Source organism: Oxyura jamaicensis, chromosome 13 (genome assembly GCF_011077185.1).
Source record: "Oxyura jamaicensis isolate SHBP4307 breed ruddy duck chromosome 13, BPBGC_Ojam_1.0, whole genome shotgun sequence".
NCBI lineage: Eukaryota > Metazoa > Chordata > Aves > Anseriformes > Anatidae > Oxyura > Oxyura jamaicensis.
Window position 1 is genome coordinate 13,592,192 of NC_048905.1, and position 132,282 is coordinate 13,724,473.

Below are 132,282 nucleotides of genomic sequence, written 5' to 3' on the forward strand. Positions count from 1 at the left end.
GGTCCTCAGCCCCCACCAGGGCAGCGAGGAGGAGGGGATGCTGCTTTACGCACGCCACGGATGTGTCAGGTCCCATGGGTGCCCTGCTGCTGGGCACCCGGTGCTCCCACATGTTCTGGGGGGTGGTGGCAGCACAGCAGGTGCCAGAAGCTCCCAGCACCTTTCTGGCCGGCCCCACGCTGGTTTTCCTTCTGGCGGGGTGACTCCAAAGGGCCTCGTGGCCATGCTGCCACAGAGCCCGGAGCCCAGGGCAGGGGATGCTCAGCAGCCCTCGGTCCCTTTGGGCAGGACCAGCACATCCCAGTGCGCCTGGGGCAGGTCCCAGCGGGGACAGCAGAGCTGTCCCCAGCACCGGAGCACAGCTCCTGTCCCCAGGGCTCAGGTGTTCCTGCTGAGCTGTCAGTGGGATCCTACAGCCCCGACAGCCAGGGAAATGGGGGCTTTTCCCCCTCGTGCTCGGTCAAATCTCCAGTGAGGAGGCAAGGAGCGGATCTGTGGCTCCTTCTCCCACTGCTACAGTGAGAAACGTCCCCAGAGGCTTTGCTCAGCTTTAAGGCTCAGCAGGTGGCTCTGGGGCTTGGGGGGGGGGGGGCGGTACAGGGCTGGAACTGAGGCCCTAGACCTCCCTAAAACCTCCTGGAGGTCCTGTTCCTACAGCCCTTCAAACGCTTTTGAATAATTTCCCCAAAAGGAAAGAGATCATGAGCATAAAGAGACATTTCTGCGGAGCTTTTCACCAGCATTTCAGCGCTGGTGAAGTGCCTCGGCGTTTGCACAGTGGGTCTTTGAGAGCTAACATTTACCTGGGTTTCCCGGGGGAAAGGAGGAAGGAGCAAACTGCATGATCCAACAAACATCTCTTTTTTTTTTCACAGTTTCCTCAAAAAAAATATCTTTTGGGAAGTCACCGAGCTGGGTTTTCCTTGTCTTGGCCTTATCCATCGCTTCTCCTCCTCCTGGGATGCGCGGGGAAAGCCGAGCCCAGCTGCCTGGGCTGGTGGCCCGGGGCCATATCGCTGTGCCCCAGCCTCGCCCTTCCTGCTCGGGGCAGCGGTGCTTTGTTTGCCTTTGGTGCCCGTGCCATCTGAATCATCCCTGCAGCCTTTTCACTCCGGATCCACCTAAGGAGAAGTGTCCCGCGGGGGCAGGCTGGTGCCAGCTTGTTACAGCTGCCCCAGCCCCGTGTCGCTGGCACGGACCGAGCCCTGCACAAACAGCCCACGGGCACCCTTCGAGCCTCTTCTCATCTCTAGGGCAGAGGCACCCAGGGCTGGTGTTACCCCAGAACTGCGCTGGTATTGCTGTCTGTGGGATGCTCTGTGCCTGGAGCTCGCTTCTGGGGCTCGGCCGGTGCTGCTGTGCTAGGGCCACCAGCTCTCCATCCCCTGCGACCCCGTTACGAGCATCCGGGGTGCTCCAGCTTCTCATTTCAGAGCTGGCTCGAGTCTGGCATCACCCCAGAGCCACCTGGAGACCCAAACCGGGCCACAGCACCTGTGAGAGGCAGCAGGAGCCGGGGGGGGAGCTCCCAGGAGGAGCAGCCTCCTCTGGGGACCCCAGCAACCCCGGGGGAGCTCAGGCAGAGGCAGCAGCACTGCGCTGCTGTGCCCAGTCCCCGGGACCTGGCACTGGGGAGCGCATGCGCCTCTCCAGCCCAGTGCCATGCCTGATGGGCACCAGTGGGAAAGGAAAAAGCAGCCTCCTGGCCAGGGGAAGCCCCCTGCCCACCCTGCAGCCCAGCAGCGCCTGGGGAGGTGCCTGGCAGCAGGACGGGGCCGTGCCCAGATCTGCTCCGTGGGGCACGGGGACGGCAGCAGTCACCACGGTGCTCCTGTTCGTCAGCGCCGGGAAGCGTGCCATGCCGGAGGCTGCTGCGCTGCCGGCCACCTGCTGTGCGTGGCCTTATTTTGAGGATTATTGCAAGATTTCTCTGAGGAGGGGGTGCGGCCAGGCAGCGTGAGCCAGTGGGAAGCGCAGCGGAAGGAACGGGAAGAAACCGCGGGGGCTTGCTGGGGACAGTCCCCAGGGTCCCTTGGCAGTGCCACCCACTGTCCCCACAAAGCTGTGGTGCTGTGTGGGGCTGTGCAACCCAAAAGGCAGCTGCCAGGGGTGCTAAAGATGTGTCTGTCACCTGCCAGGGGTCCGATCAACAGGGTGATGCACGGCCCGGAGCTTTGGGTATCAAAGCCGGTGGGGACACGGGGACCAGTGGGGACACACGGTGACCCCGCAGCCCTGATGCAATGGTGGCTGGAGGGAGAAAGGGGAGGATGGGGGAGCGGGGACACGGCAGATGCCTTCTGTCAGCAGCCGAGGGGTGTGTGTGTGTGTTGGGGGAAGGGGTGCTGGGCGTGTGGGCGCATTTATGGCCCCTTCCCGCCAGCGCCTGCTCCCTGAGCACACACAGGCAGCGGCAACCCAAGGGCACAGCCCCGCGGCTCGCTGGACTTTTACCCTGCTGTGCAAACAGGCAGGCACCTGATTAGGGTATCGGTTGGAATTTCATCCTGTCAACGGTACCGGGAGCTTCTCTGGGGCGGTGGCAGAGCATCTTCCCTCTGCCCTCACCCTCCCGCGGGCAGCCCGGCGCCCAGCAGGGTGCAGCCCTTTGGGCAGGTGGCCCGTCCACTCCCGTCCACTCCCTTCCACTCCCTTCCCTTCTCCCTTCTGGCACCAGCTCCGTTCCCGTTGCCTCCCCAGCCTTCTGGCTACCAAAGCCCCATGTCCCCTTGTAGCAGGGTGCACAGAGGGATGTGCCGGGCACCCAGACACCGTGCCGGTGAGCCCAGCTCGGCAGGGTGCAGCAGTAGGTGCCACAGCTCCTGCCAGGTCAAGAAAAAAACACCTTTATTCTGCAAAGCCACCTCATCCTGCCTCTGCTCCTCCATCTGCTCCACCCAGGAGGACTTTATCCCGCACCAGATGTCCCTCCACATCCACCTTCCCCGCCCGGGCACCTCTCTGTGCACATCCCTGCCTCCCCCAGCAGGTTTTGGGGCTGGAGGAGCCGTTTTGGGCAGGGATTTGAGGGCAGCCCCTGGCTCGGTGCCCTACAGGACGGCTGGGATGTGGCTGGGATGGAGAGGCGGTGAAGGCACGAGGAAGGGAGAGGACGGCAAAGCCAGCAGTGCCCGGGCCGGGCCCACCCATGCCCGCTCCGTCGCGGCCGGGCACCGATGCCAGCTGTCCCAGGCGCTATCTCACATCCTCGTTCTGTGTTTGCTCTTCTCGGACAAGGAGGATATTCAGCCCGTCAACAGCCATAAAACGAGATTAGAGGCCGGGAGGCGCCAATCGGTGGCGGCCACGTCCGTGGGCAGCCGGCCTTGTTCTTTGGCCTCCACCAGCGAGGCCCGGCCTCACCCTTTCCCCCGGACACCCCCGGCACGGCCACCCCCGCCGTGGCCGAGGGACGGGACGTGGCCACCCCACGCCACCCGTGCCTCCCTCCCGTTGGGCACACGGCGTGCTGTGACCAGCCCGCGGGGCCAGGCTGCTGCGTCCCTGTCCTCCCTGCCCGTTTGGCCCCGTCTGGGGACATTGGGGACATTGGTGCGGGTTTGTCCCCGCAGCAGCGGCCGGGCCGTGAGGAAGCAGCAACGCGTCTGCGGCACGCAGGATTCCTGCTCGTTTTTATTTTTACTGACGCCTAAAAAATAAAAAGGAAAAGCAGTTGTGTTTTATATACACGAGCCGTGAGCCGAAGTCCCCAGGCAGTGCCGGGGATCGTCCTCACCACCGGGCTGGCAGCGGTGGCCCCAGGGAGGGGTCCCCACAGAGGGGAGGTGTAAATCCTACGTGAGCTGCGGGCACAGCGGGACCCACGGGGTCCTGCAAGAGCCACAGCACCCCTGGACACTGATCTCTGGGCCAGAAGGGGCTGGGGGTGGGCAAGGGGCTCTGTGGGCAGCGGGGACATCTCTGCCTCTCATCCCTGCTTGGAGGAACAGCGCCGGGAAAGGGCAAGCAAGGCCCCTGCACCCTCGGCTTGGTCTTGGGAAGCTGCACACCTTGGGGAATCCAAAACTGGGCTGTACATCAGCTGGGCTGATATTATCCCAGGAGTCAGGGGGATGAAGGACGTTTTAGCTGCAGTTTTCCAGCAGGAAAAAAAAAAAAAAAAAAAAAAAAAAAGGGGGGCATTGGTTCATTGGTTACTGGTTTTGGACACATGGGGGACAAGAAGTCATACAGGGAGACTGGGAGAACAAAACCCCGAGTCCTGTGGGTTACAAGAAAACTGCCCCTCTGTCCCTGGAAGCTCTCCTTCACCTCGCACTGCCAGCCCGTCCTCTCCCCACGACAGCCCCAGCGGCGTCTCTGGTGGACGCAGCTGCTGCAGAGCCTTGGTGCAGCAGCACGGAGCTGTGCCAGGGTCTGAAGGCTCAGTCCCATCCACGTTTCTCCCCCCAGCCCCATCAGATGCCCCGCTGGTGGGAGATGAATGCCCGGTGGCTCTCAGGGCTCCCCCAGGGATGCTCTGCTCCTGTGCCGTGGGGCTGCAGGGAGCGCAGCTCGGTGCAAGGCTCTGCGATGCTGGGGGTCGGCGTGTGGCCCCTGGGGCTGGCTCCTCTGCCCTGTCCCGATGGCAAATCTTCTTCTTCTTGTCCTTCCCACCATGGAAGGTGGTCTCAGACCTCAGCGGGGCTGTCCAGTTACGGGATGGAGATCTGGCACGTCTCCTGGTGGTTCTTTGTGGCCGTGGGGATGGAGGTGGGGACACAGGCGTGGTGGCTGGGGGACATGGGGAACACCTGCCCAGGTCATGCTGCAGCTCGCTGCCATCACCCGGGTTTGGAGGAGCCCCTGCTCCTCCTCAGGCCCCACCACCGAGGGTCCTGCCCGGCTCACGCCGTCCATCTCATTCCACCGTGGGCATCCCCCTCCCTGGCGTGGCAGATCCCGCAGCTCAGCCAAGATTTGTTCTGCCTCGAGTCCAGCCAAACCTTTCCTCTAGCTCAGCCTCTCTCGAACCTCCCCCAAAGCATCAGGCAGCTGGATCACGGGTTGGGACCGGGAAGGAAGCATCCCACCAGCTCCACGTGATGTGCCCCAGGAAAGCCGTCCTCCACCACCACCTAACGCCCGTCCTGCTGGCTCTGTGATCGTCCTCGGGGCTACAGCTAGCAGAGAGCAGGGCAGCGCGTTTCCCCCGGGAGAGCAGTACCACCCGGCCCACGGTTTGTGTGTAGGACAGAGCCCACCGGCCCCTCGGGAAGGTGACGGTGCCACCTGGCCCAGCCTCGCTGGGGACAGGGGGTCTTTGGGCAGGGACCGTCACTCCTCGGAGCACGGCGACCCGTAGTGCTTATCTCTCGGTGTCCGGAGCTGGCGAAGGGGGCTAAGGCATGAATTCCTCCTTGATGGTCAGCGGCGACGAGGAGACGAGGCTCGGGGCGCTGCTGCCGCACAGGGCACCCATGGGCCCCGGCGTGCCCACGGCCGGGGGGGTCGGCGTGGTGGTGCTGGCGGGCTGGCTCTGCTGCTGCATCTTCTTCTTGTTCACCTTCCGCTCCTTCGCCCGCCGGTTCTGGAACCAGATTTTCACCTGCGGAAAGACACCGACAGCCGTGCAGAGAAGGGGACCCAGAAAAGGATGAGTACCCCAAGGTAAGGGGGGGGGGGGGGAGGATCCTGGGGGCTGGAAGCTGGGTGGGAGCAGCACTGCCCTCTCCCAGCCCCAATTCCACCAGGTTTTCCCCATTTCAGCACTGACCTGCCGCTCGGTGAGCCCCAGGGCAGCGGCCAGCTCGGCCTTGCGGCGGATGGTGATGTAGCGGCTGTAGTGGAACTCCTTCTCCAGCTCCAGGCGCTGGTGGTCCGTGTACACCACGCGGTACTTGTCCTTCGTCCGGGTCTTCCCTGCCAGAGGAAGCAGAGACGGGGTGAGCCGAGAGGGGCTGGGGGGGCAGAAGAATCCCTGAGGGCACGGGGGAGCTGCACAACCCCACGGGTGGCTCTGGAGATGCCCTGGAACCACAGGACAAGAGAGTCAGGGGCTCCTGTGAGATCTGACGCCCATCCTGTGTCACACCGGGGTGTTTCTCCTTGTTGGAAAGCACCTGGGGGCAGGGGAAGTGGCTCGGTGGGAAGGGCAGGAGGGGTTCAGCCGCATCCCCAGAAGATGGGCTGTAAACCCACGCGCTACCATGTGCCACCCCCGAGAGGAGCGGCGCTGCGGCCCCGGGCTGAGCACCCGGAGCACACGCAGCCTGCTCACGGCCAGCCTGGGAGGGCTGCGGGGAGCCCAGCTCTGTGCCACGGACCCCAAGCCCACGGTGCTTCAAGGCACACGGATCAGGACAGGGAGAAGAGGGAAAACCCAGGGCCGACAGCATTGCGCTGCCACCAAGGGCTTGTTCCTCCTCCCCACACCGAGCTCACAGGCGGGCAGCAGCTTATTCGTTTGGTGCCGTCTTTAAAGGCAGCACGGGGAGAGCCCCGAGCCTCATCCGTGCACGCAGGTATCCATCGCCTGGTGCCACAGAAGGTGCCTTTTAGAAGAAAATCACAGCGCAAAGCGGCACAGCCGCCTTCCCGTCAGCTCCTCCATCAGTCCGCACATGGACGCGTAAAATGGGGGTAAAAAATGAATTTGAGCAAGCTCTGCGTGGAGGTGTCACCAGACGTGCAGCCAGGGACCGCGGCCGCCCGTCGCCAGCACACACACGGGGCTCTTGCATCCCAGATTTGCCTGCGCTTCCCAAGGGGGGTTACAAAGTAAATTAAATTTGCACGGGGTGAGCGGCTCCCTGAGAAACCTCTCCGACTGCGCCAGCCTCAGGGAATCCTACCAGATACCTGCTTTCTCACGGGGTTTGTTTTCTTTTCTTTTTCTTTTGAAAGCAAAACCTTTCCTGAAGAGATAATAACTGAAAAGCGAGCATCTTATTTGCGATATTACCACCTGAATGCCACTGCTTGGTGAAAAATAACATAAATAAAACAGCTGAGAAGTGACGGAATTGACAGCTAAAATAAAGAATACAGAAATAAGGTGGTTTGTGGATAGCACACATGCCAGAAATTTTAGCAGGAATTATTATTTCCTGCCGCAGCTGTAAACAGATCCATCACAGACCGTTTTTTTTGTAATTTTCTCTTGGTTGCTCATCCCTGTCGGGTTCCCGGCTCTGCCCCTCTCCTGCCCTTGTGCCAAAACTCGGGGAGCAAGGAGCCGAGCAGGGCGCTCGTGGCCGAGCCTCAGATGGAGGTATTCACCTCGACTAACTGCCGGTTTCGGGGATGTCTGCAGAATTCAGGAATGTATCGTGGGTGATTCACGAGGAAAAGAAAGGGATCTGCAAGAAATACTGCTGGCAATGAATAATGCAGCCCCCTTGAATGTCAATGCGGAGTTACGCTGAGCTCTCCCTCGGCGGCCCTTTTATGGCCCTGTGAAAGGAAAGAGGAAATTTGGGCTGAGCCAGCCCACTCCGCACGGGGACCCCTCCTGTCCCACTGCCACCACGGGGAGCCCGGGGGCAGAGGGATGGGGCAGCCCCAGACTTTCCAGCGGACCCAGTGGAGGTGGACGGGGTTGTCCCGGGTCTGTGGCACTGCCCCTGGCTGCTGGAGGGGGCATGGATGGGGCGGGGGGGGCGAGGAGCCCGGATTGCCCCGTGAGGTCCCGCAAAGCGTTTTCCCCTCTCCTGCCACCAGCTCGGCCAGCCCCATCGTGCTTTCATCCTCCTCGTCCCCAAAAGACCAGCCCGAAGAGCAGCTGGAGCAGCCAAATCAAGACATCCACGGGACCGGCGGGAAGGGTTTCAGCACCGGGATCAAGGCAGGGCCCGTGGCTTCGAGGGGAGAGGGCATCGTTACTGCTGTTAATGTGTAACCCTAATAGCGCTCACCTGAGCCACGATTAGATAAGGGAATGGCTTTAACACGCTGCACAGGCCCCGGAGGACACACTCCTGAGTGTGCACGCACATGCACTCGCACACGCGCTGGGGGAGACCCCCGGCCCTCATCCTGCCCTCAGGGCAGCCCTGGGGAAGGGGATGGGGGCCCTGGAGAGCCCCGCAGTGTGCCACGGCGCTGGGGGCTCTCTGGGATGCACAGGTCGGGGTCACGCAGCCCTGGTGGCACGGGGTTGTTGCTTCCCTGCCTCCAGAGTAAGGGCAGAGGGAGGGAAAACCAAGCCCCAGCCCCACACTGTTCATCCCCAGCTCTGCACCCACTGGGCTATGGAAGGCGCCGCGGGGTGGTGGGGGCTGTCAGGGGGCTGGAATTCATTCTCCAGCCCCAGCCTGCCCAAGGGAAGATTTTCAGCAAGAAACTGCACCCAAACGGGTAGGCAGCAGGGCGATGGGGGTGTTCTAAGGCAGGCGTGGAGCAACTCTCGGAACAGCTGAGCTCAGGCTGGGGAGGAGCATAGTCCTGCACCGTTTCCCAAAGGTCTCCATTTCACAGGTCAAAGCAGCTCCAAATTGCGGTGGCTGCAAGCCCTGGCTCCGCGCTGAGCAGCGCCGCAGCCATCAGGGCTCCGATCAGGGCAGCACGCAGCAAGCAGGGGTACGGCAGCCCCTTGCTGGAGCTGAGGAGATGAGAGCTCCCCGCCGCATCAGCTGAGGTCCCCGAGGCCTGGGGACACGGGCACGTGCCGGTCCGGGTGCCAGGCGCCTTGCAGGGCTCTTTGCACGGGAGGTGCTGGGGGGGACGGAGCCGGCGCCGCGAGGCTTTGCACGCCCTGCTGCCCAGCATGAAACCGCACGGCTGGCACAGAAAGATTGGGCTGCCCTGAGCTGCCTTGGAGCAAGACATAGAAAACCTTTTGGGCGAGAGTCCTGTCACCAGGGCAGGAGCTTTCACTCCATGATCCAGCTGCTTTTTTTTACTGGAGCAGCGTCTATTTGCAAAGAGGATAAAATCCCCCCATCCTAGAAGAATGCCTGCTACATTTCTCCCCAGTGGAAGCCTTAATGAAAACTTTCCCTCTGCCCTGATGCAGCCAAGGCAGAGCTATGGATGGGGAAACCGAGGCAGGGAAGCCATGCCAAACCCGAGTGGAGCCCCAGGGTCAGAGCCGTGAGCCCCCTGGGGAGCCTAAACCCTCCCTCCATCCTCCTGCAGCTCCAGAGGGGAAAATGCAGAGAGGGGGCAGCCAGCGGAGCAATGCCCCGTGACAGAGACCCCACAACAGGGTCTGGGATCAGCTCCTAATGCTCAGGACTCCCAGCTGGAGCCACCCTCGCCCGGCAGCCAGCTGTGCTCCAGCTGTGCTGCACGGAGGGGCCGATGCTCCCTCTGCCGAGCAGAGGTGACCACAGCCCTGCTGTGCTGACGCTGGGGACGCACCCCCCAGCACATTTCACTGCCCCCAAAACTGCCGGAAACGGCAGCTCCAGAACCTGCACCACCTGCAGAAGGGGCTGAGCCCCCCCCATGCACGATCAGGAGCCCCCCAGAGCACGGTGCTGGGGGGTAAAATGCCAGCAGTGCCCGCGGTGCTGGGACCAGCAGGCAGGGGCTTCACGAGCTCTCCCCTTCCCTGCTGTATTCCCAGCCCTTTCCCACCCACCCCAGGAAGCGGGGTGTGGTGGGTGGCACAAGCAGTGTGAAGGACACAGCCACGTGGATCCCGATTTCCAAGCTGCTGGGCTGCAGGCAGGGCTCAGCCACAGCCACAGCCCCCCTGAGCCAACACCGAACCACGCCGGGGAGTTCTTCCTGGAGCCAAAGGCTTCAGAGGAAGCAGCAACGCTGCCATGGCCACCCCGCCGGCAATAAAATCTCATTTGACTCGGGAGGTCGAGCACTGGAAATGTTTCGGTTACAGAACCGCACGCACGGATCCCGATGGCTTTATGGTGCGCACGCAGAGGATCGAGCTCGGCGCTTCCAAAAAAGCCCCGTGGATTCGCTCTAAATATGAGTGGGGGCCACATGCAGGGGGATTTGGGGCTGGCAAAGCCAGGAGCAGGGCCCAGGGCACAGCCAGCTGGAGGTGGCTGCTGCTGGGAAGGAGCAGAAGCGGCTGGCGCAGAGCCGGGTGTGTGGAGCTCAGAGCAGAGCAGGGGAGCGCAGGCTGGCCCCGGCCGGGCAGGGTGCCGGCGGTGGCCACGCGTCCCCATCCCAGCCCTCGGCCACGGAGCAGCAGCCCAAGGCTGGGCGTCGGGGCCGGCGCTTCCCAGCACCGCCGTGATTCACGCCTTTATTTTGGCAACCGGCGAATTCCTGGGGCTGCTCCTCGGTTTTACAAGCACCTCGCCGAGTGCCGCCGGGCAGTCTCCTGCGCGGGGTCAAAGACCGCGCTGCGGGGACGTGCGGGGTGCCAGCACGGAGCATCCAGCCCCGTGGCACGGGTCCGCATCCAGCCCTGTGGCACAGAGCCCAGCACGGCTCCTCCGGAGCTTCAGGGGGCAGCTGACACAGCCTTGGACCCTCTCCCCTTTACGGCCTCAGTGCCGGGGAAGGATCCGTCCCCTTATCCGGGCAATCGCAAAGCTAACAGCGCCGAAGCGGGCGTCCTTGAAGGGTCCCCCGCAGGAAACATCTCCATTGGCCGGGGGGTTTAAGTGTCCCTCGGCTAATCCCGGGGAATTAGCCAGCCCAGCCCAGCACGTAGGGACCTCCAGTGCTCAAGGGAAGCCCTTTTTGTTCAAGGAAAGTCAATTCTAGGAAAGTTTGAGCTGCCTGTACCTTGGCCAGCTAAGCATTCAGCAAACCCCGGCGGAGGCCAGGAGCAGGTTGTGGGTTAATAATTCAAGGGGAGAAGACCGGTGGGGCCCCCGTTGGTATGCAGGCACACTGGGTGACACGGGGGAACAAAAGATTTCATGGGGAGCAGCCACATCCCAAAACTGGGGGACTATAGCAGAACCCATGCATGGACCTCCCTTGCCCAGCACACCCCGTGCCAACGCGAATCCTGCCTGCGCGGGGCTGGTGCACCTCGTTAATGGGGCTTTTAATGTTGTCTCCAGCTTTCAGAGAACTCCCTAGAGCTGAAGAAGGAAAACAGAGATGGAAACAGAAAACGGAGCTGGAATTGCGCTGAAAACTGCACGCCCAGAGGGTCGAACCCTGTTCGTGCTCAGAGCATCTGTGTCCGCTCTCTGCCACCCCGAGAGCTGCCTGGGCACCGCGGGCACCCACACCACGGGCACCCACACCACGGGCACCCACACCGCGGGCACCCACACCGCGCTGCCCCAGGCGCCTCCAGCTCCCCGGGGATGCCCTGGGCTCACTTTCACCTGCAATATTTGGCAGCAGCCGGCTCCATTAGTGACCTGAAGGCCGGCCCCGCGGTGGCACCCGGGCATTTACATAACTAACGAGCAGGGGGTGAACTTCAAAGTTCAGCACGCTGCCATTTCCAGCACCTTCCTGAGCTTTTTATAGTGCAGGGGTGCAATTCACAAGGAAGTTTGCAAATAATTGTGAATAAGGAGGAAGCGCGAGGCTTTGACACTCCGCTCGTGAAGATTTTATGAGCAGAAAAAGAGGTGATGCTCGGGAAAGAGAAGGAGGCCTGGGGAGGTCTTGTTCCCTCTAATTCCTGATTTTGAGAGCCCTGCATCACAGCCCCGGGCTGGGTTTTGCCTTCTGCTGTGGCTAGCTCAGGTATTTAGCAAGAGGTATGTCAGATCAGCACCCCGTAAGCCTGACTGCGGTGAGTCACGGGGAGATTTCTCTCCGATTTTTCTCTGCTTGGTGTGTGCAGGACCCCCAGCACACTCAGGCCGTGTGTAAGATCGCCTCTCAGCGAGGCACAGCTCCTTCCCCAGAGCCCTCAGGCTGCAGCTGATGGCTGTTTATACAAGGGAAGATGGAGAGGGAAGCTCAATTTACAGCCCCCTGAAGTATTTTGATTTACGGCGTTCGCAAAGAAACTCTTGATATTTATAGCAAGAAGGAACACGTATTCGTTTCCTATTCCCACAGCGGTGAGGGGGGGCCGTTAATCCATCCAGACTGATTAATGCCAAGTTTATTGATTTCAATAAAACAATTCATTCCAGACTCTCACCCTTAGCTCTGTCAAACCCGCCTCTGCTCTGCTCATTTTCAAGCTTTATGGAGAAAAGTGCCTGCAGCATCTGCAGCTCGCTTGTTCTAAAGGGAAGCCCAGGAGAGAAACCCCAGGGGAGGGCGTTTGCAGAAGGTGCCCATCCAGCCCAGGGGGATTTTGCTGCTGCCGCCCAGCTCACCGGGGACGACGGCTGGTTTATTTGCCCCTTTGTATGTGTTTAATCTCAGAGATACAAACTGAGCAGCTACTGATTTTTCCAGAATTCAATCACTCACTTGCCACGTAACTCAATCAAGGGGCACTTTCAAGCCCCCGGTCTATCTCAGCCGCTTGATCGAGGGAGAGGTGTGCTGATGCCTTTCTCCCCGCTTTCATTTTTTCACCTCCCCTCCCACCTCTCTCAAAAAAAACCCATGAATTCAGACCAACAGAACCTGCAGAAGCTGTGGGATCCCATTCGCTGCCTACAAGGAGGGGGACATTTTCCCTAAATAGGGATATTCAGAGCTTAAAACAGCCCAGGAAATACCAGCCTGCCTCTCCCCTCCTGCTTGCGGACCGGTGCTAGCTGTTTGCACCCCCCGGGATGCTCTGCCTGCCCACCGCAGCCCCTGCTCCCCCCGGGACGGCCCCGACCCCAGCCCCCCCAGGCACCCAGCACAGCCACGGAGCAGCTTTCCACGCTGGGAGACCCCAGCCACCCCTGGTCTGAGCCCCTTGGCACCACACAGCCTCTGAATGGCTCTTGGCCATCACGGCCCCAGCACCGTGCATGGGGCCAGCCCCCCATGGTGACCGTGGGGAACAAGAAGGAAGCCTAAAACGGAGACTTTTTGCACCTTGATGTGCATTTTTAAGCTGGGAGCTACGCACGGGCTGGAGAGGGAGAGGATGGTGGTTTGGCCAGGCTGGGCTGGGAACCCCAGAGGGGAACATGAAAGGGCATGGGCAGGGCAGGACAAAGGGCCCCCGCACCTCACCTCGCTGCCAAAGGAGCCGGCCAGCATCTCCATGACAAAGCGAAGCCTTGTCAATTTGGGCTGGCCCCGAGGGGTGACTGCCCACCGCCTTTGAAGTGGGCAGCGGGGCGGCCTGAGGGCAGGGGGCTGCCGCCCAGACACTTCCCCCCCCTGCCCCGGGTCAGGAGTTCAGCGGGGACAGGACCCCGCGGGGACAGGGGACAGGGACAGCAGGGCCACCCAGTGCCGGGCACTGGAGAGGGGGCACCCACACGCAGGGCACGCAGCCCCCTGCGCACCCACACGCACCTTGCACGCGCACAGAGCGTGCGGCATCGCCCGCGCACGCTCACTGAGCCCGTGCAGCAGGCGCCTTGCACACGGAGCCTCGCACATCCTGCGTTGAATGCGCCCTGCAGAGCTGTGCGCACACCCCGCAGGTGCCGGGCACACCGCGTAGGTCGCCGTGCACATGCACTCACGCGCCTGCACAGCGCATGCTGGTTCCCGCTCTCCTTGCCCGCGCCGTGCCCGCAGCTCTTGCACCGTAACTTGACCAGGCGCACGGCTGTGCTCACTGCTCGCACGCACAGCCGCAGCCTTGCACTCTCGTTCTTGCACGCACCAACAGCCTGGCCGTCACCAACGCAAGCACGGGTGAGTGCCCCAGCAGTGCAGGGTGGGGCAGGGCTCCTCCAAAAGGGGGGCTGCCTGCAGCTGGAGCACCCCACAACCCCGCAGGTCTCCAGCTCACCCCCTCCAGCAGCAGCAGGTGAGGGCAGGGATGCAGGGTCAGAGGCTGGCTGGGAATTTCCAGCCTTATGCAAGGCAGAAATCATCCACTAACCCCGGCTGCTGGCGGTAAGGAAGGACAGGGCAGCCCGCGTGCTGGTACCCTCCATGCCCATCCTCAGTCTGTGCCACCTCGGTGGCCACACAAGCTCTGTCCCTCCCTTGCAGCAGGACCCAACCCTGCAGGACTTCAAGCTGAGGGCTCCTCGCTGCAGAGGAAGGAGCCAGGGCGCGGGGCCGGGGGTTTCCTTACCGCTGTTGCTGGTGCTGGGAATGCTGCGCCTCATCCACTCGTACGGGGTGCGCCTCTGTGCGTTAGGGGAGAGCTGGGGGACCGAGCTGCTGATGGACGGAGGCAGGAGTCCAGAGCCCGGCGGCTGCATGGGGTTAAAATCCGGGGGGCTGAATCCGAACTGCCCCGGGTTGGCGGTGGACGAGGCGGCGGCGGTGCCGTACGAGTGCCAGTCCTCCTTGGCAGGGGTGTAGGGAGAGCCCCAGGCGGCCGCCGGCTGCCCGTGGTGCGGGTCGCTGTTAATCCCCGGCACATGGTGGTAGCTGGCGAAGTCCGAGTACTGGGGCGGCCCCGGCACGTAGTTCTGGGGGTTGAGGTTGAGGCTGGGGTGCCGGACGGGGCTGGGATACATGTTGGTGTCCTTATCCAGAAGATAGCCTACATACATCTTCCCCGGCTGGCTCCACGATCATGCTGTGCCGTGCCGTGCCGCGCCGCGCCGTGCCGGGCCGGGTGTCGCGGTGGCGGCCGCCCCTCCTTCGCCGCGCTCACCTGGGAGCCTTGGGGAGCTGTGTCCCGGGGCCAGGCACCTCCCTGCCCACAGGCTTTTATTGGGCCCAACCTCTCGCAGCATTTGCATTGAAAGGCAGGTTTGCATTTCAAAGTGCAGGAACCCCGGCGGCGGGGCGATTCAAACCTCCCGCCTGCACCCCGCCGGCCCTGTGTCCCCTCGGTGGTCACCAGCCTGGTGTCCCCACGGTCCCTTTGTAGCAGCTGGTGCTGGGGACACCACAGCACCTCTGGCACCGCACGTGAGGATGCCCCAAAGGAGCTCATCCTGTCCACAAAGCCACTCGTGACCCCAGGAGCGGGGTGGCGTGGGCTGAGCCCGCAAATTAAATCCTGGCTGCGGGCAGGGGACAGGTCGGGCTGCGCCTGGCATTCACCCATCACCCATGTTGGGGACACCAAACCCTGGCTGTGGGGTGGTGCTTTCCCCTTTCCCCTGCCCAGACCAGCATCTACCTGGCTTGGAAATGGGTTGGAGGGAAGGGTCGACTCTGGGTCCCCCTGCACTTACAGCATTCGGGGGCAAGCCCACCCCTCCTGCCCCATAGCCCAGCCCCAGAGAGCTGGACAGACGGGCAGCTGGGTGAATGCCGGGGGGCAGCAGACCCTGACAGCCCCCTGGGACAGGGGACATGGCCACTTCCACACCTCACCCAGCGCAGCCTCCCGGCCTGCCCGCTGCTCTGCACGGGGAAGTAAAAAGGGAACCCATAAAACTCAGACTCCTGGGGCTCGGGTACGGCCCCGGAGGGCTGGCAGCCCTGCAGCAAGAGGAGTTTCTCGTCTGTTTTTTGTCTTAAAGAAACAAAAAATCCCCATCCATTTTCTGATAGAGAAAGCTCCAGGCACAGCCCGTTTGCAGGCTCGGGCTTTCACTTTCAGCCCAAGCCCAGGCCCGCGGGGGCTGCCAGGAGGACGTCGGCACCTCCCCGCTCTGCCTCTCCGCACCAGCCCCATCCCTGCTGGGAACAGGAGTGGGGTAGGGCTGCTCCATCCTCCTGGACTTGGACAATTAGAAACTGAAAGGAATAAAAAAAAAATAGAAAAAAGGAAAAAGGATTTTGGCTGCGAGTGAGAAGCGGAGATAAAACAACGGACTCTGTGTTTTTCCCAGTTGTGGCTGTGAACCTGAGACGAGGTTTCAGGGTGGGATTGCCTCCCAGATTTGCGGGGTTAAAAGAAAAATGGCAACAAAATCACAAAGCCGCTGTGGTTTGAGGGGCTCGGTGCACGCGGTGCACAGCCACTTCTCGCCTTTCCCCCTGTGGCTGGCCGGGATGTCCCCAGCTGTAGCAGGGTCGGGGACAGCACCCAGCCGCTGGTGCCAGCTCGCTCCCCACCAGCCCCTTCTCCCCACGGCATCCTGGGCTCTCCCATGCTCACGGAGGGGTCAGAGCATCCCTGAGCCCCTGCAGCTCTGCCGTCACCTGTTTGCTCAGGGTGGATTTTGCAGGAGCTGGCTGTGCCCACCTGACAACCCCCGGTGGTTTTAGCCCCATGTGCCTCATCCCAAAACCCCAGCCTGGGGCGAGGTGAAAGCTCTGCAGGCTGGGGGGGGGGGTACCCCGGGGCCACATCCCCTCCCTGCAGGGAGATGGGAGCCGGGCTGAGACCTGAGGGAGAGGCGATAAGAGATAAGGGAGCAAAAAGGGAGCAGAGAACAACCCCAGCAGTGGGAAACCACCTCCTGAGCCGGCATCGCCCAGGCTCTGCCTCCTGAGACCTCGCCACCTCGGGGTGGAGGTGGCCCTGCAGAGCCCCCATGGCCGGTGTCCTCCCAGCCCCAGCACGGGGGCTCGGCTACGGCCGTCTCCATGCCACAGACCGAGGAGCGACGTTTCCCCCAAGGGCCAGCCCAGCCCTGGCATCTCCACGCCACCCGAATTAAAGGTTTTCCCCAGGCAGCCTCCAGGAGCATCCCAGCAGACCAGGGCCGAAGGATGCTGCAGGGACCCGTGGTGCTCAGCCCAGCACAGTTTGTCAGGATATCACCCACGCTGGGGTCCCGTGGGAGAGCAGGTCGGGAGCTGCCAGAGCTCCTGGGGGTCCCCATCTGGACAAGAGGAGGCGGCAGTGCCCTCTCCATCCTCCCCAGAGACCCCCGGCACCAACCCCAACCTGGGGAGCCCCTTCCAGCCCCGCAGCCCTGCAAGTCCTGCTGGAGGCCAAGAGGAGGCCGGGCAGAGCGGCCAGGATTTCCCCGGCTGTCCCTGGGGCTGGGTGCTGCTATCTGTGATCGAGTGATGCCATCTCCTGGAAGCCGCAGGGCCGGGGAACGGAGGCCTGGGAGGTCCCCAGGGCCAGGCTGCAGCCAGCTAGCAGGGATGGAGCAGCTCTGCAGGGCACGCCACGGCCTCACCGCCTCCTGTGCCCGCGGAGGAGGCACTCAGCACGGGGACCCAAGCCCTGCCTTGTCCCTGGATTGCTCTGAGCCCCCTGGTTCTTTCAGAGGGATGGGGAGATGCCCGCAGAGCTTCCCTTCCCCCTGGATCCCCAGCACCCCCGTGGGTATCTAACCTCCCCGCTGCTCCCCCCAGAGCAACCCCGTGGCCGCAGGCTGCCCCGTCCCAGCACCGTGGGGCCCCACGCACACCCCTGACAGCGTCCTGCAGGCAGGGGAGAGCAGGGAGCAGAGCAGGGGTCTGCTGTGCTTCAGTCCTGCCACCCACCTCCAGCACAGCATCCCGGAGAGCAGGGCGGCGTTGGAGAAAACACAGCCACCCTTGTCCCCACCGAAAGCCCCGAGAGCGTCCGTCGTCCCCTCTCTGGCCATGTGCAACCCCTTGCAGCGCCCTGCCCAGCTGCAGGGTCCTGCTCCAGACCCCTGCATCCCCCCTGGCCTCACCCAGACCCGATGGAGGCAGGGGAACCTCGCTCCCTCCCCTTGCGCGCAGGGGGTTAGCGATTCCCACGTTAAGTGCCTGCAGATGTGTGGGAAAGTCTGGGGCGAGCGGACGGCACCGTTATTTGTATTCACCCCCCGAGCCTGCCGCTGCCTCCCGGGGCCCCGCGCAGCACATTTCATACCAGGGCTGGTGAGGGGGTGAGCAGAGCGCGTGGGATGGGGGCGGAAAGGCCCCGGGGAGGGGGAGGCAGCAGGATTTCATCCTCTGCTGCTGCCTGCTGCCTCCTCCAAGCGCCCCCAACCCCAAGGAGGTGACAGGGCAGCGTCTGTAGGGACACTGCCCTCTCTCGTGGTCCGAGGCTCAGCTCCACATCACAGCGATGCCGAAACTCCCGGGCTGACTCGTGGCTGATACAGGCTCGGAACTGAGGCCATGGGCCCTTGTTAAACCTCCAGAGAAGTGGGGAAGGCTGAGAGCTGCTGCTCCTGCCCTACCTGCCTCCCCCCTGCTGGCACACGGGACCTGTTGCTGACTCCTGCACATCCTTTCCCACTGTCCTGCCGGCTCAGGTGGCTTAAAAAAGCTTAAAAAAGGTGGCTTTAAAAACATATATCTTTTTCCCAGGGTGCCCAGCTCATCCTGGGATGGGACAGGAGGTCACAGAGCTGCTGTGATGCCGGAGCAGAACACCCCAGAGCATCCCCATCCCGGGGGGCTGCTGTCCTCCCCCAGAAACCCAGCACCACGCTGCCCCGAGCCCATGTCAGCACCAAGGCCACTTATTTGGCCTTGCTGGAGGCCGGAGACCTCTGCAGAGAGCAGCTCTGGCAGCGTCCCCTGCAGCTGTCCCGGCCCCCGGGGGAATCGCTGCGTCCTGCAAGCCCCGCGGATGGAAGCGCAGGCGCCCAAAATAGAGGTGAGCAAAGCAGGGGGGAGAGGCAGGGGTCACCGAGCTGCTCCCCCCCGCCCACACACCCGCAGGCGCGAGTCCCTCCGGCGCTGGGGCTTCCTCCTCGCTGGCCTTTCCCAGGAGCTGCCGTGACCCCGAACCAGCGCCGGCCCCGGGTGCTGGCTGGGGACGTGCGGCGCCGCGTGCTCGCCGGGTGCCGCGGGCTCTGCAGACCCCCCCCCCCCCCCGGCATCCCAAAGCAGCCGTCCTCAACCCCATCACGCTCCTCCTGGGAATTTTGGGTGCCCCCATTGCCCCTTCTCCCAGTTGGGGCTGGGCGTTGGGGTCACCCCGTTATAGGGAGGAGGGGGAGCCACCCGCCCTCGGGATCAGGCTGCGTGCTGCACCGTGCCGGGAGCCTGTCCCCGGTGCAAGGGGCCCAGCAGGATTGCACCGACGGGTTTTTCCCCCTCCTGCTGTTTCGGGAACGGGGACGGTGCCGGGAAATGGCTCTGCCCAGCTATTCCCAGCAGGGACCCACCAGGCACCTCCTTACCCCTTGGGAAAAGCCTGGCAAAGAGCCCTGTGCCCTGCACATCCCCGCCACCACCTGCCCCCAGCTCTCGGACACTCATCGTCTCAGCCTGGGGGGGGGACAGCCTGTTCCCCATCGGGGGCTCTGAGCCAGGCCAGGGATCCCCACTGAGCACCCCTCAGCAGGGTGCCACCAGCCTGGACCTCTCCTTGTGCCCTCTGCCACCACCAGGTGAGCTCTCCAAACACAAGCTCTCCACTTTGGATTCCCATCACTGGCAGCACGTGCCGAGGTACCGGGGGGTAAGCGGCGATGTCCCTGGCTGGGGGGTCACCAGCTGTGTCCTTGGTGCGTGCCCTCGCCCAGCACGACGGAGGGGATGACACTGCCTTGCAAACCAGCCGGCCCCAGATCTCAGCTGCGTTGTCTTTATGGGAAGGGCTTTTTGATCTTGGAAGGAAAAGAAAAAAGGACATCTTTGCAGGGGAACGTTCTCTTTTGGGATGGATGATGCATTTTCTCTTATTTTTTGTACTTGGATCAGGCGAAAGCACATCCCCAAGGCAGACATGGGGACAAGAACTGATGGTTCAGAAGACAATTTCCATCCAAAGAATCTCTGCACTTTGTTATAAGGATGAAAAAAAAATGCAAAAAATCCCTGTGCAGACAGACTATAACGTTGTGCCTGTCAAGAGACCCCCAGAGAATTTATCTGAGCTCATAAAAGTGTGGGGGATTTCAAGCGGACCCATTAGCCTGCTCCCCGTGGGCACCCAGCCCTAGGGTGCAGCACGTCGGACACGATGGGATGGCCGAGGAGGAGATGGGAGCTTTTAGGCGAGACAGGTGCCAAGGGCTCACCCCTCTGCACGGCCACAGAGCAGCTCCATGCCCCTCAGCAGCCAAATGCCCCCATCCAGCCCCCACCAGCCCCACGTCCCCAATGCCCTGAGCCAGGACAGCCCCGTTGTAGGGCATTTTTATTCCCTTTTCCTAAAAAACCTCAAAACCCACTGTCCTGGGTTGCCCCCACCATAGGATGCTCTCACCCAGGACCATCGTGGGGAGGGGTAAAAGTGGCCAAGGGCACACGTTGGAGGTCTGAGTGCCTGGATGGGGGCTTTGGGGCCGGGGGGGTTTGGGGGGCAATCCCAGCACAGCCGGGGCAGGAGGTCCGGAGGGAATACGCGGAGTCAGTTCAGCACAGGCCTTCTTTAATAAAAACATGAGTCAGCTGCTGGCGTGGGCAGCGGATTTTCTAAACATCCCCTCATATCCTGAGAAAGGAAAAAAAAAGAAAAAAAAAATGGGAGGGGGGGGGGGGCTTGAGAAAAATAAATAAATAAATAAGAAGAAGAAGGAGAAGAAAAAGAAAACAGGGAAAAAGGCCAGAATTGAAAGCAGACACAGGGAGAAGGAGAGCAGCTCCCTTCCTTCTGGTTTAAGGAGGAGAGAGCCGGGCTGGTCCCGGCTCCTTTTGTTTCCGCTAGCTGGGCCCTGCTGCTCCCCTGCTCAGCTGCCTGCGGCCAGCCTCCCCTCTCTGCAGCCTCTTGGCCTTCTCCTCCTTTTATTTTATTTTATTTTATTTTATTTTTTGATTTTTTTCATCCCTCCCCATCCCGCCGCTCCGCTGGGCTTTAATCGAAAGTTTGGCTCGGCGAAGGGTCCCGCAGAGGGTGGAGGGAGGAAGTCGCAGGGACTCCGCTGGAGAGGGAGCCTCCCGCTCCTCCTCCTCCTCCTCCTCCTCCTCCTCCTCCTCCTCCTCCTCCTCCTCCTCGCCAGGGCTCGTTTATTTATACACGCACACACACACACGCGTGCACACCCCTCCGCTCTGGGCTTTTCTGCACACCGGGGGCCAAAGCGGCCGAGCCCCCCCCCCCGGCTGGGCTGGGGGCTGCGATGCGCTAAGGGAGCAGCCCGGGGGCTTGGCCGCAGCCCAGCCCTGGCACAGCTTTCCCTTCCCTTTCTATTTTCTTTCCTTTCCCTCCTCCCCCTACTTCGTTTCTTCCCTTCCCTCTCTTTCTCCTTTAAGTGGAAGAGCCTTGCCAGCTGGGGAAGGCTGGGAGGGCAGCGGGAGCCTCGGCAGGCAGCAGATAAAGGGCGAGGAGGAGGAGGGAAAGGAATCCGGGAACCAGCGCCCGCGGTCACGCAGCACCAGCACGTCCCCGGTGGGACCCCACGCAAGGTAAGCCCTGGCGCTGGAGGTGGTGTGGGGCACGGGCCCCAGGCAGCCCGAGGAGGGGCTTTGCTGCCCTGCTGTAATTTGGGGGCTGGCACCCCAAAACGTCCTGCCAGCCCTGGGGAGGTCGGGGTTCGGAGAGGGCGGCTGAGCGTGGTGGCATCCCATGGGTAAAGCCACCCTTGGTGAGCCCCTGGGGACCCTGCGGCTATGACAGGACCCAGGGGACCTCCGCTTCTCCCTGGGGAGCCCCCGGTCCCTCCCTGCACCGCGCTGGGCTGGGGGCTGCCCTAGTGTCCCCTCCCAGCCTGGTGGCTGTCACAGGCTGCCCTGGCGTCCCCAGCAAAGCGTCCCCCAGAGGCATCTGTCACGGGATGCCCGCAGCCTCCAGGCCGCAGGGCCTGACTCTGCCCCATCCAGGGCCCCGCTGGTGCCACGGGGAGGCTGGGACAGGGCAGTGCCGGGGCAGGAGGCTCCCCGCTGAGCTCCGCCTGGGTGCAGGGAGGGTTTGCAGCGGGGAGACGGGGGTCCCTGCTGCACGTGGTGGTGCCTGGGGCTCAGGCTTCACCCCGGGGCTTTCACCGACAGCTTCCAGGCAGAGCAGCGTCAGAGCATCCCAACACAGCCGGGGGCATCAACCCTTCAGTCCCTGCTCTGGGTGGCCCTCCTGTCCCCAGGGGCCTGGCACGGGGAGGGACATCTGCAAGCCCCGCTCAGCGCCCCAGCTGTCAGCTGGGTGCGAGCCCATGGGGCACGGATGTGGGCAACCACTCTGCTGGCCCACGGGCCTCTGCTGGGCTGCAGCTGGAACCGGAGCTGGGGACAGGGGTCTGCGTGTCCTGCGGGGAGGTGACAGTGACACCGGGACTTTCTGGGGGTGTTGTGGCACCCTGCTCCCGCGCTCGAGTGCCGTATTGAAACACCAAATGGCTGAACACGATCTCGGGAGCTAACAGCCCAGCAGCGGGTGCTGTGGGGGGGCACGAAGCAGATTGCAGAGGGGGAAACCCGCGGCGGTTCCCGTGGGACACGCCGGGAGGAGCGGGGCTGGCGGTGGAGCCAGCACGGAGCGGTGCCCAGGGATGCACAGGGGGAGGAAGGTTTGGGGAAGCACAGCGGGTGCTCGGCAACCCAGAAAAGGATGTGGAGGACTGAAAGAGGAGGTGGAAGAATAGGTGATGGGGTTGGCTGGTCGTTGGGTGGTGGGGTGGCAGCGTGAGGTCTTCGTGCACAGGGCTGGTGCTTAGAGGGGTGAGGGCACGCTGCCGGTGAGCGGGGTGCCTTCAGCCCTGCAGGGTTCAGGGTCGGGGTGAGGGGGACGTGGGCACTGCCGCATGGATGCTCTCCCTCAGAGTTGTGTGGGTCTGTGACGGGGCTCCCACGGTGCTTGGTACAACTCAGTAACCAGGAGAACAGCACCACGACGTTCTCCAGGGCTCGGGCGAGAAGGAAGTGTCTCAGTGAGCACGGAGGTCAGGAAAGGCTCTCCAGCAGCAGGCACCGTGCCGAAGCAGGGCGGTGTTTGGAGGGTCAGGCCCTGGCGCCCAGCATCTTCCCGGGATGCAGCAGCAAAGGGCAGGGAGCGGAGGGGCAGCGGTGGCCGAATCCCGTGGGACTGCAGCCACCGGCGCCTTTGGCCCAGAGCTGGAGGGCGCTGGGGACCGCGGGCTGGATGCGTCCTGCAGCTGCAAGGGAGGACGGGGCTAGGCACTTCTTGGAGTTTGTTTGTTTGCGCTTTAACCGGGGAGAAGAAATCCCCTGGAGGGGAGTGTATAGACCGGGTATTGTTCCCTGAGAGGCTGGAACGGCTCCAGGAGGCTCCTTCCGCTCTGCCAGGCAGATTGGACGTAACGAGACTTGTTTTAGGGGTTGCCTAATTAGCCCAGCGCACCTCTGCCCTGCTCTGCCCACCCCAGGGACGCCTCTTCCTGGAAGCTCTGCCCTTCCCCAGGCCAGACCCAGTGGGACAGGGACAGGGACACGTGCCAGGGATGTGCAGAGGGGCACTGGGATGGGACACGTGCAGAGCAAGGGGGTCCCACGGGTCTGTCCCCTTCCCTACCAGGACACAGAGGATGCTGCCTGTGGTGTCCTGGCCCTCAAACCCTGGTTTCTTGTCACCCTTGGGACAGAGGCTGTGGCACAACTTGCCCAAATGTCACCCTTCCTCCACGCTACCACCAACCTGCGGGGCCAGAGGACCGTGGCGTGGAGAGCCCACGTGGGCAGGAGCTCGTGAAAACTCCCACGGAAAGGCTGCTGCCAGCAAGCAGCAGTCGTGTGGCGCGGGTGGCGCACGTCCTCCTGCATCCTCGGTGGGACTTGTCCCCCCCGGGGCACACCTGCAGGCTGCAGGGACACGTCCTCATCCCTCCAGGTCTCCTCTGGCACCCACATGGGGCTTCGCGAAAGTGGGGTCCGTGAGAAGAGAAGGCTTGGAGAGGGCTGCTAACCAGAGGGAGCAGGAGGAGCCCTCTCCCACTAAGGACAGGGACTTCTCGGCTCATCCCCACGGCCCGTGCAGAGGACGAGGCTCCGGACGGAGCCAGGCGATGGGCGAGGCGCAGGGCCCCATCCTGCTCTGCCCTCCGCCTTCCCCCTCCTGGCCCAGCTGCCCTGCAAAAGAGGCTGTGACTGAAATCTTAATGCTACCGAGACACAGCAATTGGCACCAATTAAATTGCTACATTCATGTTTGAATTGCTTGAACTGGCGAGACACACTGTCTTATTTATACAAAAAAATATGTTTGCTTGTGGGTTTGTCTGAACTGGGGCCAGCAGAAAATCAACCATTGCAAGCTCCGCTCTCTGAAAGCGCATTCTCCACTCGCACGCTGGAAGTCACCTCGGTTTCGGTGTTTGCCGAGCAAAGGGCTGCAGAACAGAAACCCCGCTCTCCTCGGGGCCGGGCGCTCCTGGCACCTCGAGAGGGTCCCTCCGTGGCTGCCAAGTTTCTCTCTCCAGCCTGGGAGCGGTTTGGGAGAATATGGTCTGATTCGGGACGGCGAATTCTGGCAGGCGTAGGACTCGGTGACGATTTTAGAGCTGTGCTCGGGGAGGGCACGGGGTGCTGGCAGCCGCCAGCCTCCACGGGGCTTGGGGGGTGCTTGGAAAGCATCAGTGCAGAGAGAAGCTGATTTTTTTTTTTTTTTTTTCCCCGTTACAAGGGGAGAGGAACCTTTGGGGTTGTAAAGGAGCCTGTGTGCAGGGCAGGGCAGCAAGGACAGCAAGCAAGGCTCACTCTGCCTGGCCAGAGCATGTAGGAAGAGGTTTTTCAGGAGGGAGGCATTGCTCTGGTATCCCTCAGGGGATGTGCTTGGCTCTCTGCCCCCATCAGCCACCCCAGGGAGCCCTGTTGCTGCCCTCAGGTTGTTATAACGATGTCGGGTGCAGTTGCCCCCCTGCCTTCAGCACGGCCACACCACAGACCTGGTGGCTTCGTCCCCGGTTTGCAGCAAGGAGAGGGGACACGTGGAGCTGGGTATGGGGCAGGGGGTGCCAGCAGCTGTCCTGGCACTGGGTGCCACCACCCTGCTCCTCCTGGGTTCGGGGAGGAGGGCGCAGGATCAGCCCCCAGCACCTGCAGCAGCAAGTCCGGGTCAGGCTCCATCCCCTCGCGTGCGCCGCCGCCGTTTGCTCGCCGTGTCCCGCTCCCCATCCCACTCCTCCCTGACCGCAGAGCTGGCGGGTGGCTAATCCCGGCCACGAGAGCCTAAAGCCCCAGAACCAAGCGATTAAGCGCGGGTCCCTCGCAGGCAGCCGAGAAGAGAAGGGCCGATGCATCCCCGCGGATTACGTCCTCCTGCTCCGCGTCTCACGGACATTTTCCGGCGAGGATCAGGTTCGCCGGGACGTGGGGCTGGGGAGGCAGCCACGTGCCGGCTGCTCCTGGAGCTTGGCTGGGGGACAGAGGAGAGGAAGACAGCTCCATCTCCATCCTCTCCCTTTGATTAGTGGTTAATTAGAGCCGTGCAGGACCTCTGGCCCCAACCCTGGTCCAAACACCATCACGCGGTGGCTGTGAGCGGTGACGGGGACTCCGCCGTGGTGCTGGGGGCTGTTTTCTTCCCCACAGCACCTGGGCAAAGTGCTCCCCTTTAATTGCTGCGGGAAGAGAGTGAGGAAAGCCCTGGGGTGCCCTCATCCCTGCATCCCCCCAGCCCTTCACTCCTCTGCAGCTGGGAGGAGAAGCTTTGGGTGAGAGGATGGGGACACCAAGGTCCCTGAGGGACCCCCAGCCAGGGGACAGAGGGGACAGATTGCTCTTCGAGCCGCTGCTTCCAGCCAGCCCCAACCGGAGCCGCCTTTTCCTGGGGTCAGCAGCAAAGCGCTGCCAGGAGCTGTGTGGGTGCTGGCCCGTGGTGTGCGTGCCCTGCGCCCACGCTCATTGCTCACATTGCTCACACGCTCACAGAGCGGCGTGCTGCTGGCCCCCCGAAGGCTCTGTCCTGCCAGGGGTGATGAGAAGTTGGAGGATGACCACGGGCAGCCCCGCGTCCTTCAGAGCAGCCTGGTGGAGATGGGTGCCAAGAAAGCGCAAAACGCTCCCGAGGGCCCCATTCACACCCCGGGGGGGGGGGGGGTCTTTGTGCTGCAGGGGGTGAGATCCAGGAGCCCCATAGCCCACGTCCAGCTCGAGCATCCCAAGTTGTGCGATGCCACAGCTCGGTCGGGGTGACCAAGGGGCAGGACGTGGCCATGGCAAGGAGCAGGCATCCAGGCACCTCTGGCCAGCACCCATCCCTCCTTCCCAGCCCCAGGTGAGCCCCGGCCCCCTGTCCCCCCCAGGGTTTTCCCACAGCCCGGGCAGGGCTCGCAGGCTCCCGGGAGCAGCCCCGTGCCCGGCCTTTCTTCCGCAAGTGGAAGCGAGGGAGCATGCGCAGCCGAAAGGGCCACGAATACCAACACCCGGGGCTGGGGGATTATTTATAACGCTGGCCCTGCTCCAAACAGATGTTTCGTTTTATTTTGAACTCGCACTAAATAGGTCACTCATTTCCTCTGTCTCCCATGGGCTTAAACCAGAGGGGGAAAGCGGGGGGACCGGGGCTGAGAGCGCAGGGCTCGCCGTGCTCCCACGTCTCCCCGTGCCGCTTCCTCACCGTGCGCACAGAGGGCTCGCAACGCGGTCGTGTGGTGATGGAGGTGTGCTGGACCACCTGGATGGGGTGGGAAGGACGATGGCCCCGGACAAAAAGGGTCTGCGTGGGGTTGGTGCCCGAGTCCAAGACCTTCTCAAGGCTCCTGACCCCACTGGTGCTGTCACGCCGCCGGGGCACCCCCTGCAGCCCCCCCAGTGCTTGGCAGCACGGTGCTGGCTTTTGGCTGTCCGACAGATGCTGTCGGAGCTGCCCAGGGCAGGGGAGGCTGCTGGGCTCACCCCTGCACGGCTCTCATCTGCAGCCTCACCACCACGTGTCCCTTCTCCAGGTGCCACCAGAGCTGGGGACTGGTGGCTGTCATTTTAATCCCTAATTCACAGCCAGCAGAGCCAGAAAAACTGCTCAGAGGGCTCAGGTGTTCACAACACTGCCTGAGAGTGTGGCTGAGGGACAGGGTCTACAAAATCCCCCTTGCAGGTGAATACAAGAAGCCCCCAAGCCCAGGCATGGTGCAACCACAGGCACCCGTGGTTCTGAGCATCCTTTGGTCTCACCAGCACGTGGGTGAAGTGTCAGGGCACCTTTGGCTCTGGCAGATGGCCGTGCGAGGAGGTTTTGGCCCCAGGGATGGCCTGTGGGACCCCGGGGACTCCCCAGCCCCCCTGGTTTCAGCTTTCCAACCCCTGCGTTTTATCATCAGCTGTTTACGGGGCTGGCCGACAGGCTCCCCATGTGCGCACGCCGCGTAACTCCAGCCATGTGCTGGGAAAAGGAAAAAGGGCTCTGTGATGATAATCTGGCCTGTGAGTAAACGTGGTGTCATGGGAGCCGAGGGACCCCAGAGGAGAGATGTTGCAACTCCGGCTGGTTCCAGCCAAGGAAAAAAAAAAAAAAAAGAGCTTGGTTTTATTTAGATTAAAGGGTGGGAAAGAAGCAGTTGCGGAGGCAGGGGGGAGGGTGGCAGAGGGAAACAGAGCAAGCCGAGGAGTTTCAGTGCTGGACAAGCAAAGCTGGGCTCTCAGGGGCCGGCAGCGTTTGCCTGGGGAGCTCTTTGCCTTCTAAAATGAGGATGGGGCCCCCCAGGCCAGGAGAAGCCCCCGCAACCCGGCGGTGCATGGCATTGATCATGGGACCCATGCGGAGCTTTCCTAGTGCGCATGGGCACCCGTGATCTCACTTAATGACTCAGATGCGTTGAGACAAAGAAGAAACGAAGGATATTTGACTTCGCGCTAATTCACACCAGATGTCCTTCGCCTGCTTGGCAGGACCGTGGGGCCAGCGAGCGTGGTGGGAGCACCGGGAACTGCAGCCTGGCTGGAAGTGGAAAGCCAGAGGAAGAGCGAGGGCAGCCTGGTTTGCAGAGAGGGGGCCACGCGGCCCCATTTCCAGCTCACCCCCTTGTTGGTGATGGGCTGCACGGGGCTGAGCGCCATCCGAGGGGCAGCAGGGCTGCTCTGCACCTCACTGGCACCCGGAGCCTTCCAATTCTCCATGCGGAGCTTCGCAGGCTGGTTCTCAGCTCCCACGGCTTTGGGGGTGAACGGCCTCCTTGGCATCGATGCCCACCAGTGTTGTTCTCCCATGGTTTAAGGATGTTGTAGGGCTAGAGACAGACCCGTGCCACGCGGTCAGTGCCTGGGGATGGGCAGTGCCATGCGATGCTTGAGCCAGCAGCGGCTGCTACATGCGCGGAGGTGCTCTGCTGGGGCACCACACCAAACCCATCCTGAAGGCAGAGGGAGGGGGGCTTGGAGCTGTGGCAGGGCATGCCGAGAAAAGTTCCTGCCTTGCTCCCCCAGAATGTTCAAGATGGAGCCCACACAGCACATTTTGGGCGTTAGCAAAGGCATATTTGCTTCGTAACATCCTTGAACAAGTCATAGGTCTGGAGCAGGGAAAATGGGAGTCAATCAGTAGGTTTGGTGAGGCACGAGGGCCTTGGCAGGGTGCTGTGATGGGGAGGAATGGCAGAGATGGCCGAAGGAACGGTCCTGCCTGGGAATCTCCCCTAGCAGAGGCTGGATGCAGCGCCTGAACTTCCTCACACCCAACGCCCCAGGCCTCGCCCTGTCCGGCTGCAGAAACTCCAGGCCAAGTCCATCATCCCTTGGCCACGAGCAGGAGGGAAGGCAGAGGAGAAAGCCGAGCTCTCATCCCATTTGGGAGGCAGAGGGACTGGCGCCCGCTGCTCTGGAGAAGCCACAAAATCATGAGACCAGGAATCACGAGGCCTGAGCTCTGTGGCCATGGCCGTGCTGTTTGACCGCTCCGCTCCCACTCTCCAGCCTGCGTCCTGCTCCGTGGGAGCACGGCACCATCCGGGGAGCCCCATGCTGCGAAAGTGCGAGGCCAGAGGTGTGCAAGTGTGCTTTCAGCAGGCACCCCGGCAGCCCTGGGACATGTTCCTGTCCCCAGAACACGTGTCCCTGGGACACGTTCCTGCCCCCAGCACCGGGACCCCCAGCGCTGGCTCAGCCCCAGCCTCGCCCACAGCTCTGCCCCTCTCCAGGGGCTCGGTGCGGAGGAGGTGATTCCAGACAAGAGATAAGGGCAGACAGCAGGGCTTTATCTCCAGCCGGGGAAGGTGCCAGTGTCTACGCCTCGTCTGGACTCCGGGAGCCCCTCGGTGCTGGGCGCAGCGCGGGGGCGAGTGGGGCCACGGGGCCGTATTGCCTGGGCAGCCCCTCCTGCCTCCAGCCACCCGACCGCCCTCCCCTCTCCAGCCAAATTCCTCTCTTAGAATAACAAACAGGCAGCTCGAATGAAAACGGACGCCTTGCCCTCGTGTCACAGTGCTGGAGAGGGGCAGAGGGAGGGTCTGTGCCTGCGCCCAGGGACCTCAGCAGGGAGGAGAGGATGGCGAGGGGATGGGGGACCTCGGTGGCAGGTTGCCACTGCCACCAGGGCTGTGCCAAGGGCCTGCGAGGTAGCGCTGGAGGTGTCCAGCAAGGACCTTGCCCATGCCATGTCCCACGGCTTGAAGATGTGCAGCTGATGGTCCGTGGGAAGGGTGTAGGAATCTGGGGGTCCGTGGGGTTGTGTTCACCCCATGGTTGGAGGATGATCTGAGGCAGCTGGGCACCACGTAGGTGAAGGTGTTTGGGTCCCTGGGTGCAATTACGTCTGTGTGCCTGGTTTTGGCACCTCCTCCTTGTCCGGCACGCATAGGGTGCATCTTGTTCCTCTTGCAGAGGACAAAAGCTGAGGCTGAGGAGGGAAACAGGTGCTCTCAAGGCTGGCAGTGATCGGGGTGCGTTTCCCTCCCTTGTGAAATGCCTGCTTGCACACATGCGAGCACAGGTCTGTGTGACAAGGAGAGAAAGAAAGGTCCGGCCGGCCGCTAGGCAGGCTCTGCACGCTTCCTGCAGCACGGGCTGAGCCTCCCACCCGGCCAGAGCAGACAAACAAGGGAGAGGACGCTGCTATTTGCGAGACGTTGCCACCCTCCCGCTCTGCTCAGGAAGCATCTCCAAGAGAAAAGCTTTTCTGCAAAAACCAGCGGTTTGATTAAAACCAGCTATGCACGCCGGGGAAGCAGCCAGAGGCAGCAGGCAGAGGCTGTGGGGCTCTCGGTGCTCGCTGTGATGCTTCAGAGTGGGCTGAGACCTCTCCATGGGGGCAGAGGAAGCCTAAAGCAGGGCCAGTGGCCACAACCAAGGCGCTGGACAAGATCTGGGGGGTGGGCGCAGCCTGGCTCATGCATGCAGGCAGGGAGGGCTGAAAGGAGACGGTGCCAGTTGTTCTTACAACCTTGACCACTGAATAATGGATGAATGACATATCTCTGCAAAGGAGAATCGGGAAACAAAGCTAATTGTTCTCGTGGCAGCGCCTAGGGGCATCAGGGAGATTAGCTTGTCCGTCCTTCTGGCCTCTCCTGCAGGTCCGAGGGTGGGCGCAGAGCTCCTTCATTTACAGCCTGCATTTCCCCTCCGTCCTTTCATCCCATCCACCCCTAGCTCTTTACTGTAAGTGCTCTCACCCGCTCCAGCAAACACAGAATTGAGGACTCACAGAGGGGTTTAATGGAGAGGGAAGCTGCTGAGTAAGCTGGAGACCTGCAAGGGTTTGCTGGTAGTTCGGGCTTTTTTCTTTTTCTTTTTCTTTTTTGAGCCAAAGCAAGAGAATAATAAAAACATCTGACAAGTGCGCGTCATTTAAGAACCATTTCCTCCCAGCATCGAGCAGACAGAGACACCACTTCAGGGCCAGAAGGCAGCAGGGACGGTGCCTAGGGCTGGGTCAAAGCCCCGATTGCCACCAGCCCTGGGCGCGCAGCTCCCAGGAGCTTCACCTCGGGGTCTGCCTTGGGAGCAGGTCCAAGACGCCCGTTTTCCCAGGTTCAGGAGCACTGAACCCCAGCTTTGGCTCTGGGGTCCCCATTGCTCGCCCCGAGGGTCAGCTCACCCACAGTTGGCCCAGACCCCGCTGCTCCTAGCAGCCTCTTCTGGGCTGCTGGTTGGCACCAGGGAGGCTTTGACATGCTCTGTGGAAAGGACTTAGGGAGAAATGTTATTAAAAGGATTTCTGGATGAAAATGTTCCTTGAAAAAAAAAACATATTTGGAAAAGTGAAATACGAGAGACATTTTTTATTTTATTTTATTTTTGGTTTTTCTTTGGTCTTGTTTTGTTTTGTTGAAAGAAGCAGAAAATGTGGGAGGATGGCAGGGGGGATCTGTTTTTTAGCAAGCTTTATCTCCCTGGGACTGAGGGAAGGAAGGCAAGCGGCCGAGCAGAGGGAGGCGGAGAGGCAGGGCTGTGCAGCGGGGGAGCGGCACTTGGGGCGGCGCTGAGCAAGGGCTGACACCACCCCGGCAGCCTCCAGCTCAAGCCCTGGTTGCTGGCAGGGGATGCCTTAGATCCGCTCCCTCAGCAGATCCAGGGTGAGGGGAAGGCTGAAAACTGGGGAGAGAGACGGGGGGTGGAGAAGGGACCCCCGGCCCTGCAGTGCTGTGCTCATCCTGTATTGATCTTGGCAGGATTTGGCCGCCGGGCCGTGGAGCCCACCATGCTGTGCCCCTCTCTGAAGGCTTCGCTGCGGCTCCTCATCCTCACTGGTGAGTGGTGCGGCAGGGGAGGTGTGCGCAGGATTGGGCCCTGCCTGGGGATGCTGTCCCGGGATGCTCCCAGTGCTGGGGTGATGGGGAGCAGGTGGGTTATGGCATGGGGAGGCACGGGGGTGCTCTGCATGCGCACCCTGAGGACCTGCATCCACGGGGTCCTGCTGATCCAGTGCTACAGAGGGGTGGACACGTAACCCCACCTTAACCCTAACCCCGACCCCTGACCCTAAGCCCACCCCTGGGGAGCACGTTCCCTTTCCCAGCCCCACCGGGACATCTGGGAGGCCAGGAGAGACCTGGGCAGCTATTCAGGAAGACCTCGGCTGCTCTATTGCTTCCATAGGATTTCCTGCAAGGCTTTGCTTTCAGTCCTTTTTCACTTTCCCTCAGACTGACATTGTTTGAGCCCAGGCTGTGTCACATCTGACACCGTCCCTGTGGAGAGGCAGCCAGCGGAGCAGGGCAGTGCCTCACCTCCTGCTCTCCCCGCTCAATTCACTGTCCGAGCTCCTGGAGGTGCGCCTGGACCTTCCTCTGCCCAACAGACAGGCTCATTTTGGGGCAGTAGCACTGCTGTCAGCTCCCTAGGCCATTGAGACGAGCTCATAGGGTGCATAAAAGCTAAGAATTTGAGCAAACATTTGGGATATGCCTAGATCACCCCCAGCAGTAGCCCTGTCCTCACCAAGGATGTCCCTTGGGCTGGTCAGCAGCAGTCTGAAGGGTGTCCCACCAAGGTCTGCCTTGGCAGGACTTTCCTGAGGACAGCAGGTGTCTGTCAGTGGCTACACCGAAGAGGACAAATCCAAGAAAATCACTTTTAAGCCACTAAAGCCAAACACACGGGCATGACGCTGTGAGCCAGCATGGCTCTTCGGGTTTGAGAGGAGCCCAGTGTGGTCTCACCTGGCTCCTCTCCCAGGTGTGCTGGAGGTAACGACGGGAGGCAGCGGGCTGCACATCGAACCTGAAAATGCCGAGCTTATCCTTAGCCTCCACAGCACCTTCTCCCTCGTGTGCTACGGGGACGGAGCACTGGTCTGGGAGTGGGACGGCCAGCCTCTCCTCGCCTCGCTGGAGCACAGGGACGGGGTCTTCGTCAGCAACCTCACCCTCAGGAACGTGACGGGCCGTCACACCGGGGAGTATGCCTGCACCTACAGCCCCGACCAGGCTCCAGAGCAAGCGGAGAGGAAAGCCATTTACATCTACGTGCCGGGTAGGGGACAGCGCACCCTCGGCTCTGCATTTCCCTGGGGTTTAGTGACCAGGAGAAAGAGGGGTTTGAATTATGGCTTTGTCTCCAAGCAGCCGACCTCCCCACATCCTTCCCCCCGTTGCAGGAGAGCCCCTGTGGCAGGGCATCTGACTTTGACATGGCTCTGATGGGCCATGCCACGGGGGAGGCCCACGTGTCCCACGCTGGGGCCAGCAGGGAGGACTCAGGCAGCTTGCCGTAACTGGTGTGCTCTCCCTCCCACAGATCCCTCCCTGGCCTTTCTCCCTCCAACCACCTCTGAGGAGCTCTTTATCTTCATCACGGGCTACAAAGAGGCCGTCATCCCATGCCGTGTGACCGACCCGCACCTGCAGGTCACCCTCTATGAGAAGAAAGTGGAGAACCCCATTCCAGCTGCTTATGACCCACAGCAGGGCTTCAAAGGCTTCTTTGAGGACAAGACCTACTACTGCCAGACAATCGTGGATGACCAGGAGGTGGATTCAGACACCTTCTATGTCTACAGGATCCAGGGTGAGCTGCCCTTATCTTGGCATAGCTGTGTACCTTCTGTGGCTTTTCCTGCAAACCAACAGGGGTGGGACAGAAAAGTTGTACCCCTCTCTCCTTGGTGATGTTCCCGATCAATTTGGAGGCTGAATTACAGAATGTAATTTCTCCCGCCTCCATTACAGAGCAAGTGTCATCCCTCAGGGAAGAGACTTCCCAGTGAACCAACGGACCGGGTGCCCACTCACCTCTTTATTAACCTTTATTCCTTTCTTTGGCCCTCCCCACAGTCTCATCTGTGAACGTCTCCATCAGCGCAGTGCAGACCGTGGTGCGTCAGGGAGAAAACGTCACCCTGATGTGCACCGTGAGCGGCAACGAGCTGGTCAACTTCAACTGGGATTATCCCCGCAAGCAGGTACGTGCAACACCCCCGGCCTTTGTGTCACAGCCATCACCTATCCGTATCCTAGAAAAGCTCAGGAAGCTTCAGCCTGTGGCAGAAGATGTGAGATGCTGCTGCCCTTCAGGGAGGCTTGATGGGGAGATCCTTGGATGAAGGCTGCCTGTCTCAGTGGCTTCTGGGGGTGTATGTTCCCTGTCCCCAGTGCAGCCAGGCCAGGGTCTTCTCCCCCTTCTCCTGCCTCCCTGTGAGCCCAGCTCTGTAGCTCTGATGGCACAACAGGCTCTTGACTTCCCAGACTGTATCTCCTGTCCCCATTTGCAGGCAGGGAAGGCTGTGGAGCCAGTGACCGACTTCCTGCCGGGATCCTCCCACGATATCCGCTCCATCCTCATCATCCAGAACGCAGAGCTGGAGGACAGCGGGACCTACGTCTGCAATGTCTCTGAGGGCTACCACGAGAAAACAGATCGGAAAGACATCACGGTCCAAGTGATCGGTGCGTCGTTGCCTGTGCGCTCAGAGCCAGCACACCGTGGGGCGTCCTGCCAGGCTGCCCCGGCACGGCACCCTCTGCTCTCCTCTGCCCTCTGCCCTTACTAACCGTGGCAAAAAGCCAGCCCTCACCCCACGGCATGCCACGTCTTGGCTTTCTAAAGGAAAAATTCCCTCAGGATTGAGACCTTGAGGGATGGACCTGGAGCTGCTCCATCACTTCTGTTTGCTCGGGGTGCTTTGTCCCAGATCCATGCCTGTCCATGGGGGTGGAGAGGGGGCCGTGTCTCTCCCTGAAGCCTGTATTCTTCTCACCCCTTCTCAGAGCGTGGCTTTGTGAAGTTCCACACCCAGCTGGCCAGCACAGTGTACGCTGAGGTCCACAAGAGCCACACCATCCAGGTGGACCTGGAGGCCTACCCACAGCCAAGCATCGTGTGGCTGAAGAACAACAAGGCGTTGACTATGGAGAGCAGCAGCGAGTTCACCATCACCAACAGGAACCTGTCCGAAACCAGGTGAGGGCCCATCACTCCTCACCAAGGGGCAGGGAGGGGATAATTCACAAGGCAAGCTAGATGGACATGGGTGGTGGGTGAACACTGGCCTTTCTCTGAGTGGATTTTGTGCAGTCCAGTGGGAGCTGGTCCCCTCAGAGCGTTGTCATGGGCACCTTCCTACACTCATTACTGTGTCTTCTCCAGGTACCAGACGTCCCTGGTCCTGGTGCGGGTGAAGCAGGAAGAAGGAGGATTTTACACCATCCGGGCTGCCAACGAGGACGATGTGCAGGAGCTGTCCTTCCATCTGCAGATAAATGGTGAGGATGTGCACACAGGCATGGGGATGAGGAGTGTGGGGGCAGGCCCAAGGGGGCTGCTCCATCCTTTGCTGCGGGATTCTCAGGCTGAAGCCTTTACACCTGTCCCTACAGCTTCAGGGTGGTTTGGGTCAAAAGAGAGCATTAGAGTAAGAAGCATGCTCACCTGAAATATCTCACACAGGGTCTCATATCAAGGGGGACAGGGAGGCAGTGCAGACACCAGCAGCTTGGCCTTCAAGCGTTGTCCCAGGGCAGTAGATGCAGGTGCAACAGATGCAGGAGTGTCCAGGACTCCCCTCTGTGCCCCCCCCTGCTCTCCAAGGAAGCTAGATGGGGACATCTCCTCCATGACCACCTCAAACCTTTCTCTTATTGCTGCTAGGTTTCAAAAGTGAAACACAACTGCTGTGATGAGTCCTACCTCACTGTCCCGTCTGCCCTGGGCCACACTAGGGATCCAGGGGGAATCAAGTTCCCTTTCTAATCTGCATTCAAAGCAGAAGACTAATTCCCACCAGTGTCTCTTGGTTCCAGTGCCAGCCAAAGTGGTGGATCTCAAGGAGAACAGCAGTGCCACCAGTGGGGAGCAGACCGTAACGTGCTCTGCCGAAGGGATGCCCCAGCCAGAGATCAGCTGGTCCACCTGCAGTGACATCAAATGGTAAGTGGGCAGATGGAGCGCATGGGAACTGCAACAATCTCTCATTTATTAAAATAATTGATTATTTTGTTGAATCCCATGGTGGTGCATGGGTCCGGCTGCCTCTTAGGTGCCTTTATCCTTCCCCGGCCCAGGTGCAGCACCAAGGGGCAGCCCACCAGGCTGCTGGGGAATGACTCGGCAGAGATCAGCCTGCAGACCAACGCCACGTACCACGAGGAGCTGCAGGTGTACCGCGTGAACAGCACCCTGCAGCTGCACAGGGTGGACGAGCCCCTGCTCCTGAGATGCACCGTGCAAAACTTCCTGGGCACCAACTCCCAGGACATCACCCTGGTCCCACACGGTGAGCACGGTGGGAGGTGGTCGAGCTGTTGGTGGGGCTCTCCTCTCCGTGCCTCCAGCCTGGAGGTGCTGGGAGCCAGCACCGTTCCCTTACAGCCCTCAAAGGCAGGAAGCCTGCCTCAAAGCCCACTGTTTCTGCCCAACATGAAGCCTCCTTTGAGCTGAGTAGGAAAGGCTGCCCAGGAGAAGTCTGTAGCCCCCTGTCTGCTGGCCATGGCCATTCTCCTCCCACCCCTGAGCAGAGCTACCCCTCCATGGAGGCAAGAACACCTGAGCAGGTCCCCAGTGTCCTGTTATTAGCCCGAGGGTCACTAGATGGTGCCACGGACCCAAACATCCACTCACTGTCCCAAATATGAGAGGATGGTCTGAGGCCAGGTCTGGAGCTGCCAGCTCTTCCCCGGGGCCAATAAGCCCCTGGGCTCCTTACACCCTCCTGTGGTCAAACCTCTCCCAAGGCAGCAAGCCCTGGGCTGTAGCCGGGGTGCTGGAAGCCCAGAAGGAGAGGACAGGACTGTCCCCTGTCAGACTCCAGCCCACCCAGAAGAGAGCCCAGGCTGGGCATGTGGATCTGATTTAAGGTCTGAGATGTACCATCAACCCTCATCACCCCTCAGGGTTGATGTCTGCGGGGGAGACATAGCATGAGGGGGACAGTTTATAAAGGAGAGAAGGGCAAGGGTGCAGGGAGCCCCCTGTGCTGCTGCTCCTTTTCCCCAGCGTGCCCGGACCATGCAGGTGTGGAGTCGTCTGACTGCTGTCCTTGTGGTTATCATTGTAGCCCTGCCGTTCAAAGTGGTCATCATCTCCGTCATCCTGGCCTTGCTGGTCCTCACCGTCATCTCCCTGATCATCCTGATCGTCCTGTGGCAGAAGGTAAAAGAGGGGAGTGTTTGCAGGCTGCTCTGGTGGTACCCCCATGCCAGGGTGGGTGGGAGGAGCAAAACCGTGAGCTCCTGCTGGCATGGGCCTGATGATATCCCACCCATGCCAGAGATCATCAGTTTCCCTTGTCCTCTACAACTCCTGCCATCTGTAGGCTAGACAGAGCAGGCAGCAACGGCTGCAGGGAACAAAGACTCCCTGACAAAGCCCATCCACACCCCCTATTCCCTCCCTGACCCCCCAGCCTCTCAGACCTCTCCTGCCTCTTTGCTCCCCTCTCCAGAAGCCTCGTTATGAAATCCGCTGGAAGGTGATCGAGTCAGTCAGCTCCGATGGGCACGAGTACATCTACGTGGATCCCATGCAGCTCCCCTATGACTCCAGCTGGGAGGTGCCCAGGGACAAGCTGGTGTTAGGTAAAGGCTCTGTGGGTCCCGCTGGGCTCCCGGCAGTCTGGGGGCAATGGGTCCGGGTTTGGGATCTCCAGAAGAGCAACCCAGGCTGGGCACTGCGATCCCTGGAGATATGATGAGGTCCTGGGGCAGAGGGGCAGTCTGGGGCCACTGCGGGAAGCCAGCTGCTCCCTTTGGCAGGAGGCATCGGGTGATTCTTGGCTGTCCTTCCCTGCGGCTGGCAGCTCCTGCCTTTCCCAGCCTCACTGCTGAACACCATCACTCTCCACCACCGCCACACGCACCATGGCTGGTGCCATGTCAGACCAGGGACCTGCCTTTTCCACGGCCCTCTCCTGTCCCCACTTTTCCTTGGGGATCACCACCAACCTAGTCTCCTCGCTGTCCCTCTGCAGGACGCACCCTTGGCTCCGGCGCCTTCGGACGCGTGGTGGAGGCGACAGCCCACGGCCTGAGCCACTCGCAGTCCACCATGAAGGTGGCGGTGAAAATGCTCAAGTGTGAGTTCCCCCCACCGCCCCTGTCCCCCTGTCCCAACGCTGCGGGGCCGAGCGGTGCCCAGCAGCTCTGTCCTGGCCCCGCCGCTCACCCCGGCTCTGCCCAACAGCCACGGCCCGCAGCAGCGAGAAGCAGGCCCTCATGTCCGAGCTGAAGATCATGAGCCACCTGGGGCCTCACCTCAACATCGTCAACCTGCTGGGGGCCTGCACCAAAGGGGGTAAGTGAGCACGGGGGAGAATTGTCCTCAGAGAGAATGATTCCTGATTTCTGGTTCAAAATGACTCGTCCTTCCGCTAGGAAAGCCTTGTGGGGCTCTGAAGCCTCTCTTTCCAACCTGCTTGGAACAGAAGGCGTGTTTCTGTTACCCCCACCTGCCTTCCCAGACATAAATTCCACATCCCAAAAACGTTCAGTACCAGAAAGACAGCTTTACCCCATGGCCCTGACCAAGTGTCCCACAACCTCGCAATATCCCCGGGGGACAAAATTCATCAGGGTGCTGTCTCCCCCCAGGGCCCATCTACATCATCACCGAGTACTGCCGCTACGGGGACCTGGTGGACTACCTGCACCGCAACAAGCACACCTTCCTGCAGGCCTACGGCGACAAGGCCCGCCGGGAGGCCGAGGCGTACGGGAACACAGCCAAGGAGGACCACGGGCACAGGTGCCTGGAGAGCCATGTTCTCCTCCTCCCCACTGCCTGCCCCATCTTAGCCCCCGGGGATGAGTGGGGCTGGCGCTGCCAGGAAGGATACCCGCATTTCCTCCAGACCAGTACATAAAGGCTTGCCCAGCACGGGAGCACAGCTGCCCACCCTGCTACCCTGAGCCCAAACCAGCCACCTCCAAACGGCTTCTGGCAGGCAGGGATTTAGCAGAGGCAATCTGTGTGTCCGGGAGGCTGTTTGCTAGCACACATGCTGGCTGCTCCGTGCCAGTTGGGAATATTCCCTGGCACCGTTGACTTTACTAGCATAACCGTAGCTTTGCAGTGAGTACAGAGAAGGGTTTCCCAGACATATCTTAGCCCTTGGATATCCCAGCTGTGCATTTTCAGGGCAGGTTGTGTTGCTGCCGTGCCTAAGGGAGAAGTGCTAGAAGGAGTGCAGTTGCACAAGAGGTGCTCAGAGGAAAGGGAAACAGTCCTTCGTCCGGTCACCAGCTGTAAGAGGTGCGGGCACATCAGTGCAGAGAAATGTTCCCATGGGAAGTTAGAAAGCAGCATTTCCTTCCAGCACACTGACGCCAGCACAGCTGCCCCCTGTGTTTTCTGCTTAAGGCAGCCGAGATCTCCCTAAGCCCGGAGCGCTGCGTCCCGAGCCCCAGGGGCTTCCTCCTAGGAGGAGGTCCCCAGTGCCATTTGCGCATCTCTGATGCATGACACAGGGCTCCCTTCCCTGCTGTGGGACATTTCAGAGCTGGGGACAAAGGTTCAGGCATTGCAGTCCTTCAGATCATTTCCCCCATCCCCTGCATCTCCTCCTCCCCCTGGGTCTGAACAGCCTCTTTTCTCCCCTTCCAGTCACCTCTCCTTGTCTGTCGAGAGCGATGGGGGCTACATGGACATGAGCAAGGATGACTCCCTGGATTATGTGCCCATGTCTGACATGAAGGGCGAAGTCAAATATGCTGACATCGAGTCCTCTAACTACGGCACCCCATATGAGCTGGACAGCTATTCTCCTTCAGGTAACAGCTCAGACACAGCAGGAGGGAGAGGAGTTTGGGCTGTGTTTGTAGAGCTGGGTGGGCCACATTGCAAAGTCACCTCTGGGACAAGCCCAGCAGTGGTGGCAGATGCCTCATGCTGGGAGCCCCCAGCTCTGTTCCTTTGTCAGCGGAGGCAGAACAGCCCCCATAGAGCTGGGCTTCTTACCAGCATCAGTCCATGAGTGTGCCAATTAATGCTGACACACGTCTCTGCTTGTCCTCCAGCCCCTGAAAGAACAGAGCGGGTGACACTGATAAACGAGTCTCCGCTCCTCAGCTACATGGACTTGGTGGGCTTCAGCTTCCAGGTGGCCAACGGGATGGAGTTCCTGGCTTCCAAAAATGTACGTATGTGGGCCAGTGCCTGTAGCGGTGGAGGCGAGGGATGCTCTGCTGTGCCTGTGCTCAACTCCAGGTTACCGTCCCTCTGTCCATGCTGACCTCCTCAAGGGAGAAGCAGCCATGCAGTTGAAGACCACTTCTCTTTGGAAGTACTGCCCTGGGGATCATTGACTGTATTTGCATGACAGCTAACCCTGACATAGACCGAGCTTCAGGCCTCCAATTCCCTGACTGTGAGCTCCCCCCATCCCCATGCAGCACAGCAGTGATGTTTTATCATCCCGCTCTGCTGGGATGTCTAGCCCCAAACAGCAGTGGCCTCCCCGTCCTAAGGCACAAGGCACACCAGAGCAGAGCTGCAGCTCCCCATGGACACCCCTATTGCACCACATGCTCTAAGCCTCCCCAGGCCTCATCAGAAGTGCTTGTTCAGTGGAAACTAAGCCACCAAAGAGGACCAGGCTCTGGGGGCTTCCTAAGATCTGGCTTAGCCCAGGGCAGTCAGTAATAAAGGCTTTCCATGTGAAACAGCATAGAGGGTAGGAATAAGAGACAGGGTGGGGATGTTATGAATGACGTGTTGAGGGAAATTCCTGGCTCCTTGCCTACAGCCAGACAGTATGATCCACAAAAGTGCTCGGTCAGTGCTCACCCATGGAGCACAGAAGAGGAGCTCCCACAGTCAGACTTTGCAGTGGTGGTGTAACATCTAGTGGCCAAAGCTAGTGGCTTTGCACCATCGTTGTTCCTAGAGGCAGAGGAGATACCTTCAGTGATGTGAGGTGACTCCTGTCCCTGCAGGCACAGAAATGGGCTAGTGCTGGAGCTGGACTGGTCCCCTGGGCTGTCTGGGTGCCCCTCGCAGTGACAGTGCTTCTCCCCACAGTGTGTGCATCGCGACCTGGCTGCCAGGAACGTCCTCATCTGCGAGGGGAAGCTGGTGAAGATCTGCGACTTTGGCCTGGCGAGGGACATCATGAGGGATTCCAACTACATCTCCAAAGGCAGTGTGAGTACTGAGAGCCCTGCAATCTGGGCCTCCAGGTCTGGCACCACATACATGCTCCCTCTGTGAGCCCCTGTCTATCGTTGTGCCAGGAGCATTGCCAGGGCAGCACTCCCAGCTGATGGTGTTAACCAACAACAGCCACCCGTCCTGTAGCTGATGTGCTCTGCACACTGTGGAATAGCAGAACTGCATGCCCTTATCGCCAGGCTCTTACAGAAGGACTTGGGCAGCTGCAGCAAAACTGTGCCCTGTACAGCCCACCACTGGCAGCACGTCTGCATCCCTTCCCTGTGTGGTGCAGAGCCCGGTCTTGAGCGACAGGAAGGAGGAGTGCAAGGTTAGGCAGCTTGACGGTGGTGCAGTGAGTCACTGGCCACTCTGGGAGAGCTTCACAGACTTCTCCTCTAACCACTAGACCACAGGGTAAGAGGAAGTGTTTTCCTGCGAGCAGCTACTTTCCAGAAAGACATCTCCAATCTTTCGAGGCAGAAGAGGATGAGGTTGATTTTGAGCTTCCTTGGAATCTTCCCCGTGCTTTCAACAACAGCGTGTCCTCTCCAGAGCTGGGAACCCAGGAGCATGCAACCCCAAGCAAAGTAGGCCATGTAATTGGCCGTGTTTGCAGACAGGGAAACTGAGACTAGGGGAGCTGAGAGTGGTCCCAGGCCCCTCAAACCCCATTCTTTTTCTACTCAATGAACCACTCAGCTTCTCGCCTGCTTATCCCATTTGCATGGGACGGCAGCCAAGTGCTGAGCATTTTGGCCAGGAGGTCTTCCTGAAGAGGGGCTTAGGTTTTGCAGTCCAGCTTGGCATAGCTGCTTTTCCTTCCAAAATGGGAAATGAAACTGGGCCCCTTTGCAATCCTTCCTGGAGATTATTTTGGTATTCATTGTGCAAGCAAATCCCTGGAACAGCAGAGCCAGTGCTGCACACAAGCTGATCAAGTGAGGCTCCTTCTGAGAGTAAGAACAGGAAAAGCTGGAGCTTCAGCTCTTTCCTAGTCATCCCACAGCCCTCTCCAGCCTAGTCTCAGGTTTACAAAGTCTAAATAGGCCTGGACTCCCTTTGGGAGCACTGTGGTCATGTTGTGCAAGCCAGCGAACTTATCCCAAGGACTAGGGAGCAGAGATGCACGCCACAACAGCTCATTCTGTCAGACAGGCCGTTGGCCGTGATGACAATGGATGTAGCACAGCCATTCTTCTCCCCTGCCTGCTGGGTTCATCCTGTGCTAAGAAAGAGAGAACTAGTCCCTTCAAGAAGTGGCTGACAGCAGATGTCTTGGGCTGACAGGCAGCTCCCAGGGGGCTCGTTTGCTCTTAAAGTGAGTGTCAGACTCTCCCCTGTTGAAACAAGTGCTGTAGATGCAGCTGACTCTCTTCTTAATCCATTTTTCCTCTCAGACCTTCTTGCCCCTTAAGTGGATGGCCCCAGAGAGCATCTTCAACAACCTCTACACCACCCTGAGTGATGTGTGGTCCTTTGGGATTCTCCTCTGGGAGATATTCACTCTAGGTAAGTGTCCTGGAGACCCTGATGGTGTCCATAGGAATGGTAACACATTAGCAGGATCCCTTCCCAAACCGAGAGGGTAGAAATCCATCCTAACCTTCTAATCCCCAAGCACTCTAAACCCTACCAGAATCACTTTATTCAGTATCTCCTTTTTTTCTCATGCTGACATTGCTGTTTGGAAGTGAAATGAAACAGGAAAGGTAAAGAAAATAAAAAAGGAAACCTTGGTGTGAAATGCATGACGGTACGGTGGGTGGCAGGCTTTGCACCTCTCTGATTCCCTGCTCTCCCTTTACACCCAGGAGGGACTCCATACCCTGAACTGCCCATGAACGAACAGTTCTACAATGCCATCAAACGTGGCTATCGGATGTCCAAGCCCACCCATGCCTCTGATGAAATGTAAGTGCTGCCTCTATGCCTTTCCCCTGGGTCTGCCCTGCACAAAGGACAGGACCATCTCTGCCTCTGGTTTCCTGCTAAGCCACCAGCGTGCCTCTTCTTCCCTCCTCTTAGCTACGATATCATGCAGAAGTGCTGGGAGGAGAAGTTTGAGATCAGACCGTCCTTCTCACAGCTGGTGGTGCTCATGGGGAACCTCCTGGTGGAGTGCTACAGGAAGGTACATTCAAGGGCACTGCGCTGGGGGGACAGGGTGGGTCAGTGCTCTAGGGAGGATGCTGCCTTGGTGAGGTCACTTGCTTAGGGTTTTGAGGCACTAATTAGTGATTAGTAGGGGCTGTGCCAGAGGATTTTGCTGTGATTTGGGCTGCGTTAGTTTGAGCAGCCAATGGTGGTGCTTTGGGCATCCCGGGGACGTTGCTGAGACAACTGCCATCGCCAGACCGGCAGCTGGTATCTCAGCAACTGCGGAAATCAGGGCTGGCAGGAGACCAGAAAGCTGCCTCCGACTGATATTTTGGAGCTGCGGAGTTGTGCTACTGATCTCTCATTTAGGAAACATTCATGAAACGTCTGTGGTGGAGTCAGGGTAGCTGAACCCCGCTAGAAGTCAGCCCCTTTTGAAGAAGCCTAGCAGTCAGGGAAGGCAAACACAATGCCAGTGCCCTTTCTCCACTCACAAAACCTTCCTATCTTTTTGTTAACCCACCTTGCGAGAGCAGAGGTACCAGCAGGTGGATGAAGAGTTCATGAAGAGCGACCACCCCGCTGTTGTCCGCACGAGACCCACGATCCCTGGGCTGAACAACACCAGGCTCACTCCCAGCTCCCCCACGGGCAGCATCCTCTACACGGCCGTGCACCAGAACGGGGGCGAGAACGACTATATCATCCCTCTCCCCGACCCCAAGCCTGAGGCAGTCTGTGACCTCCCTCAGGAGGCCTCCATCAGCCGTGCCAGGTAAAGTCACTTCTGAATGCTGTCCTTTCCCAGGATAGCCCAAAACTGAAAAAGGGGGTGTTAATAACAAATAGGGATGCCCCACTCGAGGATAGACCTGGGGTGGGTTCACCAGGAGAGATGGAGGGCTGTGTGACCCCCATCTGAGGTGCTGTGACCCTGCATGAGCCCCCAGGGGTGGAGGTAAACCAGATGGCCTCATTTCTCTTCTCATCTCCCTGCAGCTCAATGCTGAACGAAGCCAACACATCGTCTACGATATCCTGTGACAGCCCCCTGGGCACCCAGCAGGATGAGGAGCAGGGATCCGACCCACAGCTGGGCTGCCAGGAGCTGACCACAGGGCACCACGAGGTGGAGGAGAGCTTCCTCTAGCCAGAGCTGGGCTGGTGGCACCCCCACGGCTGACCCAGACGTCGCAGAGAGCCACACTTTGTGTTTGTCCATTGGGACATCCCCGCCTGTCCCAGCCTTCCTCCCTCCATCCCATCTCCCGGAGCTGGGTAGGGGATTAGAGACGTTTCTCCCATTGCCGTCCCCTTCCTCCTTACAAAGAGGTGGCTCAGCGCCAGCAACCTCGGGATCACTGCCACATCCTCCTCGGCGATCACACCGCGGCAGGAGGGAGACATCTCACAGACCAATATCTTCTTTTCAAGTGGAAGAGGTGGGCCGGATCTCCATGGGAGCCACCACTTTCTGCATTGCTAAGAGGATGCTCCAGCCCCTTCCCCCCTCCCTGCTCTTTAGGTGGCAATGGGTTTCGGCTCCTCTGCACCAGCACTTCTCTGGCGGTCTCAGCGCCAGCCACACCGTGGTTCTGTGAAAAGCCACCGGGACAGACGATTTCCTTGGAGCCCTTTGCTGGGGTGTAGAGGAGCCACAATACCCAACTCCAGCTGCTGGGGATCAAGAACACGTGGGGTGGGTTCTCCTCCAAGCACAGCCAAGGCCTGGACAGACCAGGCAGTCTCGGAGCCACCGAGTCACCGTCTTCCTAACCTTCCTAACCTCTCCTATGGAGGATGGAGCATGGCAAGCTCTGCAGGTACCCGTGGCTCTCTGGCGCACCTTGAGCCATTCTGTGCCCAGCCAGGAGCCCCAGGGGCACGCCAGGAACCCAGCACGCTCTCACAGTGACTCTGCTGTAGTAGCAAAGAGGGCGGTCCAGTGGTGGTGTTGTCTGCGTGGACACTAAGCTGATTATTCTCCGCTGAAGATTTAAAGGGAACAAATATATTAATCCACTAGCCAGGGCCAGTATAAGGAAGCGATATGGCTATTCATTAATCTTCCAATGCCACTAAGCCCAGCTCATTTGCTGGGAAATTTTATAACCCTGTCGGCTGCAAAATTTTTATGCCTTACCTTTGGGAAAAAAAAGATCTCCCTCATGGTGGACTGTTCACCCAAACGCCATCCTTCTCAGGACGGCAGGTCTCACCAGTCCTCCCGAGTCACAGCAAGACGGGGAGCAATAAGGATGCCAGAACACCAGCCCAGGGACGTCAGAAAAGACAGAGAGGCTGGGAAGCCATTTGGCCATGGCTGTAGGGCGTCTCACACCCTGCCACTTTGGGGGGCCAGGCACCACCATTTGCAGCTTGCCAGGGCTGTTGGTGAAGTGCTGGGGGGAGCCAAGCAGAGCAAGAGGAATCAGGGAGGATTCCTCTCCCTTGGGAAGTGTTTTGAAGGGCAGAGACCTTCCTCCTGCTTCTCTCCTCCTTCCTTGCTTCTCACAGGCAGGCTCAGGACCTCTTGTCTCAGCTGGTACTTGAATGAGGAGACTCAAAGCAGGAGGAACACCAGGTTTTTGAAATCAGTCACGAACCCCACCTCTGCAGAGATGAAAGCTAGACCCCAAAAACTACAGCTCTAACACAAGAGAAACTAGCAGGTTTTTCTAGCAGGTTTTTTTTTTTCTTTTTCCCCAAAAGGAGAAGTTTTGCCTTGCACAGAGCTCTGTCTGCAGCATGTCCCCAATCCCATGAACCCCTTTGCTGCCCTACACATGCATATTACTCCGTGCACCCTACAAATCCTACACAGGCAGGTTTAAAAATTCAATCAGCATCTTTTGGATTTCATCCACCTCAGAGCCACTGAGATTTTTTTTTTTTTTTAATCTGAAACTTCTGCCAAAAAAAAAAAATATGAAGGAAAAAAACCAGCAAAACAGCTTCTGTCTTGTCTATCGTTGCACTGCTGCCATTTATGCAACTAAAAGAGGAGCAGATATTTCACGGGCTGATGTCCTTGTTAAAATGTGAACATAAGAAATAGCACTTATTGGCAGCCGGTGGAGCATATTTTCAGGCCTCGTGGTCAGACTCCCCATCATCTGTAGGAAACACACTGTGAATGACAACTGTTTTTCCATGCTAGTTCCTCCAGCTTGTAGTGAAGGAGCCATCTTCTGTGGTTCAAGAAATGATCCAGACTGCGGAGAAGCAATAACTTGTGAGATGCTCGGGGTCAGACCACTTTGCTTTTCTGACATGTAAGGTGCTTGGTAGGATACCTGTAGCTGCAACTTGAGCCCATAGGGTGGCACAGCAGATCATCCCAATAGCCCCTGTCTGCACCAGCTCCATTTTTAATTTGTCCTTCCCTGCCAAGGATGACCAGAAGTATCCAGTACTCCAGTAAGGTCAAGTCTAGGGCATTAATACGTTCTGGTCTGTACTGGATTTGTGTTGCTTTGGGTAATGCTGGCCTTTTCCCAGCCACAACATACTGGTAGTTTGGAGTCATCCTCTGACCAACCTTAGCGCCTAGTTCTTTCTACCCTTCCAGTATTTCTAACCAAGATACTCGCTGCTGTTCCAGACATTGGGTCATCAGCACATTTCATTAAGAAACTGTTATTTTGGGGGCTGGACTGACTAATAAAAATATTAAATATTTTTGGCATCAAGAGCAACCCTAGAGAGCTACTTTTACTACCTCCGTCCAGCCCAAAGATTTCCCCATCAATTAACTCCTTGTTGCCCTCCCTTTGGCCATTTGCTAATTCACTTCACAAATCCCATAATAACTCCATCTTGTACAGCTGAATTACTGATTTCCCACTATCAAACACTATTCCACAGTCCTGAAAGAGGAGATCTATTTCTTTTCCCTGGTGGGGGAGCTCAGGTATCCTGCCTATTAGCTGGGCATTAGCTACACTTGGATGCCTATCGCGTTTTATCCCATTTGTACATTTATTCCAATCATTCCTCATTATCAAAACTTGTTCTGCCTTCAAAAAAAAAAAAAACTTGTTCAGATTTGTCTTCCTTCTCAAAACAGGTACGCCAATCCCTTTGCGTATGGTACTGTTCTGCACTCCAGAGAGGTGTGACCAAATATTTGCCCTTGGCCCTGGCATTGCAAGGGCCAGCTCCTGCACTTTGCGGTACTTTCCCATCCTTACTCGATTATTCCCACCACCCTGCCAGCATGTTTTGCTAAACACCCCCGCAGCCCAGGCCAGGCAAACTCTCCTCAAAGACAGGGCAGAAATGGTCGGCTCTTCTGGGCCCAGCAGTTTTGCAGCCATGGTTTCTCCGGTGAGATTCTGAAGGGAACCAGTCTCTCTGGGTTTTTAGTTTTGATAATCAGTATTTTTTGTTTGGGTGTGTTTTCGTGTTTAGAGGTGGACCCAAACTGAGCGTCCCCCAAAGGGACACAAGCCACAGCTTGGGCCCACCTCTAGTGCAATATCTTTTATCTGTAGATTATATTTTACTCTGCAGCATCGTTATCAGCACCAGTATATGCATAATCCTACTGCCAGTCACTATTTCATACATACCTACGTGTATCCCAGAAACTAAAGCGACACTCTGGTGTCTTTCTGTGTTTAGGATGCTTCTCAGATCGATGTGTGCGCAGGTTTTAAACCTTTTGTCCTTCTCAGTTTGAACGTGTTGCTATTGTTCTAAGTGAGAGTGTCCCGTTTAGTGTTTGTTTGTGTTAAGAAATCTAGAGCACAGCGGACTTTACTTGTAACTAAATTGTCTCTGTTCACCTGTCAAGGGGACTGCGGTGGAGCCCCGTGGGGCCGGCAGGCAGAAGCGCAGTGCAGATGTGCGGCCAGGGGAAGTCAGCCAGAAGCAAGAAATGGCTCTTCCCCTTCTTCCCTGCCAGGGCTCTGGGCTGGGGCAGGCAGCACCACTCAGCGGGGTACTGGGCAGTGGGTTTGGGCTGCGGGGAAGCTCGAGGTCTGCCTGTATAGAGCCAGGCGGATCTGCACAAGGGGCTTTCTCAGACATCTCTGTCTGGGGGCTTTTTTCTAAAATGGCATGTCAGCTAACGTGCTAAGGAGGCAAGCCCCATGCTCCCACCTGCAGGTGCGAGGAAGGGCTCTGGCCGGGCTTGGTGCTTGGCTCCAGTCCCAGGAGCAGTGTGGCCACTTGGCCGTGCACAGCACAGGATCTCCAGCGTAACTCCCACCTTCCCCTCAGTGCTGAAGTCTCTGGGACATGCAAAGATGGATCCAGATGGCTTTCACAAAGGCAGGGACCTGCTCCAGTTTAGCCCCAGTGGCACTCGGAGATGGGACTTACAGGGGTGGGGGAAGGCAGGTAAGCCAAGTCTTGCTAGGAGGTCTGCAGTGTCCCATTGTTCCTCCTTTCCTCCTTCACGGATGGCACTGGAACAGTAAAGACCTGCAAAGCTTGCCCAGAGCACGCTCTCTGCCCTCTCCCCCTCCTGCAGTGCTGGCTGGCTGGCATCACGCTGTTACTCTGCAGCATCCCTGAACTGAAACAGCTCCTGCCTGCACTGCTGGTCAGAAACCACCCTGAGGGCAAGGGAAAAAACAGAGTTCGGACTAAGGTACCAAAGAGTTAACGTTTTCCTAGGTTTACAGATGTATTTGTAGGACTTGTACTATGTCACTTCTATAGCCATGAGATATTATTTTTATGCTGTAAACTTTTACAAATACATTTTTAAAGAAAGAGTTTAAAAATAAAGATGTTTTTCTTTTTGGAAAGTGCCATTTTTTACTTTTTATTTTTTGCCTGTTTTTTGTTGCTGCTACCTGCTCCCGCTCAGATGGGGTTGGCAATAGAGCTTAGCCACGCTGTGGGAGAAGGCTAAGCACGTTAATACGTTGTGCATGACCCCAGCGCTTAGCAAACACCAAGCTGGGAGCCAGGCAGAGAGAAGCACACCAAGAAAGCAGCTGAACCCAGAGATGTGGTAAGGAAAAGGGGCTGCAAACATGTCAGGGGCTGCACACATGCCAGGATCTGCTCCAACATTTTGGTAACTGGCCAGCCTGTGGGTCCCGTTGCCATGGCAGGGGGTGAGTAGGGGGAAGGACACGAGGAACAGGTCCCATCTGCATCCCCAGTGCCTGAGGTTTGGGCCTGCAGCCCCCAGCAAGGGCTCACCGCTCATTGCTGGGTCAGATCAAGGGATGGACATGAGATGTGCCGGACTGAACAGTGCTGGGTGGGGGGACACCATTCTACCCTTGAACTTTCCACATAATTTAATAGCTCAGGGCAGTGAGAGACAGTGGCTAGCAGTGGGGCAGGGCACCAGCAGGCTTTCCTCCAAGCCGGGTTCTCCTCCCCACCTTCTGCGACGAGGAATTAGCTGATACCCTTTAAAGATGCAACCCCAGAGCCTGGCTCCCACACTAGCACTCCCTCTGGTCCCCACACCCCCCTGCTTTCCTCCTGCTCCCTCCACCTCCCCCAGACACCTCCCCATGAGTGCTGCGGTCTCCAGCCCCATGGGAGACAGGCACCTCCTGAGTCCATCCCAAAGTTTTCTCCTCTCTGTGGCTCCACTCAAACTGCTTCTCCCCAGCACGACCCCAGGCTGCTGAGCAGAGCTGCTTGCAGCCAGCTCTGACTTACACACGTGGAAAGGCTGGGGCTGCTGCACAGAAGGGATTTTGAGGTTCAAATATAATGACTTTGACCCTGTTTTCAGGCTGCATGGTGCTGCCACGGTGCAAGGACCCACTGGCAGCAGTCATGCTTCCCTCAGCTCCTGGAAACTCCTTGTGTACCCAGAGACCCTGGGCATCTGCTGGAGCAGGAGGCACATCCAAGTCTCAGCAAGGCTCCCCTTTCCAGCACTGGGCTCCTGACTCTGCTTGGTTTGCCAGAGAGGAGGTGTGCAGGCTGCCTGGCCAGCTCTGGCTGATTCTCCCCAGATATGATCTGAGTCACCTGGCACAGCTCAGCCGTGACAGCTAGACAGGGCATTTTTTTCCAGAAGCTGAATCAGCAGGATAAAAAAATAATCTCGTCTCCAGAGGATGCAGCAAAGGTTTGGGAGGAGGCAGGGAGCTGGCAGATCTCAGCCCTGAGCCCAGCGCCCAGTCCCTGCCTGGCAGGACTTTTTGCATGCAGAGATGCACCAAGACTGGGTCACAGGGCTGGGAATGAGGACATGGGAACTCCCAGCAGGGCATTTTCCCCATCCCAAAACTCCCATCACATCCCCTTGGGGCTGCCACTGACATCTCTGAGCATCAAGTGATGTCATGTGAGGCTGCAGCTCCTCTGTGAGCATCCCTGCCCCTTGCTCAGAGCAGTCTGGTCACAAGAGACCCTTTAGCACTGCTGTTGCTGGATCACAGGATTTGGGGTGCAGGCTGCAGGCAGAGATGGCCACCAGCGAGGGAGGAACCCTGGCAGACGGCCTGTCCCACCAGGGTGAGTGTCCCCAGGTGTGCACAGCCCAGCTCAGGGACCTGTGTCACAGGTTGTGCCTTGGCACCTGCAGAATGCTGCCATTGGAGAGGCTCCATGGGGAGCCTCCTCCAAGAGAAGAAGGGAGGCTAAGAGATTGCTTCCCTTCTCTGAATTAAACCTGTCTGGTTTAATACTTGTTCACACTGGTGAGTCAGTTCTCTCTGAGCTGGCATTTGTTCTTGGAAAAAAGAGAGAGAGACAGAGAAAAGAAGAAGGAGGGAAATAAACATCCTTTAAAAAGCCCCTTTGGCTCTAAAGGAGGAAAGAGTAATCAGGCAGACGTCTCCTGTGGCTCAGCCACCCAGCAGGCCCCCAGCCCTGGACAGGAGCCCCCCAGCGCACCACGGTGCCTCCACTTCATGTTCTCCTTCTCCATGTCCTGCCAGGAAAAACTGCTGAGAGGAAATCTTCTCTGGCCAAGCACTGCTGTTTCTTCTCTCTGGACTCCCTTGTGCTCTCCAGCCATCGCTCCAGCCAAAACCTAGAGCTTTCTCCACGCTCCCATGACTCTTAGTCACGTCCAGCACAGTCAGCCATGCTCTCATCTCTTGGCCCCAAGACTTTGTCTTCCTGGTACCTCTGTGATTGTAGAGACCCCCAAACCCCTTTCCCTCTGGTCTTCAGAGGCATGAGGAGCACTCAACCTGGCACCCTCGAGTTGCAAGTGCAGGCTCCACAGCCACTCTGTGCACTTTGGTAAAGCCTGGCTCTCTGTGCCTGCATTTTGCAGCCAGCATCGCTGTCACCTCCTGGCTGACAGGAGCACGGTGAGGTGGCCACACAGGAGCTTCCTCAGCTGTGCTAGCCAGCAATGGCAGGTGGTGGCCGTAACTTCCCAGCCCAGCGCTGCCGTGAACTGAAATGAACTTGGAGTACAGCACAAGGTTATTTGGTGTTGGAGCAGAGAGCAAGGGGCACCACGTGTCAAATCCCTTAATGTTCTGCTGACTCGACCACCACCAGGAGAGTTGTTTTGCTTCAATCCTACCCTCACCCTCAATTTTGTGTGTGCTGTCCAGGGGAGGGTTAACAAAGTGCCTCATTACTGCTCCCAGGTGCCTGTCAGGATGTTAATTGGAAGAAAGCTTCAAAAAGCCTCCTCACCTGCAGGGTGGGATAGGGCTGTGGGCAGGAAGGGTCATTGCCTGAGCCCTGTGGCTGCTGCTTGGTGGTTGAGGAGCTGCGTGCTCCAGCCAGGAGCTGGGTATGGTGGCACAAGGAGAGCAAGGACCTGCCTGTGTCCCTGTGCCCAGCTGGGGTCGGGCGAGGGGAAGGGGCTGCAGGGCTGGACCCCAACGTGTCTCCCAGCTGGGGAGGGTGGTGGAGGTGATCCTGCACCAGCATGGTGCTGTGAGCAGGACTTGGGGGTGAGTCCGTGTGGTCCCAGGACCCCTCTCTGCACCAGGGATTTTGCTTTTGCTTAAAACAAAATAATTTGTTGTCCTTACAGGCATTTTCCCACCTAGGATCTGCACCAGGCTGAATTCTCTTTGTGGGACAGTTGTGGGGGAGTCCACCAAATTCCTGCATGGGCCTGAAGGTATCACGAACCACCAGGCCTGAGGTAAAACTTGTCCTGCTGAGGTAAAATGGAGCCCCCTGCCACACAGGGGGGTCCCAGCACATCTCTTTGTGTCCCCAGGCAAGAGATGAGAGCGTAGCAGTGCCTAGGGTTCTGGGTGGCTGTAGCCACTGTATCAGGATTGCCCCCAAGCCCTGTGCGATATCACAGCACCTATGAGCCCTGGGGGGTGGTTTGGGGCTGAGCCCCCTCCCTGAGGCAGGACTTTTGGCAGGAGGGTGGCTCCGGTGGTGGCGGGGGCCCAGGGGCATGTTGTGGGCGTCCAGCCTGGCAGCAGAAGGGGGTTTGTCAATGGTGACGTCGCAAAACGCCATGCTTTTTTTTTTTTTTTCCCTCCTGTTTCAAAAACAAACAAGCAACACCAAAAAAAAAAAGGAATTTCTTAACTTGTGGTCAACTCAGAAAAGAGAAGCTCCTGCTGAGCGAGAACTGGGGACGGCGCCCGCGAGGAGAGGCGCCTGCCGCTCGAGCGGATCCCTCAGCCGGGTTCCCCACTCCCTGTGGGGACATCGTGGTCCCTGGGGACATGGGCCCTGGTCTCCTGCTGCTGCTGACCGCAGCCAGCATCTGGCACGGTAGGTCCATCAGCTGCCCAAAGCCCTCTGGGGTCGCCGCGTCTCTCTGGGGCAGCTTTGGGATGTGGTGAGGGTTTCTTGTGGGTGCTCTGTGCCTCCTTGGGTGGGGTGGGGAGATGGCCCTGGCAGGGCTGGGGAGGGGGCGATGCTGGGTTCGGACTAACAGGCGCTCAGCTCCTGCCTGCAGAGGGTGAAACCAGGCTCCTGACTGTATCTACCAAAACTTCCATGTGGAATGGGAAGGCCCTTGCTCCTGGAAGCTGGGCTGGCCCTCAGCGAGGGCAGACAGCAGGCAAGGGAACAGGTCTGCTCCAGGGCTCATAAGAGACAGCAGCTTGGCCTTTAGTGCGGACATGACTGGGGCAGCTCCCACATAAAGCTGGCTGCTGCACCATTGAAGGCAGTTGTGGAAAAAAAAAAGTGTTCTGCTAGTCTGTGCAGCCCTGGAGCCCAGCTGTGTGACAGCTTACTCGTGGCTACCTGCAGCACTGCTGAGGTATGGCAGCGTGGTACAGAAAGGTGCAAATAGAGGAGGGAAAGTGTTGGTGGTGGGGAGATGGGAAAGGGAAACTACCCCCTGTTTGAGTCTGGGGGTGGGCTAGGAGGAAGATGAGGCTCAGCAGAAAGTGTCCTGAGGGAATCCCTCTCTTAAATAACCCGTTGTCCAAACTGGGCAAGAGATGGAAGTGCTTGATTGGCAGGTGAGAATCAGGAACATTGGCTAAATCGGCACCTTCCAATCAACCCCACGCCTAGCTGGAGATGCCTGGGGGTTGTTGTTCTCTGGAGGTGCTGGCACATGTGTAGAGCTGGGCATTAGACCTTACGATGGAAACAAACAGATCTCAGGCAACCAGGAGGGGAAGGTGAATGTGACTGGGTTTTGAGGTTACAGAGATGGCCAAGAGGTGATAACCCATCAACCTCAAGAAAGTCGCTAAGTCTATTTTGAGGTTTGCAACTAAACAGAAATTGGCCCCTATTCTGAGACTTGTACTACTAGTCTTGTGTCTAAGCACCAATAACCTCCCAGATCTTGTGTGGCTCTTTGCTTAATTTTCCTCTTGAGTTTGCTCCCCTCACGGTGAGACTGGTGGGAGAGGAGGGAGTAGCCTGTGAGGAAAGCATTCAGGACACAACAGGCAAGCAGCGTATCCCTCTTGAGCTGCTGCTGTGTTCATATTTTCAGCCCAGCAACTGTGAATCTCTCTTGCTGTTGCACTTTAAGTCATATCTTCTATGTGCTGTGCAGGCTCCTATTAGGTCTGCTGTGTTGGAAAATGGGCTTTGAAAGCTGCAGCATTTTGTTACAATTCTGGTTCAGGGAGTCTGTCCCAAATTACTTGCCAATAGTTTCTTGCTTCAGACCCTCTCTCTTCCAGTCCCAGCAGCTCTAGATTGACTCTTGAGGAGCAGTTATGTTTAAACATCTTTTAGTGAGGCTTCTTGCCTTATTTGCAGAAGTCTCAACAGCCTGATTTTGGAGGGAAGGATTTTAACATTTTCTTATCATGCCCTGGTTTGAGCATAGGGCTCTGAATGTTTACATTTTGTTTATGATTTTAGCTGACTGGACAGAAGTGCTGGTGTGGGAGCAGACAGCTCTCCCACCAGTCACCTCGCTAAAGCATTTGAAGAGTGCATTCTCAGACTGGCCTGTAGAGGCAATTATTTTTTTTTAATATCACAGGAACTAGGGTGTCTCCAAAGGTTCCTTGAAGCACTGGGCAATGCAGGTTGCCAGCTGTGACATCCTCATCAGGCCCTGTCTGCCATGGCAGGGTGTTAAACACCCTTGTCTGAGTACCGTGACTGTTGGCTGTCTGCAGCACAAAGCATGCCGAGGCTGTCCAAAACCACAGCCTCAAGCTGGAGCCTGACTGACTTCCTTCTCCTGCTTTGTGGATCACAAGTGCATCTTTTGAACATACTCAGGACTGATGTGGTGCAACCTCTGTGATCTGGGTTCTTGCTGGAGATCTGTCATCGGCTCAAATCCCAGCTGCAGATCAAGCAGAGCAAGGATTTGAAACCTAAGCAGATCATATGTGTTCTTGGCCAGCTTGAGAGAGCTTTCTGGAGGTTCTTTTGCTTTCTTGTTGTGGATAATTTTATGCCTCTGAAGTAGAAGCCCAAAGCTGAGATATGTTGAGTATCCCCCCACCCAGATACTGTAGATGACTCTGGAGAAGGTGTCCTCAGATACCAAGCACTTCACCTCCTGCTCCCATCTCTGAGAGGAGAGCAAGGGGAGCTGAGGCCTCACATGGGTTCCCCTCCAGGTCCTCAGACATCCAGGTTCAGCTCAAGTCCTAATGACAGGTCTCTGTGGCAGGGTTCCTGAGCCTCTAGGTCTTATCAGCATCCACTTCTCCTTCCTCACCATTTCCACACCCACAGGAGAGTAATGTAATGTTTCCCCTGGGATGGGAGAAGCAGGGATGGAGCCTGCAGCTGTAACTGGAGGTCATGGTTACACAACCGAACTGTGGTAAAACCTTAGGCCAGCAGTTACAGTCAGTGCTGCGGAAGCTGCTGAGGAGCAGCAGAGAGACATCCTCGGGCTTCGTGCGAGATTGCACACTGGTCAGCAGGGAGCAAGCCTCCCCCAGCAGCCCTTCTTCCCCTTTCTGGAAAAGGCTCCACGGGTCTGACTCATTGCCCAGTGCACACAAAGGAGTGGACACTGTGGTGGCCTTCACCTGGCAGTGTCCTGCAGTTAGTGTCTGCCCCATCCATCCTTACTCTGCTTGTGTGGTGGCTGTGCCATTGGCAGGAGTTTGGGGTGATGGCCTGAAGGCTGCTGGCTTCTATGCTGCACAGTGTTATGGAGAGTACCATAAGGATCTCGGGAGTAACTGGAGGCTGATGACAGGAAGGACACTGCATGACACAACTCCTGTCCTCCTGCTGTGGTCACACCAAGCACCAGTTACTCCATGGTCTGTCCATGAGCTGGTTGGAATGCAGCTCCGAGTCAGAGAGCTTGGCTGTCCCATGGGACCACCACAGCTGTGGATGTGGGGGGACAGCTAAAGCAGGGAGGAGGTGAAGCAAAAGTGTCCAGTGACAGTGTAAAAGCAGCAGAAACACATCAAGCCTCCTAGAAAACAGATTAGCAAAGAGGGAGGAATGTTGTAGCTCAGATATGTGGAAAATGTGGCTTTGCAAAGGAATCTGGGATATGTTTTTCTCCGCTTTGGAAATAAATGAGTTTTTTCCTGTTTCCATAGAAAGAAGTGTCTCACTCACAAAAAGGGGGGAGGGAAGGCAGGGAAGAATGTCAAATATTCCATGTTCCATGTCCTCTGTTTCTTCCCACTGGGCCAGCAAGATTGATTTGGGCCTGGGTTTTCCCTGGGCAACTACATCACTGTCACGTAACAGCTAAGCTCCCCAGGGCCTTGGGCCTCGAGGGGTTGGCCCTTCCCTGCCTGGAGGAAGGCATCAGCCCGTGACTGCTTAAATAATGCTCTTCAAGCGCTGGCATTAAAGCCCTGAGCACAGCTGGTAGGACAGGACACATGTTCATGCTTTGGACATTGCCTTCCTCGCCAAGGCAGAGCTGTGTGAGGGTGGGTGCATGCTGCTGCCCGTTGTGTTACAGGGATCGTATCCTCTATCCAAGGCAGCACCTGGGAATAGATGTGCCTTGAACTCTAGCTGTGTATGCCCATGAGCAGCCTTCCCTTGCTCTCTTCCTCACAATGGGTTTGGAGCGTTGTAGGTGTTGGAGGGCTGTAACACTGGGACCCTACTCCACATTCCCCTCAAGGAAATGTAAGTGCAGCTAGACTAATGGTGGCCTTACAGGGCAGTTTGCCCTCTCCCACTTCCTAATCAGTTAGGGCCTTTGTGTTTGTTTGGACAACAAATCATGCAACCAAAGAGCTGCAGCGGGGCCAGAGCTGTGCCTGCCATGGAGTTTGATGGATCCGAAGACCAGACTCGGCCCTTGTTTCCACTCTTCCCACTCCCCGGGAGCCCTGCCTGCACTGCTCTCCTCTACTAAAGGCAGTAGACTCATAAAATGGGCAGCTATCTTTGTGCTTGCTATTATTTGAACCCTGGTGTGTGTTCCTTTAAGATGCTAGGATGGGTTAGCAACCGTGAAGGAAAGCAGAAGTGGAAGAATAGCCCTGGAAGGGGGCCAGAGGGGGGTGCAGAGCCCCCCGAGCACAGATAGCCCTTTGCAATGTGTTTCCTGTCCTCCCCGAAGGCCTGGCGTGGGGGTGGTGGTATGGCTTCTTCCCCAGCCCTGTGGCACTGATTCATTTCTCACTTCCCCCCACCCTAAATATAGGTGGTGACTCAAAGAACTCGCTGACATGGCAAAATGGGGAAAAATATTTCCCTGTGACACTAGTGGCTGGAGTGGGAGCCTGGTTCCCCTTTGTTCAGCCAGCGGGGAAGCCATCTTCACGGCAGAGATGGCATCAGAAATCCAGCGGGGCTGCAATGCCAGTGCCAGCACGGGCTGGTGAGCAATTTGTGCGACTGCAGCTGCGGGCCTGCGTGAGACGCTTCCTTTTCTGTGCCTCAGTTTCCCATCACCAAATATGAATAATATTGTTGACTCACTACACCATGTTTTGGTGGAAACTGGGAGGAAAACACACTGTTTGACTCTATAGATTATAAGTAGGTGTCCTTCAAAATCCACTGCCCAGCGACCAAAAAGCAGACTTTCCAAAATGTGTGCACTGAGCTCCTGCTCTGCAGCTCTCCAGGCCTGTTCCAGCTCATCATAGCACTGACGCAACAAAAGCAGCCCCATCCGTAGGGCTTGGCCTAAACTTCAGCAAATGGTGTTCGGGGCTAACCAAATCCATGTAGCAGCTCTAGCTCTGCCACAAAAGGAAAATGGTTGCAAATAGGCAGGACCCAACTGGAACAATTTTCAAGCTAGTGTTTGGCCTAATCAGCTCCAGATGGCTGTTATTTCTCTCCCAGTGCTCTGAGGGTTCAGTTGTTGAGTTTTCTCCCTTCCCTGAGGTTCGTTCCTTGGAGTATCGGGCCATATTGGACTGGTGTGATGAAGAATGATGAGAGACAAAATGCCAACATGCATCCCAAGCCCAGTTTCTTGCTGATGCTGAGCTACTCCGTGCTCAACACTGTGAACTCCAGCGGAGCAAGATCAGCTTTTCATCCTCACCTTCTCTTTCCTTTGCAGGCTCGGCATCCCCAGTGATCGACCCTGACCTCCCTGCTCTGGTTGTCAACACGGGTGACCCAGTCACCCTGCGCTGCTCGGGAGAGTCACGAGTTAAATGGAACACCCAAAAGCATACGTCCACCAACCACACCAGCAGCACGCTCAGTATTCCGAAGGCCACGTACATGGATACAGGCACCTATAAGTGTGCTTATGTCAACAGCAGCGATGAGGGCGTTGCATCTGTGCATCTGTTTGTGCGAGGTAACCGTGCTTCCTTCCTCCCACACATGCTGGCAGAATGGCCCCCTTTCGGGGGACAGGCATCACACAGGCCCCCTCTATATCTGTGGCTGTGTGTGTGTGTTTGGGGGAGCAGTGCAGGCTCCTAGCGGGGCAGTGGCTCACCCACAACCATACAAACCCACATGCAACGCGGCCCGTGGCTGGAGCACTGGGGTAGGGTACAGGGCATCTCTATCAAGCACTTCTCTGCATGGCCTGGAGATTTTCCTCCATTTACTTTGTCTCCCCTTCCTGAAAAAGCAGTGATGAAAGTCTGTTTGGTGTTGTAAATAGACAGTGAGACCTGGAAATGAGAGAACTGTATTGCTAGTAAGGGGGAGAGTCACGTGAACCATGTCATTACAATGTGAGCTGAAACCCAAGAGTTCCTCTACCTCAGGATTTATGTTCTGCCAGCTCCATAATTTGAGTTCACCTCTTCCTTTGTACAGGGATACCGTCCTGGATAGGGAAGCTTAAGGTCTAACAAAACTAACATAGTGACAAAAAGTTTAGTTAGGGATGAGCATACTTCTCAGTCTCTCTTGCCTATGCACATTTGTGAGTTTCTTGCTCTGCTCTCCTCAAATGCCTTAGCTGGAATTGGGCTTGTCATGTGAGTTTTTGGAGGCTGAATCAGGCAGGCGTTGAACAGAGTTGCCCCAACATTGAACTCCCACTGAGCAGCAGAGCTGGAAACTCAGCTTTGCTGGAATGTGTCTCTCAGCTTCAAAGCATATTTTTCTGATCCCGTTCTCTGGCTTACCGTGTCTCCTCCACAGATCCCGATAATGTGTGGTACACCCCGATTTTCCGGATCTCTGTGACCAGAGGTGGTAATGCTGAGTTCCCCTGTCTCATCACGGCCCCTGAGTACGGATCCGGAGTGACGCTGATAATGGATGACGCCTCTCCTCTCTCACCCGGAACCAACTATTCTTTCAGTACTGAGAAGGGAATAACACTATACAATGTGCAACGCCATCAGAAGGGCCATTACCGATGCCAAACAGTGATAAATGGAAAAATAAAGAAGTCATCAAGAATAAGACTGATTGTGGAAGAAGGTAAAGGATTGGGATTGCTGTTGTCCTCAGGGAGTCAGCAATAGCTAAGTTGGTTGCAGTAGATAGTTAAAGAAAAAATCCTAGCCAGTGGTAGAAAAGATTTTCTGAACCTGCAAGCCTTAGAAGGTATTTAATGGAGGTAAAATTCCTTCAGCTTTTGGCAAATTGTCTCCTTTAGGTGAGTCTCCGTGAGGTCAGCAGTATTCAGATTATTGTATTATCACAGAACAAAGTCCATGCATCTCTCTGACGTCCTCAGGCCTTGATGCTCAGGATGTCACCATGGCACAGGGATCTCCTTCCCTTCCAGCCCACAGTGCTAGCTGCTGTGCTGTCCCCAGCCTGTACTACTTCCCATAGATGTGTGCACAAGGGGTAGGATGAGGGCATGGGTAAAGAAATTGAAGAGGATGGAGAGGAGACGGTAGCCAAGCCCTGGGGAATCTCCAAAGCACGTGGTGTCACTGAGCTGGCTGATGTTGAATTTTTCCCTGCTTGTCTTTTTGTAGCACTGGAGAAGCCTGTATCAGTGACGATGGACCCAATAGACCATGTGCGAATTGTGGGTGAACCTTTTGAAGTCACTTGCAGAGTAATTTCTCCATCCCACAAGTATGACATCAAGTGGGTGACAGCAGCAAAGAATGTAAGTTAAAGTGTGTGGCTTCAAGGGGTTATAGGACTTTTCTGGAAAAGAGGAGGCATAGGGAGCTAAGAACAGCCCAGACCCAAGTCACCTGCAGCACAGCCTTGAACTGCCCAACCAAAGTAGCTATTAAAACACATGGTAGAAATCTGCACATCCTTTCCCTCGGGTGATGTAGGGTTACAAAACACTTGCCCATTGTCAGGATCTTACTGCAAGAGAGAAAGCAAGTGTGTTGTTTCACATGAGTTCCTTGAGCAGAAGCCACAGTACCTACCAAGGCAACATTTCTCTACTCAGCCCCACCAGGGCTTATAAAGCAGCAAACATTCAAAACAAACGGCTTCCAAGAGAAAAGATAGGGTGAAGAAAGGGAACACACTTCAAAATCTCTGATTGTCTGTTATGCTGACTTTTAATAGCCAGAGGATAAGATTTGCTAGATGTCCTTCTGTGTGATGCCTTTATTAAGGAGTTGAAATCAACTTATATATGTTTGGGTCACACACTGTAAGGGCAACTTGGACTCAGAAGGCTGACAATAGGTGTGACCCTAATTGCTGTAGAATATCTGCCCTGAATACTTGGGTTTAATACTCCTCTTGGTCTCCACGCAGATGGCTTTCAGTGACAAGAGCTCTATAACAAAGCTCAGTAGCCCAGAAAGGGGGGTGGTGGGTATGTTTGTTATATATATAATTCAGTAACAACCTCTGTGCTTCCAAGTGACTGGTATTTCCTCTCTGCCTGACAGGTCAGGAGTACGAATATCCCCACCTTTGTAGATGAGAACTACTTCATCAGTGCTGTCCTGTCCATTCCAGCAGTGACCTTGGAAGACAGTGGGAAATACACTTGCATAGCTAACAACTCGGCAGGATTCAAGAATGCCTCGACAATGCTTCGTGTAGTAGGTGGGTACTTCCCCAACAAACTAGGAAGGTGTGGACTGAACCATGCCTAGCTTTGAGCATTTGCTGCTTCTCCCTCCAGTTTGTTCCTAGTTGTGTTGCCAGAAACACCATTCTCACTTGTGCATGAAGGCTAAGGTGAGAACTGTGCAGATGGTAGGAAAGGTGTTCCCTTCTTGTCCTGAGGAGCAGGGGGATATTTTTTGGAGTTGATGAACAATCAGAAAGCTCTTCCCAATTTCTGTGTGTCTATAAGCAAATTTTTTTTTTTAAAAAAAAAAAAAAAACTTACCCCATGAAAGTTCTCTAAGATTCTCCAGCTCTCCTCAGGTAGAGTGTGATATGAGCCATCATGACAAAGGAACAACCTCCTAAAAGTACTTCTTTGAAAACATGAGACATGCAATCTGTGTAATGCCTCCTTCCCTCCTGCAGTCTCCCAGCTGAGGCTGCTCTTTCCAACAATGGTCTATTTATGAAGATGGTGTAAGCTTATTTCAAGTCTCTGTGGATATGCCTGCTGATGGTCATGATCTCATCCATCCTGCAGAGAGAGGTTATATACTCATGACCCCAGTGCAAGCCACCAGCCAAGAAGTTGCTTTGGGAGAAGATGTGAAACTCCAGGTCCAGATTGAGGCTTATCCAAAACTTGACAGCTGGCACTGGGAGCACAAAAGCCCCTTCAGGAACTCAGAGACTACTGAATTTGTGAACCAAATGATCCCTGGAAACAACTGGTACGTGCTCTCTCTCTCTTCTACACTGGCCACAGCATGTTTCCACCAATGCTTTCCATGTCAGACAGGCAGACCCCTTGCTACTGGTTAAGAGAAGACCGGTTTTAAAGAGGGGAACTGTTTTGCCTTTCTGTGTTCTGTTTCCAGCATAGTTAGCAAACCACAGCGAGAAGGTCTGATCAGGTCAAGAAGGACACCACCTCTAACTTAACAGCTTTCTCTTTAGAAAACTTTGTGGAAGTCACTATTGCATTTGTGGTCTTGTTCAAGTTCGCACTCTCCCCACAAGAAGAAATTGCAGGGGTGGGTGCGCAGAACAAAAGATGGAGTTTTTTGCTGCTCCTCAGACGTGTCCCATGCACTGTGCTCCAGAGGGTGTATATGACATCAAGTACTACATGCCCCATGGCAAGAGAAGCCAGATACATCATTATGAGGATATGACCTAGTGGGGGGACATAGCTGTGCTCTTCCAAAGCCTACAGCCAGCTGAGGCCAGAAGAAGAATGAAGGAAAGAGAATTATCCCACTTACTGGGGAGTTTGGGCAATTTCCCTTTCATTTTTTTTAGAAACCTAAAATAATCCTCTAGAAGAACTGTCACTCTGCAAGCATAATGGCTTTAGGGTGAACGCTTACTTGCACTGGGGTCTGAGAGATGTGCTGGGGAGAGAGGAGGAGGCACTTGGGACCGTAACTTGATGGGCTAAGAAAGTGAATAACTCATCCTCTCAAAGACAGGAGTACCAGTGTCTTTTGGCCTTTCCCAGGCAAAGATGTAGATGTTAAACTCTCCTTTCTGAGCATTTACCCACCCACAGATTTTAAGAACACTGCACATTGTGGCAAAAGGCCTTTCCTCCGAGGAAGAGCTTTTCAGCAGTGCTGTAGCATCAGACACTGTCTGCTTTCCATGGAGAAGCAAGAAAGCAGCAGATTCCCCTCATGGGCTGGGGAAGTGTTGGGAAGTGTTCACCCACTCCATGGCACAGCAAACAGCTGCAACTCACTGAGCAAAAACTGTCTGAGTGCCTGAGTTTCCTCAGCACCGCTTTCTTCATGGTGTTTGTTCTCTCTGTGGGAGCAGGTATAACAACACGCTCTTCCTGAACCGCCTGCAGGAAGGAGAGAGAGGTCTCTATACATTTTATGCCGACAACAAAGAGACCAAAGCATCAGTTAACTTCAGTATCTCTGTGAAATGTAAGTATTTGGCATTGCCCCTTCCTAAAACCTGCTTGCCTTGAGCTTGAGCAGGGGTCAGGTTCCTGGGCACCTCCAGCCCAGTGTCCACAGGAGAGAATTCCTGCATCTGGGGCCCAGACCAAGCCTGGGCAGAGCACAGGGGCTCCTGATGTTTTCTAGTTCCACAGACAGAAAGTAACTCAGAGCACGGGGAATGCACTCTTCCTCTGTTTTTTGCACCTGCTATTTTTCTGTCTTCCCCCACAGCTCCTCCGAGGGTCTGCAACGTCTGGGTGCCAGCCAATGACTCCGGCAACCTTCACTGCATAGCCGTTGGCTACCCTGCCCCACGCATCGAGTGGTACCAGTGCCCCACTTACTCCGACAGGTAAGAAATACTCAAGATATTGGGCTTCACGAGATGCTGAGGTGTGCGCTTGCCCTTGCAATGCTGGCATTTGCTGAGCAACACCACAGGAGATTGTTTGCAAGCAGTTTGTCCTGTTCAGTAACAGTAATGTTACTTGATGTTCACGGAGAGGTCTTCAATTGGGATGAGAGTAACATGCCTCGCAGAGCTGCAGCCCTAATGCCCAGTGTCTCCTCCCTAGCCTGATACAGGCACCAAGTCACTCTGAGCCACTGCACTGCAGAGAAACACTCCTTTTCTCCTGCTTGGTGTCTCTGCAGATACAACGAGGACTATAAGCTGCTTCTGAACGACTCCAGTCCCCATGTGGTGAACATGCTGGCCTTCCAAGAGGTGGAGGTGGAGAGCGTCCTCCCATTCCAGGACCTGGGTGCCAATTTCACTTTCTGCTGTGTGGCCATTAACAGAGAGGGGAACACCTCTGACATGCTTCACTCAGTCTTCAGTAAGATACCAACTTGCAGCATAGTGGAGTGGGGGACAATTTGGCTTTGGGGGTCCTGTCTATATGTTTATCCTTACTGTCTTGTTAGAGATGTGGAATAGACTCCACAGGCCTTCTGTCCTCACAGGAGGTGGGAGGCTTTGGCATTTGCTACTCCTACACACCACGTGGGAATTGCTGGCTGGGCAGAGCCTGGTGCCAAAGGCTGAGACATGCCAGGAGTGCTTTCTAACTGCAGCAGCACAGCCTGCTGTTGCTCAGCCCCCTGGAGTGCAGGAGTCGCATCTTTTGTTGGGTCTGTTCTTGCTGCAGAGGTTTTGGTCTAGGTGCAGCCAGACCAGCACCTCTCCTGCTCCTGGTGCTGTTTGTGTAGAAAGTGGGGTGCAGCAGGGGTTTTCTATCAAGAATGGGTGCACCCTTGGGTTTTGTATCAAGAACTTTCTTTGGTTTCCAGCAGCTCTTTTGGGTGTCTCTGAGGCCAGTGCTGCATTGCATTGCCCATACAGGAAGCCTAAGTGAACAGCTAGGCAAAATGCTGCTAGAGATGGAGCATTAGGTAGTGAAACAGGAGGGTTTGCTTATGCTCATTTTCATTTTTTTTAATCCTCCAGGAAATGTCATGGCCCCTCCAAACAAGCTCTTCAGTCCCATTCTCTCCACCTGCGTGAGCACATCGGTCCTGCTGCTCCTGCTACTCCTCTTCCTCCTCTACAAGTACAACCAGGTCAGACTCCCTTTTGCACAGCGAGGGCTGTGGGGCCAGCCCAGCCTGAGCCCACGCTGCCTCGGCTGGCAGCCACAGGCTGGAAGCATTCAGCTCGGTGGTACCAGGCAAGATGAGGCAGGCTACCTGCCTCATCCCCACTGCCTCTCACCCCACCAGGAGTTTCAGGCTGCAGGGCAAGGCCCATGCACCAAGAACAGTGTGTTAATGCCTCTCCCACCCTGGTCCCTCTATCTCATAGCCCAGAAATTAATGCAGACATTGCCTGGTGTCAGACAAAGGTGCTCACTCTGTGCAGTCAGCTGCAACCAGTTTTGCTCTAGTCACCATGAATATACAGATTTAATTATCTAGGGGAAAAAAAAATGTTTTGCAACTTCCATCTAAGTTTTTCTCCTCCCCGCTTTATAAAAAGCTGTTTTTGTGGGGATACAGGCTGATGTTAGAAGGCGTTTGTCTCCAGGAAGACTTGGTCACTATTTTTATACAAGAACTTATTCCGTTTTCTCTGCAAGACTCATCTTTAGCATTGGATTCCTTCTCTGTTGTCTCTCTAAATTCCACCAATCAATATCCACTTCTACTTCATCAGTGGGTGAAAATCTCCTCTTTTTCGGTTCTCTGGCACTCTCCCTTTGACAGCTCATAAAGGCCACAAATTTTGCAGCAGAGTTTTGGTGCTGGTTGTCAAAAGACCCAGCAGAGCCCACTACCAAACAAGCACCTGCAGTTTCACAGGCCAGTAGTCCGGAAAGAAAGAGGGATGGATGGATGTGTAAGCACAGCTCTGAAGAAACAGCTTTTAGACAGGCCTTGCAAGCCCAAGAAAAGCAGAATATGTTTATAAATCGTGTATTTCATACAGGCTTCTCAAGCAAGAACTGACTATTGCAATGCTAGGGGAATTATGGAGCAGAAAGCAATAATGCTCATCCTCCAGGAGCGGACAGTAGAGCATATGCCTAGTGCATGTGGTGTTTTTAATGAGGGACCTCCATGAGCTGTGCTGCTTGCAGCCTCCCATCAGAAACTATGCTTCTTGCAGCCTCCCATGTTCAGTTCTTAGGCAAAGGGAAAAGAAGCAAGCGTGGGAGAGAAAACAGAACCAGATGCTTTGCATCAAAACTGCAGGAGATCTGTTTGCCTCAGATTTTGTCTCTCATGCTCATGCAAACTCAGCTTTGAGCATCTACCCATGGTTGCATCCTCCTCTGCAGCCATCCAGGGGAAGTGGTGAGGAGAAGCATGTCTGCACACACCTCCCAGTAGCTGGGACATACATGATTCACCACAGCCATGGTCACTCCACCCACACTCCCCCGTGCCTGACACCACCGTTGCCCCTCTGGGCTGCAGGCTTGCCTCCTTGTGAGAGCAAAGGCCAAGCAAAATGTTCCCGTGCTGAGCTTTTTCACTGCCTTCCTCTGTATTTGTGCCTCCAGCCTGGGTCCCTAGCCCTCGCAGCATGAATGGCAGCACCCAGCACAAGCTGGCAGCTGCTTCTACCCACAGGCTCTGGTGCTGCTTCTCTCTGTCCTCGCTTGGTTACTTCTGCCATGAGATTCAGGGAAAAGAGAAGAAATTCTTACTTCTATTTCTCCATTTTTTCCCCTGCAAGGGAAGCAGGGCTGGGCCAGCTCTGCTCTTCTGTGGTGCTCAGCAGCCTGGGGTACTGAGGAAGGAGACACAGCGGGGACATCTCTCTGGCACAGCTGAGCACTGCTCAGCCACCAGTCTGCGGGCACGCTGGCTTTCCCAGCTCTGCTGTCCCAGGAGAGGGCAACAGGCTGCTTTAAAAGAAAAATGCAAGAGGGCCTCCCTCAGACATGGGTGAGGACTGGGGGGACTTTGTAACAGCCAAGGGATCAGGCTGTCTAGACTGAACATCGCTCGCTCAGCCCAGATTCAAAGCAATAAATATCTGATGGAGTTAAACCTAAGTCTTCTGTGCCTGCAGGGTGAGAGCTACAGCTCCTGCAGGGAATGGGGAATGCTCAGGACTCAAGCAACACTGAATAACCAGAATCGTTTCCTTACAGAAACCTAAATACCAGGTGCGGTGGAAGATCATTGAGGCCTGCGAAGGGAATAACTACATCTTTATTGATCCCACTCAGCTGCCATACAATGAGAAATGGGAGTTTCCCAGGAATAACCTCCAGTTTGGTAAGAAACCTTCCCTGCTGGCATGAAGCACCCCAGAGAGCTTAAATGTTGCGAGGATCATGTCCCTCCTTGTACATCTGGGATCATCCCTTAGCGTGTACAGTTTGTGAGCTCTTATTTGCACTTGGCCTCTTCCATACCGTCCCTGCTCGCAGGAGAGTTCCCCCTTAGACGTTCACCACCTTCTGACTAAGGGTTACTCATCCTGTCTGGCCCTGCAGGAACCCCTACCTGTCAGACCTCTTCCTCAATGCCAAGTGCAGGACGAGTGCTCAATTTCTTTTTAGGAAGCATCTTATAAGCACATTCTTTCCCTCTGCAGGGAAAACTCTTGGAGCCGGAGCCTTTGGAAAAGTGGTAGAAGCCACCGCTTTTGGGCTGGGCAAAGAAGATTCGGTCCTCAAAGTGGCTGTGAAGATGCTAAAATGTAAGTCTGGGTCAACTTGCAAAGGCTGAAATCCCCCAAGTTTGAGTGTGCAGGATGTAGTGTGTGTTCTTGTGTTGGTGCTCTGCAAAACCTGGGTTTCTAGATGTTTCTGTGGTAAGTACCGGGTGTTGGAGTCACACTGCTGCCATTATTTGTAGACATGTGGCCAGTGGCTCAGGCAGAGGACACAAATTCCTCTCTGCATGTCCTCTCCTTTTGTTCCATCTCTCTGTTGATACCTTTTTCTGTTGTCCCTGTCATCTCTTCCTTGTCCCTCGCTCCTTCACACAGCCCTTCTTGTCTTGCAGCGTCGGCAGACACAGATGAGCAGGAGGCTCTCATGTCTGAGCTGAAGATCATGAGTCACTTGGGGCACCATGAGAACATCGTTAACCTGCTGGGAGCATGTACCTATGGAGGTAGGATCCCACAGACCTGTGACCCCAAAAACCTCTGATAGCCTGCTCCTCCGAGGCTGTTACCAGACATAGCTGGTGATCCTGGTGGTGGTTTCTGATCCTATAACCTTGCAAGGGTCTGTGGGCTGGCCGTTTCCAGAGATGCTTTTGTGCTGTATGGGTTTTGCTGATCTTTCTGCTTCTTCCAGGCCCCAGCCACCTCCAGGGATTGGTTTCCAAGGGAAACCAGTCCTCAGGACAGTCACTTCTTAACAAACCCCTTCTGCCTCTCTCCCAGGCCCAATTCTTGTCATCACTGAGTACTGTCGCTACGGAGATCTGCTGAATTTCCTGCGGAGGAAGGCTGAATCCATAATTATCCAGGACTCATCCCTGGACACCTCTTTGGACAGCACTGCTGATTACAAAAACATTGACCTGGAGAAGAAATACATCCGCAGGTAAGAGCAGAGCTCTGATGGCCTTAGGGCTGAGCAACACAGGGCCTGGATGTCTGCTGGGAGAGGTTTGCGGCCAAAGGCCTGGGAACTTGCAGAAGACCAGGATGCCAAAGCCACTGGGGATGCATGCATTTGGTTCCCATTCCAAGTTTTTCAGTCTTTCACAGCAGTTATTGAATACCCCCCAAAAAAATCCAGGTTTCCTTTCAGTCTGCTGTCCTGCAGTCTGGAAACAGAACTTGTTGGCTTCCTGCACTGCTGGGCACCTGGATTTTGTAGGACAAGAGGCTGAGCACCCCTCAGCAGTCTGTGGCAGTCCCTTTGTGAAAGGGGATCAGTACTTGGAGCCCCACACCACAGGGCACCTAGGTCCCCTTTCTGAATCAGTCTCAGCGTTGACTTTCCCTCTGCCCATAAGCCTCTTGCTAAGCCACTTCCTCCAGGCAGGGATTTGGTTTCCGCACCCAGTGGATGTGGAGAAGGGCAGAAGGTACTGCTGAAAGGCTGCTAACAGCCTGCCTCCCTCTCTGTTGCTCTCTGACTCAGTGACAGTGGCTTTGCGAGCCAGGGTTTGGAAACCTATGTTGAAATGAGGCCTGTATCATCATCATCTTCAGCGTCATCAGATTCTGCGCAAGCCAGGGGTGAGTTAAAGGCCCATTTCTGTATTTGCATGATTTCTTCAGTCTGGCCATTTGGTCCGGCTTAGCTCTTAGGAAACTAGGATAAAGCATAGCTTGCGTTATTTACCACGTTTTTAGCAACTCTAAAGCTGCTGTTTGAATTTCAGGGAAAAGCTCAGAGGAGGAAGTTGAAACCAGAGAGGACCTCCGGCCCCTCAATCTCTCCGACCTGCTCCAGTTCTCCAGCCAAGTGGCTCAGGGCATGGCATTCCTCGCATCAAAGAACGTGAGTACCAAAAGGGCAGCTGTGCCCAGCAACCCCCCAGGGAAACACCAGTGCAGCCAGCAGGGGCCAGTCACCCTGTCTGCACAGGGCTCACGAGGTTTTGAGACAGGGCGGCAAAACCCAAGCAAGCTGCTGCTGAAAATGGGCCTTTCTCCTCTACCTGCTGGGTCCAGACACGCTGGGCTGTGGTGACTGGTGTTTCCTGCAGGGCAGCTTTACAGGGGGAAACCAGGGCTGTGCTAGTTGGTCCCAGTATTCCCCCCCCCAGCTTTTACGTGAGGTCAGGAACCTTGACGCAGAGCTCTCTTGCACTGACAGCTTCCCACTGTGACAGGGAACTGAAAGTGGCCGTTGAGCTATCGGCCAGAGCTGGCTCATTTAGAGTATCAGAGAGCAACTGTATGATGGTTTCAGATGGGGATGCCCTGTGAACAGCCTCTGCTTCTGAGTCTGCCCCCACAGGGAAGATGAAGGCCCATGACTTACAGTGCATGAAAGGCCAAAAGTGAAGTGGTTGAAAGAAGAGAGCCCCTGCTCCTTGTCCAGGACACAGGGCCTCTTCCAAGTGCTTTACAAGCAGGACGTGTTCCCCTTGCTTCTGTATGAGCTGTTTTGGTGGCACCCCCAGGCTGTAGGGAAATGAGCTGGTACTGCTGAGGGACACAGGCTGGGTCTCAGCTGTGCTCTCTTCTCCCCAGTGCATCCATCGTGACTTGGCAGCCAGGAACGTGCTCGTATCAGACGGACGAGTAGCCAAGATTTGTGACTTTGGCCTGGCTCGCGACATCATGAATGACTCAAACTACGTTGTCAAAGGCAATGTAAGTAATTGAAATGGGGACAGGAGAAGGTACAAGGGTGGCTGCAACTGGAGCATGAAGGACAGGCTATAGCACAAGCTGCCAGCTTGGCCCAGACTGCAGGACTCTGCTTTTCCAGGCCCGGCTGCCGGTGAAGTGGATGGCCCCAGAGAGCATCTTTGACTGCATTTACACAGTGCAGAGCGATGTGTGGTCTTACGGCATCCTTCTCTGGGAGATCTTCTCACTTGGTAAGGAAGAGGGAGGCTTGCAAGCCTCTTGTTTTCCATAGCTTACCACTAACTTAATGGCTCTGCAGAAAAGTTTTCCAGAAAAAAGGAAGGTTGGCAAAAAATCTAGGATATACCAGGGCTATAAAACACTGTGTTTAGTTTCCAGAGGGATGATTTGCTCTAACTCAAACTCCCTGAGTAGCACTGGTTCAGTCAATTCTGCAGGCTACATCTTACCACCCCCCCATGGCTAGGGTGCTGGAGCCTCTGAGCTGAGTGCCACCTTGGCTTCTGTCACAGGTAAAAGTCCATATCCCGGCATGGTGGTGAACAGCAAGTTCTACAGCATGGTGAAGCAAGGATACCAGATGGCAAGGCCTGACTTCGCTCCCTTGGAAATGTGAGTGTATGCATGCAACATCTGAAAGGGTGGCTGGAGCTGCTTGATGGGGACCGTGTGATGAGACAGCACAGGGGCCTTGGTCACAGGGCTGCAGGCTGCTCCCAGGCAAGCCCTGGGTTAGATGTGTCTGTCCTTGAGGTTCAGGGTTTCTCCCTGCTCCTGTAGAACAAGACCTGGGGCAGTCAGTTATGATGCTCGTCTCAATATCCCCCATTTCTGGACAGGACGGTGACTGAGCTCATGTAATCTCTACCTTTCTGAATGTGGCAGCTTTTTTCTTTTTTCAGTCAGTTGCTTTTGACTCTAGACTGTAAGAAGAAAACCCTGGGTAGTTTACAGGAGGGGAAGTAATTTTACGCTAAAGGAAAAATACTGAGGCATAAAGCTTCTTGCAGATAGATGAAGAGACTGGAAAAAGTTTGCTCTGTCTGCTCCAGTGCTCTCCTTCCCCTGGAGCACTGCCCATGCACCAACCACCGGTTTTAGGAAAACAGAACAAAGATAACGGGCTGCTCAGTATTGTGTGCCTGAAATAGAAAGCAAATCACCCTGCTATGCTGCAGTGAATAGCCTGGAGGTGCAGACTCTTCAGCAGCATTGCAACAATTCTGTTCCTCTCGGGCCGTGCAGGTACACAATCATGCAAGCATGCTGGAGCCTGGAGCCCACACAAAGACCTACCTTTGACCAAATCTGCTGCTTTATTCAGAAAGAACTGGAAGTGCATAAGGAACAGGTGAGAACCTTTGGGGAGGGACTTTCGTAGCTTCTGCACAAATGCTTGTGCTGACAGCCCCTATCTTTAACTGACGGGAGTAGCTTAGTAACAGTGAAAAGAGAGGCATCCAGATTTCCCCAGGGACTGAAACACTTTTTTCTTTTTTGCTTTCAAGGACCAAACAAACCTCCCATCCACCGGTGAGGAAGACAGCGGCTGTGACACCTCTGGCTGCTGCGAGGAGTCCTGTGAACAAGAGCAGAGTGGCCAGCCCCTCCTTAAGAGTAACAACTACCAGTTCTGTTAGCTGGTACCACTGCCCAGGGTGGATCCCTGCTCTCCCCATTCTGCAGAGTGCATGATTCCGCACAGGTGCCTTCTGCTTTGGCTCTCCTCTCTGTGCTTTCTGAAGTATGAGTGTTCATGACTCCCTCGCTGAAAGAACAGCGCTGGGGTGATTCAAAACTAAGACTTACCGTGGGGTCTCAAGAGTCCTGTCTGAAGCATAGCATAGAGATGAAGTGTGCTTATCCAAATAACTACAAGGTACAGGTCCCTGTCACCTGCCTCACCACCACCCCTGAAGGGGATTAGGGGGTGGTTTTGTTTTTTAAATACTAGTTGCAGCCTACAAGGACATTTCCAAAAGTCGCTCACATGACTGCACCTTGTGTCTTACGAGGACATCTTGAAGTAAATCCTGAGGTGGGAACTGCCTCACACCAGAGGCAGCCCTCTTTCAGGGTGGTCCTGCTCTCTTCCCTTTGTCTGACCCTGGATGTTGCAGAGCGTTTAGATACAGGTAAAGCCTCTACTAAGCATTAAATGTGTATTAACCTCTTGCTTTCCTCATACAATCTACCTCTCTGCAGCTGATGCTTCTGCAGAGATTATTTGGGTGAAGTGCAACCAGGAGACAAGCCCAGGGCTCTGTGAACTTTACCTGTCCCAGTAACAGGAGAGAGGGGCAGTTATTTCTCAGGCAAAATACAGGAGCAACAGGTGCTCTTCCACAGGAGCACTGAACACAATCCCAATCCAGGAAAGAATGGCAGCTTAAACAGATCTGGAACTGATCATCATATCCTACAAAACCTTTGAATTATTAAACATGTAGCAATTCACTGCCTTTGTCATGATTACAGATGTGCTCTGATATATATTTTCTTGAGTGTATTTTAATAGTACAGCTGAGGTAATTTTTTTTTTTCATAAGCTAGGGCCTAATGCCCTTAAACTTGTTTCTCATCTCACCCTTGTTTGGGGTTACTAATGCCAGAGCCACCTGGTCCCGTGTAGCTATCAGAAGTAGCTAATGAACCTTCTTAGCTTCACCTGACTCAGTGGGTAAAGGATCAGCATTACACATGCGAGCACTGACATGGCTTAGGAAAACGACAGCAAGACAAAACTACTGTATAGTACGTGGCCCTCATCACATCATGAGCAATTATGTTGTGGGCCACTTCTGATTATATTAAACCTGTTTTCATGCTAACACCAAGTGATTCATTCCTCTTTACTAAATAAAATACTGATGTATTTCTACCTGTCAGCATTACAAAGAATAAAATATGTTTAACAGAATGAGTCTTCCCAGGGCTTTAAGGACTGTTCTCAGAGGTAAATGGATCAGAGCTAGTGTGACACATTGGCCCATCCTCGCATACCCTACAGCTCTGCACCAATTCATCACACTTCTCATTACCAGTTCTCAAAACCACTTAATCTTATGTAATGCCAAAAACAAAAGCATTAAAAGCAAGGTTTTAAAGCACTTTGCTCTGAATGGCCTGTCTGTAATTCAGAAAAATTAAATAGTCACATATAATGGGGGAGTAATTTCAATCATGATGATGGGACAACTGTCAACGCTCACTGTAGCTGAGACAGGGGAAAGGGAGGCCACTGCCAAGGGCAGGGCAGAGGCAGAAGTCTAGCAGAGACTCAGCCTTACTGCAGGAGAACTGCCTGTAGCAATGGCTCAGAGGCAGCAGGAGCTCCAGCTCAGGCTATCAAATACACCCCAAAGAGAAGTTACTGTCACCTGCTGCAGAATCTCTCCTCCAAAAGTCACCAGGAGCTGCCCTGTGCAGGAATGGCAGAACGAGAGCACTGGCGAGCTGACCATCTCATGCTCCCCAACCCTTATTAATTCAATCCGAACTCTGCTGAGCCTGGAGATGGAAAAATGACTTTAGATCACTTTTCAAACTCTGTATTCGAGATCCATTCCAAGCTACTTAGACCAAAGAAACCTCGACAGTACTGAGAAGCCCCTTAAAAATAAATATACACACAGAAAACCCCAGGCATTCCACAAAGAACATTTGAGCATCAAATCACATTCAGAGTCAAGAGGGTGGTATGACACCTATGATTGTGTTTTAAGTGCTAGAAGTGATCAATCTAACTGCAGAGACTGCTTTCTTGCCACTTAAACATAGCGAAGTATACTTCTTACAACAGGATCGTTTTGTTCTGCAAGGCCTGCATTTGGTACTAGTGAAAGGGCCCAAGGAATTTCCTGAGCTGCCTCTCCTCTCATGACACGTTGCTTTGAGAATACCAGGCTTGTTGCTACCACCATGGTAGTGCAGACTGGAAGTGTAATTTACACACACACCGTATTTGTGCCCTCTCCCACTGCAGTCCTCCAGGTGTTGAAGGCAAAAAACCAACTCACTCGGCCACAGTTTCACCCCCAAAATTGGAGATAATTTATTAAATTTTATCACTGACTGAAAAAGTCACTAACATCTCTTATAATAAGTTAATATTCTTAACAGAAAAACCCCAAGCCGTAATTACTGCATTTGCTCAGACTTAATACATTTACTTTTACAGTACGGTACTCAATAGGTTCCCCTTCACAGAAGGGAGTTTTCAACCACACCACAAGCCTCTGCATCTTCCCCATTGCTCACTCAGACAAAATAAACTCCCTGGATGGCAACTTAGCAGTCCAACATCCCCCTCCTCTCCTCTCCAGATCACAGCAGATGTGTTCTTGAGCTTTGTTGCCTGCAACAGCTCCACAGCAGGCAACGCACAGCTTTATAACCGGAGCCTGAGGTGTTCTTTAGACATGCTGTAGGAGCAGAGAAAACAACCTGGGCAGCAAGAGGCTCCTCTAAACCACAAGTGCTGTGTGGACACAGGCAGGGCAAATATGACACTTGACAGAGTGCTGCGATTGCACACGTGGATGCAACTCACCCAGGGCCTCCTGTAAGGGAGGACTACAGAGCTCTGCTCACCCTGCATTCATTGCTTCTCCTTGATCCCACAAACTGTCTTTGTGATTCAGTTCTAAGAGCAGAATATCAGAAATTCAAGTCCTCAAACAAAACAAAACAACTAAAAAAAAAAAAGTGTCCAAGAGGACAGCACAGAAATTTGAGTATCCTTCCTGTTTCCACAGCCATCACCTCATACATCCCCCAAATGAACTTGATTCCCTGGAGCTCACCAGATCAACTCTTACCTTAACACACAGAACACCCTTCGCTCGCTATGTGTTTCAGCTTCTAAATTATTAGTGCTCGTGTGAGGGGACAAATAATTCCAGAAACGTGCAGCCAAAGTACTCCCCATCCTGGATACAGGACATCCTCCAGGGAGGCTCCCCACAGAGGGCATCTTAAAGCTGCACGGTGGCCCCTCCTCCTCAACTAAGGACTCTTTGCAGCCAACACGAGGGCTCTGCAGGATTTCCAAGCAGGAATCAGTGTCCTAAACTCATCTGTTTTGAACACTCTGAGGAGAATTCTTAGCTGTCTGCCTTTCATGCCTGCTTCTACACCCCCAGCCCTGCCACCAATATGCACAAAGAAATCAGCAAGCAAGATTCAGCATTAAGAAACCTGTGCACCTGACCACGCGTACTCCCTGCTACCAGAAACGCCTCTTGCTTCTCCACTCACCAGCTGCAGGGAGGACAACATTTCACACAGCCGAAGAGTGGGTCCGCTGCGCACCGTGGGAGGGAACTGCAACCTCCAGCAAGGAGCGTGGCAGACCCACTCACGGCAGCACTTGTGACACGCTGGAAGCACACAGCTCTTTGGTCATTAACAGCAGTCAAAGCCACCGGCATCACACCTCCAACCTGCAAAAATAAATTCTCAAGCCAGCCAGCTGCCCAAACCTTGCAGAAGCTGGCCCAGCCCACCTGTCCACACAACCAGAAAGAGAAACCAACAAGCTGTTTTGTTACTCAGCAATGTCTTTATCATCCTCCTGCTTCTCTTCTTCGTCCTCTTCCGTTTCTGTTTTAATCTGGGCCACTCCGAGCCGGTAGAGAGCATCCCGAATCACCACCTCCCCCGGCTGGCAGCTCTGTACGATCTCCTGGATCTGCCGATTCACGATTTCCCTGCTGGTGAGGAAGTCCATGAGGCGGTTGTAGAGGTAATAATGTGTGGCATTCTCAAAGGTGATGGGCCTTTGGCGGACGTTGCTAGTTTTGCTGTCACTGATAGCGGCAATGATGGCGTTGTAAGGCTCCAGCTCCCGGCACAGGGAGATGCAGTGGTGCTGAGCCGTTGGATCTTGGTGACTGTTCTGCTCCAAACCAGCGTGAACAATTCGGCGTGCTGCTGACTTGGTGACTGGGTGCTGAACAGAGTGCTCAGCCACAGTCATGTCTACGCTGTAGTGCTGGTCTAACAGTTCAGGACAGGACACGTACTGGGGGAGAAAGAGATGCACACCAGTTAGAACAACAATAACTTTCTCCACAGTTAAGAAGCACAACATAAAACTACTGTTGAGCTCGACTCCAACCGGATCTACAACCTGGGACAGAGGGAGGGCCAAGTCATGCTTCCCCTGAATGCCACAAAGGTGGTTCTATACGTTCCCCACTCTTATGCCCTCAGAGTTAATCCCAGGGCACTAGCAGCCCTCTTCCTCTCCCATTTCTCAAGAAATAGCAGCAGCTTGCAAGGAGCTGCTGTGACAAAACAAGCTACATGCTCCAAAGTTCACCAGTTGAACTGCTACTTCCAGCACAGCCCTGCCCATTAAAGAGTGCAAACCTAATACAATCACGCAGGCAGCACAACACTTTCAGCTCTGCTCAGGAGCTATACACTGGCAGAGCTGCAAACCGTAACGTAGGTGGACACAACTAACCGTTGGGGGATCCATAGGGTCAGAGAAGCAGCCCTGGTTTTTGCCCCACATCTGGGAAGCCAGGTCAGGACAGCAGATGTCTGCACACAGCGCCACCGAAGAGGCCGTATCGACAACATACACCGGAGGCCAATGACGTGAGGAAACCAAGAGGTCCACGTGATCCCGTGCATTTTCTCCTCTTACTATGTACTTTGAGCCACACACAACCTGGAAAGAAAGGGATTAGTGCCACACAGAACAAAAAAGAAATCTAAGAAAAAATAAAATAAATTCAGCTTCCGATCGGGTATTCCAGACAATGCAGTGACCAGACAACCACTTTTTCTAAAGATGTTGTTTCCTCATCGAACGCATTCACTTCATCCTGTGCAGAACCTGACCTCAGCAGCAACACCACACAGGTTTCAGATCACTAGTCGATACTGAGATATCTTGCAGGACTGCTCATACTCCAAGCCCCCAAGGCAGTGTGTTTCATCCAAGGCTCAGAGAGACCCACCCCACTGTTTCCGTTTCATGAGGGAGCTCCTAAGACAGCTGATAGCTAATAGCAAGGTAAGAAGGACTGCTGACCCCAGCCTTTCTCACCTGATGTGGGCACACTTTGTAGATTTTTCCTCCTGTGTGATGAGCAGAAGCTTGTTTGATGCTTGTCCCATTCTGGACAAAGTCATAGAGAGCCAGGAGGGAGTAACAGAGCTGGTCCTAGAAAAGACAGGCCCCAGAGAAAGTGACAAACTAATAGACTCTCCAAAAGAGGGAGCACGCTGCAGACAAGAACTTCCAAATCTTAACTTGCACATTGTCCAATAACCTCCTAATCCCACAGTCAGCACCACGAGGATGACAAGCAGTTACATGATATGGACAAGGTAATTACAGGCTTCCTTTATTTCCTCCAGCCTACAAGAGTTCAACTTCATTCACAATGTGTTAGTAATCCTGTACTCTGCAGGCACTCATTTCTAACCCCCTCCTGCCCCAGAACAGTCAGATGAGAAGTTTATTATCTAGGATGACAAGTGTAAACTAAGGGAAGATAGTGACAAACAGTTCCATTCCTAAATAGTGGTCTGTGGGTAAACAAGCCATTACCTTTGTATCTGAAGCCTCCCAGGGGATGTCACACTGTGTCAAAAAGCTTTGCAGCTCTTCCTCGCTGTAGGAGCTTATCAGCTCGAGCCTGAAGTTTTCTTCCTGAAGCAGCCTCACCAAGGCACTCCCATTACCTGCAAAGGCAGGAAACAAGTCTAAGCATTTGTTCTCGGGAAGGGAAGTCAAAGTAATTTCTTCTGAAGACTGCAGAAGCAGGGACTGCACAGTCAACTGCCAGCAGGAGAAAGCTGTGAGCAGTGTTAACTCCAAAGCGAGCCACGGCCCACACTTTGCTCTCACCCTTTGCTAGGGAGGCTGCCTCTGAGCAGACTGAGCCCAGCAGAACCGCAGGCTTCAGGAGCACTTGTTCAGCCTGTTGCTCATAACCTTTAAATAACTGGTTGGACTGATGTGAGTATAAAACAAGTGACAGCAGATCACAGAGAAGCGTGACTGCTGCTTTTGGACTGAGCAGCTCCACACTTGCCATTCACTTCTCCTCCCTGGTTCTTTCTGTGTAGCTCCACTCCCACGAAAGCCCACGTAGCCCTTCTGCAGCTCAGCTCTACAGACAGCTGTAACCCTGGCTGCAAAGCCAACTCGCAGTCTTGTTCAACTTACAAAGCCAGTTTTCTTTTCACAAATTTCAGAATATCTAATACGTAGAATGCTAAGGGAACCAGGTGCTGACTGAATTTAGCTCTTGTTCATCTGAGCTTAATCATCTCAGGGCTTCTTGTTACATGCAGTCCATGCCCTGAATATACTGAATGCTGACAACACTGATCAGGACTAACATATCCATCTCCATCTCCTAGGCTTTTTTCACATCCCGTTGAAGACTTATTCCCCTTCTGAGACTGATACCAAGCACTGCCTACAGCTTTTACCACAGCAAGAATCAGCCTAACATGAAACAATGCTGAATGGCATTCAAGTTGTGCTTGCTTCCTTCTGCACTGAGACCACGTTATTTCATTCAGGGTGCAGTGTTCTCATGTCCTCTACATTTAAAATGCATCAGAGCACAGCAGTGTATTCACGATTCACTTTGCAGGTCAAAGCTCAAGCTGCTAAGTAGCCTGAGAACAGGTGGACTGCTCCCAGCAATCTTCTCTTATCTCAGCAGACATACCTTTTGTAGTCACACACCTCTAAACATCACCAAAATACTGAAGTCTTCACCACATCAAGTAGTTCTTAGTAAGCACCTCAGCACTTACCTGGGACTGGCTGTGCATCCAGGTTCTTGTCCTTCTCAGTATTGACCACCACTGCTCCTCTCATCAGTGGAGGGAAGAAAGGAGCAACAATAGAGGCATCAAACTTTGTGATGGGGATGCTAGAAGGAAAAGCCACCTGCTCAATCACTTCTGTCTCCATTGTGGACCAGAAGTCTTCCACATTCACTTCACTTGATGCCAAGAATTCTGGCCAAGTAAACTAGAAAGAGCAAGAAGCACACTGGTCAAACACAAATATAACCATAGCTAATCTGAGATTTTTTTTTTTTATCAGGCTCACTCAAGGCATGAGGGCTACCCAGAAGCATGCTCAACCCAAGTATAACAGGGTGACATCAGGCTCCTTTTCTGTCCTGGAGTTCCCCACAATCACTTTTCTTTGAGTGAAAGTCTAAATCGTCTATTTGACATAAAAGCCAGATGTGCTACATACTGCTACTAGGGCATTTTTTGGCATTAGGGAAAACAGCACCTCAAGGAAACTGCTGTTGGGGGAAAACAAACAAACAAACAAAAAAATAATAGGAAGATTCCTTCATATCAAAGAAAGAATGCCAAGTCCAGCAAATTTCATCAAAGATCCCTACTGTCAGAGGCTACTGGACCAAAGCTGTGGTCCAGAGACAGAAGGTCTTGTTTTCCCCTAACACCTCTAAGAGGAAGTGCAGGCATCACCACTCCAGCCACATCCTCTTGTCAAGCATCAGCAGAAAACTGGTCACAAAGGCTTCGTGGAATTATCATGCATTACAAAGACCAGACTCAGCAAAAGTCATTATGATCTGCTTTGAACAGGATGCAAAGTTTGTGAAAAGCTTACCTCTATGTTTTTCAATGCCAGGACATTTTCCACATTCCTCTGGGCTATTTCCACCTTGGGGGTTATGCCACAGATTCCACAGATCATATCGTTGTAATCCCGGACAGTGAGGCATTCAAAGGCCCAGTAGCCATTGCACAGCAGTTCCTGGAGCTGAGCCTGCTCATCAGAGCTCAGGCTTTTTTCTGAAAGGAGAACATGCCACTGTTACAGCTTTCACTTCCTAAAGGCAGTAGAGAGGTAGCAGAACCTCTCCTATGCAGAATAAAAACAATCCTGTCCTCCAGAGAGTTGCTACAGAGAACTGGTCACAGAGGCACTGTTAGGTTTAGGAAGTGATTTAACAGAAAAAAACACCACACCAGAAGAGGTGGGTTTTCCATTTTTACAGCCTAACAATCATTAGCAGGTCACAAAGTTTGGTGTGTTATGGTTAGAAAAAAAAAGAGGGAAAACCCACCAGTTTGCTCCTGAACAGAGTCGAGTATATTGCCAACAGCCACTCTGGGATCCTCTCCAAGTTTAATGTGGTTTCGGATTGCAAACAGAAGATCCAGGCTCACTAGCAACTTGTTACCCACATTGAAAAGGCCTGCAGTTAAAACAAGACAGTTATTGTCTGTAGGGTTCCAGATATCCCTCACAACGAAATATATTCCTTCCTTAATGATATGCAAAACAATTTTATGAGTACAGTTCAGAGGATCAATGAAAACAGCTCAAAAGAGCTTACATGACTATTCCCTTTGCACGTTAGCAATATTAAATTATTTTCTAGCCTTGTCTTTAAATTAAGAAGGCTACAAGGAACAACAGCCAATCTATCTCCCTGGCTCCGTGCTGCCTTGCAGGAAGCCCACAGTGACTGCTGCTCAGCTCTCACCAGTCAATGCTAAAAAATAAAGCACTGCAGAGATGTCTTTGACTATGAACTGCCTCACAGAACCCAACATTTTGCACTTAGAGGAAACCTACAATGAAGCAAGGTACGGTGCTCCTCAAAGTATTCTCGCATGTTTTTCTCACGCATATAGCTTTACTTACAGAAACAGCAGAATAATTAATGGAAAAAAATAATCCAAGTTTAATACAGTGGGGTATGCAAGAGACTTTTCGGTGCAATCGTAATGTCCTGATACAGTCCCGAGGCTTCTGAAGGGTTTAGTCTGTACTCATGCTGTAAGTTGGTACGCTCACTTTTTTCCTACCTGTGTAAATATCCGTGAAGCTATGGAGGGCCAGACACTGCAGGTTCAAGCACACTTTGACCTGAGCTGTAACCACCTGTAATCTATTTGCAGTCAGCAGCCAGCACTCCTGAGGACCAGCAAGGGAACTGTAACACACAGGCAAAAGACAGCTCAGAGTTAAGACAACAGATGTTTCAGTCCAGGACTGCAGTAACTTACGTTGTTCTAGCTCAGATCAGTTCATTAGTATGTCAGTCAAAGACAGTTCAAATCAATTCACAACACAAAAAAAAATGTTTCATTTTTAAATGGATCCCCCTGGCAGTCAGGTCACTGTTCACATTCTTTTAACAGCACTATAGAATCTCTCCAGCTCCACATACTGAGTGCAAGGTGAAGAAAAGCTACAGCCTCAGCTGCCCTGAGAGCAGTATCAGCCCTGCTGCTGTAGAGCCGCAAACCGTGACTAGTAACACATTCTGCCCAAGTCTGTCCCTGCACACACACATTCTGAAAGGCCACCTCCCTTACAACAAGGCTGCCAAGGGGGAAGTTCAGACAGGAAAATGCCAGTTGTGCCCTAGTGGCAGAAATGTTAACTGTCCACCTGAGAAAATGGGAATTAAATCCAAAGCTAGTTCCTTCCCACTGGCAGCAGCTTAATTAGAGCCTACGCGGGCACGTGTGAGAGTCCCACACTCAGAGCACTGCAGAGCAGAGCAACACAGAAGCAAGGATTTAGAGTGGAGAGTTTGGAAGCGATAAGGTCAGGGACAGGGTACAACATGGCACTCACCTGCCAAAATGACTACATATAAGAAGCATCTCTGCTAGAAGATTCTCAGTTAGTACTAGCCCAACCAAATCAAACATCCTTAACTGGTACCAAGAAAATCTTTTTGGTTCCAGAAAAGAAACACAGTAGTAAACTACATGACATTTTGTTTTGGAAATATCTGAGCTCAGGCTTTAGGCAACCGGAAGATGTTTGGCAGACTCGGTGAGGAGATATCCTATGGGCTTTTACACAAAACTAGGTAAAGTAATCCAGCCTGTACACTAGTAGTTTCGGAGAGTCTTTCAGGTTTCAATTTGGGTATAGGTTCCAAAACGGATTCACTCAAGCCCACGCTAAACCATAAAAAGAATGAAAACATCATAAGCAAAAAGATCCACACAGCAAACATTCAGATTGGGAAGAGAGAAAAGGGAAATCACACAACACACATCTCTAATCCCTCAATTTTGCCTGTCAGCCTCAAAAACATCAGAATAGAAAACAAAGAGGGGATGAGTAATGAAGACTCTGTTTCAAAGAAAAAATTACATCCAGACTTAGCAGCCAGTCTTTGATCAGGCTCTCCTGCTGTACGGAATTGGTAACTATGACAAACTAAACAGTACAAGAGAAACAGAAACTGCTTACAGCTATCCAGCTACGCCTTTTCCACAGACACGTAGCTTATTCACTGTCACTTACACCAGCTGCACTATTGGAGCTAAACTAAGTGTTGTTTCAGGCATACTCGTAACACAGAATATCAGCACAAGGGTGAAAGAGTCACAAGTCTAAAACAGAATCTTACTTCTGTCCCCCTTTGAACAATGGGCTGTTACAGAGGAGGCACTGCGCAGATGGAGACTCATAGTAGTTTGACCAGGAGGTCTGCTCTATGGTGACTGTCTCCTCACTCACGTTGGACAGGATGAGCCGCGAGCTGTTCAGTTCGTGGATGAGCGTGAAGACCTCAGCCAGTTCTGATTCATTCTCTGGGATCTGCATTACTTTGCGCAGCAACTGCAGGGTGGATTGGCGCTGGATCTCTTTCTGGGATGGGGTTAAGGGCTCGCTGGTGTTCAGCACATCAGGCTGGCCTGGACTGACCTCCTAGAGAGCAAACAAAACGTATTTTCAGTGAGGCATGTGTGGGGATGAAATATAAAGAAGTCCAGAAAAGTCATAAGAGGTAGGAGAATCACAGTAACCTTTGTACCCAAGTAGGCTTGACTTCTACTTCTCTGCTCAATCAGTGATCGCAGACAGTAGCTTCAAGCTTAAGTTATTTCACCTAAAATTATTTGTTACAGCCCAGCCTTTTCAGGAACCCCTATTATGCTGCTAGACCATCACAGATTGATCACTGTACTGGGTTATTATTGCAGGCACCGAGGATTAGGAAGGGGAGGACAACGACCAACAGGCATACAAAACATTTCAATACACTTGGCAATCATCACTGCCTTTCCCCATAGGTTGTCAGGCACATTCTCCTGTACACCATGCCCAGGTAGCCACGGCAGCCTGCATAACTCTCCAGGAACTAGAATAGACAAGTGTTAAACTGGAACTGGGGGTTGCAATGTATGGAATACACTGATCGATTACAATTGATCAGCCACAGCTCTTTCGTACAGATGCACAAGCGCAGGAGAATCGAACTCCAGGTGGCTCAGAAGAACAGAGAGAACACAAACAGGCCAAGCTGTTTGATCACGTAAACCCTTCTGCTAACACTTCAACCTGTTCTTCTGTCTAGTCTAGCAATGAGATAAAAGATCAGTCCAAAAGCAGAGACAACAACAAGCTGTGTGATAGGAACGTTAAGCACAATTAAACCAGAAAATTTAAAAATAAATGAGGAAGAGACAAGCCACATGCCTCTCAAAATGCAAGCTGAGCTAAGCATACTTCTGTTCCCTGCACATCTGCTTACATGTGGATTTCACACAGGCCATTTCAGGTTGTTTATTTTTTGCTTTATGTTTTTAACATACAAAGTTATGTACTTCAAAATAAAATGAAAAAAACAAAGTGAAAGAGTAAAACTACTGCACAGACTACACTGCAGTTGTCTGTCTATATGCTGAGTGGGCATTCCAGCTAAGAACGGGACCGATTTTTTTATTTTTTATTAAAAAAAAAAAAAAAAAAGGCAAAACAATTCTGTACAAGAAAAGCTAAACTTTGAATTTTTTGGGGAAAAAAAAAAAGATCACCTCAGAAGCAAACAAAACAAAATCCACAATACACTATTTATATCCAAGTACAAGAGCAGAAGAAATCTTGAACAACATCGTTCTACAACAGAAAGAAAATACTACATCCAGAAATAAATTCAGGCTGGAAGTAAGTCGTGCTACAAACCCCTAAAAATAGGAAGCTCAAATACAAGATGTACTAACTTGGTTGACATTTGCCACAAACTGGTCACAAAGTAGAGCACGCCTGGGAGTTTTTTGATTAAGTCTGAAGTTCCACAAAGCTGACACAACAAAAGTGACTTTAGGGTGATTTCCCCAGCACGAAGTAACATACCAGAAGCATTTTTAAGCTACAGAGACATCCAGTGGTAGAACTGAGCGTTGTCTGTCTCATTGTGAGCCTGAAACCCCACCACTGCAGAAGCTGAACAGTGAGAACATCATCACAAGTATTTTCAGTAGGACATTATTGTTGGAAACAGACTTACCATAATGGAAAAAGAAAATTAACATGTTCCCATGGGAACCTGCAAACTAAGATACTTCCCCACCCACTCCACCATATTGGTTTGAAACACAAACCATTCCCAACCTTACCAGGGATTTTGCTGTTTTCTCAGCTCTGTCTTTGGCAAGATTGTAGCCACAGCTTGGACAGATGCGGGGCTTGTGCCTGTTTGTATACACGTAACTACACGAGGGGTTCTTGCATTTCCCTCTGCCACGTGATGTTGCCAGTCCCAAATCCTGAAGGACACAAAAATGCTGTTTGTTGACCATGACTTCTACATGCCAACAAGACTGTAGAATAGTCTACTTGAATATTACATGCTTTTCCCCAGTTTTAACACGTAAAGGTTAAATAGCAGGCCTGATCACTCTGTACATAACATTTTAACCAGCACTCAAATGTTTTGAGAAATATCCCAGAGACCACAGACACTCCACACAATAAACTCATTCAGAAACCACTGAACCTCCCCACTTAACTCAAAGAGGCGATGGAAATTATGCCAGAGGATGAAGAAAAATCCATTTCTTAACAAGGTCCCAAACACGACTGCAACATGGCACAGACAGCCCAGATTAGGTCAACAGATGACATATACAGCACAAATGGTCACTTTTAATACAGGATAATGTTTCTGCAAGTCAGTAAAACAAAAGCCACAGAACAACCTCATCCCAGAGATGACAATCCCCACAGCGCAACTCAGACCATCGAAAAAATTCTCACCAAAGTTACAGTGCAGCTGTACTTGTAGGAAGGGAACACATCTGGCTTGACCTCCACTACTTTAACCTGTGAAGCCCTGTTGGGCAAAGTGCTGTGGAGCTAGAGATTGAAAGCAGAAGACAAAAAAAAAAAAAGAACACCCATGAGACACCTACTACTGAATACACACATCCTGTAAGCAAATACCTATTAGCATTTTCTTCCCCTCAGGAAATCTGGCACTGTTCATTGAATATCAGGTGACTACAACGTGCTGTTTTGCATGCTAAGGCTTTAAAATTCCAGTAGAAGTATTCCAGCATCTTAGCAAGCTTTGCTTCCCACTCAATCATCTTGCACAGGTAAAACAGAGCCCCTCAGTAGTCAGTATTACATGTCAGATTCCCAAAACACCACCAGATCCTCAAATATCTTCTGGAAGTAACCAGAAGGTTTTCAAAGCAGCCAGCCGAAGGCCTGTCCACCAGCATCTCTCAGCTGAGTTCCTACTCTTGGCCATGTAGCATTCACACTACTTCAGCGCCATCTCATAAAATCTGTCAGCCACAACTTCCATCATCATAAGGGTGCTACATTCTCATATTCTGTTCCTCAGCACTCAGCTCATGCCCCTCATCTGGGGAAAATAATCCCAAGGAAAGGATTGTGCATCTGAAGAACAAGCCATAGATACCTTTTGTTCCTCAGCACTTGGTGGCTGCAGAACTGCCTGACCCAACTGTTTCAGCGTACTGGGCTTCAAGCCTGACGTTCTCACGGGGGGATGCTTGTCTTGGAGAAGGAAAAGAACGCAGCAGGTTAGGTAAGAAAAAGCAAGTCCTGTTTTCTTCTTCGGTAAATGAAACCAGACTCACATGAGATTTTTTTCCTCTGAACTTGAAGTGACACAAGCAGGTGTCTCACGTCCCATTTACCTGCCCTTCTGATTAGAAAGAAATCGAGGGTGGTTTTGTTTGTTTTTTAAACCTAGGATAGCTCACTATCTCCCTTCAGACACATCCTAGTATTTGACAAAGACCACTTCAATACAGAGAGGAAAGACAACCGCTCCCAAAGCATACCAGAGAACCAGTATTTTTACCAGTATTTGCAAACGCCTGTCTCTTGCTAGCCTGCTCAGTGCTGGCTTCTCTCCCCACGCTGGCTGGTGCGGGCAGAATTGCTCGCATGGGCCTTGCTGCAGCCAGCAAGGAGGGCTTCGGTCTTGGTTTACTCTTTACTTCTTGCCCTTTGTGTGCAGCAGCTGGAGCATCAATTCTAAAAGACAAGAGCTACAATTGGAAAGAAATTCCATGGTTTCCCTCTCACCCTCAATTTTCTCCTCTCTCCTGTGCTTTATTAGTGCAATAATCATAGCTATTGCAGTAGGAAGGAGAAACAGTGCTAAAGATACATCTGCCCTGTGACTACCACAACAATTTCATTGTCACTTAAAAAAATAACTTTGATGGACAAAATCATCTCAAAAGAACAATCTTGAAGTGGCAGAAAGCAGACAGGACACAGAAGGTCTTGCACGAAGCACTGCCAACAGCCTTCAATTTCTTGGATTAGTTCCATCAGTACACATCAGACATCATACACTTCTGTAACTCACCCCACTGGCTTTTTTGCAGAGGTATTTGGACTCAGCACCTCAGAAGACGGCGGCATCCGCAGCCCTATGTTATCTTTTTCTGCCTGCTCTGCAGAAGAGTCTCCTTGCGGCTGGCTCTCTTGACCAACCATGACTCCGGCAGCAGTCCCTCTGTCTTCAGCAAGCACGCTGTTTGCGAGAATGTGAGCCTCAGAGATGATCACTTCCTCCCACTCCGTCTCCTGCATCTGCCCTCCAGCAGGCACAGCATTCAGCAGCTGGCTGACCGCTTCAGAGCTCTCCAGGGCAGACTTCGAGGTGCTCTCACACACAGCTGCCGGCTCCGTGAGCACTGACTGTTGACCTCTTTTAGTTGCCGGAGTTTTCAGAGAAGTGCCTGAATTTGGCTCAGATTTGATTTTTGGTTGCTTTTCCTGGAAACAAGATGAACACATTTCAGAGGTTCACACTGCTTGGTTTGCCATGGCCTATTCAGTGCTGAATCAAAACAGCCAAATCCTGAGCGTTTAAGCAATGAATTGCATGTGAGAGCAGAAATATCATCTTCTACAACAGGAAAGTCCCTGTTAACATTTTAGCTAGCCTCCTGACAGTTTTACTTTGAAAAATCAGTCTTCCTTAAACTCTCTTAAATATCGCCATTAGCATCAACATCACAAACTCATCGGCCACCCTTTGTAACAAGGGCTCACCTCCTACACTCCCCCTTCCTACCTTCAGCTCTCCGATGCTGTCTGTTCTTCCATGCTACTGAGGAACCAAAGGGAGCTAGCTACAGAACTTGCATCTTTTGGATTAAACTGCAGTGTAGTGCAAAGGAGCGCTCAGAAAAGCGTGCATCTGAGGGACTCAGGAGATACCGAATTACTCAGGAAGGTTTTCCAGCTTTAAGCAAAGTTTTACCTTCAAGACCAATGCTACAAGAGCTGCGTACTGAGGTCAATGAAGGTAAGATGGAGCACTGAGCTGGTTATAAAGAAATCCTATCAGAGAAGTAGTCAAGAGTTTCTGGCGTGATAAACACATGGATTCTAAGCTTTCTCAAGAGTTTATGCTCAGCAGAATATTCTAGGTTTCTAAAAACAGACATTTTCTAACATAATCCCCTTTTTAAGGAACAGGAAGGTATGTACATACTAAGTTTCAGTCCTACTGATGTTACTACCAGTAAAAAAAAATGCTGCTGCATGTTTTTCTCCAAGGCACGACACCATAAGAATAAATGAAACTGTTTATGCAAGCATGCTCCCAGAAGAGCAGCATATAACTGGTAGAAGGAAAACCTTCCCCCTAGAACGTTTCAGTTCAAATCAGAGTGGGATTTAACAGAGCAGGCATGCCATATTCAGGCAGAAACACCTTTTTGCAGTTAGCCACCTATCTACTTCAGCAGGATTCCAGCACAAAAGATGTCGTTGCTGCTTGTATCCTAGCACTCAGTAAGCTCAGCCATCAGGTCAGACTCTACAGTTTGTGTGTTGAGGAAGTTCTACCCCCTCAATGCTTAACAAATCTGGACACATCGGTTCAGGACAAATGCACACAAAGTCACTGAAATTTTAACAGCCTGAACAAATTTTCACACTGAGAACATCCTATAATTTGGGCCTGAGGAGCCATGTTGCAGATAAATTTCATGAACACATCTGTTCAGAGCTCAGCAATTACCTTTACATTGCCAAGGCTTAAGGAGCAACTACTTGTTGTACACAGCTAGTGCAGATTCCAGTAACTTAAGTATCGCAGGTATCACGTGGAGAAAAAGTTTTCCATTCAACAACCATGTCCACAACTACAGGAACCTCTGGAAATCTCCTTCCAAAGGTCAGAACATCGAGAACGATCAGACACAGCCACGAACCAGCAATACCCAACATCTCAGCTTCCACTAGACCAGCTATCATACGGCTCCCAAATGATCACACACCTACCATTGCTCAGATTTACTCTTTCTTTCTGTTGATAAAACCACATTGAAAGACCACCCAAAAAATCTCAATCTGTAGAATAACTTCAAACACAGACCTAGAAATTTCACAGGCATTCACAAAAGTCTGAAGAGAAAGAGAAGGAAAAGCGAGTTTACCTTCGGGATCCATTTCCCCCCCAGGAAGTTCCCACATGCTGGGCATTTTGGTGGCTTATGTCTGGTGACATACGTGAAGGAGCAGCCAGGATTGGTACAATTCCCATGTCCCCTACGAGTATAGGTGGTTGTCTGAAACAAGAGTCGTCAAGAATTTCTCTACAGAGCTGAAAAAAACACCGAGCTGCGCTCATGGCTCCCTTCCCCGGTAAGCACTTCACAAACATTATCTAGCAACTCTGCCAGCCCTTTGCTATTATTCATTTCACCCATCAGCCAACACACAGCTGTAGCAGTGACTCAGCGCCGTGGGTACGCTGACTTTAAGTGTTCAGTCTATACACAAACCTTCAGCATTACCAGAATCTGGATCAAATTGCAGAGCAGAGATGAACAATGCGTATAACCTACAGGAGAAGCTAACCTTATGCTTCCAGTGACATAAGAGCTCTCTTTTGAACTTGACAGCCTCAAGAAGGCAACACAAAAATGATTCAAACAGCAGTCCACAGTGATGCAACATTTAATTAAAATATTCATGTCAGAGTGACAATATGTGAAGACAAACACTCGTGATGTGGAGGTATTTTTCATCAGTAAGGTAATTTGTTGTTCTGTGGAGTGGTAAAGTACTCCCTGGTGCTTTACCGTAGTTCACTATAAACGGCTGCAACAGCAGCAGCAGCACCACTGCTCCTAAAGACACCTAAACCAGAGTCTCTGCCAGGACTGCTACACCTACGCACAGAGCTTTTGTCAGCCCAGCAATTCTCAAGATTCCGTACCTGCTGCTCCTGAGGGAGCTGTTGTGCCGTAAGTACCTAACTGGGGCTGTTTTTCCCAGAAATGCAGGTGCTACCATTAAGGAAGACAACTGAAGCCAGGTACTTCTCCTCAGGAACAAAAACCTGATGCATCTCCATCCGTCCTAAGACACCTGAACAAACACCACGCTAGGTACCACTATAAATACTTGCAGTGTTCCACCAGCTGGGAGCACAGGGAGCCCAGAAAACAGGACGTCACGCGACCTTACGCACCACATGGAGCTGCTGTGCTGCCTGCACGGTGACGTCTCATGATGATTATGGTCAGAGCAGTGGTATTAGAGAAATAACGGCACTGCTCCTCGTGCGACAAGCCGCATGAACTTTTCTCCAGGGGTTCTCAAAATCTTAGGTTACTGCTCCTCTCCCATCACGTGGGGAAAGGCCACCACATGACTGGGGAGTTCACGTGTTCCTGTCACAAGAGCAGATTCTTGCCCTCGAAGGGACAGACACTGGCATTTTATGAAACAGATATGCCTCCAAGTAGAGGCCATACAAGGCAACACAGACCTTGAAAAAGGCAACAAAGGAACTGCTGTTAGCCAGAGGGGTTGTGATAGCGATACGTACTCCCATCTGCTTCCAATAACTCGAGGGAGAAGGCAGCAGGAATATAACCCCAAGACCTCCCTTAGCATACACAAGGCATAAAGGCAGGGACAAGAAATACACTGACTGATCTGATGGTTTCATATTGGATTACCTTTAAGAACTGGACCATGATCAAACCCTTCCTACTCTACCATCTTTAGGACAACCCCATGGTAATACATCCAGATCTTGAAATACCATGAGCCTGAATTTCTTACCAATTTAATTGATGTCGGGTTCTCCACAACAGAATGAGCTGGTAAAGGTAACATAATAAACTGCGTAGCAGGTGTGGAGGAAGTGCTCTCTTCAGTATCCTAAAGCGAAGTTAAAGGGAAATTACATGTAAAAAACAAGACAGAAAGCAGCCCGTGTCCCACCCCTTCACAAACGCTGCTGTTGAGCGTGTATCTTGAGGACTGATGAGACCAGAAAGCAGCAAAGAAGGGTGATTGTTTCAAAAGCCTTACCAAGTCTGCTCTGGAAATTATCAAACTCTTCTCACCTTGAAATTAAAATCTGCGGACCCAAAACTTCATAGCATAATATTTCTGTAACAGATCCCTAACACCTCAACTTAAAACTCCCTTCTGTCTGCAGCCAAGAAAACAGCTCTCAGGAGCACAGCGGCAATGTAATTCTTCATCTAAAAATCTTGTAGTCCAGCTGTGGAAGCCACCCCAATTATTGTTAAGAGAAGTCGTTTGTAAAAACTCTAGGGGTCATCTTAAGACATAAGTGATGGTAGCATACAGCAGAGAATCTGGAGGCAGAGACGCAGCAATCACCAAGATAAAAATGCTGCCGTTTGCCCCACTACTGCACAACACCTCCTGCAGCCACCGAGAATCTCAAGAAAAACACGTTAAACAGCAGTCAGACATCTCATGAGACACTGACAGGATTCCGAGGGTCCCTAGAGCAACTCACCCTCCCGGTCACCACGGTTACCACAGACACACCGTCTGAAACCTGGGGACGGGCCACAGCGATGCTCCCGTTGGGGATGTCCGTGGAGCTGCTAACTAGAGTCTCTTCAATAACGACCCGAGTCGTCTGATACGGCTGCCCTTCTATTTCCAAAGAAGCCTCATCCAAGAGGACGTCTCCAGCCACTTTATCTGTCACGGGCCCAACGTAGTGAGAGAGAACCTCTGATGCCACCACTTCTTCCACAGCCTCTGACTGACCAAAGGAAGCAGTCTCTTCTGATAGTCCTTCGATGGCGATGCACTGCTCAGAAATGCCAACGTGGCTCGAGTCCACGGAAAGGATGTTCTGCACAGCATCACGGGGGACGTTTGTGATATTGGTGGAAGCTGTCACGCCTTCGGGTGCTGCCTGACCCTGCGTCACACACAGTTCCAGCGGCTGCCGGCTCCTGTCCTCCTGAAGAGTGGTTTTGGGAATAATTATGTAATCTGAGCGAGGAAGAATCTTACGGAAACCCGGAATGTCTGGAACTACTGTAGTTCGAGTGGACACCTTGGAGTTCTGTTGGCAAGAACAGAGCACGGAATAAATAAAAGAGGGAAAAGGGAGTCAGTTCTCTATCCTTCTTTTCAGTATTTTTAGATCTTAAAGCTCAAATGGCTTCCTGAAATAGTCTGCTAGGAAGTTCTCCACATGACAGCCCGCAGTCCCTCTCAGCGCTGTTTTCATCACCCGCTTTACCGCCCATCACCCTGATGACATGACACAAGAAACTACCGTTCCCATCAGCAGGTACCAGACATCTCCCTCCTGAACTTCAAAACATGATCCCTTGATTGAAGAGAAGGCAAAAGAAAGAAACCCACTGCCTCACGCACTGCTTCTGTGCAGGCAGTCATAAAGCAGAAACACAAACTGGAATCTGCAGCTAAACGACCGCCACAGCCAGTGCTGTGTAAGCAGTTACGCACCACAGCAGTTACAGCTACCAGCTTCTCCCTCCCTTCACACGAGAAAGAACTGCAGGAAAGGAGACTTACCGGGTCCAGTCCCTCTTTCTCTAGCTTGGCTTTCTCCAAATAATAGCTTTTTTCAGCCACGCTGAGCAACCTCCAGCTCTCGCTGATCTTTTTGTTGATTTCAGATTGAGGGAGGTGGGGCAGCTCTTGCTGTACTTTCAAGTAAATGTCGTAGTAGTACAGGAGGTAAGCAGATCTGAAACGCAACCAGCAACAAGCGTTAATGTCATTCTACATCAACCCCTTTGGAAAAAGAGCTTCCTAAGATTTACACTGGTTTTGAAGACAAATTATAAGCATTATATTTTTTATATTTGCAAAGGCATTTTTTAAACCAAATAAAAACTAAGATTGTGAAGAGAACCTCTGCAGTAAGGAGGAAGAGTCTAAGGCAAATTGTTCTAGAGGACACAGAGCGTAGATCAAGCACTGCTAGCACTCACAAAGGCACACCAGAGTGAGCCCAAACTGTCACACAATGGTTTTTCTATGTTTTCTATGCTATCAAGTGTTCCACGTGCACTGCAACATTCATTCTTATAAACTGATGCAAGGAAAATTGCCCCCACGCTCAAGACAGAAAATAAACGAAGGCAGAAAGAACTCACCTAGGCTTTTTGGCTTTTTCCCCGTGATCACCAGGACTTTTGTATTTCTTTTTCTTCTTCGAAGGCACTGGCGACGCGTACGTGTAGGCGCCCTCTATTTCCTCCATCACCACGGTTACCTCGGTGCCATCGTAGGGAGCCTCCATTGCTAGAAGCACACCGAGCACATGTTATGGCACGCCTCTCTCCCGGCAGACTGCTCCCTTGTAAACTGACAGCATCGCTTGCAGGCCTGCCCGACTTTAACCAGCCAGGAGAACTACGAGCTACCTGCTTATTTATTTTCAGAAGAAAACGCCTTTGTTAGCGTGACTTTTACAGCCTCCCGCTGTGAGTGCACGTAAGGGCTGCAGCCCCCCTGGAAGCCCTGAAGCAAAGTCTGGCGATCCAGGGGCGCCTCACCTCACCCCACTGTCCCCCCCCCCCCCCGCACCCCGCCGCAGGCCCGGGGGAGCGCTGAGAGGAGCGGCGGGGCCCCACAGCGGCCCCTCGGATCCCCCCCCCCCCGGGCCCCACCGGGGCGAGGCCGGCGCTCACCGGGCGGCGGCGGGCGGCGAGCCGCGGTCACATCGCAACGGGGGGAGCGGGAGGAGGCGGCGGGGCTGCGGGCCGGCGGCGGGGCGGGGCGGGAGGGCCCCTCATGCTGGGACCGGGACCGGGACCGGGGCCGGGGCCGGGGGCGAGGCGGGGCCGCACCGGACCCTCAGCGGCCTCCCGCCGCCGCCGGAAGCGCTGCCGGTAACCGCTTCCGGGTGGCGGAGCGGCCGCGGGGCTCAGCCGCCTGCCCGGCGAAGGGCGGAAGCGCCGGGAGTGGTGGGGGGGGGGGAGGGGGGGACGGTGGCCGGGAGGGGACAGGGTTGTTGAGTGAAAATGAGTTAAGTAAAATCTCTTGGGTAAAATTAGGGCTGGGTGTCTGTCACGGCAGCTGGAAGGGACAAGTGTGCACAGAACCGTATGGGCTTGTTCGGTGGCACCGAGCAGGCTGGTCAGGCCACGTGCCGCCGCTCTCCCAGCACCACACGACACAAGCAGCACCATAATGCGGTCCCCAGTGGCACCAACAGCCAGGCCGCCCGCAGCCCCTCATAAGCACCATGCGTCCCTCTCCCTCCTGGCTCTCCCCAAGCAGTGCCCAGGGCCTGGCCCCTTCCCCTCCTGTAACGGGGAGGCACCAGGGCAGAGCGCTGCTCCTTGGCTCCCCGGCCTGCCAACACCATCAGTCCCTCTCCCGTTCCCAGCCGTGAGGCAAGTGAGGTGGCAACCCAAAATTCAGACCCAGCCAAACAGCCTTGAAACCACAATGGCCAAGGCGGTGCTTGGTCCAGAGCCAGCCGGTGGTGAAGACTTCCCTGGCACGAAGCGTGGTGTCGCCCTGAGTGCAGCCAGCCCAAACGCCCATGGGATCTTTGAGTCCCAGCATTGCTCCAACAACATTTCTCCCTCAGTTTTGAAGAACAAAAGTTGCCATACGAAATACAGTAATTGTTTTCTTGCTGTTCACAAGCACTGAAAATTAGCATTTTGCTCTCCGGGGAACAAATAGCCTTATAGGGCTATATACACGTAGCCAATTCTTTGAACCCTCTGGAAAGCAGGATATCGTGCAGCTATTACTTTAACACGTTTTTTAAATTACACATTTTGGCTTTTTTTCTATTCATGTCTATTTCTGTGTTTTACATCATGAGTTCTAACTTTAGAGAAATGTAAACCACATCTATCTTTTGCCTTCTCAGATCTCAGAGAAGCAGAATAAGGGCTCCTCTTGTCTAGTAAGTCATTAGTAAAACCCACAAAGTAGTGATATGACAGCCAGTATTAAATCTGCAACCAGTTATTTATTCTCCTGAAGTTCTGCAGCCGTTTATGTGGTCTGCTTGTGTTTATGCACAGATAATTGGTGCAAACTGTCTGTTCTGTGTCAAACCCTATGCAGCTTAATCCAGACCATGTGCTTTTCCAAAGCACTTTTATCCAGATCAATATGCAACTGCTAGAATTTTGTTTGAATTATTACCTAGCCAAATGTTTGGAAGGAAAGGCTGATTGGCTTCACAGGACTAACAAGCTGCAAAAATAATTTGAGGGAAAAGAAAAAAAAAAAAGAAAAAAAAGCAGCCCTGCTTCCCTCACTTTTCCCAGAGGAGCTTCTCACTGCATGAACGTTGTCCATTGTGTCAGAAACTCAAGCTGTTTATTACTTGGGCATTTTGACTCTTCCATGGACACACTGCTTTATCTCAGAAAACTGATATTGGCAGCACGTAAATTAATTTTACTAGGCCTTAATAGTATTCTGAGGAACAGAGGAAGCTGCTGTGCAGCAATATCTGTTGTAAGCCCGAGGAGTGTTGCAAAGGAGCACCTGCTGCTTCAGGAGAGAAGTGGTGCTTTGCTCCCAGGGTGCTCTGAGCACCGTTGCCTTGCAAAAGAAAACGCTGGAGATTAAACAGGGCTCTCCCCCTTCATCTCACTGATAAAGTACAAGGGCCATTTTGAAGGAGTTCAAAAGACAACTGCTGACCTACAGCAGGTACCAGCATTTATTTTTGAGTTGACTTCAGAGAGAGTTGACTTCAGAGTCAGCTTAAATAAATGAGATACCGTATCAGATTACTATTACTGTCATCCATCCAGACCTCCCTCTTCTGTGAAGCCTTGCAAGGCTCAGTCCTGCCTCCTCTTCAATCAACATCATGTCGTTCAGGTGGGGCCGAGGCACCTTGTCCCAGTGAGTGGCATGCAATTGGACATCATCTCTGTGTTAGGACTCAAGCAGAAATGCCCTCCAAGATGGTGACCATGGGGTCCTGCTGTCCTTTGAGCAGAAACACACAGAGGACTAGTTCCACCGTGGCTCTGCACACGTCTGCTGTAGCTCCCATCTCACTGCCACTTACGGTTTTTGTGCTGACCATAACTGCAACGGCATGATAGAGCAGCAGGCGGGGGAATGGAGACAAAGAGTGAGCATCAGTCTGCCTGCAGAAGGTTAAAGGAGCCCATTTTCCCTCATAAATGTTGCAATTAAGATGTTACTATTTTTAAAAAGGCACCAGTGTAAAAGCACAAAGGGGTTTGTTATATTTCTGATGAATTCTGGTATGTTTGGGAACTGTTTGCAAGAACAAACACCAGGGATCTCAGAAATGCTAACATTTTCAACGTTTCTAATTATATACACAAGTTTCTGGCTCTTAAATTTGTCGTATTGAACAGGTAACTCACAGCACAAAATTATCAAACAAGAAAAGATACCAAAAGTGGTATGCTTGATTTAAATTAGGTAGCAAACAGTATCTTCTTGTTTTATCCATAATGAAATAACTGTTAAATCGAGAGAGATATTGTGCCAACCTCTCATTTAGTCTTGCAGGATCATAAAAATTTCAATTTCTCAGCTAGGTTGCTATAGCCTCACATAGTGCTCGGGGTTCCTGTATTTTTTAAAGCAGGATCCGCCTCTCTTCTTTGAAATGGCTTCGGTTTCCAAGTCGCCATTTAACCAAATCTATTCAACCGTAGTCAAACTAGCACATATTTTACAATAAGTGAAATGCATTTCTTTCAAAGAGGTTATATAAAACATTTTCAAGACTTTCATTTAAATTTTCCTAAACAATAAAACAGGAACAATGATTCACATTACTTCTCTATTCCAGTTATTTCAGTAAAATTGTTACCAAGGCTTAGAGGTGCCCTTCATATTTCAAAGTAAAATATGATCTCTGCCCATTTTTCTATCAAATGAGGTATGAAAATGTTATATGTTAGGTGATGAAAATAATAAAAGCTATGAGAAGAGGCACAGTTAAAAAGACTAATACTGTCTAGAGGGTTTATGAAGAAACCTAGCTGAGGTTGTGATACATTTGTGTAAGATAATGAACAGTACAAAGAGGGCTAGTCAGACATTCCTGTTCCTTCTTTATTACAGTTAAAGGAAAAGGGGGAGCTTTTGAAATTCAAATGAAAATTGAAATTTTTAATTCCATTCAGATTTGGAAAGTGAAATTGAAGGGTAACCATTCACAACTGTCGTGAAGAAGTACCTCCAGCTTTGCTGCCATTTCGTCACAGAGGAGCACAGTACCTCTGCAAGTATCCAAAAACCAGTAAAGCCTCATATGGAGAATGCAGCCATCTAGGAAACTGCATCAGGATAAACAAATATAATGACTTCCTGTTTAAGAATAAACTTACCACTATTTAAAAGACTAGGAAAAATTCCCCAAAGCCGCACATCACCACAAGAATACATTACAGAGGGTGGAATACAGTGCTGGTAACTCTTAGAGGCAGAGTTGTGACTATGACACTGTCTCTATAGAACCTTGACTATTTTTTTTCTTTAAATAAACTTTTTTATTCTACTCATTTCTTTCCCCAGGAACACTGAGAATAGTGTGTCCTTGTCCCTGGTTTTTCTGGCATTCTTCCTGGAGAACCAAAAAAAAAAAAAAGAAAAGATGTCACCTCAAGAAATGGATTCTGAGTTCTCTCCCACTATCTTGTGTTCACTGCTTACTCCCAAAACACCCCGTGGAGCCCTGACACCCTGCACACTCACAACAGCATCCAGGCCCCAGCAGAACTGCAGAAGTAGCCGTGCAGAAAGCAGAGCAGCTCCTTCCAGAGCAGTACTGCCGGCCAGGACGGGGCAGGCTGCGCAGGCACAGCAGCAATGCGCTCTGACAGCAGCCGTGCCCATGCGAGAGGAGGGTGTCGTTGTTTTCAGGTCGTAAATGAGAGTACAAGACAGAGCCGGCACAGGGCCTGACAACTCATCCCCCAGAAGGCACATGAATTCTGTCCTTCTTGCAATTCGCAGCTGTGAAGTGTTATTATTTTCCAGTATTCACGCTGTGCTGCTCTCTCTGACAGGACATATTGCCTTATATTTTTACAATTTAGTTAAGTAGCATGTAGCACTTCTCCGAAATTAGTCAAGATAACTGCCTCCATTCTTTACTGAACATGGTAATGAGTTTGATCCATGTTGGTTTTTTGTCTTTTTTTTTTTTTTTTTTTTTTTTTTTCCCAGAGCAAAGTGTTTGCCCAGATCCTTTCACAGCTTGTAAAGTACAGAAATGGGTTTCATAGAGTGGTAAATACATTCATTAGGGAGGAGCTGCCACTTACAAAGTCATCACCTTGGGAAATTAGTGTCGTTGGTGCCGAGCCTGTTAAATGTGATAAGCTCGACTTGATCTATGTGGTCCATGAAAGAACAGCTACATGAAGACTTGGCATTTGGGGTTGCAGCTCTAATGTGGCACTTTAGCAGCAAAAGTAGTGAAACTTACCCTGCAGCAGTAATTAGATATGTCATGTGAGGCAGGTAAACACCGCTTCTCACTCCCCATTTTAATGATGAAAAAAAAAAACTGAATCACAAAGAGATAAAGAACACCTGAAGATCAATATCCCATGGTCCTACTGAAGTTGCTCACTGGTTGACACAGATAGTTGATTCTAACCCTATCTCAGTTTTTTGGGGGGGATTGGGAAGGAACCAGTCCCAGGTCACCCACCATACAATAATTAAATTTGTAGATTTTCTCCACCTATGTCCAACAGCTTTCGGCATACCTGCATCTCTGAGAGTTCAGAACAATATGTGGCATGCAGGATGTCCTAAAATATTCCCAACCCACGACTGGTGAACAGGACAAACATCTATTCCCGTCCCTGTGGAACCGCAGCATTTAGCATTGCTTCCCATAGCCACAGCTGTCACCAGAACAGCAGGACTCCAGGGTGTCCCCGCATCACTTCTTTCTCAGAAACACTCAGACAGCAAGAAAAAGAAATCTTTAAATCCTAGTCAAGTTCTTGGCCCATGTTTTCTGGCTGAGAGTATTTAAGTCTTTGCCTACAGCGCAGACAAAAGACCCACGTGGCAGGCACACAGCTGTAAATTAGTTGGCACAGGTAGGGATTTGGTAGCTGCGGAGCTACAGCAGCAGGCTCCTCTGGAGGAGCTGGGTAAGTATTCCTCGGGAAGACCGAGGACCAAGCCCCACTGTGTCGCGGCAGTGCTGGTCCTCACCACGGCTGGATTAAAGCCGACTTGGAAAGGCTGACAGAAGTTACCCTCACTGCAGTGTGGGTGTGCTGTAAAAGGCTGTGCAGTGCCAGCAGTGAAGGCAAGCCCCAGCAGCTTCTCTCCTGGCATGGCACAGCTGGTGGCCTGCAATAAAGGGTAAAACTTGCCTGGGTAGGAGACAGCAGAGCCTTCTGAGAGCTGGGCTGGGATTGCAAACTGGGAGCCATGACAAACTCCATTGATTTCTGGTCCCAAAGTAGTGAGGACCTGTTTGTTTGTTTTTGTTTTAAATCTTGCCTCCTGCAAGACAATGAAATACATATTTTTTAAAAGATAACCACCAGAACAAGGCACTTTTTGCGCTCACATCTTGCCCTGGAGAGACAATGGAAGAATGTGAATCCCTTAGTGCTGTATCACAAAGAACTCAGATACCAGTACAGCCAGTTCGAGATACACAGAGCACACGGGAATCCCTCCAGAGTCATGTTCGTTCTCCTTCTCTGCAGTGTATATGAAAATGATGAGGGTCTAGTTTGTTCTCTGATGTCACGTTTGGGATGCTGACAGTGTGCAGAGCTGCAGGACCTTGAGCAGCATGACCAGGAAAGAAATCTGTCACCTTCCCCTCCAGTGGGAGCTGATGGCTTGCCCCACGCTGGTGGTGTGACGAGCGCTGAAGTGACACACACCCAAGAGGAGGGCCGCAATTTTCTTGAGCACAAAAAGCAGCTCTCACCGTCAAATACAAAAGGTGCAATCCTGGTCTCTGTGATGTTAATCTGTTTTCAAACAGAGCAGCTGAGAGAGGAAACAAGTACCCCAATGGTTCGTGTTCTCACAGTGACATTCAGAACAACTGCTTCTCCTGGTGTTTTGGACAGGATAATGCCACTGCTGAGTGCAATATTGTTAATCTTCTCCTCGCTGTTTCCACTGAAGAGGAGAACATCAAAGCTTTAACATCTGCACCTCCTACCTGGTATCTGCCTGCTGTCTCTCTCCCCTCCCCTCCCCGGTTCCCTGCTCCATTTCAAGCTCAGACGCTCGCCTTATCGCATTCAGCAGTTGTCTGTTGATTACAGGAATTAAAAAAACATCGAGCCGTGGCTCAGCTTGCACGACATTTCTAAATGTCTGCAAGTCCCTGGCAAGCAGAAGTCGGTGCCAGGGCCTCTTTTCCTATAGCACCTCACCGTGACTTGGCACGTTCGTCCCTCTGGAGGGCTCCTGAGCAGACCCCAAGCAGCGCAGCGCACATGGAGAGATGCAGTCAAGCTGCCTCCAGCCGTCAAAGCTCCGGTGCCCAAAGAGGTTTTGTAGTCTGTAAAGTAGGACGATATCCAGGAATGAAGTCACACCCCCAAGCTTGTTATAACAAGTGCTGGCTTGTTTATACGGTCTCTTCTGAAAATATACCATGAGACAGTGCCAGGCAAAGTCATTTCTTTGTCACACTGGAGGGGCTGCACCTGTTCGTTAATGCCAGAAGGCATCCGTCTCACATGGATTAGCACAACCACGCAGGGGCAGAAGAAATAAACTCTGTGTAGCATTGTGATAGCTCTAAAGCTCAAGAAGTCCTGACCATTATAAAAGGGCCACAAATATACAAGAGAGTTTGTTAATACAGCACATTCTGTTAGCCCAGTGCCAGCAGTTCAGTAGAGATAAGAATTTTTAAATCAAAATAGACTGATGAAAAGAGAGCATATTCTTCAATTCTGGTTTGCAAACATCAGATCTGCACAGAGTTACAACTACTGAACAACAAAGGTATATTAAATTTAGTTTAGGAAGTACATTTTTAGCTTGCTTTTGTAAATCATTTTTAAGTCGTGTGAATGCATAAATGAAGAATTTTTGCTGCAGGGTTGGCATTCTGTTTTCTGAGCTGGCACAGTGAAAGGTGTGCACGTGAGGAAGCAGCTAATTGATTTATTTCTCCTGGGACAGAGCGGTACTAGAAATACGGGGGTATGACCAGACATGATAAGAAGACTGTAACAAAGGGGAAATACATGCTGAGAATCAGAAAGCAGCTTGCCACAGCAGGATCTATTCATCTGTGTAGCAGCCCAGTGAGGAACCCGGGGGAACCCATGCCTTAGTCTCTGGGAAACAATGCTTGAAGAGACAAAGCAGGAGCGAACACATTGAAGAGAAGGAGGAGATTCTGCCCCATGACAGGACTCCCGTGCAGTTGGTGCCATGCCTGTTAGTGTTTGCTAACGAGAAGTGAACCAGAGCTCAGACCTGTTATGTTCCAAAAGTTTTGTGCAAGGACACAGCAAGTAGAGAGCAGCACGTGTGTGTGCTCACACGTCAGTAGGCACCAGAGCGAGAGGCAACCGATGTAAGGCCTTTAGGAAACCCGACTCCTATTTCTGAGATTCACCAAACTTCTTGCTACTACATGTGCTATGAGCTGCAAGTCACACTTCCACAGAGACGCTCAAACACTTCCCAAGAGAGACTCCAGCCTCTGGGGGAACATGAGACACTTTGAGACCCTTGAATAAAAGAGTCACAGGTGGGGAAAAAAACATTTTTCTTAAAAGAGAGAGAGAGAAAGAGAAAGAGAAATAAATGTCTCCACCAATAATTGATGCAATACAGATCACAGGTCAGTGAAGACAGGACCCGATCAAAAAAGCCATGACAACGGGCTGCTTTATAGCTTCCTAGTCTGGCTGTGATAGATGTGCTGTCCCAGGAGGTCACCTCCACACTGTTCCAAGATTTAATTTTTTGTTTTGATGATTGCTGGGGTATGCACGCGATAATGTAAATTTGCTCTGTGGCAGGGCTGCCCCACGCTTCTCTTCAGGCTGCCCACTGATGCATGGAGACTGTCATCTTCCACGGTGCTTTCAGCAGAGGAGGCCACTTCTTCCAACTGCACATTTGAGCAGTCATGAGGGAGAGGAATAAAAAACAGCATAAGACAACAATACGAATTAGCTAAAAATTGCACTTTTTAAATTAGCTTCCTTGGAACATAAAATAACAGTGTCAGGGTTTGTTTGGAATTATTCTTGTCCAGACAATTCAGAAATGCTTATGAGCAGTGGAGCAAAGCCTGTGGTCATCCTTCAGTAACTATTCATGGTCCACATTGAAAGCAGCAGATGCTGCTGAAGAATTCCAGGCACTGTGGCCATTAATAACCTTCCCACACCTGGATTCACAAATCATTCATTTTTTTTATTATCTGGAATAAATATTTACCCCAGAGAATTCAAAATTTGTTTTTCTGTGAGTATTTAGCAGCGCTTTCCAAGTAAGGTCTGTCTTCTTAGTACACGAGTGATGGAAATGTAATTATAATGTGTTCAATTATAATGCTTTTTACCACAGTAGCATTATTCAGCTAGCATATACGACATGTTTTACAAGCCTCCGAGTGCTATAGTTGCCTTGTTTCACAGAAGAGGAAAGAAAGGCTCAGCAGTTTATGATCAGTTCATCTAGGATTTGATAAAGCTGGGAGAGAGAACCAGCTGATTTTTTTTTTAATTTCTATCCACAATACAAGGAAATGCAATACAATACGGTACAAGGAAGTACAATGTAAGAGCTGTACTTTGAGGGAAAGTGGAAGAAACAGCAATTAGAGCTGCCCTGCGCGAGCATACTGGGACAGTGAGAAGCCAGCACTGCCCGCATTTTGCTGGTCTGCAGGGAGAGCTGTTTGCCCAAGCACCTTGGTGGAGCTGAGGCTGCAACCTCTTCCACCTGTGCCTCAGGATCCAAGAGCAGGGCTCCAAGTACTGCCTGATGTTTTTTTCTCTGTGCCTGTTTGCAGATAAAAGGGGGTAAGGAAGTGAATGCTGCACTCAAAATGGGGATGGAGAGCGCAGAAAGCCACCGAGCAGCACAAGAAATAGTCCTGAGGTTGACTCGGAGAGAGACACCATCTTCCTTGGGAAAGGCCAGTTTGGACATGGTGACCATCCGTGGTGTTCCATCCGTTGTGTCACCGCATCCTGGAGCCACATGTGTGCTCATGCTACGGTCGTACCGAGAGCTCCACGCACAAGGCAAGGCTCATAAGGGACAGAGCTCTGCAGGACTGGTGCCGCTCGCAGGGTAACGTTCGCTTCACGGTGGGTTTCACCTGGCAGGGTGAGAGTGGTGCTGCAAAGTGCTGCTGCTTTCACCCATGTAGAAACAGCCGCTGATGAGTCAGAACATGGAAATAGCTCTGCTGTCAGTGAAACAAAGACCCTGGGCTCCTGCCACAGTGTAGAGGCAGCCACCGTGTTTGGAACAGAGCAGTTCCCAATTATGCATTCCAGTATACATGATTGCTCCGGGAGCCAAACATTTCTGCAGAACACTTTTACCTCCTTCAATCATTTTTTTTTTTTTTTTTTTTTTGCCTGTAAAACTACTGGCTATTGAGCACAGAAAGTCCAGAGGAGAGCAGCAAGAGCAAGCAGAGGTGCAGCAGATGAGCCCTATGAGGAAGCACAAAAAATGGCTTGAAATGGTGGAGAAGAAGCATGATAATACCCTTTAAAAATGTAAAGGTGTGGTAGAGGAGGTAATAAATTCCTAACCTAGTCTACCAGGAGACAAGAAGTAATGGGTTTCAGTAAGGGAGGTTTATTGGTTAGACACTGGGAAGGGCTCAGAACAGACCGTGCAGGGAGCACATGAAATCTCTGTCACAGGAGCCTCAGAGGAGATGAGGCACCCTGCAATCAGAAATAGTTTAGGCAGAGGAGTTCCAGGTCTCCTCCATTTATTTCCTATGATCTTTTCTTATACTATTCTTACAGCATGCACCTGACTAAAATACCCCTGAACATTTCCCTGCTATCTGAGAAATCTACAAGAAATACTTCAGTAGCTGCGTTTCAGAGAGGGAAGTTCCTTCCAGGCTGCTCTAGCAGCTCAGGTTGCGCAGATTAGCTCATGTCCTTTTAATGACATAATTGCAAAGACCAGGACTCCCAAACAAACTACTGGGTATTAAAGACCCAGCTCCCACTGATTTTGCTTGAAGCCAATTGGAATTTCACACAATGAAGGCCTGCAGTGCCAGGCAGATTTTCCATAGACCGACGAGCCCTGTGCTCTAGTAAGACGTCTTTGTCGCCGCAGCGTTCTTGTGTTCCTGCTCTCCGTCAAGCAACAGACAGATTCAGTCAGTTCTTGCCATGCTAGTTTTGCTACGTTAGCTTTGCTTAATTGGGTACTGCAGGGTTGTCTTGGAGAGTTGAGATCTGCACTTTGAAACCACTCGATTCTTTTATCTAACCTAGGAAACAGAAATGGGATTTCACATAGCAAAGTTGTCAGTAACAAAACTGGACCAAAAACGCTGAACCACTGCGTAAATGCATTAGCTGGGGTCCACTTACTCAGCCATCTGCTGAGTTCAGCCCTGGAGATTAGCTCCCAGCAACTGAAGCCCTAAATTATTGTTTTAATAATCATGTCTGAATTCCTGTCTGAAGTCAGCCACCACAGCAGAAAGCAAGACGAATTTTGCCCTGGCCTCACCGCCTGGCTTTGCTCTGAAGGTTCACCGTGTGTACCTCCACCAAGCCCCCAGGTCCGAGTGCCTCCTCCCCATTTTTCACAGGCAGACCTCTTGTCGATTCCTCTTTTGAAGGTTTTTGTTTCTGGTGCTCCAATCTTGGCTGACAGGAATGCAACCATGCTGTGTGCCGATTGCAGCTGGCAGGTGGATTAGAGCACATTCAGATGGCTGTGAAATGCCTCTGTGAGACAGAAATGGCAGAACAATGGATTATTTCACCATGAAGAGCCCAGAAAGTGATGCAGACAGTCACGTTGAGGAGACAAGCTGAGGAGCATGCAGACATAAAGCACTTTTTCCTTCCATCAGCCCCAAGAGCTCTTCCCAGCTCAAAGTTTTGGGGACTTGCTGCCAGTTCTCTTCCTCCTCAGCTAAGCTATTGATTTCTCCGAGGTGCAGGATGTTCTCAAATTCTTCCAAAATATGTGGGAGCGACAGTTGCCGAGTAACAAAAACTTGTCTCTCCTTTCCTGAAATGCACAATTCCTCACATTTCTGCTTTGTAGAACGGACAGATGAAGCTGCAGTTTAGACACTAGTCAGGGATCAGGATTGCTTGGATCTCAGCCTTGCCCCTGGATAAATCCATCGGATCCGGAGTTCAAGGAGAGGTAGGGACCTGACTGCCCTTGTGGCTCTGGCCTTCATAAATAGACCTGGGGATGCACTTCATGCCTCACTGAGCTGACTCGGTGACCAGTGTAATCCGATTTCAGTAGGAACACGGCGATGCTGCTGCCGCAGAGAAGCTGCCTGACATCTCACCAGGAGGTGTCTTTCCCCCACACATACTTAAAAGCCCTCATCAAGCTGATCTCAGGCAAAGGTACTAAGCAGAGCCTTCATTTGAAACTGGTAAATCCCACTCTTTCATGGGAATTAGGAGCAAAATTCAACCCTTTCTGATATTGATTCTGATATTCAGCCCTTTCTGATATTTGCGGGACTGGACAAGGTCCACAGAAGAGCAAATAAGATGATCAGGAATAAAGAAGCTGCCTTAGGAGGAGATGGGACTTGAGCTGGAAGAGGAGAAGTCTGGAGAAGGAAGATAGCATCAAGCTGTACAAAATGAAGAAAGCAGTGGAGAAGCTCAATGTCCAGCTGCTGCTCAGCACCGTGCTAGAACGAGAGGGCAATTGCTGAAACTGGTAGGGACTGGCTTTGACAGATAAAAGCAGTGCTTCTTTACAAAGAGGGGAGTGAGCTTCTGGAATGGGCTGCCACGGGAGGCTGAGGAAACAGCCAGAATGGTCAGGGAGGGATCAGACAAATTCATGAATGAAAAGCCTAGAAATGGACAACAAATGGTCTGGGCAGAGCCGTTCCTCCTAAGATCTCTAATACAACAGTTGTGGCTGCTGCTAGGAGTATGGGGGAACGGACCACCAGAGGGACAAAGTTGGCACCGTTCCCTAAACATCTGTTATTGCCATGGCCTAGACAGAATATAGGGCATGATGGATCTATATTTGCTCTTCTTTCTGTCTTTTCTCTCTTTTCTCTCTTTTAGTAGAGGCCCTGTTCTTCCTGCACCATGGCAGAGTTCAGTCCCCTTTTGATGTTACTCATCCTGGTCCCAGCCGAGCCAATAATCTACCCCGCGTTTCATAGAGAAAGACATATTAACCACACAATTTCATCCAGGGGCACATCCTCTCCTTAATAGCTTGAAATCTCGTTCTTTGACCCATCACCCTTCTGCCTTCCACACCGCAGCGAGACGCACCTTGCAGCTGAGCTGCCCTCCCGTCCTGGAGACACGCAGTATCTGAAGGTTTGTGGCACATTAGCAGCGTGGCTGACACATTAACAGAGTGACACAGTGACAACTCCATGCTCACGCACTTCAATAACCTAGTTAGAAACAAAAGGGTTTCTCCTCTAATGTTCACAGTCTTTGCTGCCACACTGGAGAGGACTGAACTAATGAAGGTCTCCTCCTGTGAGCTCCATGAGGCGTCCGCACTATTCCTCCTATACTCATTACACTGAACAGAACATAGACCAGAAAAAGCATTCTTTGCTGGCTATAAATCATGAGTGACACTAAGGTATTGCCATTAGCAGCAGAAAAATGCTTTCCTCCCACAGCCTCATTCAGCCCCATATTCATGTAACACTTTGGCAAAAGGTGCTGGGGTGTCTGGATAGAAAATTAAATAGAGGTTGTGTTGTCTGAAGATAAATTGGTACCTCCCTTGGTGTGTGTGAGTGACTTTGTCTTTTTCTGATTTGTCTTTTAACTTGCAAAACACTGAGACTAGAGATAACGACGAGCATTAAAAACCTATCCTGCTTCCCCTCCCAGGCCCTCCTGAACAAATCCCTCCACTGAAATGAGCTCAACGAGAAGATAAATGTTCTGGCAGTAATATGCAATATTATTTTTGGCACTTGAAGAATCTCAAGCTAGATAAGGGAAAACTGAAAGGAAGACAAAGCTTTGCTTTTTCCAATGCAAGGGACCAAATTCTGCTCACCCATTCGAACCCAGAATCCTTTCCTTTTCTGGATTATTGCAGTAATTTCTGACTTTCACCACGCTGGCTGACCCTGAGGCCTTATTTAAAATCCAGCACATTCAGAGACCTGGCGAAATCACACAATAACAGAGCTGAAAGACAAAGGCGTACAAAGAAAGCACCAACTCTACAGCTCCTGCCCAAACAACAGGCTAATATGGTTTCAGACCGGGTTAGCCATAACAACAGTAAGATTAACACCTGATACCAAGGGAAACGCTGAGCTGTCTGTGACCTCCTTCAGCAGAAGGGCTCTCCAGCCCCTCTCGTATCAGCACATGTCAGAGGAGCTGCTTCTTCCCCCCGTCTGGCCGTATTTCCCCACAGAGCCCTTGTGAAAGGCTCAGAGCAATGTTTCTGCCGATACACTTGTGGGCACGTTGAATAAAACATGTGCCATTTGACATGGTTCGCTTGGGCTTCCGTGGGTAAGGGGAGAGGACACGCGTTACTGCAGGACAGAAAGCCACCAGGGGATGGATCTGGCCTTTATCCAGTGGGATGAAGCATGGGGTTGTGCAGGAGTGTGCCACGTCTGTGACACCGACAGAGCCCTGGCAGAACAACCCCACTCACCCCACATTGATCTAAATGCCTGCTGTATGTATCGCCTCAAGACAAGGAGAAATAAAAACCCCAAACCTGTGCTCTCTGTACGAGCTTTAGCTCGTTACCAACATATCTCCTCGGGAAATCAGCTGGGAAGGGATTCTCAGAGCAAACTTAAGTGTTTCAGAGGTGAAATTTCCAGCTCTCAGAGCCTCAAGCACAGCCTCTGCTCTGCAAATGTCAGCGTTCTTTGTCAAGCCTGGAAGCTTGATAAGAGACCTGGGGACTCCCGAGAGCTCTCAGAGCAGCCCGTAATAAGGAAGAGGTTACCGATGGTGCTGTTTTTAAATGGTAATGTTTGCTGTGTCCCAGCTGCTCTCATGTTCCTCTGGCACGTGAGTGACCATTGCGTGGGATGGTTGGAGGCACCCCGACCTGTGGTGTCGATTCCAAGTTAATCATCCACTAGCGGCCTCTTGGCAATTAAAAAATATGCAGAAATAAATATAATATAATAATATAATTCAAGAATTGTACGATGTCAGGAGAGAGGTCTAGCATGAGAAGCAGGGTGTTTCACAGGGAGTTCAGCGCCTCTCCTAAAGGCTGTGAAGTGTCCCCAGCCCAGCTCAGCCCAGCAGCATTTCCAGAAGGGTGACGGTGACAGTCAGGAGGAGCCCTACAGGAGATTCGTTTGGTCACCCACACTGGCTCCAGACAAGCTTTGATGAGACATTCAGCCCTGTGGCAAGGAGTCTGGTTCGGCGGGGACTTGCTGAAGCGCCTTTGGCTAGGAGCCGGCAGTGGGAAGATCCCTTTGACTCCAAGAATATCTGTAACTGCTAGAGAATCTGCCCTTGACACCAATAGAGCAGGGTCATAGTCTGTCCTCAGCTCTAAATAGTTCGAAAACTTACAGTGCTGCCAGCCTTTGGTTTTGTGGAAGTGTCCTCTTGGCAGCAAGGACATCTTTAGCAGGGAGAAAATATCTGGGGAAGCTTCGTGTCCAACAGATTTTTGTTTCATGGAACAAATTCATTCCTCTCTTCTATCTTAAGTCTATTTATTTGCCCACACCAGCCTTCAGAAAGAAGCTTTGCTCCCTTTCTCTCCACCATCCCCTTGTTCCCAATCTGACAGTGGACAGTAGGGCTGCCTCCCTTCACCGGGGCATCGCGGCTCTCCGTAGGGACACCCGTACACAGCCTCGAGCTGACTGCCCTGCCTGCAGTGGGTGTGGAAGGATGCATCTTCTTCAAATCGCGGGGAAAAAACAGCAAGCTCACAGGCAGAAATCCATTAGTGAAGCTGAACGAGTGTATAAAATAAAGCAAACAGAACTTTGCAGTTATACTCCAATAAATAGTTTCTCCTTCTCAGTTTTCCCCAGCATAAAAATCCCTCTGTTCTATAAACGCCATTGCCAGTATTTATTTGAGAAGAGCTGGGATCTGTTTATTTATTTATCCATATTTAGTTGAAAGGCCTGGGCTCAAAATTAAACAGCCATTCATAATGTCATTATCTGCCCTGCTCCAGTCAGATACCGTGTGTGGTGTCACAGGACAAAACCTTTGGCAAGGCCCTCCAAGAGCAATTTAGCTCCTCATCCATCTCCGTCTGGCAGCATGATTGGCTCCCAAGCTTGCATTGCTGAACGTGTTGTTTAGCTCTGACATATATCATTGAGTGTTAAATCACTTTCTGGAGTGTTTATTGGTAATAGTTGAATTCTTTCCACTCATTTAAGCTGCTTTTGAAAAAATAAACATTTCCTTGTACCTTGGAGTTCGATGGAAACACAGGGAGAGTTGCTTGGGAGGCTGGGTTGTAGACTGACCAGTTCCTGAGTTGGGGACAGAATTTACCAGTGCTGTGGAGGAGAATATCTCCTCCACCCATCAGGGTGAAACAGCAGCTCCCAGCACCACCCCATGGCACTGCACGTGGGGAAAGTTTCCTTCGGTCTCAGTTCTTCCACTGTGTCTGCATCTGGCCTGTCAGGAATCAGGCAACACTCTTAGTGGAACAACTAAGACTTCCTGGCAGGATTTTCAGAGATCCTAAAACCCCTGAAAATAAAAATGTGCTGTGATGTGCAGAACCAGGTGCTGGGTCATTTGCCATCTGCATGCCCAAGCAGGGCAGGCTGCAGACCCCGCCTGGCAGCAGTCTCCCTGGAAGGAAGCAGAGACCACTTTCTTGTACCTATTTAGGAAAATGGAGCAGGGAATGAGACAAAAAAACAAGCAGAGAGATTAAATTCATCTAGTGTGGCAGTGGGAAGCTAAGCTGGAGAACAAGAGCCAGAGGCAGGCCAGGCTGGGAAGGAGGCAGGAGAGCAGGGTTTGCAAACAAGCCCATTGACAGCTCATGTCTCGAGGACTCCAGACGAGACAACCCAGCAGCCTGATCCAGGCTGGTGCACTTGGTACTGCGAGTCCTCCTATCTCCTGTCCTTGCTCCACTGAAGACCTGAAATCCAAGTTTTTCTTTGCTTTTTATCTGTAATGAGGAGGTCTGTTGAGTCCCTATCCTGCATCTGGGAGTTACTTTCCGATCTGATGAGCGCTGACTTTAGAGGCGACACCAGTGACGAGCTGCTGAGATCACAGTAGCAATCAAGCCTCCTTTGATGGCAGAGCTAAAAATACGCTCCCCAGCTGACAGAGCCTCAGGGAGGAGAACATACAGTTTGGTTTGAAAGAACACATCTTCCTCAGTCTCCAAACCATCTTCTGCAAGAGGACACCACCTCTGCAACAACCATGCAAGTGGATTACTTCTCTCTTCTGAACAGAAGCACCCATGTAAGACCCATAGCACCTCCAACCCCGGAAAGAGGAAGGCTTTAAAGCTCTCTGAGCACTTTGGAAGACACTGTCATTTATGTTGTTTGTTTGTTTGTTTGTTTGTTTTCCTTTCCTATCTGCCCCTCTGCCTGCGCTGCACATGGGCACTGGCTAATGAAAATCAGCTTGTGTGTCATGAGCTGTCACCCAGAGCTGTCCCCAAACCCTTGCTTCAGCATTTGCAAAAGAAGCTGCAGTTAAGAAGCATCACGGCCCCCTCCAGGGCTCGCTGGGGACAAGAGCTCCTTCCCTGGGCTGCAGGGAGGATTCATGCAGGTGCTGTGCATGGATCCTCGATGGCCCAGCTTCATCCTGCACCCACCTGCTCCCCTGCCACGGCCCTGGCAGCGATGGCCCCAAGCAACCCATGTGTCCCCGGGGAGAGCAGGTTTCCCTCCCCTCAGAGGCATTAGCTAAAGATGGATCAATACGGCTTGAGGCTGGAAGACGTACAGACAAACAAGCACACACGATAATGGTTCTCCATCATAATGTGTCGTGTCAGGGGGTAAAAGGTTGAACAGCCCACTTTGGCAAATGGAAGTGGCTAAAAGGGTGTATTTTGCTGGCTAAATGGAAGCTCCCTCTGTGATTTTTCATGCTTCTGCCTGCATCACTTAAACACAGAGAAAGGAAAAAGTCATTTGTTTGGTCAGACAGAAATACACCAGATTTATTGTACTGAGAGATACAGGGGGGGTATTTCCACGTGGCCGCAGTAGCTATAAAGTTTTGGCAGCACATTGTTCCCAAAAAAAAGGCATTCATCAAGAACGTCTCTGGGCTCAGCCAGCCTCAGTCCCGGGGGTGCACATCCCATCCCTAAACCTCTGTGGGCAGCGGCCCGTTGCCAGCAGACTGTTTGATGCTCCCGTTTAGGGTGTTGGCCCTGAAGATGTACGACCTGCCTCTTACTGAGCCCTCGGTGTGGAGGCTTTCTGGCTTGTCCTGGCAGCGGAAAAAGGTGAGGAAGCCGTTCCGGTAGTTCTTGTTCATCCATCCATAGAGCAGGGGGTTGACAAACGTAGAGCACATGGCCCCCACGTGGAAGACAGTGTACAGGAGTTTGTATTCGTGGAAGATAAGAACCAGATCAAGATCAATGGCGAGCTGGAATATGTGGAAGGGGAGCCAGCAGACTGCAAATACCACGACTACCATCACTAGCATTTTGGTGGTCTTCCTCCTCCGGCACTGGTTTTCATTCCGAGAAGTGGGGCTGACGTGGTTTTTCAGCTTGAACCAGATCCTGGTGTAGGCATAGCAAATAACTGCAAGAGGTAAAACATACTGCAGGAGGAGCATGGACAGGCTGTAGATGGTGGCGTCTCTGTTGTTGCCAGAAGGCCATTTTTCTGAGCAGACTGCCATTTTGAGGTTGATGGACGGGATTTCCTCATACCGGTACTCCCTGAAGATGGCCAGAGGACCTGCTAGGACCGCTGCTGCCAGCCACATGATGGCTATAATGGTGAAGCTGAGCCTCTTGGAGATCCTGCTGTCCAGGTGGAAAACGATACACCGATACCTGTCCAAGGCAATCACAGTGAGAGTGAGAGTGGACACGTGCACACTCAGGGCTTGAGCGTAAGGGACCAGGTGGCAAAGAACGGCTCCAAACTTCCACTCGTCCAGCAGCGTGTACACCAGGGTGAACGGCAGACAGAGGGTGTCCACCATCAGGTCTGCTAGGGCCAGGTTCGCTATGAAGAAGTTGGTGACAGTCCTCATGGTCTTGTACTTCACTATGATGTAGATGACCAAGGAGTTGCCGATGAAGCCCAGCAGGATGATGAGGGAGTAGGCAGCAATCAGAACCACCTGGACCCCCAGGATCTTGGTGCTATCCATCATAACGCTGCGGGACCCGGAGAGATCCTGGCTAGGAGTGACAAAGTCCTCGGCGTGCCAGCCCTGAGGGAGCTTCTCCTCTAATGCTGTCTTCTCCATGGCAAGGGTGCTGTTGGCTCCTTCCAGCAGTCCCATGCCTGGCCTGGGCCCTTCAGTCAGGAGAAGGGGGGCTGGAACACAGACACAGCAGAAATGAGAGCAGGGGAGACAGCAGAGCATCACACATGAGCTGAAACTCAAGGACATGTCCCATACAGTATTTTAGCATGTCACAGCAGCAGTGACATCCTCCTGCCTGATGCTTACCCCATATCCTTCCTCACATTGAATGGCCTTTCACCTCTCTGACACCTTCTGTTAGAGACTACCATCAGATGGATGCCAGTTCCCCAAGGAAAAGTCAGGGCTCACGCTACTTGCCACGAGTTTCTGGGATTCTGTGTATTTGGACTGAACAGGGGAAAAAAAGGCCAAACAAGCCAGGGCCAGACTGGTGGGTCCTGGAAAGATCTCCTGCTCGTGGAGCCCCTCTGCACATATCTCCTGCTCCCTCAGGCTGGGTTCTGCAAAACAGAGAGCTGATTCAAACACATCAAAAATCTGGGACCTCCTGGGGCTGACAGAAGAAATCAATGATGGTGCCAGTCATCTTTGATGAGATTTACTTCCCTATAAAAACGCCCTGAGTCCTAATTCCTTAAGAAGCAGGAAAGAAAACCAGACACTCTCAAATTCAGGGTGCTCTCCTCCTCCTCTCCAAAATGTTCTCCGTGTGGCTTGTGCACCCAGTTTGGTTCAGTTTCTCATTTCTCATCTCTCCAGCTGACAACACCTGTTGCCCCATCTCCACACGAGCATCCCGCACTGCTCCTGCCACCCAAGCCAACACAGGCAGCGGGTGGTGAGCTTTTGCAGGGCAGCACAGGAGCTGCAGAGCCACATGGGGCAAGCAGCTGGAGCTGTGAACGAGCCTCCCGCAGAGCTGCTGCTGAGTGTCCAGGCACAAATGTGCCCCAGAGCCAAAGCCAGCCAGCCTCTCACCACACCATGCACAAACACCTGTGTGAACACGGCTTTGGGAGCCGGGAGTGACTCAGCCTGGAGCCCACAGCTGGTGCTTGGTGCCGCCGTAGCAGCACAGCATTGTCATGGCAGGGCTTTGGTTCAGTCCTAATACAGCAGGACAGAAGCCAGCTCTGCCACCAGCTCCTTCCAGCTTCCACGTCTCAGAATTGCTGCTGGGGTGTGTGGGGAGGGGTGGGCACAGCCCCCTGCACCTGCCCCTCGTTCGCACCAAGTCAAGGTCAGAAGTTGCACCATGCCCAAATGGGGCTGCCCGCGGGGCATCGTGCTTTCTGTGGCCTGGAGTGGGAAGGGGGCAATGCCCTGCCCCTGAGGAAGGCAGGGAGGCACAGGGCTTAAATAAAGCTGGGAACTAGGGTCCTGGTCGCCTTCTCAGCTTCGCTGAGGAATTAACTGCTCTGGGTTTGTCCCAGGGGAGACAGGAGTGCTGCTGACTGGGTGCTGGTGGGGTTTCCTCAGGTCTGTGCCCTGCAAGCCAAATATTTGAGGACAGCCTGTCTGTGGGAAGGGAGGATGCTTTACCACGCTCTGTGCAGAGCACACCGCATTTAAGCTAGTTCTTTAAGCAAATAGCACAAAATAATGGTGGCAAGATGGCAAAGGAGGCGGCAATTACATCGCAAAGAACAATAAATGGCTGCGTGTTCTCTCCTCATTCCTCCGCACGGGGCTGCGATCCCCCGGGAGCTGCTCCTGGAAGCTGCCTGCAGTAGCCTGGCCCTGCCCGCACGCCGCCCTTCTCATGCCCTGGCTTGCCAGACTTGCCTAACTCTGGCACCAGCTGCCCACTTTATGCCAGCAGTTCCTGGGAGCGAAGTTATCAGCTCAGACACCGTGGTAACAGAGCCCATAAAGATGCCGGCAGGGTAGGAAGGAGGCTTTGAGCTGCAGGAGCAAGAGGGCTAAAGGGCTGGTGAAGGAAGCAGAACAAGTGCTGGGCGTGTTTCAGTGGCTGCACTTTCCTTGCTCACTCTCAGGCTGGATTTCTATGCCTCCCAGATTGCCTAGCCTCACTTTATCGGTCACTTCTTATCCTCTTTTCTGTGTCTTGCCTGTCCCGTTTATCTCTGATACCCATGTCTTGGGTGCTCCCTTCCCTCTGTCCCCATTGGGCTGCCAGCTCCCACGTCCACATCTCGGGCTATTTCCTTCCACTGGAGATTGGCAGCTACCCACCATCTGTGAGGAGCCAGGAACATCATGATTAATGGAGCTGTTTCGCTTCCTAACAAAATGGTCTTAATGGAGTTATTATTTGATTTGGTTTGCTTTGTTGATTTTTTTTTCCTTTTTCTTTTTCTTTTCCAAAGGGGAACTATTAAAAATCAATTAAGGCATTTTAATTAAGAAACAAAATGGTAATAATAAGTGTTCCTCCTCTGGGGGCTGTCTGGCGGTCACAGGGATGCTGCCGGAGTGGACCAAGGTCTGTTCCAGCCAGTAATGGACGTGTAGGCTGCTGCCAGGCACACGCTCATGCTCGGAGGGCCTGCCAGCCTGGGTGGAAAATCTTTGGAGCTGAGAGCCAACTGCTTGTGGGAGAGCAGAGCAGCAGAGCAAGACCAGGAGGCGGCAGAAATGCCACCTAAACCAGAGCTCGCTAATTTAAATTCCTCTTTCTCTTCCAAGCCGTGGAACTGGGGTCACTGAAGGCAGCAGACATGCAGCGTGGGGGCACGGTGTGGAGGTAAGGACGGAGGTGGCTCAGAGCACGGCCAGGAACTGTGATCCTGCCACAGTTATCACTGATAGGAAAGGAGGGAGTGGAAGGAGTCAGGCAGCCTCTGCTGTCTGCTCAAAACCTGGCTGGTGACAGCTGCAATCTCCTTCTCCAGCAGTGCTGGAACACGAGGCTTCAGGCTGATGGATGTTTTCATGGCTTGGCTCACTGCTCTGCTCCATGCTGGGCCCCTTCTCCAAAGCAGCTCAGCTCCATGAAGCCCCCCCATCTCCAGCAGCCCTCTCTGGAGCATGGGCTCATCTCATCCAGCACCCAGCAGCAGTCAGTGCCCATGGCAAGGAGGCCTGAGACCAGCCCGCGTTACCAAGATCCTGGTCACCCCCTGGGGAAGTCAGCGCTCGAGAGGCAGCCGTGTCCAGCCCTGTGCCCACAGCACACACACGAGGGAGGAAACCACAATAAACTGAGACGTGGAGAGGCCAACCAGCCTGCCCGAGGCCTCACAGCGAGCCCACAGCAGGGCTGGGCACGGAGCCCAGGTTTGGTAACTCCGTCCTCCTGCGCTCACCACCAGAGAGGGCTCAGAGTCCCTGGGGATAACTGGCGTGGCTGAACACAGACAGCAGGAGCTGTGTGAACAGTGTGAGTGATGGAGGCGAGGGGGTTTTGCCTCCTCTGTGTGACATGCTGGTTTCAGGGCAAGTGGTAACTCTGGAATGATATCCCGAAGCCAAAGAAGAGATAGAAACCGTCATGGGCCCTTCCATCCCCTGAGAAGGGGAAGTTGCCCCACTACAAGGTTCTGGCAGAAGGGAAGGCCCTCTCACCTGGCCCTCATCTGCTGCGGTGTCAAAAATTATCTCTGCAGAGTGGGCCCATTTCTGCACCCAGTGGTGCAGAAACCTTATGGCATTAGACAGGCACTGCCACCCCTGCTGCCAGCAGACCCTGGGGTAGGACTGGCCCTGGCAGAGGGCAGGGATGAGGAGATGCACCTGTGTGGTTCCTTGCCAAATATTTGTGCGCCCCTGCTGGGGCTGGAGCAGTGAAAGACTCTGAGGGGGACGAGGCAAGGAGGATGCTTTAGACACTCAGCTCAGGATGGACAGAAAAAGAGGTGATGAGAGGAGAGGCGTTTGGCAGGGATGCACACTTTCACCTGGAAATGCCCCCCACAGAAAGCAGGGGGGGACAGCACGGGGGCCTCTGTCCTGCAGGACGTGCCATGGGAGCAGAGCGGTGCTGGGTGACACCACAAGGGAGCCCCGCGGCTTGTCAGGGCTGCAGAAGGACAGAGACAGCCTGGCAGGAGGAACCTGGTTAACGTGGGGAGCCCGGTGCCTCTGAAATTTGGGAGCCTGGGGTAGATGAGACAAGGGACAGGAGGGAGACAACAACCCCACTAACAGAGCAACCAGGGATCAAATCCCTTATCCTGCTTTGGGACGGGCCAGAAACTCAGTTTGCTGGTGAAACGCAGGCTCCAGCAGGACTGTGAGGAGCTCTGTTCAACAGTCAGCATGCAAGGAGTGCCGAAAGCAAACCAGCACCAATTTCCCCCTGCAGCCCCCTGTCTCCTTGCCCCTGAGGGCCGGGACCCCTGGCAGTGAGCCGAGGGCTGGCAGCACGTGCAGCCCCAGCAGCAGCACCCAGGAGCTGCCAGAGGTTTGCAGGGAGCCACAAGGAGGCAGAGTGCAGGGGGGAGGAGGGTTTCCGAGCCATGCACCTCAGCCCCACACCTGCAGCACTCTGTAGCTGTACCTGCCTGGTTTTGGCACCCCCCCGGCGCAGCCTGCTGCTCAGCATCCCCCTTCCCACGCTCCCTGCTTCTGCTGGGAAACTCTCCCGTGGGTGTTTGTGGTTCACTTTCTCTCTGTCCCAGCCCTCAGGATCCAGTCTCCCAGGGATGCTGTCGCTTGAACCACGCAGCGTGGCCAAGAGCTGGCCCCATCTCAGCCCTCCCCGACCCACCTGCAAAGGCCGGAGCGTCCTCCTCGTTCCTCCCTCGACTTAGGGTCTCATTTCTGGGACTCTCCTCTTCATCCTCTCTGGGAGTCAACCTGTGGCAAGGGGGCGAAAAGCACTTTTCTGCGACTGTCCTCAGAAAGGCAAGGAAGTCAGGAGAGGATCCGGGCTGCTGGAGGGTGCTCCATCGCCGGGGGAAGCATCGGCCCCCTGCCCCGAGCAGCCTCCTGCAGGGTGAGTGACAGCCCCCGTCTCACCAAGCTGGATGCTCTGTTAGCTCCTGAATGAGAGAAAGGCAGGGAGCGTGTGTTTAACAAACAGAAATGGAAAGGGGGAGGGAGCCTGCTGCTGCTGTTTATACAGTGCTCAGCCACTGAGGGGCTTCTTGCATCGAGGAGAGAAGAGCTTTTCCACCACATCCAGCTCCCTCTCCAGGGAGACGTGGTGGGAGCTGGAGGTCTGCAGGCTCCTGGCGGTGCCGCTACATCCACCCCATGCTACAGCTCCCCTGGGCTGTGACCCTACTTGGGACTGGCACGGTCCTGTCCAGGGTGGGTGCCCCCCATGTGGCAGGGGAACTGCAGGTCCCACAGCTGAGCAGAGCCACCACCAGCATCCCTGCAGCCACCCCTGCTCCGTGCTTGTACGGCACCCAGAGGAGCAGGCTGCTTCTTGGGGCAAGCCTTTAGTTACTTTTTTGATGCAAATAAAAGTAATAGTGGGAAGTTTTAGCCACTTTGGCACAGGATGGGGCTGTTCCAGAGCCAGATTCAGCGTGGAGCTTTGTTTTCCTTTTCTTTATGAGAACGCAAACCAGGAGGGATTCCAGCTGACTTCCTCTGCCACAAAAGTTGGGATACGGCAGGAAAAAGCTCTGATGGCACAGCAGAAAAAGGAGGTTGAGAGCATTCCTGAAACAAGTCCCTCTGAAAGTGGCGCTTGGACTCTAAATTCAGACGAGGGTCCCTCTGAGTCCTTGCCTAGGAGTTCTGTGCCTTCTCCCCCTTCATTTTCCTTGCAGCTTTTGATTGAGCTGCTCTGGAATGCTGAGGGTGGAGGGGAGAGGACAGCCAAACTGCTTGGACGCCCGAGCTGCTCCAAGGCCGTGGGCCTGCAGTCCTCAGGGAGAGGCGCAGCACAGCTAGCATGGTGCACGCAATCCCCCCGCTCCTGGTGGATGGATTTCCTCCTCTCCAGGGTCCTCAGCAGCGCACGGCTGATTTCTACGTGTGAGTGGGAGACTTTTTTCCTCCTTCCTCTTGTGGCACAAGATTTTTCTTGTCCATTCCCCTGAGCCCTTTGCTACAGCTCCCTGCTCTTCCCTTCCCCGGGCTGCTCTAAGGTGCCTGGGGAAAAGCAATGACTGACGGGAGAGAAACTGCACAGCTCGGAGCTGTGAAACTCCATCAGGACCAGGGGGTGAATTCCAGTCATTTTTGGCATGTGGCATTTGCTGGATGACAGAAAAGACAAAGTCTTAAATCATGGATTAGTGAAAGTCCCCAGCCCTGTCCTGTCCTACGATCTCAGATGTCCAGTGAAGGATTTAGCACCAAAAACTGTTGCTCCCCAGCATCACCTCTTTAACCGGGATGCAGTTAACTTTGTCAGCATGAGAGCCCCTGTGTGCTTGGCAGAACAAACAGAATGTGGGCAGGGGGAGTTGCCAGTGACCCCCGGCAATGCACACAACCATGAAATGTCCCCCTGAGAGCCATTTCCCTGCAGCACAGAGCCATGCAGGAAGGGTTGGTCGAGCACTCAGCAAACCTGGGTTTTCACCCAACCTGCAGCTACCGAGCCAAGGCTCAGACCCCGCCGAGCTCCCCAGCCATTTCCCCGGGAGCCAGGCTCTTCCCACAGCGCCGCAGACATGGGCTGCTTGCCAGCCTGCCTAATCTCACCCAGCTACAACATAATTACTGCCAGCGGCAAGCGCTCGCAACACAGCCCCGGGGCTTCCCAGCCTCAAACAGAAACTGTGCCCCGAAGCGAGAGGATGGGGAAATAGGATGATGATCCCTTGTACTGCCCCAGGCTAAAAAAGGCTCTGTCACCCCGAGCAGAGGTGCCAGGACCGCTGCATGCACCGCTCGGCCTCGTACCCCGGGGATTTGCAGACATAATCTGGGGACACGCAGATGCTGGCACAAGTGCCCCAGGAGCCTCGTGTCCTCTCGAGTAAGAATTGTTCAAACAATCTCTGCAGCCCCAAAGCCTTTCCCAGGGGTTGGGCTTTGATTAGGCAAAAGTGAGTCTGCTTGGCCTGTCTTTTGAGAGCTCAACAAAGAATTTTGTGCTCCAGGGAGCAAAAATGATGTCAAAAAGCTGAGAAATGGGGCAGAGGAGAGGGCTGGCTTTTCATCGGCCCATGATCTGCCGTGCCTCTGAGAGCAGGCAGGCCCTGGGTCTGCACACCTTGCAGCAGCGAGCTGTACTCTGTAGCTCCACTTCTGTCATGAAAGGCACATTATCTGATCACTCCCAGGGAGAAATCACTAAGAAATCTGTTACCAAGGCTTCCAGATGCTCCAGTTCATCCTGCTTCATCTGGAGCAGCAACACTGACATACTTAAAGAAGCAGCTTTTCATTTTTCAAACATCTGTTTAGTTCCACCTGCATGTAACCAAAATATTTCCCCTGCTCCTTCCTGTGGTGTCAAGCCTGTGTTTTGCAGAAGAGCCTCAGAAGCATCAGCATGTTGTGGTAACACGAAATCCACTTTTCCATTTGAGCCCCGGAGTTCACGGAGGCAGTGGATTTGGGAGCCTGTGATGCTTTGGGGAGCTAAATCAGCCACAAAGCAGCTCAGAGGTGGGAGGGAGGATAGAAAGCTGTCTGCACCCTCTCTGAATTTAAAAGCAGGTTCTCATTTCGTAACCGCTTTTTGTCCCCATGTGAACAGTTCTGGAATTAGTGGAGGAGCAGAGGCAGCACCAGGAGCAAGGTTGTGCTGAAATACCTGAGCGATCTGATACTGGGATGACAGGCAGCGGAGAGGCAGGGGAGCACTGAGCTGTGCGGGCTGGCCTGGGACTGTCACAGCCCTTCCTGCTCCAGGGCAGGAGGGGACAGGGACATTGAGGTGGCTCCAGGACGAGGGCAGGGAGATGAGCAAGAACAGCCTGAAAATAAAGCAATTAACAGGGCTCGTGTCCCACCGAGGAGACCACCCTTAAGCTCCTGGCAGCAGATGGAGACAGGGCTCATTTGATGGGGCTGCCTAATGTTGGGGAGGGTCTGCCCCATCCAGCCCTTCTCACCCCGAGTGTCCCCACGTCCACGCAGATCTCAATGCCTCCACGCACCACGGGCACCTTCCTTCAGCTGCCGTTTCTGCAAGTCACTGCGCTCAAAGCTTGGCTAATTTATTAGAGGGATGCTGCTTGTTGTTTGTGTACTGAGCCAGCTAGAAAACAGCTTCTGCAGAAGAGGATAATTGCAGTTAGATAAGCTCTTCGGAGCCGGGATTGCAAAAATATGATACATGGTACACCAGCAGTTGTCCAGATAAACCAGAAGTCTAGCTGAGTTTTGGGGTGGGAGTGTGCTTGCTGGCCTGTCACAGGCTCCCTGCCTGACTTTGGGCAAATCGGGCTGTCCCTCAGCTCCCTGCAAGTACAAGAGGTGATAATAGGGGATTACATGCACCAGGGGGCTGGGTGCTTGGAGCTGCAGCAGGACAGCTGCGAGATCACAGAATCACAGAACTGTAGGGGTTGGAAGGGACCTCGAAAGATCATCGGGTCCAGCCCCCCTGCAAAGCAGGTTCCTCAGAGCAGGATGCCCAGGAAGGCGTCCAGACTGGCCTTGAATATCTCCAGAGTAGGAGACTCCACAACCACCCTGGGCAGCCTGTTCCAGTGCTCTGTCACCCTCACCGTGAAGAAGTTCTTTCGCATGCCGGTGCGGAACGTCCTGTGTTCTATTTTGCGGCCGTTGCCCCTTGTCCTATCCCCACAAACCACTGAGAAGAGGTTGGCTACATCCTTCTGTCTCCCACCCCTCAGATATTTGTACACATTGATGAGATCCCCTCTCAGTCTTCTCTTCTCCAGGCTGAACAGACCCAGGCAGAGCAGAGGGGGAGGATCACCTCCCTTGACCTGCTGGCCACGCTCTTTTTAATGCACGCCAGGATCCCATTAGCCCTCTTGGCCACCAGGGCACACTGCTGGCTCATGGACAAATGCTGCTGCTGCCCCGTGGGATTTCTTTCCGAGTCGCCCACATCACTTCGGCAGTGATGAGAGCCGTGTGTGCTGCAGTCAGGGCCTTGCCCCCCTGGGCTGGATGATCCCGCTTCGTAGTGCCACGGGGAAGTCACCGATCTGCAGCAGCCTGGCACTCCTGAGATGGCAAACCGCGATTGCCATCGTGGCTGTGACAGCAGCAGCGGGCAGAGCCGGGTGCGCTGATGGCAGCCCCAGCGTGAGCTCCCCCTCAGTGTCAAGGCTGAAGGCGGTGCAGGTGTGAAGGCAAAAGATCGGTGTACGGCATGTTTTCTGTGGGTTTGGTGCTGTCGAACAGCACCAGCTTGGCAGGAGCAGGATCTCTACCTGGTGCTGCTTCTCTACCTGGTGCACATCCCTCCCGCTCCTTTGGGGACCACATCACTGTGAGCCGGATCTGTTCACTCGGCGTGCTGCTGCACAAGGGACGGGTCCACGCCTGGTGCAGCACCAAGGGGTTGTCCACGAGGCCTCTTGGCTCCGTGTCCCCCAGAAACGTGACTCGCGAGCCACCTTCTGACACCAAACCCCTCCCCTGAGCAACAGCGGTGTCCCCAGGGCACGAGCGGAGCACGCACACGCTGAGCGGGGACCGTGCTGAGAGCACAAAGCCTTATAAAGGCAGAGCTCCGGGTTCGTCCTTCTTTCAGCTCTTCCAGGCGATGAAAAGGACAGCTCACAACCCTAATTAGCTGGGACACGCTAATACCGCTGAGCTTCCTTGGCCAGCACATTTGGCACGAGGAGCGCGGGACACTTTCCAAGCAGCTGCTCAGGGGAGCGCGTGCCTGCAATTCATTATTCGACGAGCAGTGTTTCCTCTCTGCCTCCGCTGAAGAGCTCAGACCAGACACGAGAGGGAGGTGAGTCTGGAGCTTGCAAATCCACTCGGAAAGCCACTTCATGCTGGAGAGAGAGGAGGCGTACTTCTCCCCAGGCATTAGAGGTATTTAAGGTATCAGGCGGAATGGAGTTTTGCACAGCAATTCCCATCGCTGCAGCGCATGGCACACAGCTTCCCAGGGGGAAAACCCTGCCCCTGCAGGGTGACATTACTGTGGGCAGGGGACATGCAGCCTCCAGGGCGCCCTGGTCTGAGGACCCAAGCGGCACGTGGTCATCTGCAGAGCCAGCCCTGGTAGGGGGAGAGAGGGGAAGGGTGGCAGGGCCCTGGCACCGTGTTTGGGGTGGGTTATTCCCTGGGGTGACAGACGTCCCCTGCAAGGCTGTGCCCCGGCTCCTTCCCCTGGAGAAGATGCAGCTCCTGAAGGGCTTCAGCCCACGGGGCTGCTGGGGAAAAAAGACATGTAGCAGGGATGGCTGCCTCGCTCTGAATCCCTTGGGTTTGTGAAGTGCTCGTTCAGCTTTCACTGGGCAGCAGACAGAAATTGGAAGGAGAAAGGTGGAGCAAAGTGCCACGGGATGCTTTTAAATCCTACCTGGGCTCACAGGACGGTGCCTCAGGGCTGAGGCCACTGAGCTGCAGGTGCTGATGAGCCCACTTGTCTCCAAAATGAGAGTTTTGGAACACAGCTGCATCTTTCTGGGATAGCAAAGCCCAAGGAAAATGCCAGGACAGATAGTTTATACCCAGAAACTCACACTTTACATGAAATGCTGCACTGAGAGGTCTTCTTCTTGCAGGGTCTTCTACAGAAAAATCCCATGGATTTTGAAGGCTGCGTGATGGTAAATGAGTTCTCTCCATCTCCACTGAATGATCTGAAGATTTTCATATGTGATATCCGGGGGTGCTGTAACAAACCAGTCTCTGTGACCATCTTTAGTGCAAGCAATTAATAGAGCAAACAGCCTGGAACCAGCCAGGGAAAAGCAATCCGAGGATGTGATGTGACCACAGGGCTGGATTTCACAGCTGCTGTGTGCTGACCGTGGAAAATTGGTGATAACCCACGAAAGACTCGAGCACCTTGAGCGGCCAAGCCTGTCCAGCCGAGCTCATGATGACCTTTCCCACATCCCTAAAGTCCAAAACCCCAAAACCAAATGTCCACATGCTTCGGGCCCTGCAGAGGCAGCTCAAGGTGTCTGTGAATGCCCAGAAACCTCACCATGAAGCAGGCACCTGGGTGCAGCAGGGGAGCATCGCTGAGCATCCTTCACCCAGGGACTGGGTACAGGGCTCAGGCATGGCCCATCCAGAGGAAGCTGAGCAGACAAATCTGTTTTGGCCAAACCTGTGCTGTGTGTGGAACATCAGAGGGGTTTCGTGCACAGCCCAGAACAAGCAGGCAAACAAGCGGCAGCCAGAAATGTTAATATTTGCAGAAACCTCCTGGTTTTGGCGCCTGGGTGCGGGGAGCTGCAGGACGCGGGTGGAATGCAGGAGAGGATTCCTGGCTGCCGGAGGGGCGGCGTGGGGAATCTCACGTCTCGGCCTGTCGGGGAGCCTGGCAGGCCGGCTCAGGGTGGTTTACATGAGGAGTCCTGGGGAGAGAGGCCAGGCTATGAAGTTCAGCAGCCCCTAGGAACTGAGCTAGTTGAGCATTCCTGGATAATAAAAACATCATTAAGCAGCGTTCATCCTCCTGTGCCTGCTCCAGGCCTGTTTCCTACATGCCATTGCCAGTGGGCTGTGTTCAGCCCTCCCCAGGGCTCAAAAGCTCAGAGGAGCCCCAGTCCCGTGGTGCAAAATCCCTCCCAGAAGTATGGGATGGACTGCTCCATGCTGACCCCAACCCTTATCCATGAGCTGCTGGTCACAGGAAGGAGAAAATGACACCGACGTTGCTTTCATGGCACGGTAGGGATGGTTTGAGCCTGCTCAACACCTCTCACCATCTCCATCTGGAGCTCACCTGGGCTGTGGTGGCCAGCTCAGTGGTGCTTGGGGCCCAAACATCTCCAGAGCACGAGGCTCCGGGCTTGGCAAAAGCGCGGTGTCATTTGGGCCTGGGAAGAGAAAATATTGGCAAATAACGGCCTCCCCCTTGGTCACCCTTCTCCTCCTACTATTTATCCAAAGATATCTTATCGCGGAGCATTGCTTCATTTCCTGCTTGCTTCTCTAAGCAAGCCCTTTAAATCATGTCCCCACAGCCGAGGTCATGGAGGGAGGCATAAGATCTGCTAATGGTGACGCGGCCGTTACCTCGGCTCACCTCATCTCTTCTTCTTCACTTTTTCCTTTCTGCTCCCATGTCTTCCTCCCTCCTGGCCCCAGAGCACAGGACAGGGCTGGCAGCAGCCCCCCGAGGTGCAGCCACCCGGGGATGTCACCGGTTGGGGATTTCTCCCCAGCCAGCAGCTCCATGGGTTGGGAAGCGCTGGCTCCAGGTTGGGCAAAGCGTCCCCATCCCCACCCCAAAGAGCTCATCCCTAGGGGAGCACACAGAGAAGACCAGATTTAATGCAGCTCAGGGTCTGAAACGTGGAAAAAAAGGACCGCTGAGGAGTGTCCAAGGTAAGGACAGAGGAGTAGGACTGATCGCCTTCTCAGCTGTATTTAAAACAAACTCCCAGCTCTGGGCTTTCAAGCAGGCAGCTGAGCTGGGAACCACTGGGTGCTACCACCCTCCATTCCCTACAGCCCCACCACAGCCACCCCTCACCTGAGGCCAGGGGCTGGAGGGCCCCCAGGGAAGGGGCTTGTGGCTGCAGGGGATGCAGAGGAGTGCATGCGCTCGGTGTTTATCTGTTCCCTGCTTTGGGACAAACGGGGAAAGCCAAACGTAAAATCCAAATCCATCTCAACCCTTCACCTCCCTCCATCCCTGAGGCCAAACAGCGCTGCTGACACCGGTCCCTGCGGGGCTGAGCATCACAAAAGCAGGTTCATTGCACAGAGGGGAGACTGCGAAGGGTTTTGGACCCAGCCCAGGAGTTTTCTGTGAGCCCCGTCCCAGTTCATGACATCCTTCATCTCCCCAATGCATTGCCGGGCTCTCCAAACAGCGCTCTCAGGTGCCAGCCCGGAGCACGGAGCCTCCTGAGAGGAGCGTGCTAAAAAAAGAAATAAAAATGTCTTGCTGCCAGCTGAAGTGAGTGCTGACAGGAGGGAGATGCCAGGAGCACTTAAACAAGAATTCGAGACCGGGGGACGCTCAGGCGTGTGTTTTCAATTGGCAGATGGGAGCCGTGCTCACTGGGAAACGACTGCCGCTCGCTGTTAGCTTCAGATCTCGGAGCTGATGGCCCAGGAAGCTAAACGGCCGTGAAGAGGACATCCCCACCTGTGTCACAGCTTTCTTCTGGGCTTGATGGATTAGGGAATAAGGCACCGCTCCTCCTTTGGCTCCGAAGCCTGCGTGTGCAGCTCAGACGTACTCCTGCTGCACATCAGCTGAGCTATCCCAAATTCTGCCGGATAAGGGTAAAGCTTAAGTTATCTGGGTACAGGAGGGCCTGCAGCTGCCTTGGGGTGCAGAGATGTGGGCTGGGGGCTGTCCTCTCCCTGGGCTCTGGAAGCAGCCCCATGGCAGGACCTCACACTGCCAGCACCGCATGCATGAGGACATCTCCCAGCGCTGCTGGGGGAACCTAGCACAGCACGTTCCAGATCCCAGCCAAAAGGCAATTATTGATGCTTTTACCACTGTGCGGAGACGTATAAATAATGGAGCGTGTCGCTGCAAGCTGTAGCAGGTCAGGGAGCAGCACCCCGGCTCGCCCCGGGCTGCGTGTGCAGGGTTGGGCGTCTGGTCTGCTGGGCTGCGTGTGTGCGCCTGGACATAATCTCCAAACCTCCCCGAGAAATGGCAACAAAGGCAGGAGTTCAGAGGCTGGACACGGATGACGAAGCCATTTCCCTCTCAAAAGGATGCAGCCAAGCAGATGATTCAGTCCCCATCCAAAATCCACCGGCTCAAAGCTGGCTATTTCTCAGGGACCACGTGGCAGGAGGAGGACACACACCACCAGCCGCTCTCGTGCTACATCTTGTGCCTGCCGTGCCTGCTGTGCCTGTGGTCAACGTTCCCAGCACACCCCAGCCCGCTCACATGGTGAGATCCAGCCTGCTGGAAGCACAAAACTCTCTGAGTGTAGCAGGCGAGGTTTTGGCTGCATTGCCACGACTAAGCAGAGGTTGCTCGGTCATCCCTGGATCCCTGTGTCATCCCAGTGTCACCGTCCCAGTGACAATCCCATGGGGACCAGGCCAAGCTGTACAGTGGTGACAGGAAAAAGACAGCGGCAGGGACGGATTCAGCCTGTGGGAAACTATCCCTGCTCAGAAGTACTTCCTAACCCTAAGCTCCTGGGGAGCACAGGGCGCTGAGCATCGCTGTGCCGCTGCCACTGCGGGGACAGGAGCAGGAGGAGAAAGCCAGGCAGCCTGGCTCAGCCACCCGGAGCAGGTCCTGAGCCCCAAGAATAGCCAGGTTGGGGCCAGCAGCGTATTTGGGCACAGTGGTTTGGGGTTTATTTGCTTTTAGGCCCAGTATCACCAGCTCTTGTGATTTTTCTCATGTGTCCGCCCATGTTTGCTGCATGTCGCAACACCCCAGGGCCTGGCAGCAGCTACAAAGCTACAAAGCCCTGAGTAGTGGCAAGGCTTTGGTACCGGGGGGGCATAGGGGTGGGGAAGCCCCCACAGGCTCAGTTTGGGAAGGATGGCATCCCATGGGAGGGACCCCACGTGGAGCAGGGGCAGGGAGGGACATAGCAGAAGTGCTACAGACTGACCCCAGCCCCATTCCCCTGTGCTGCTCTGGGGGAGGAGGTGGAAGAGGGTGGATGGGAGGAAGGCGGTTTTGGTTTCTTTCCTCTGTTTCTCACTTCTCTAGCTTGTTAGTAATAGATAATAAATTCTAATAATCTCCCTACTCTGTCTGATTTGCCCGTCACAGTAATTGCTGAGTGATCTCCTCGTCCTTATCCCAACCCCTGAGCCCTTTGTGCCGTATTTTCTCCCCCTTTGAGGGGGGGACTGAGAGAGGGGCTGAGGTGGGGGTTGGCCACCCACCCGAGTAAAACCACTGCACCTCGGCAAAGGGAACGCAGGGAAGGGGAAGGAGCTGAGGCGGGACAGCCTGCCCGGTGCCTGTCTCCATGCTCTCACTGCTGCAGGCAGCAGCAGGGCGCTGGGAGCAGCGCAAGCAGCGCGGTGCAGTGCAGTGGCACACCACTGAGGCAGGGCGGTGCAGGGCCGTGGTGTGTCTGTGCCATGCAATGCCGTGCCGTGCCATGCAAGGGTGGCAGTGGCGTGTCTGTGCAATGTGGTGCCGTGCCACAGTGGCAGCACGGTGCCTCTGCAGTGCCGGGCCATGCCGTGCCATGCTGAGCAGCGGTCAGTGCTGTGTCTGTGCAATGCCGTGCCGTGCCGTGCCATGCAATGATATGCAATGCTGCGTCATGCCATGCCGAGACACGTATGCAAGAACCTGCTGACACCGAATATTCGGAGCAGGTTTTGAGAGGAGGCACTGAGCACTGGTAATGCAGCACGGTGCTGGGCATGGTGCTGGAGGCTGCAGGCTGAGCAGCCCACTTTCACCCTGCAGGCTGCTTCTTTGGGAGGACAGTTCCTGACAGCTGTAAAAACCTCTGGTGTGTCTGAAGGGCAGGCAGCAAGGCAGAGGGAGCTGGGAGAAAGCAGTGGCCTTGCCACAAGGACTGTATTTGGATTCATCACAAAGCTCGGAGGGGATGTGATGAGCCCAAGTGTTTCTCCCCGGGCTCGTAGTATCAGGCTGCCTACTTATCACTGATCTCTGAAGCGAGAACAGCCACAAACTGAGCTTCCCTCTTGAGTGACACAGAAGTATTGAAAGCCAAGAAAGGGAGGGTTTAAGGAAAGCACAAGTGGTTTGTAGGTGAGATAAAGCTGAGGGTAGATGGCTGTCTGATCTGGTGCGTCAGCACCAGCATCTGCTAGAGCAAAAAGAGGCTGGGGTGCCACGGCTGCACACAAGCAAGTTACTGGTGGTGTAGGAGCTGTGAGCTCCCAGCACATCTGAGTACAAGGATTTTTTTGTTAAGGTGACCAAGCTGTTGGTAGAGTCTGTTTTTCCCCATGGCTGTGCAGCCTCAGATGTTGTCCAGTTCTTCCAAAAAAATCATGGAATGTCTGAAACTCTGATTTTCAGGACTACGTGAGCAGAGTAACAGGTGCAGCCATATCATACATCCACTTGTGTTAGCTGCCAGGCTCATCTTCTGCCTCTGCTCAGAAAGCATCTGGGGAGCTGAACTTCAAGATCCGAGCAGAGTTCACTTGCCTTCATCATATCCTGGAGGAAGAGGAGAGAGCTGTGCTGGCAGAGCTGGGTGAAGAGGAGGAGCAGTCCCTGGTACGGCTGGAGGAAGGGATGTCAGCGCTGCGCGGGGACATTGGGTGCATAGAGCAAAAAATGGAAGAGGTGTCACTGTTGGAGGCGAGCGTGCATGGCTGACCATGAGGCAGAGTGTCTTCGGACCTAAATCTGGGAAGGGAAGAGTCCTCAATGAGCATCAGGCTGTACCTGGAAGTTGTTCTTGCTGCTATCCCTCTGGACTATCTGCCTGACCCCTTTGAGTCTGGAGGCTTTAGCCACAAGGGATGCAGTGACATAGGTGTAACAAGTCTTGGGAGCTTTCCTCCTGCTGTCACCCCCATGAAATTGCCTTGGCCTCAGTGCCCAGTCAGTTTCCCCCAGGGTGGCTGGGTCCTGGGGGCTTGGTTCCGCTCTGTGACAGCAGGAGGCAGGACAAGGAGTTTATTTGTGCAGCTGCATGAATTACAGACAGTGACTGCTAATTCTCTCTGCTCCTCCTTGCAGGTGGAGAGCCTGGCTATCAGGTACATGCCTGGCATGAAAGAAGCTGATTCCCTTTTCAGGAGCTAATCTCTGTCCCTGGCTCGGACCGTGTGGGAGAGGGATCTTATCTCGAGTTTTAAAAGCATCACAAACTGCTCAGCAAACAGTTGGTGCTGTGCCAGCTGGGGGCTGGCCCCCAGCACGTGCTCCCTGGAGAACATGCATGTTGAGACCGTGCCAGCCTTTGACAGCCATGGACAGCCACGGTGGCCCCGTGCACTACATCTCCTGGGGGCAGGAGCTGCAGCCCATCTGCCCTGGTGGGTGCAAAGGATGGGTGCGCTGGGGCAGCGGGATGCAGCAGAGGGGCTGGGGATGCTCTGCAGAGGGAATTCACAACCCGTAACCACTGTGCTTGATTTCACAGCTCCTGCCCCACTCACCTTTGACCCTGAGTCAGCCCGCCCCCGGGCTGCTTTTCTCCAGGGACCTGATGGCAGTGATGGAGCAGGAGCAAGCCCAGCCTGTCCCCAGGAGCCCCCAGCGCTTCCAGCAGTGCGTCAGCATCCCGGGCTGCACACTTCTGACTGTGGCCAGCACTACCGGGAGGTGTGGGTGGGAGGCAGGACCAAGTGGGACCTGGGGGTGGCTGCCGAAACTGTGGAACGGGCAGGGAAGGTGAAGCTGTGCCAGAAAGGCTTCTGGACGCCTGAGGAACAGGACAGAGCACGGGGCCACTGCCACCCCCTGGGTGCGCCTCATTTTATGTGCCCCATAAAATCCCTCTCAGCGTGGGATTTGGGCTGCCAGCTCTTCCCTGCTTCTGTTCTCGTGTGTAAAACCGGCAAAGGCCGAGGGAGGTGGTTGCAGAGCGGGGGGGGCGATGTTACGGGGTGCCCCCGAGGGCTCTGTGCCTGCCGGCACCGCGCGCTGGGGACGGGCTGCGAGCTGGCGGCAGGGGGAGCTCGGCGCACAGCGCTTTCATGATCATTAACGATCATTAACGATCATTAAAAGGCTCCCGCTGTGCCTGCTGGTGACTCGGGGTCTGCAGGGTCCTGCCCTGCTGGGGTGCGGCACTACCGGGGGCGCAGGGCAGCTCCGCTCCAGCCCGCGGCACGGGGGGCACAAAGCCCCGGGGGGGCTCATGGTGGGGGGGGGGTGCGGCAGTGTTTGGGCTGGGGCTAGCGCTGGAGGCAGGGGGGGTTCTTCTGCGTTCAAGCAGCTGGGGGGTTTGGGCGCTTTTCTGATCCCAAGGAGGGGCTTGGCCTTAGGAGCAGTGGGTGCCACTGCCTGGCCAGTCCCTCGGAGCGCTCCCCAGGCACCCCGCTGAGGCTTTCAGCTTTGTGCAGCTCCGTGAGCCGGGTGTGAGCAGTGCAGGCAGCAGGAGCCAGCACTCTGCAGCCCTGTGAACAGCTTCACCTGAGTCCCGTGCTGGAAGCTCTGCCCCTGGAGGACGGCAGCCTCGGGCTCCCGGAGGGGGAATGGACCAGGTTTTGGGGTAGCCTAATGCCCATCCCAGGGCACGAGGGCACTGAGCGCTCAGCTGGCGAGAACAGGGCATGGCCCACGCAGGATGAGTCCCCAGACGCTCAGGCAGGTGTGCTGCCGAAACCCAGCCCGTCCCTGATCTGCACAGGCGAAGTGGCAGCTGGCCCTGGGGCGGGGTGACAGTGGCGCTGGCAGGAGACGAGCACAGCCGGCAGGGAGGAGGAGGAAGAGGAGGAGGAAGCAGCCAGCTCTGCTGCTCACCCCTTCCCATCCTTCCCGTGCTTGGTTTTTGCCGGCACGGGCTGCGAGCAGCTCGCGGGGATGTGTGCCATCGCTGCCACCTCCTACACCTTCCCGGTGCCAACGGCAGAGCTGGCGAGCAGCAAAACTGCTTCTCTCCAACTCCTGGGCTGAGCAGCTCCCGAGGAAGCACGTCCTTCCTCCTCCTCCTCCAGTGACCACAGTGTGCTGCTCCCAGCCCCATTTTGGGGTGTAAAGTCATGGCCTGGCCCTACCAGGAGGGGAGAGGCTCTGGCAGGGAGGCCAGGGGCTGGAGAGCCTCTCCCGGCATGGAGCACGGGTGCTGTGCTCGTACGTGCAGGGAGACCTCTGCTCGGAGCTGCTCTACGTGCAGCCCTAGCCTGGTGCGTAAATACTGCCTGCCCCTCAGTGCTATCTCAAAAACACGTTGCGCTAATAAATGAAGCAGAAACCCCAGGCTCGGTGTGAGGGCAGTGACCGCGGGGCCTGGCCCTGGGTTTGGGCAGGAGGGGCTCGCGATGGGGATGGCCCCAGGCAAACCAGGTGCTGCGGGGGAGAAGCACCCACCTCTGCTCCAGCACCTGCTGCCCCAGGAACCTGCTGTGTTTTCTTCGCAGGTCACCTTGTCATTCCGTCCCTGGGGGTGCTCAGAGCCATCCCGGTTTGGCTTTCGCACAGCCGTGTCTCAGGCTGTGACATATCCGTGTGACGTGTCCGTGTCCTTTATCCCGTGCTTTGGGGAAGCCGTTGCTCCCTTGGGTGCCCCGTCCCCCAGTGCTGGGAGGGGGGCAAGATGTTAAAATAAGATCCTTTTGTTTCCCAGGGCGGCAACAATGGAAAGGTCCCATCGGTCCCACAGTCACCCTGTGTTTGTGATGGAAAATTCCCCGTTGCGGCGGGGGTGAGCCCTCCCCTGCGTCCTGCCGTTAGATGGCAGCATGGACGGGCTGCTCCCAGCGCGGTGCCACGTTCGGACTGCAGCGGACAGAGGAGCTGGGTGCCAAAATCCAGTGGTTTTTGGGGTGGCAGAAGATCCCCCCGGCCCCAGGTCAGACTCTTCTTACACTCAAGCTCTCCAGGCAGCCCCTGGGCTGTGTGTTTCATCCGGCATCTTGCAACTACAGAGGAGCAATGTGATTCATCCCCCCGTCACCACGCACACCTCGCTGCCTCCCCGCTCCCTGCTCGTGCCTCAGGCACACGCCGCTGCCAGGTGCTCGCTGTGGTCCCCAGAGCGGGTCCTGCCCCATCTCTTACTGCAGCCTCAGCGACCTGATCCCACAATCTCAGCTCTTCACCCCACGGCAGTGCTGCCCCTCGGCTCTGCCCCGTTCCATCGCCATTTCCACTGGGGAACTTTAAAAATCCCTTTTTTAAAAAACTTCACGGGCTTTGGCAGCCACCTGGGATGGAGGGACACCAACACTTTCCACTCCTTCAGGATCAAGGAGGTTCAAGATGAACCTCCGGAAAGCTGCCGGAAAGCAGCTCATCCAGCTCTCTCAGGGTTAAAAACTCATTAATTGGGCCGGGGGGAGCTGGGTAAAATAACCACTGTGGCTTGGATTCCCTCTGACAGCGCCAGGAGAGAGACAGGATGATCCCTTCCACAGGTTTGGCAGCAAGAGAATTTGAGCGCACAACAAGTTTTCCTGCCTTTTAGAAGCCACGAGCACATGGTTCTCATTCAGCCTCCCTTTTTTTGTGTGCGTGTCTACAAGCGTGCATAATCAATAACCCTCCGGGGCGCAGCGTGGGGCCGTGTTTATTTATCTACTCAAGGCTCGGTGGGTGCAAGGGTAGGCGGCCGGGGCTGTGCCCACCGTGCCAGGGCTGTGCCCACCGTGCCGGCACGCTCCCTGATATCTGCCATCGCTCCCGACCGCAGGGCTTTCGCAGCCGTTTCGCAGCCAGCCAGAGCTGCTGGCGGCGCGGGGGCAGCACCGCTGGCACGCGGGGAGCCGCGCCGTCCCGCTGCCAGCACCGCGGCGCCCAGCGTTTCCAGGCCCAGCTGGCATCCCACCACTGCCGCCGTCCTCTCGCGGGGAGATGAGCGCGTCCCAGGGTGTGAAGGATGGGTTGGAAAGGGAAAAGGGGAGAAAAGAGGAGTCTCTAGGGGTGCGTGGATTTGGGCGGATGTCCGGCTGTGGGGTTGTGTGTTTGGGTGTGGGGGAGCCCTGGCAGTGAGGTTTGTGGCACGTAGTTGTGCTGGGGAGCACCACCTGAGGCTGGTGGCAGTGTGGGTGGGTGGACGGCACGAGTGGGTTCCACATGGGCAGGGGTGCAAGCGTGCACACAGGTGTGAGAAAGCATGCGGGCATCTTTGGGTGCCCCCCGGGGTGTGCAGGACTGCGTGCCTGGGTGTGCGCACGCAGGTGTGGGCTTCTGGGGAGCGTGCAGGCAGGCATGAAGACGAGACACACGTGGCGTGTGCGTGCTGATGGGAGAGGGCATGTGTGTGCCTTCCCCTGGGTCTGAGAGCGCGGGGTGCACACCCAGGTGCACACATGGAAGAGGGCAGCACGGGGGTGTCTGCATGCAGGGGCAGGTGGGATGAACGCAGCCATGGAGGTGTGGATGCACATGGGGGGTGCTCACAGGTGTGGATACACACGGGATGCTCACAGGTGTGGATGCACACGGGGAGACGCTCGCACCCGCGCAGGTGTGTATGCACACAGAGGGGATGCTCACGGAGCAGGCGGGATGCTCTCACCCCCGCATCCCCTCCCACGGCCCCACCGGTGCCCGGAGCCGCAGGTGCGCCCCCCCCTCGCCGC

The 132,282-nt window shown here is 53.8% G+C and overlaps 6 protein-coding genes across 9 annotated transcripts; 3 read left to right on the plus strand and 3 right to left on the minus strand.

Annotated features, from left to right (window-relative positions):
* Positions 1-5,267: 5,267 nt before the first annotated feature.
* Positions 5,268-14,568, minus strand: CDX1 (caudal type homeobox 1). The gene is made up of 3 exons (XM_035338289.1): positions 13,988-14,568; positions 5,717-5,862; positions 5,268-5,548 (listed from the first exon to the last, which is right to left on the minus strand). Exons 1-3 carry the CDS (start codon positions 14,412-14,414, stop codon positions 5,342-5,344), a joined length of 780 nt encoding a protein of 259 aa, XP_035194180.1. The 5' UTR covers positions 14,415-14,568; the 3' UTR covers positions 5,268-5,341.
* A 6,000-nt stretch (positions 14,569-20,568) lies between these two features.
* Positions 20,569-48,347, plus strand: PDGFRB (platelet derived growth factor receptor beta). 2 transcript variants are annotated; one of them, XM_035338293.1, is made up of 23 exons: positions 20,569-20,997; positions 31,080-31,157; positions 32,086-32,382; positions 32,647-32,916; positions 33,183-33,310; positions 33,620-33,794; positions 34,116-34,308; positions 34,495-34,610; positions 35,148-35,274; positions 35,409-35,620; positions 36,401-36,495; positions 36,788-36,920; positions 37,313-37,417; positions 37,525-37,635; positions 37,932-38,085; positions 38,944-39,110; positions 39,357-39,475; positions 40,360-40,482; positions 41,889-42,000; positions 42,303-42,402; positions 42,517-42,622; positions 43,125-43,363; positions 43,588-48,347. In XM_035338293.1, the coding sequence occupies exons 2-23, from the start codon at positions 31,109-31,111 to the stop codon at positions 43,736-43,738; spliced, it is 3,282 nt and encodes a 1,093-aa protein (XP_035194184.1). In that variant the 5' UTR covers positions 20,569-20,997; positions 31,080-31,108; the 3' UTR covers positions 43,739-48,347. The 2 variants fall into 2 exon arrangements, with proteins under 2 accessions (XP_035194184.1, XP_035194183.1); XM_035338292.1 differs by lacking the exon at positions 20,569-20,997 and adding an exon at positions 30,301-30,325.
* A 3,186-nt stretch (positions 48,348-51,533) lies between these two features.
* CSF1R (colony stimulating factor 1 receptor) lies at positions 51,534-72,110 on the plus strand. 2 transcript variants are annotated; one of them, XM_035338294.1, is made up of 22 exons: positions 51,534-51,654; positions 52,055-52,227; positions 57,404-57,649; positions 58,453-58,737; positions 59,247-59,383; positions 60,138-60,297; positions 60,845-61,034; positions 62,122-62,237; positions 62,487-62,607; positions 62,910-63,094; positions 63,706-63,818; positions 65,858-65,984; positions 66,307-66,411; positions 66,720-66,830; positions 67,108-67,270; positions 67,817-67,914; positions 68,061-68,179; positions 68,878-69,000; positions 69,119-69,230; positions 69,513-69,612; positions 70,246-70,351; positions 70,509-72,110. In XM_035338294.1, the coding sequence occupies exons 1-22, from the start codon at positions 51,599-51,601 to the stop codon at positions 70,638-70,640; spliced, it is 3,078 nt and encodes a 1,025-aa protein (XP_035194185.1). In that variant the 5' UTR covers positions 51,534-51,598; the 3' UTR covers positions 70,641-72,110. The 2 variants fall into 2 exon arrangements, with proteins under 2 accessions (XP_035194185.1, XP_035194186.1); XM_035338295.1 differs by having other exon boundaries at positions 51,548-51,654; positions 52,009-52,227.
* A 914-nt stretch (positions 72,111-73,024) lies between these two features.
* HMGXB3 (HMG-box containing 3) lies at positions 73,025-92,309 on the minus strand. Of its 2 annotated transcripts, none has more exons than XM_035338291.1 (20): positions 92,245-92,309; positions 91,708-91,855; positions 91,121-91,295; positions 90,120-90,641; positions 89,366-89,464; positions 87,727-87,858; positions 85,641-86,053; positions 85,125-85,300; positions 84,717-84,814; positions 84,044-84,142; positions 83,404-83,553; positions 81,411-81,712; positions 79,843-79,970; positions 79,095-79,226; positions 78,635-78,819; positions 77,794-78,013; positions 76,571-76,704; positions 76,064-76,180; positions 75,473-75,682; positions 73,025-75,025 (listed from the first exon to the last, which is right to left on the minus strand). In XM_035338291.1, exons 2-20 carry the CDS (start codon positions 91,851-91,853, stop codon positions 74,549-74,551), a joined length of 3,915 nt encoding a protein of 1,304 aa, XP_035194182.1. In that variant the 5' UTR covers positions 91,854-91,855; positions 92,245-92,309; the 3' UTR covers positions 73,025-74,548. The 2 variants fall into 2 exon arrangements, with proteins under 2 accessions (XP_035194182.1, XP_035194181.1); XM_035338290.1 differs by having other exon boundaries at positions 90,078-90,641.
* Positions 92,310-109,899: 17,590 nt separating this feature from the next.
* LOC118173586 (neuropeptide Y receptor type 2-like) lies at positions 109,900-116,084 on the minus strand. The gene is made up of 2 exons (XM_035338297.1): positions 115,823-116,084; positions 109,900-111,257 (listed from the first exon to the last, which is right to left on the minus strand). Exon 2 carries the CDS (start codon positions 111,220-111,222, stop codon positions 110,059-110,061), a length of 1,164 nt encoding a protein of 387 aa, XP_035194188.1. The 5' UTR covers positions 111,223-111,257; positions 115,823-116,084; the 3' UTR covers positions 109,900-110,058.
* A 5,981-nt stretch (positions 116,085-122,065) lies between these two features.
* Positions 122,066-128,528, plus strand: LOC118173977 (nuclear factor 7, ovary-like). Its single transcript, XM_035338949.1, is given in 7 exon segments — positions 122,066-122,185; positions 127,184-127,387; positions 127,772-127,802; positions 128,178-128,215; positions 128,217-128,316; positions 128,319-128,454; positions 128,456-128,528. Coding segments are annotated over 7 exon segments (702 nt in total).
* The last annotated feature ends 3,754 nt before the right edge of the window (positions 128,529-132,282 follow it).

Excerpts from the sequence above, each read along its gene's own strand:
- CDX1 (XM_035338289.1), bottom strand. The coding sequence starts at position 14,414 with ATGTATGTAGGCTATCTTCTGGATAAGGACACCAACATGTATCCCAGC. Across the intron at positions 5,863-13,987 it reads TCCCAGCACCAGCAACAGCG|GGAAGACCCGGACGAAGGAC; the intron begins GTAAGGAAACCC and ends TTCCTCTGGCAG. Across the intron at positions 5,549-5,716 it reads TGGGGCTCACCGAGCGGCAG|GTGAAAATCTGGTTCCAGAA; the intron begins GTCAGTGCTGAA and ends GTCTTTCCGCAG.
- PDGFRB (XM_035338293.1), top strand. The coding sequence starts at position 31,109 with ATGCTGTGCCCCTCTCTGAAGGCTTCGCTGCGGCTCCTCATCCTCACT. Across the intron at positions 37,418-37,524 it reads GGCGGTGAAAATGCTCAAGT|CCACGGCCCGCAGCAGCGAG; the intron begins GTGAGTTCCCCC and ends TCTGCCCAACAG. Across the intron at positions 42,403-42,516 it reads ACCCATGCCTCTGATGAAAT|CTACGATATCATGCAGAAGT; the intron begins GTAAGTGCTGCC and ends CCCTCCTCTTAG.
- CSF1R (XM_035338294.1), top strand. The coding sequence starts at position 51,599 with ATGGGCCTGAAGGTATCACGAACCACCAGGCCTGAGGTAAAACTTGTC. Across the intron at positions 61,035-62,121 it reads ATGATCCCTGGAAACAACTG|GTATAACAACACGCTCTTCC; the intron begins GTACGTGCTCTC and ends CTGTGGGAGCAG. Across the intron at positions 63,095-63,705 it reads CATGCTTCACTCAGTCTTCA|GAAATGTCATGGCCCCTCCA; the intron begins GTAAGATACCAA and ends TTAATCCTCCAG.
- HMGXB3 (XM_035338290.1), bottom strand. The coding sequence starts at position 91,853 with ATGGAGGCTCCCTACGATGGCACCGAGGTAACCGTGGTGATGGAGGAA. Across the intron at positions 87,859-89,365 it reads ACCCGACATCAATTAAATTG|ACAACCACCTATACTCGTAG; the intron begins GTAAGAAATTCA and ends CTCTTGTTTCAG. Across the intron at positions 81,713-83,403 it reads AGAAAACAGCAAAATCCCTG|GAGGTCAGTCCAGGCCAGCC; the intron begins GTAAGGTTGGGA and ends TTTGCTCTCTAG.
- LOC118173586 (XM_035338297.1), bottom strand. The coding sequence starts at position 111,222 with ATGGGACTGCTGGAAGGAGCCAACAGCACCCTTGCCATGGAGAAGACA.